This window comes from Chiloscyllium plagiosum, unplaced genomic scaffold (genome assembly GCF_037043375.1).
Source record: "Chiloscyllium plagiosum isolate Xiang-an unplaced genomic scaffold, Cpla_swu_hap1 HiC_scaffold_14, whole genome shotgun sequence".
Lineage (NCBI taxonomy): Eukaryota > Metazoa > Chordata > Chondrichthyes > Orectolobiformes > Hemiscylliidae > Chiloscyllium > Chiloscyllium plagiosum.
In genome coordinates this window covers 55,025,059-55,169,237 of record NW_028270152.1, presented here as the reverse complement: position 1 = coordinate 55,169,237, position 144,179 = coordinate 55,025,059, and the positions used below count along the sequence as shown (strand labels likewise).

General features: G+C 42.0%; 1 protein-coding gene across 2 annotated transcripts; it reads right to left on the bottom strand.

Moving 5' to 3' along the window:
* Positions 1–76,473: 76,473 nt before the first annotated feature.
* On the bottom strand, positions 76,474–136,454 carry LOC122559091 (serine/threonine-protein phosphatase 4 regulatory subunit 2). 2 transcript variants are annotated; one of them, XM_087994456.1, is made up of 9 exons: positions 136,345–136,454; positions 136,143–136,224; positions 102,267–102,437; positions 87,680–87,773; positions 83,486–83,523; positions 83,313–83,393; positions 81,488–81,628; positions 79,566–79,813; positions 76,474–77,990 (listed from the first exon to the last, which is right to left on the bottom strand). In XM_087994456.1, exons 1-9 carry the CDS (start codon positions 136,376–136,378, stop codon positions 77,698–77,700), a joined length of 1,182 nt encoding a protein of 393 aa, XP_087850582.1. In that variant the 5' UTR covers positions 136,379–136,454; the 3' UTR covers positions 76,474–77,697. The 2 variants fall into 2 exon arrangements, with proteins under 2 accessions (XP_087850582.1, XP_087850583.1); XM_087994457.1 differs by lacking the exons at positions 136,143–136,224; positions 136,345–136,454 and adding an exon at positions 104,087–104,200.
* Positions 136,455–144,179: the final 7,725 nt, after the last annotated feature.

Below are 144,179 nucleotides of genomic sequence, written 5' to 3'. Positions count from 1 at the left end.
GAATGACCTTTTTGCAGTTTACCATCTCAGTCACAAAGCTAGGCATCTTGTCATCATGGTTAGCAATCATCAGTCAAGTGCATGGACAAAGTATAATGTGGCACCATATGTTACATTGTTAGATCTGCACCATGTAACAGCTGCATAGCATATCAGATACTGCAAGCGCATCAACCAAAAGGCCATGGCTCAAAGACTGCTGGGAATGGTTCTCAATCAACATACTCTTTACGCAGGGGCCATAGCTCAGTAAGTGAAGCACAGCTTCTGACATTAGACCAAGGGCTTGGGCATGGTCAGTCGGCCAATCAGGGCAGTCAGCTAGTTCTGAAGAAGAGTCACTGAACCTGAAACTTTAACTCTGCTTTCTCTGCACAGGCGCTGTCAGACCTGCTGAGATTTCCCAGCAGCTTCTGTGTTTGTATCTGAAAAATAAACAGCATTCTCTCAGTATTTTACAAAGTCTGAACTGAGAATACTTGTACAATCTTGGAGCAGAACTTCAACTTTTAAGGCAGAGATGAAAGGGTGCCACAGTGGCTCAGTGGTAAGCATTGATGCCTCACAGCACCAGAGACCCAGGTTTGATTCCACCCTCTGGCAATTGTCTGTGTGGAGATTGTACATTCTCCCTGTGTCTGTGTGGGTTTTCTCCGGGTGCTTTGGTTTCTTCCCACAGTCCAAAGATGTGGAGGTTAGGTGGATTGGCCATGCTAAATTGCCCATAGAGTTCAGGGATGTGTAGGCTAGGTGGATTTGCCTTGGGAAATGCAGGTGTGAGATGCTCTTTGGAGGGTTGGTATGGGCCCAGTGGCCTGCTTTCACATTGTAGGGATTCTATGATCCCACTAAGATAAGTTGACACTTGGCTGTATAATTCCAACAGGAGGAGAAAGATGAGGTTTGTTCATCAGTGAAGCTACTGACAAGGACAAATCAGTACATTTTTTAGTATTCATACTTTTCAGTTTTCCTGTCATGCTTGCTTCACTATAGCTTGGAAGCAATTACCCCATGGAGTTGAATGATTGACTAACTGAAGAGAAAGATGTACCTACTGGAGCAGAAGGTGACGGGGAAGATGGTACAATTATTGGTTTGGTTTTTGAACACTGACAAAAAAATGTACCATTCTGTTTAAATCTACTGCTTGTCAAGATCAAAATTCTCCTCACATGCTTTATCATTTGATCACCTTTTGAAGGGAATCCTTATAATACTTGACCATGTTTTCAATCTGCTTCTTTTTCAAACAAATATACTTGTGCACAATGAAGGATTAATCCACCACTTACTGTTAGCAGTCTGCATGTCAGATGTTTCAATAGTATATGTTACATGTATAATCTACACAGAGACTCCAGGTGGTTTAGTCTATAGGATTTTGATAACAATGCTTATATTGTTGGATTCTATACTGACTGGAACTAATATTTATGGATTTCATTTTAATCATACTTTGAGCAGGCTGATTTGATTTCCTGTTATGTTTTGTATCGATTATATTATGTCCAGAGGTGCATAATAACATCTTCAAACAGGTTGATTAAAGATATTCTTATAAAAGCATATTATGGCCAATAGGTTACTTGCTTGCAAAACATAAAATCCTCCAGCAATCATTTTTCAAAAAAAAAATACAGCCCACAATTAAAACTGCAGTTTTTTTTATTGAAAATGGTCTTTACACAGCGCAAGCTACCACCTCCAACACTGAAAAGGAAACTAGTGCTCTAGTTTTCAGAATATGTGCATTTCTGGAAAGGGTTTCATTTCTCATACCAACCACAAACCGCTGGAAATGATTTGTCTAAAAACCTAAGCACAACGAATAGGTCCTCACGCTGATACATACTCTTAGGTCATTCACAAATGAACTAGGATTCTCCACAATGCAATCTTCAAGGGTAAACCAGTTGTAATTTTGCAAGGTCTATGTTCAGATAAATGGTGACCCTTAGCACAGAAGATATCATGAGATTAGTGTCTGGTCTCTGTATCCATCTAAGGAACCAGTACTTATTAGGACATTGACCAATTCATCAAATTGTACAAAACATGTCAATTCCATTAACTTTCAACATTCAAAAGAACCTCTCCTTTCGGATGAGATTCCTTCTAAGCCATGGTGCAGGATTGCAACTGATATTGTTCATGTCAAAGTATGTTCTGGTGACTGACTGCTTCACCTAATTTCCCTTTGTGTGACTAATCAAAGATACCACTTATAACACAATAATTATTGACATACTCACCACAATATTCATTATGTTTGGTGATCCTCAACAAAACGTGCCCAAAAATGTTTTTTGGTAAATTACTGCATCTGTCAATATGCACAGGGAATGAGATGTTCAATATACCACCTCTTTGCATACACTCAGTTGAAAAATCTCACAGAATGCACAGTTCACAGTAAAAAAAAGCCATGATCATTAAATATAAACTGTTGGACATCACAGTGGGTCAGGCAGCATCCATGGAGAGAAAAAAAACTAATGTTTTGAATCTAGATGACACTTCATCAGAGCTGGAGTAAAGTGTGGACGGAACAGTTTATGCTACAGTGAGAGGAGGGAGGGGTTAGAGTGCTTTGACAGAGAAGATGTTAATAGTTTAGATTAAGATAGTGGAATGTGAGAATGTAAGATGCAGCTAGAACAGCAGTCCAAGGAACATTGTATGCCCTGGAGATATTTATAATTTTGCGTGGATTCGAATCAGGAAGAATAAAACTTGAGTTGAAATCCATGATGGGATAAGTCTGAGTTAATTTGACTACAAACATTCTTCCTCCCCAAGCACTCTGACCCCAACCCCGGCCTCCCAAACCCCACAATAGCATAAATGCTGCCCCCTCCGCGCATCACTCCAGCTCTGATGAAGAGTCAGCTAGAAACGTTAGCTTGTTCTCTCTCCACAGCTGCTGCCTGACCCGCTGTGATCTCCAGCAGGTTTTGTTTTCACTTCAGACTCCAGCATATGCAGTAATTTGCTCCATCATTAAATGTAAAGACTTGCCAAGATTTTCGGGTAGCTGTATGAAGCCTTCATGCTTCTCCTGAAGTAAATGCATGACTGACAGTTGTAGTACTTGGGAGATGAATTCACATAGCACTTCCATCCAAAACTCTGACCAGCCAATCACATGTGCAGTCCACATGCTGTGGGTTGACCTACAGTGCCCTTAGGGAGAGAGTTCCAGGATTTTGACCCAGTAACAGTGAAAGATCGCTGATATATTTCAAAGGCAAGATGGTGATTGGCTTGAAGAGGAACTTGTAGGTGATAGTGTTCCCATGTATCTACTGCCCACGTCCTTCTAGGTGGAAGTGGTTGTGGATTCGAAAAGTGCTGTTTAAGGATCTTTGGTGAATCTCTGCTGTGCATCTTACAAATAGTATGCACTGAAAATATGCCAGACGACATCCCACACATCTACAATAACTGATACACATCCAACTGCAGTGACAGACAGCACACTGCAGAGTGAATACAGGCAAGTTTGATAACTCTATGAGGATTGAATCTGATCATGTCATGCACGCATCAAGATGTTACCTAAATTTAAAGAAGCAATATATTTATGTGCATCTTTGTGGGAAAAAATGACTTGCATTCTTTAAAGGGAAAAGCAAGGGATGTTGTGTTCTGGCAGAGATTCAACACCAAAGAGGCCTGTAGCTTTATGACAGTTATTTGACATCACAGCATGTAATTTTCAAGTACAAAAGTATCCTTCTCACCTTGGGCCACTCACTCTGTGTGATGGAGTCAGTGTAGTGTAGTGTAGTGTCTTCTGTCAGTCAGTATTGTGTATATAAAATACGATTACATCTGTCAACACAGAACCAGACTATGTGATAATACAAATGTAAATAGTTAGTGTAGTTAATAAACTTCAGGATATCTGTCTCAACCAGAACCCAACTCTCTGCCATATATATGTTATGCAGACTAACATAGAAACCCAAAGTCCATCAGGAGAGAAACAACATAAGACATTGAAACAATATAAGACATTGCCATGGCTTCATTAGTACTTTGCCATATTGAAAGATACAAATCGAAAAATAAATCCCTCCAGCCGCTACTGTCTATATATATTACAAGTAAGAAGAATGTGAGATAGTGGAAGTTGTGTTAAGTTGGGCACAGGACCTCTTGTCCATATTCCCATAAGATTTGGCATTTTACATACACGTGCAGATATAATAATGTTATAATTCTAGCTATTGGTAATAGTGGAGAAGTAAAATCCCAGGTTTGGTAGTGTCCCTATCCTTGGACTGGAAGACCCGAGTTGAAATTCCACCTGCTTCAGAGGTGTGTAATAACATCTCTGAACAAGTGATTTAGAAAAATAGAAAAACAGATTAGGTTTGGTAGATTATATGCTTAATTTTTGCAGTTGTTTAATGTGATGGTTAGTCTCTGAAACATGTTCACATGATACTGCACATTAGCAGCATGGTGGCTCAGTGGTTAGCACTGCTGCCTCACCGTGCCAGGGACCCAGGTTTGATTCCAGACTCGAGCGACTGCCTATGTGCAGTTTGCACATTCTCCCGTGTCTGTGTGTGTTTCCTCCGGGTGCTCCAGTTTCCTCCCATAGTCCAAGGATGTGCATGTTAGGTGAATTGGCCTTGCTAACTTACCCATAGTGTTCAAGGATATGTAAGTGAGGTGCATTAGTCAGGGATAACTGTAGAGTAATAGGGTAGGAGAATAGGTCTGGGTGGGTTACTCTTCGGGTGGTCGGTGTGGTCTTGTTGGGCCGAAGGACCTATTTCCAAACTGTAGGGGTTCTATGAAAATCTTCTATAATTCATCACACAAATAAAAGAAATTTTAAAATAGCTTTTATTTAAAAAGAAGTTAAAAAGAAAGAACTGAACAGAAGTAACAAAACAAGTTTCAACCTGTTTCCAACACTGCTTTTTCTAGATACTAAATCGCAGAGAAATATCACATCTATCTCAGATTTTTAAATCTCTACTTAACTGAATCTTCCCAGTTCCTTTCCCTTGAACTGTTGAGAGCTTTTTTTTTGGAATATTCATTTTGAGTTTACTAGCATGAAACTTTCATTATACTGATAGCCTAAACTTCCTCAGTCCCAGCAATTTTGAAGATTACAAGCTCTCCCAGCTCAAAAGCTCCACAGATTAGAAACCATTCCTGCTGAGGTTCATCTGAGCTGAACTGAAAAAACTCTCCTGCTGAGCTGAATTCTAGGTGCTTCTGAATGGTCTGTTCTGAACTCAAAACTAAACCTAATGGTTTCCAGTCTATTTACTCTGCTGGTCATATATTCAGGAGTTAAAAAATGGTATATTATTAACACTAGAAGGATTTTCTAGGCATTTGATTGCAGTCACCTGCTTTCTTAAATTGATGAATCTCGATCACTGTTCCAAATTACCTTCTGACCTGTTCAAAAAGCAAACCTTCACAGGATCCCATATCCATCTGCCTCTACTTTTTAAAATCAAAATGCTGAAGTGTAATAACATGTCATTCATGTTTATCAAAATTGAGCTGAGAAGAATATAATCCTGCAAGGAAACAAAACCAGGTACCTATTGCTTTTAGCTCCAACTCAGCATTTAGTCTCCAAAAAAAACAAGATTCCACCCAAAGTTACTTACGTATATTTGAATTCCCACAATGTTTTAAAATCTTCATTTGTTTGCACTCAGTATATATGTGCATCTGGACTGATATCAGGAAGAAACTGTGGAAACTTGCCTCTCGCAAAATTTATTTCCTCGCAATACCAGCTTGAAACTATTTGTGAGTCTATTGCTGTCAGCATATAAGATTGTACTCTTTCAACATAATGAATGAATCACTAAATTCTGATTGACCCATATCGTTGTGCAATAAAATATTTTAATGTTTAGCATCATTATTCAAGTCAACAGCAACCACTAACCTCCAACCCTAGTGAAGTGGATAAATCAGAAAATAATTTTCTTACTTGACCTCTGAAACTCTCTTAATTTATATGTAAATATAACTGGCATTTAGAATACAATGTATTATTGTAACCATTGTCTTGGCTATCCTGTTAGCATTTAAATGTTGGCATACAAAGTAACATCACATTTTGTTCTGAACAGCGTTTTATTCCAGCAAAGCTGCTCCTGAACATCTTGTACAGCGACAAGATGATGTAAGGCTGTGTGCTCCTAGCAACTACAATGCATCAGTTTTATTTTGTACTAATGCGAGCTTGTTTTGCGAGTTTCTTGGGTACGATATATCGATGTTTTGTGGAGTGCTACCAGATGTTACCACAGTTGTAAACAGCTAGAAAGTTCACACTGTAACTTTTATTTCGCTTTAGTACAGAGAAAATTCTAAACGCATGTTAAACATGGTAGCTCAGTGGTTAGCGCTGCTGCCTCACAGCTCCAGGGTCCCAGGTTCAATTCCAGCCTTGGATGTGTAGGTCAGGTGAATTGGCTATGTTAAATTGCCCAGAGTGGTAGGTGCATTAGTCAGAGGGAAGTGGGTCTGGGTGGGTTACTCTTCGGAGGGTCAGTGTGGACTGGTTGGGCCAAAGAGCCTGTTTCCACACTGTAGGTAATCTAATCTAAAAGCTTATTTCCCAATTTTTTGACATAATTAATTAACCATTCAATTTTTGTTTGCTAGATTAATTTGGTCAGCTTAATACACAAATAAAGTTATCAAAGTAGGTTTAGTTTAAACTGCACTGTGGCAATAGACAATGGAATCATTGCACTGAAACACAGGCAACTGGGCAACTGGGAACTCGCCCACCAGCTTGAAAACTGGCGAGAACCCCATGTCATCTGCTTTGGGAAGCCCTACCAAACGCAACACCTCTCTACCCAAGGATCAAGGACACCTGAGGAAAGAAACCTTCTCACTGCAAGATATCAGCCACTCAGAGGCTGATAGCTATCCATGTCAGGCAGTCACCCAGTGAAGCAGTGGAAGTTGCTGATCATCCAGCCACCAGAAACCCAGGATTGACAAGGAGACATAGGCCACACGTGAGTGAGGGATGATAGTGTGCACAGTGAGGGAGGATAGTATTGAGCTGGAAAAGCACAGCAGGTTAGGCAGCATCCGAGGAACAGGGGAATCGACGTTTTGGGCATAAGCGCTTCATCAGGGCTGTGTGGCTGAGAGATAAATGGGTGGGGGTGGGGTTGGAGAAAGATAGCTGAGAAAGCGATAGGTAGATGAAGGTGAGGGAGAAGGTGATAGGTCAGAGATAGCCACCTGGCCCACAGGCCTCATTCTTGATGAAGGGCTTATGCCCGAAGCGTTGATTCTCCTGCTCCTTGGATGCTGCCTGACCTTCTGTGCTTTTCCAACACCACACTCTCAACTCTGATCTCCAGCATCTGCAGTCCTCACTTTCTCTCGGGAGGATAGTGTGCTCAGTGAAGGAGGCTGTTTACATTGAGGGCAGATTATGCTCAGAGCTAAATCTCTCTCTCCAATGCTGATGATCAAGCACAGAAAACCATCAAAACCCCAACCCACACCCATTCCTCGTCATGCCGACACACACACTCTCCCATTTGCTCCCTGTTGTGGTGGCTCATCGAGGTCCACCTAAGGGCTAACATTTATGGCAAGGTGGGAATGTCATCCAGAGGTTTTTCCAACCCAGATGTAAATTGGCAAGCAGGGAGATTGATGGGGTTCCCAGCCACCATTCCCCAGAACCAATCAAACACACCCCTGTCTCCAAAGTGGCCTCAGGGGATAGCATTAAGTTCCATCCACCAAGTTTGCTGTCCAACATAGCCTACTTCCATGTTCAGCTCTTCTTGGATCTATCACCAATCCCAAATCAAAATTTCAATAAACTCACACAAATTAAAAATTCACTTGTCTTTAGTTACAGAAAATCTTTGCTGAATCGAGCCAAAACAAAATATTTGCAGCTTTTAGGCATCCCTTGCATATAGCCAAAGTAAGCCTGAAAAGAAACATAGAGTAGAATACCTACAGTGTGGAAAGAGGCCGCTCGGCCCATCTACTCTGCTCCAAAGCTCTGAAGAGCATCCCACCCTAACGCACCCCCCTATCCCTGCATTTTGTATGGCTAACTCACTTAGCCTGCACATCTCTGGATATTACAGGGCAAATTTAGCATGGCCAATCCACCTAACCCACACATCTTTGGACTGTGGGAGAAAATCAGGGCACCTGAAGAAAACCCACACAGACACAAGGAGCACACGAAAACTCCACGATGATAATAAACTAAGGCTGAAATCGAACCCAGGTCACTGGCACTGTGAGGCAGCTGTGCTAACCATTGATCCACCAGGCCGTCTCTAACAAGCTAATTATGAATTTCTCTCTTGCAATGACATATGGGAAAAAAATGATTTTTACTTGCACCTTTCACATCCTTAGGACCTCCCTTTGCAGCCAATTATGTCCTTCTGAAGTGCAGGAACATTTGTAGAAATTTTCAGACATATTAATCAAAAGAAAGATAGGCCAGTTAAAAGCCAAATCTGATTCTTTGTGAGAAGGGAGAAAGTATATCTGAGGTACCATCGGTACTTTATATTTGTCTGGCACCAAGGAATAGGAAGCTTTTAATGGCAGAGTAGGGCGTAGAGAAACTGTAAATCAATCAGAATGAAATAGATTGCCAAAGGAAGTAAGTGGAGTTTTTTTAATCTTCCTTAGGTACTGTGCCTGAGGATTGGAAGAATGCAATGATACTCTCATGTTCAAAGATGGAACAAGAAATTAATCACTGCTGACCAATCTGTTACAGAGACCCCATTCAATGTCAAGGAGCGACTGGATAAGCAGTGGAAAAAGAATAAGAAGAAGAGAGAAAGATGAACTCTATTGCAGTAAAATCTCTCATTATATTCAGTGATGGCATGGTGACACTTTGCAAATAACATTTCACTGTATTTTTATATAGATGTGGCAATAAAGCTAAGTCTAATCTAAATCAGTGGTGGGGAAACTTCTAAAGACATTAATACAAGACAAGATAGAATGTATTTTCATTTAGAAGAACATAGGTAAATTAATGACAGTCCATACACATTAAAGACAAAATATGTCTGACAAACTTGAGTGATCCTTCCAATTAAATTGTAGCCTAAGATCTTCGGTGGGGAAATTGTTAGAGTCTGTAGTCATAAATGGCGTAACTGAGCACCTCAAAGATTTTCAGTTAATCAAGGAGAATTAGCCTGGATTCATGACAGGTAGGTCATGTCTGACAAACCTCATTGAATTCTTTTGAAGAGGTGACTGAGGTAGTGTGCATGGGAATATCTGTGGATTTTGCTTATATGGATTTCCAAAAGGCATTTGATAAGGTCTTCCATAGGAGATGGCTAACAATGGTGGAAGCCCATGGAATTGAGGCAAATTAATGACATAGCTAGAAAAAAATGGTTGAGTAGCAGATGACAGAAAGTAGAGATAATGGGAAAGTAATCAAATTGGCAGGATGGTGTCCCACAAAGATTAGGGCTGCAAATATTCACATTATTTATTGATGACTTGAATAATGGCATAGAAAGTCATATATGAAAATTTGCAGATGACAAAGAATTAGACAACATTGAAGACAGTGTAGCTAATAGCACAAAGTTACAAAGGGATATTGATAGGCCAAGTGAATGTGCAAAACAGTAACAGATGGAGATCAATGTAAGCAAATATGAAGTTATCCATTTTGGTCTGAAAAAGGAAAGATCAAGGTATTTTCTAGATAGTATGATGTTAAACACAGTGGATGCCCAAAGCGACTGGAAGAGTTCAGGTGTGCAGATCTTTAAAATGCCATGAACAAGTGCAGAAGATAATCCAGAAAGTTAATGGAATGCTGGCCTTTATATCTAAAGGATTGGAGTACAAGGATGCAGAAGTTATGCTTCAGTTATGCAAAACCCTGGTTAGACCCCACTTGGAGTACTGTGAACAGATCTAGGCAACTCATGTTTGACAGGAGTCATTGGCCTTGGAGGGAATACAATGTAGGTTTATAAGAATTATACCTAAACTTTGGTGGTTAGGTTATGTGAACAAATTATACAAATTAGGCCTGTTTTCTCTAGAACTTAGAGTGATCAAATCGAAGTCTTCAAGATGTTAATGGGGGAAAATATCAGGTTAGACAAAGATAAACTATGACTTGATAAACCAGAGGACACAGCTTAAAAATACGGGGTAGACCATTTAGGACAGAGATGAGGAGAAACCTCTTCACCCAGAGAGTGGTGCCTGTGTGGAATGCTCTGCCCCAGAGGGCAGTGGAGGCCCAGTCTCTGGATTCATTTAAGAAAGAGTTGGATAGAGCTTTCAAGGATAGTGGAATCAAGGGTTATGGAGATAAGGCAGGAACAGGATACTGATTAAGGATGATCAGCCATGATCATATTGAATGGTGGTGCAGGCTCGAAGGGCAGAATGGCCTACTCCTGCATCTATTGTCTATTGGGATTCCAGAACTAGAGGGGATTTTCTGAGAATTGGGCCAGACTGTTCAGGAGAGATGTAAGGAAATACTTCAACACACAAAAGGTAGTAGATGTCTGGTACTCGCTTCCACAAATGACAGTGGATGCTGGAACAGTTGTTAATCTTAAATCAAAGATAGATAATTTTTGTTAAGCAAAGGTACTAAGGGATATGGAGAAAAAGCATATCTATGGAGCTAGGCCTCATTGAGTGATGGAACAGGTTCGAGTAGACTGAACGGCATATCTACTTTCCTTTGTTGCTATAACAGGAGGAATTGATTAATGTAATGCAATTGATTTGCATATATTGGTTTTCAAAATATATCTGGTAAATGGAGAGCATTATAGAGGTCTGTGATGGAATTTGTGCTTTCAGAGTTATTGTTTAGGCAGACTCTAACAGAAAACAGAACCTGAAAACTGAAGAAGGCAAACAATCCTCCTAGCTTCTAAGGAAACAAAAACTGAAGCTGTGATTTAGAAATCAAAACTCAGGGTGACTCAACTTGGTTGAAAGATGTCAAATGAAGCATAGCAGTTGCAGTTGCTAAGTCCAATGTTCTGGTACAGGCAGGTTCAAGTGGGTGCAGCTCAAATCCACATGCTGAGAACAAGTTGCTGTAATTGTTTCTAATAACTCATAGAATCACAGAATATTACGATTCGGAGATGCCGGTGTTGGACTGGGGTGTACAAAGTTAAAAATCACACAACACCAGGTTATAGTCCAACAGGTTTAATTGGAAGCACACTAGCTTTCGGAGCGACGCTCCTTCATCAGGTGATGAAGGAGCATCGCTCCGAAAGCTAGTGTGCTTCCAATTAAACCTGTTGGACTATAACCTGGTGTTGTGTGATTTTTAACAGAATATTACAGTATTGAAGCATTGACCCATCATGTCTGTACTGGCTCCCAATACATTTACCCAGTTAGTCCTACTCTCCAGCTCTATCTCTGTCGCTGTCTAAATCCATCACTTTCAAATATACATATATCCAGTTCTCTTCTGAAACTTCCTATGGAAACTGTCTCCACCACTGTGCCACGCAGTGCATTCCAAATCCTAACAACCCTCTGACTAAAGAGATTTGTCCTCATTTCACTCCTAGCTCTGCTGCTGACAATCTTGAAATTGTGACCCCTAGTTACTGACCTACCAACTAATAGAAACAGAAGTATCTTTCTTGACCCTATCAAAATCATTCATTATTTGACCATCTCAATAAGGTCACCTCTTAATCTTCTCTGCTCCAAGGACAATAAATCCAATTTCTCTAATCTGTCTTTGAACCTAAAATCCCTCATTCCTGGTATCATTATGATAAATCTCCTTTGAACTCTCTCTAGGGCCTTAAAGATTTTCCTTAATTAAGGTGCCCAGAACTGAACATAATTCTCCAAATGTTGTCTAACCAGTAATTTATAAGAGGTGCGGCATCATTTCCTTGCTTTTATATTACATTGCAGATAATATTGATGTATTATAAGGGCTGTTGTAACACAGTGGTAATGTCCCTACTTCTGACCTAGCAGGCATGATTTCAAGTCTTTCCTGCTCCAGAGGTGTGTCATAAAATATCTGAACATTTGAATAGGAGACATCTCTACCTCCTAAATTAAATTCAAGATGTTCTGTGAATAGGTGAAACCTATGGTGAGAATTGTACCCTTAAAACTTCAATCAACTGTGCACTGCTAGGTCTTAGAAACAAAGGCACTGAAATTCTTCGTCGGAAAGACAGAATTTACTTTGTGACTAAATATGCTATGTGGATTGCCAAATCGATTCATAGAGTCAGTCTTAGTTGTATCGTCTGATATTAATGTGTGATTAATTGTTTATAATTGGCCACAAATTGGCCTTTAATTCAAGTTTATTATATAGTGGTTGTGGGTGTTAAGCTTTAGGAGGTTATTTAAGATAACATTTAATATTTTCTTTGTCAAACTCTTGTATAGTAAAATTTCTTTGGTGTTAATATAGGGATTCTCGTGGCACTTTTCTTAAGTAAATAACTAGGTTTTCAGACTTTTTTAAAAGGTCATTGGTCTATACTGAGTTCATAATATCATAACACTTGCTAGTCAAATTGAAGCCTCTTGGATTATATGGGTAACTGGCAGTGTGAATATGAAAGTGGTTGAAAGGCAGAGAACTGAGACTAGTGGTGCACAGTTGTTTTTTCAGATTGGCAAACATATACAGTGGGGATCTCAAGGGTTCAGTAGGGACCACTATTCCACCTGATATATGAGATATAAAGGGCATAATTTTAAGTTCACAAACTAGCTAGGAAATTTAGTAAACAATGAGAGGAACATTGGCTGTCTTCATGACATCGACTTGTGAAAGGGTTCGTTTTGCAAACAGTCCCTGGGTGAAGGTCCTCCAACTTGTTACAGCCTCTGATGGAGATAACTCCATATTGTCATGTTCCCAGGTGAGAAGGGATGCACCCACTCTATTTAACTCCTTCCCCTACTGGATGCAACAAAGCATAGTTTAAAAAAAAAGTTATTTTCCTTCTTGCCAGATATTTATGTTTTAAAAGGACAACATTTAAGCAGGTTTTCTTAAGGCAAAGAAAGAGTTTAATAGCTATTAAAATGCTGTGCAAAATAATAAACACACAAATTCGCAATGATGGGCGAGTTGATAAAGTGAAAGTAAAGCTAGAATATATGAATCAATCCATGGCTTGTCCATGATGAATAGATTGTGTAAAGTTGTGACTGTTAACTGGGTGATTCCAGAAACACAAATTTTGGCAATTGCATAGCTGTTTAAGTTTCTTTGTTCTGTAATTATCTAAAAGGAGTTTCTCCAGTTCCTTTCAACAATGGCTTTGCTGAAATCGGATATCTTATATTCTACTTGCAGGAGTGTCGAGTCCCCTTTGCCAGAAACTTTAGCCCAGTGGAAGTTGAACCACAAACAACCATACCAGCATACCAGCTCTCTACCATAAAGAGACCAGAGTCTGCATTTGGATTTTAGTCCCCTTTCCTGTGAATTCATAAAAGGAAAAAAGACAAGGATCCTTTGTCCAAAACAGCCTTGCTTTCTACTCACCATATCTGTTTTCTGGGACACAACCTACAGGTGATCAAGGTTCAGTATTTTGAATGTGATCGCTCCCATTGAAATGTTAAGGTCTGAATACCCTTTGACAATCTTCATGTGTGACATTTTATGATACCTCTTGGGATTTAGTTTAATTCACACAGAAATTTTAGACCATCACTGAATTTACATCTTTTTACTTGTCTAGCTTTATTCTTTTTAATAATAAAACAGGTGCAGTTAAAACTTTAACACAGAGCAAACTTTGTTTTAACCAGCACTTTATGAATCAGCACTTTTGATAAAACTGGCAAAAATTTATGCATCTCAAATACTGTGAAGTTTAGTGTATTATTCTGTCCAATTATTATTTGTCTTCTCATTTATTTACCTCAATGTAAACATACTTGTTGTTCAACCAAATGGCCACATGAATGTCAACAATTGATTCAATATCAAGTCAACTTCTCCTCAAATACCCTGATCTACCTCCATGTCTGCATGCAGTTGAGGATCTAAGTGAGAAGGCTCTCTGCTGGTAAGTTTTATTTAAGGCAAAATTTCATTATTATTGAAGTGAGTTTTGATGCGAATAAAGTATAACAAAACATTCCTGATGAAGGGCTTATGTCCGAAACATCAACTCTCCTGCTCCTCGGATGCTGCCTGACCTGCTGTGTTTTTCCAGCACCACACTTTCTGACTAACACAGTGCTGTGTACACCCCCTGCATTATGTTTCTATTACTTAAAGTGTGTTTTTACATTGTTGATGTGGATCTCTTCACTATCTGGAATATTTGATCAATCGGCACTCTCCTAGTCCAGTAGGTACCAATTAATAAAATGTTTGCTGTTTTAGTAAGTAATTCAAGGTTATGATCTGTGGCAGATAAAATTTGATTCAGACAAGTATGAATATTGCATTTAGAAAAGAAATATGGAAATGAATTTGTGTAAATTACATGACAGATTTTTAAAGGGATACAGGAATGGAAGAATCTGTGGCAGAATTCATTGTAGATGGGGTGTACCCTTAAAATTCCGACTTTTCATTGACCAGGGAGGCAAGTCATTAGGGAGGTGATGAGTTGAGGGCTATAAGTGGCCATTAATTTACCAAGTAAGGACATTAATTGTTGGTGAGTCAAGCAAATTGCTCAGGGACCTTCTTGCCCCACCCTTAATGGCAGAGATGGTGAGAAGGAACAGAGTTTTTCCCAACTTGCCCGAGTATTTTCCCTTTTCTCCTCTTTCATGATGTGAAAAATCATGGCATTCGTTTTATTCATCTAAGTATGAGTGCAAACACAGGGAACTACAATGAAATTTCAACAATCACTGGTTATCCCTCAGCTAAAACCTTGTGTCCAAATACATCACATTTTAGGAAGGATGTCAGGTCCTCAGAGAGAGGGAGATTTACCAGAATGATAGCAAGGAAAACAAGTTCACTTATATGGAGAGACTAATGAAGATACCTCAAGGAGTGGAAACTCATTTGAAAATGGATAGATGTCATTGAGATAATATGCAAATTAACAGTGAAATGCATCTGACATCAGGTTAAAATATAGACCAATTTTTTTAACAAGCTAGAGGGAACAATTGTGAGCTTCTTCATTCACGAATGACACATAACTCAAAGAAAATAATTGTAAAGCCATACTAAATTTTGCTGCAATGTCTAGCATTACAACTATAAGATCAGTTCATTCTCAATTATAGGCAAAGAATCATTGTGGGGACTAAAACAAAAATCCAATTTAAGGGTGTTAATTCAACTATATCTTTTTTAAAAAAGTTACATGTTAAGCATTTCTTTACCAGATACATCAGTTAAACTTGGTGTGGTCAAGATAAGATGATTCTATTGCATACTTTGAATACTGGAATCAGAGAGTCATAGAGATGTACAACATGGAAACAGACCCTTTGGTCCAATCCGTCCATGCCAACCAGATATCCCAACCCAATCTAATTCCACCTGCCAGCACCTTGCTCATATCCCTCCAAGCACCTCCACCCACATCATCTACTGCATCCGCTGCAGCCGGTGTGGCCTCCTCTATATTGGGGAGACAGGCCGCCTACTTGCGGAGCGATTCAGAGAGCACCTCTGGGCCACCCGGACGAACCAACCCAACCAACCTGTAGCACAGCATTTCAACTCCCCCTCCCACTCCACCGAGGATATGCAGGTCATTGGACTCATCCACCGCCAAACCACAACAACCCGACGGTCGGAGGAGGAGCGTCTTATCTTCCGACTGGGAACCCTCCAACCGCAGGGGATGAACTTGGACTTCACCAGTTTCTTCATCCCCCCTCCCCCCACCTTGTCTCAGCCGGATCCCTCCAGCCCGGCACCGCCTTCCTGACCTGCAGTCTTCTTCTTGACCTCACCGCCTCCATCCTACTCCGACCTATCACCCTCACCTTGACCTCTTTCCACCTATCACATTTCCAACGCCCCTCCTCCAAGTCCCTCCTCCCTACCTTTTATCTTCTCCTGCTGAACACTCTCTGCTCATTCCTGAAGAAGGGCCTGTGCCCGAAACGTCGAATCTCCTGTTCCCTGGATGCTGCCTGAGCTGCTGTGCTGTTCCAGCAATAAAGTTTCAACTTCCTATTCATGTACCCATCCAGATGCGTTTTAAATGTTGCAATTGTACTAGCCTCCACCACATCCTCTGGCAGCTCATTCTATACATGTACCACCCTCTGTGTGAAAACGTTGCCTCTTAGGTCTCATTTACATCTTTCCCTTCTCACCCTAAACCTATGGCCTCTAGTTCTGGACACTCCAAGGAAAAAGACTTTGTCTATTTATCCTATGCATGCCTCTCATGACTTTATAAACCTCTATAAGGTCACCCCTCAGCCTCCGACACTCCACAGAAAATAGCCTCAGCTGATTCAACCTCTCTCTGTAGCTCAAATACTCCCAGCCTGGCAACATCCTTGTAAATCTTTTTTGAACCCTTTCAAGTTTCACAACATCTTTCCAATAGGAAGGAGACCAGAATTGCACGCAATATTCCAACAGTGGCCTAACCAATGTCCTATACAGCCACAACATGACCTCTCAACTCCTGTACTCAATACTCTGACCAATTAAAGAAAACATACCAAATACCTTCTTCACTATCCAATCTACCTGCGACTCCACTTTCAAGGAGTTATGAACCTGCACTCTGAGGTCTCTTTGTTCAGCAACACTCCCCAGGAACTTACCATTAAGTGTATAAGTGCTGCTAAGATTTGCTTTCCCAAAATGCAGCATCTCCCATTTATCTGAATTAAACTCCATCTGCCACTTCTCAGCCCACTGGCCCATCTGATCAGGATCCCGTTGTAATCTGAAGTAACCTTCTTCGCTGTTCACTACACCTCCAATTTTGGTGTCATCTGCAAACTCACTAACTATACCTCTTATGACAATAGACAATAGACAATAGGTGCAGGAGTAGGCCATTCAGCCCTTCAAGTCTGCACCGCCATTCAATATGATCATGGCTGATCATTCCAAATCAATATCCTGTTCTTGCCTTATCTCCATAACCCTTGATTCCACTATCTTTGAGAGCTCTATCCAACTCTTTTTAAATGAATCCAGAGACTGGGCCTCCACTGCCCTCTGGGGCAGAGCATTCCACACAGCCACCACTCTCTGGATGAAGAAGTTTCTCCTCATCTCTGTCCTAAATGGTCTACCCCGTATTTTTAAGCTGTGTTCTCTGGTTCAGCACTCACCCATCAGCGGAAACATGTTTCGTGCTGCCAGAGTGTCCAATCCTTTCATAATCTTATACGTCTCAATCAGATCCCCTCTCAGTCTTCTAAACTCAAGGGTATACAAGCCCAGTCGCTTCAGTCTTTCAGTGTAAGATAATCCCGCCATTTCAGGAATTGACCTTGTGAACCTACGCTGCACTCCCTCAATAGCCAGAATGTCTTTCCTCAAATTTGGAGACCAGAACTGCACACAGTACTCCAGGTGTGGTCTCACCAGGGCCCTGTACAGCTGCAGAAGCACCTCTTTGCTTCTATACTCAATTCCTCTTGTTATGAAGGCCAGCATGCTATTAGCCTTCTTCACTACCTGCTGTACCTGCATGCTTGCCTTCATTGATTGGTGTACAAGAACACCCAGATCTCTCTGTACTGCCCCTTTACCTAAATTGATTCCATTGAGGTAGTAATCTGCCTTCCTGTTCTTGCCACCAAAGTGGATAACCATACATTTATCCACATTAAACTGCATCTGCCATGCATCTGCCCACTCACCTAACTTGTCCAGGTCACCCTGTAATCTCCTAACAACCTCATCACATTTCACCCTGCCACCCAGCTTTGTATCATCAGCAAATTTGCTAATGTTATTGCTGATACCATCTTCTATATCATTCACATATATAGTAAAAAGCTGTGGTCCCAGCACGGATCCCTGCGGTACCCCACTGGTCACTGCCTGCCATTCCAAAATGGAGCCGTTTATCACTACCCTTTGTTTCCTATTAGCCAACCAATTTTCAATCCAATCTAGTACTTTGCCCCCAATACCATGTGCCCTAATTTTACTCACTAACCTCCTGTGTGGGACTTTATCAAAAGCTTTCTGAAAGTCCAGGTAAACTACATCTACTGGATCTCCCTCGTCCAACTCCAGAGTTACATCCTCAAAAAATTCAAAAAGATTCGTCAAGAAGATTTATGCTCACATCCAAATCATTTATATAAATGATGAAAAGTAATGGTCCCAGAACTGATCCTTGTGGCATTCCACTGGTCACAGGCCTCCAGTCTAAAAACAACCTCTCACCACCACCGTCTTTTTATTACCTTTGAGCCAGTTCTGTATCCAAATGGCGAGTTCTCCCTGTATTCCATGAGATCTAACCTTGCTAACCAGTCTCCCATGGGGAACCTTGTCAAATGCCTTACTGAAGTCCATATAGGTCACATCTACCGCTCTGCCCTCATCAATCCTCTTTGTTACGTCTTCAAAAAACTGTATCAAGTTTGTGAGACATGATTTCCCACGAACAAAGCCATGTTTTTTTTAATGATATTTTTATTAGAAATTTAACATTTTTACAAGTTTACAAAAATAAACAAAACTCTCAGATATAAACATGATATACAATTAACTCAAATATACAATAGCCAAAATTTAACAAAAAAAAACAAAACAACAAAAAAAAAAACCGAAAACCGAAAAGAAAAAAAAAGAAAAAAAACAAACAAAACTCAACTATCTACTAATCTAACCTACAACTAACCAGGGTGTATATTTAAGTCTCTTACATGCTCGGGATGTGTTAGCATCAGATATAATAAAACCCGTATTCATGCGGGATTCCTCCCCCGAGGGGCCGTGGACCAGCCAGGTTTGTAATCTCAATTAAATAAAAGCCCTTGTTAGGATAGCCGAAATATCTGTATTTATGTAATTCAAAAAGGGCTGCCATATTTTATAAAATAATTCGGTCTTTCGGTGCACCATGTTTGTAAGGAAGTCAAGGGGAATACATTCCATAATTAGTCTGTGCCAATTTGAAAGTCCAGGGGGGCCCTCAGCCGCCCAGTTCACCAAAATATTTTTCCTTGCACAGAAAGAAAGAATAGAAAATAGTCTCTTCCCGTACGTGTCCAGGGAGGGAAAGTTCAAAAAGCCCAAGAGGAGAGATACAGGGTCCACTTTAATTTCCGCTCCTAAAATTTCTGTCAGGGTACTTGCTACTTTAGTCCAATATCTACGGATCTTATGATAGGTCCATAAGCAATGTACAAGAGTGCCCACCTCTATTTTGCATTTAGGACACATCGGAGATGCTCCTGCCTTAAATTTTGCCAATCGAACCGGTGCCATATGGGCCCTATGAAGTATCTTCAGCTGGATAGCCTGGGTTCTGTTACAAATAGTAATTCTGCTAGCATTTTCCCAAATATCATTCCACGTTTCTGTGGAGATTTCTAGTCCCAGATCCTGATCCCATGTTTTAAGCAGATTATCCATATCTCCCGATACTTCATCATGTAGTAAATGATAAATAGTACTGACGGAAGATACCCCCACTGGTCGTAGGACACTACATTCTCCATCAGATTTATAAAGACTATCTAATAACGTAGTTTTCTTTTGTATATAATCTCGAATTTGGAAGTATCGAAAGAGGTCTCCATTGGGTAATCCGAATTTCTGACGCAGCTGTTCGAAAGACATCAGGACCCCATCTTTAAATAGATCCCCTAGACATGAGATACCCCTGGATCTCCAGAGTTTAAAAGTGGCATCTGTTAACCCCGGTTGGAATCCCCATGCTCCCACTATCGGTGCATAGGGAGATGTTTTATGTGAATTGCCCTCATTTTGTCGCATTATATTCCAAGCCTTGATTGTATTTAGTATTATAGGGTTTTTACAGTGATCTGTAATGATTTTCCTCTTGTCTGAGAATAAAAGGTTAATAAGTGGGTATTTTACTTGAGAAGCCTCGATGTCCAACCAGATTGATTGTGGATCAGACAAGACCCAATCAGCTATGTAACTTAATAGGGAACTTAACTGATATTTCCTAAAGTCTGGGAAGTCCAATCCACCCCTTGCCTGTGGAAGCTGTAGCTTCTTCAGCTTAATGAGGGGCCGCCTATGATTCCAGATAAAGGAACTCAGCCAGCCATATAATTTACATAAAGCCGTCCTCGGCAGCATCACCGGAAGCATTCTCATAGGATATAGGAGACGGGGCAGGACATTCATTTTGATTAATGCGATTCTACCCAACCAGGAAATTGGTAGGTCTCCCCATCGCTGGAGGTCATGCCTTAACCTTTCCAATAAATACACAAAATTAGCCTTATACAACTGACCAAATACTGGAGTAATAAAAATGCCTAAATATAAGAAGCCCTCCAGGGACCAGCGAAAGGGAAAAAGGGATCATAGCAAGGCCACCCATTGGCATAGCCTCCGATTTTGAAAAATTAATTTTATAGCCTGAGAATGCACTAAATGTATTAATAACTTGGATTAAGCGAGGTATGGACATCAAAGGGTTACTGAGGAATAGAAGAACATCGTCTGCATAAAGGGTAATTTTATGTTTACCTGTACCAATCCTTGGGGCCACTATATTAGGACAGCTCGTATAGCTTCTGCTAGTGGTTCAATTATTAGCGTGAATAACAATGGCGAGAGGGGACATCCCTGATGGCAGCCCCTACCCACACTGAAGCTATCCGAACCTAATCCATTGGTAACCACAACTGCTTTGGGATCACTATACAATATTGAGACCCATTTGGTAAACACCTGTCCAACGCCAAACCTCTCCAATGTGTAAAACAAATATGACCATTCGACCCTATCAAATGCCTTTTCCGCGTCTAATGAAACCACTACTCCTGGTATCTTTCCCTGATGACAAGCTTGAATCATATTCAGAGCCCTTCTAACATTATTGGATGATCTACGGCCCTTAATAAACCCCGTCTGATCCTCCTTTATAATATGTGGCAGTATCCTTTCAAGTCTCAGTGCTAACGTTTTAGAGAGGATTTTAAAATCTACATTTAGCAAGGATATTGGTCTGTATGATGTACAATCTTCTGGGTCCTTTCCTTTTTTAAGGATAAGTGAGATATTTGCCTCTTTCAGCGAAGGCGGGAGACAGCCCTGACTATATGCATAGTTATACATGTCCATAAATGGACCAGCCAGTATTTCTGTAAATTCTTTATAGAATTCAGCTTGAAAACCATCTGGGCCCGGCGCCTTACCATTTTGAAGGTGCCTAATTGCATCAACTATTTCTTGGGGTGTAAGAGGAGCATTTAGGACCGATACTTGTTCCGGAGTTAGGTCTGGAAAAGTCAAATTTTTTAAAAATGACTGCATCCTCTTCGTCCTATCTTCACAATCCTGTGATTTATATAACTCAGAATAAAATTCTCTAAAGATCGCATTAATCTTTTTGTGATCATGAGTCAAAATACCCGTACTTTCCTTGATAGACGTAATAGTCTGAGGGGCCTTTTTTTTCTTTGCAAGAAATGCTAAGTATCTACCCGGTTTGTCGCAATATTCATATAACCTTTGCTTTGCAAATAATATTTCCCTCTTAGCCGTTTGAGTAAGCGTAGTGTTTAGAGCTGTCCTAAGAGCTATAATCCTTTGCAATTTAATAATAGAAGGTCTATCAGTGTGTGCTGTTTCAGCCGCTTTTAAGCGGGCTTCAAGCAGACGCTGTTGTTCTCCCTTTAATTTCTTCTGGGTCGCTGAGTAGGAGATGATCAAGCCTCGCGTGTAAGCTTTGATGGTCTCCCACATCATTGACGGGTTGCTAGCTGTACCTGAATTAATTTCTAAAAAAGTTTTAAATTCTTGAGAGAAGTACTTTACAAATTTACTATCTTTCATTAGGAAGGGGTCTATGCGCCAATGCCGAGAGGATGTCCCATTGTTCCTCGCCTTAGTTTCCATATATACAGCAGCGTGGTCAGAAATTGCTATATTCCAGGATGATATGGAATTTAAAAAAATCGAGGGGGCAAAAAACATATCAATTCTGGTATGACATTTATGTGGATTAGAGTAGAAAGAAAAATCTCTACCCTGTGGATGAAGACATCTCCATACATCTACTAATCCTAATTCTTTGTTCAGATCCATCAATTGTCTAGATCTGGGAGATACTCCTGCAGTACTCTTGGGAATCCTATCTATTTCCGGATCCATAATACAATTAAAGTCTCCCCCTATAATTATATGACGGGCATCAAAAGCCTTCAATTTTGAAAAGGCTTCCGTTATAAATTTAAAGGGGTGTGCTGGGGGGCAGTACAAATTTAAAATCCCATATTCCTCTCCATTTATGAGGGCTTTAATCAAGATATATCGTCCAGATTCGTCTTTTATCTGCTTTAGGATTTTGAAAGGGAAATTCTTCCGAACAAGAATAACAACTCCCCTGCTTTTTGAGCTAAAAGAAGAAAAAAAGGCCTGATCAAATCCGCCCTGTCGTAATTTCAAGTGTTCTTTATCTGACAGGTGTGTCTCCTGTAGGAGAGCTATATCAACTCTTTCCTTCTTAAGATTTGATAATATTTTCTTCCTTTTGACTGGCGAATTACTCCCCTTGACATTCCAGGTGCACCACTTAACCGACTGATCAACCATAATCCTCTGGGCCAATCCGAGACCCCTCGGGAGGGGGAACCCTATCCATAACATCCCGAGCGTAGAACATGTAAAATTTACAAAAATAAAGCCTCTTTAATGCACCCACAACAATACAGTAAAAAACTATTTCTAAATAAAAAAAATATAAAAAGTATCTAAGTGGAGACTTTCCCCCTTGTTCCCAGGGGGCGTCACTTCCTCTCCAAAAGTCCCTCATATCCTCTCCCAACCAATGCCCCACCCAGGCACTCCTCAATAAAATGAGGAGAATTCAAATATAATACAAAGCTAGAGTTAACAGTGAGCACCCTGCCCCCACCCATACCAACACCTGGGTATATTTGGTAATGTTAATACCATATATAAACATATAACTATAAAATTACCATCTCAACAAATAATAATTAAATATGATAATACAAAATAATGAGGGGAAAACAACGCCGCTCCTAGAGACAGAGGTAAAATTGAATAAGGTAACCACCTCCCCCCACCAACATTAACCAAACCCCCCAGCTTTTATATATATATACACACATATACATACATCCCTCATATATACATAAAATAATAACAGAAAACAACCCCAAGGGGGGGGAGAAAATCAAATCCCTCTCCCCACCCCCCATGATAATATTAAACAGTAAGGTAAGAGAAAAAAAAAAGGGGGGGATATAAACCAAAGCGGGGGGGAAAGGCAGACCAACATCCATTATGTCTTACAGTTTATCTAAGAGAGTCCAAGAATTCCTTAGCCTTTTCTGGTGATCCAAAGTTATATACGGATCCTTCATGGTTAAATCGCTGGGTAGCATAAGGAGTACTGAATATTTAAGTCCCTTAAACGCTTCTTCACCTCGTCGAATGCCTTCCTCTTTCGAACCAGAGCCGGGGAAAAGTCCTGAAATAGCATGATCTTGGATCCTTTGTAGATCATAGCTTGGGGGTCTTTTCCGAGATTTCTAGAGGCTTCTAGGAGTATCTGCCTTGTAGCTCTGCAGCCGGAACAGGACCGGGCGTGGACGTATTGCGACCCGCGTATTGCGACCCGGTAGGCCCATTCCACCCTTACCTGGCCTGATCCAGCTTGCAGATTTAAAAGCTGTGGCAGCCACTGCTCCAGGAACGCTGTAAGCTGGCCTTCCTCTTCCCGTTCGGGAAGGCCCAGCAAACGAATATTTTTTCGGCGACCTCAATTATCGAGGTCGTCAATATGATTTTCCAAGGTCCGGACTCGCTGCTCGAGAGTCCGGACCTGATCCACGGCCGACTGAGCGGTATTTTCGGAGGTCGCGGCCTTTAGCTCTGCCCCTCCGACTCGGCGTTCAATTTCTTGAATCTCTCGGTCGTGCTTCTGCAGCGCGGCCGAGAGCGACTCCCAACGATTTCTGGATTCTACAATAAAGGCATCGATCTTCGAGTCAAGCTTGGAAAGCATTTCTGCAAGGCTTGTTACTGTTGGTAAGTCCCCCGGGGCGGCTGTGGACGCCTCTGCTGCAGCTGGAGAGGGTGGGGGAGGGGTTCCTGCTTGCTGAGAGCTGCGGGCTCCCTTCCCTTTAGTCATTTTAATTTAGGATTAAATTGTTTAAATGTAATATTACACAACTAATTAAATTACACAACTATTATAAATGATTTGGTGAGCTTGGTAGGGGGTGGGTGACCCACTGTACCCAAGTCTTGGGAGGAGCACTGTAGACTCAGTCTTGCTGGGTCGCCGCCATCTTGGATCCACAAAGCCATGTTGACTATCCCTTATCAATCCTTGCCTTTCCAAATACATGTACATCCTGTCCCTCAGGATTCTCTACAACAACTTGCCCACCACCAACGTCAGGCTCACTGGCCTGTAGTTCCCTGGCTTGTCCTTTCCACCTTTCTTAAACAGTGGCACCACGTTGGCCAACTTCCAGTCTTCCGGCACCTCACCTGAGACTATCGATGATACCAGTCTTTTGATTTTTTTTCTGTAATTTTGCTTGTGAACTGAAATGAGAAATGAATATTTTTTTAAGTCAAGGATTGCTGAAGGATTACAACACATTTTTGAACATAGCTAATCTGATACTTATTGTAAGGACTATTTAAATAGCTGCTGGTTTAAGTAGCAGTAAAAGAAGCTGCAGAAGAGTTGGAGCCATGGTTGTGTACAAATGGAGACCCAGCCTGCAACAAGTAGCTGATTGGTCTGTGCACTAGAGACCAGTTATCAGTGACAAAGGGCTTTTGCCTGCCAACTACTATGTGACTAGTTACCCAGTAGCTGAACAGCTTGGCGCTTTGAACAAGATAGTGAGAAACATGGATGTCCACCAGATCACAAGTTCTGTCTGTTTTCTGCAGCAAAGTCTATTTGAAACCTAAAGCAAATTAGTTTATAGATCCTTCAGTAGTTGATGCAATCAGTGATGAGTCAGGAACCTTTTGTAAGTGTGAACAAGTCAACCTAGGCCTCCTGCAAACCAGTGAAAACACACAGTGGAGGAAGACCAAGAAGCAGTCTTTCAATCAACATAAAAACTATCGTGGCAATTCCTGTACAACAGGAACCATTGAGCTGCTCTCCTACTCTTTCCTTCTGTCCATAACACCCATTTGTTTTCTGTGTGTGTGTATGTGTGTACTGGTTCATTAGTATTTACCTGTAATTGGAGTCTATTTTGTAAGTAGCAATTCTTGTTAAGTACAGAAACATGGTCAGTTCTTTCTGTCAACCTTGGTCTGAACAATCAGAAGAATTTAGGAGAGGCAATAGTTTAGTGGCATTGTTGCTGGACTAGTTCAGAGGATTCAGTTTTGAACCCCACCATGGCTGATGGTGGTATTTGAATTCAATAAAAGTCTAAAATTGAGAAGTCTATTGATGACACTGTCAAGTTGGGCCAATGGGAAAATAAAATGCCCATCCTAATTATGTCTAGCAACCTTTGAAATGATCACTCATGAAAAGATCAATCAAGCTGCAATTGAAGTTGATAACTAAGCATATTTTCAAGTCAATTTTGAATAAATATATTTCAATTACTTTCAACCACCACCATCCAAGGACATGAAGGAAATATGATGCAAAGTTATATTATCCAGAAGCATATCTACAAAGGTGTTATCACATTGAAGTTTTGACACTTGCAGCAGTTTATTAAATCATACGGCCTCCAACCACCCCCCACTCTACATCTGACAGAAACCACACTAGCACACAGATCTATAGTGCATCCAACCCATATCTTATTTCCACTAACTCAAACTGTAAGGTCATATAAGCAAAAATCTTACTATGTGTTATCACAGTATCAACAAATCCAAACATCTCTTTTGTACTCCTGTATGGACAAATAATTTTGTCCCTCACTGAAAAGAAATGCAGAAAATAGAGAGATAATAGCAAAAGCAAATATGGAAAAAATGATTAAGGATATGAAGAATTGGCAGATAAACAAAGGCAGGATGATTGCAGGAGTGTACTGTAATGTCACTTAGCTGCAGGTAGAATATTAAGACCTTCCAAGTTAAGTATAAAGTAGAAAACAAAAACTCACAACAAAACAAAAGTACTGAATTACATGCAATCACATAATTGCAAAAGCAGCTTCAAAGTTGGTTTTAAAAGAAAGGGGAGAAAAGAATCAATATCTTTCCAAGAGCATCTCTCACATATGCTCCCAGAATCTAGATTCAAGATTCCTAAGTTTCACATTTTCAAAAGGAATAATTCATTTTCATATATACATTAGGACCATGTTCACATCCATTTCAGCAGAAGTGAATTTTTCAGTGCTGTGAAATCTGGTTTGTAACTCTATGGAGCAATCATTAACCAGCTTCTGGAATGGTTTCAGCATGAAACAAAATGGAATTATTAGATCCCAACAATTAATAAGTTAATCAGTCAAAGTTAAATTACCACAAGTTTGAGAATTAAACAAATCCACTCAACAAATATTTCTTAAAAAAAGACATTTTTTTTCATTTCATTCTAGAATAGTTATCCTTGTTCAGTGCAGATTATGACAAGTAAATGCAAGAAAATAAAGTAATTTGATGTTCTAATTATTCTATTATTTTACCTCTTCCCATATTGAAACATGCCAGGAGCAATGCTCAATTACAAACTGCAATTTCTGAAGTTATGTGGAAGAAAACATATTATTGTGCTGCAAGCTACAAAAGCAATTCAATACTTAGCAGATTAAACAAGATGTTATCTGCACGCACAGCAGTTACGCTTCCCCAGAGGTTTACTCCCTACAGATAGTCTTAGCATAATTCTCCGGATGGGAAACTAAGCTAATGTGGAAATTATGAAAAAATGTAAATTGATGACTAGTCTCTCATAAATTCATTTACAAAATTATTTATATTAAATAGGTTGAACCACATAAAAATCTAATGAATCCCCAAAGAACCCTTTCAACCATTATATTTCAAAATAGGAAAAAAGCCAGGGAAAGTAGTCAGGTCAAGCAGAATGGCTTTGAAAATGAATGCTCCATATTTCAACACAAATATGTTAAGATATGCTTAATGCATGAAGATGAGTTAAGAGTACCAGTATTTTTAAGGCTAATTTTATTTCTAAGTTCAACATTTAATAAACCTTAGACATGGCATATACAACATTGTAATTTAATTATTAAAAAGGAAGTATCAGAAATTATGTGTCTCCAATATGCGAAAAGACTGCTTTGGTTCTGAAACCATAGTTCTAAGAACTAACTAATCTAAGTCATTTTAAACAGAGTAGGTTTTAATGTAATTTGATGCAGTGCAATGTTATAATGATTTTTTATAACATTGCTTACAAAGTGGGTTTAGTCGTAAAAGAACAAATAAGCTCTTTTGCAATTTTAACAAAGTAAACAGCTTCAGGATCTTACAACATTCGAATATTCTAGCAAGGAAGAGACCACTGGAATCAAGAGTCTGTTCAGTATCAGCACATTGCAGATTTCTGCTCTGATTTTGATATTAGTGATGAATGCTGTCTGCAGGAAACTCTGATAAGTGTCCACATCCATATCGATGCCAGCATAAGACTTTTAATTCCAGATCTCACTAACAAGTTGCAGGGTTTCTCTTCACAGATGCCGCCAGACGTGCTGAGCTTTTCCAGCAACTTCCATTTTTATTTCTGATTACAGAATGCATAGTTCTTTTGGTTTTTATTGTGCTTTCTGGAGTTGGATTTTACTCAGCATCTGAGTGGTACAGTGGTTAGCACTGCTGCCTCACAGCACCAGGAACTGGGTTTAATTCCAGCCTCGAGCAACTGTCTGTATGGAGTTTGCATATTCTCCTTGTGCCTGTGTGGGTTTGCTCCGGTTTCCTCCCACAATCCAAAGATGTGCAGGTTAGGTGAATTGGCCATGCTAAATTGCCCATAGGGTTCTTAGTGGAATCCACACAATAAATATTTCTTTAAAAAAAGACGTTTTATTCATTTCATTCTAGAATAGTTATCCTTGTTCAGTGCAGATTATGACAAGTAAATGCAAGAAAATAAAGTAATTTGATGTTCTAATGATTCTATTATTTTACCCCTTCTCATATTGAAACATGCTGGGAACAATGCTCAATTACAAACTGCAATTTCTGAAGTTATGTGGAAGAAAACATATTATTGTGCATTAGTCATGGGAAATGTACAGTAATAGGATAGCGGGATGGGTTTGGGTGGGATACTTTTTGGAAGTTTGGTGTAGACTTGTTAGGCCAAATGACCTGTTTCCACACTGTAGGGATTTTATGATCAGGTGATGGGCTGGGATAGAGTAGAGCTGGTGCTGTGATGGAGGCAAGTAGGAAAGGAGTCTTCCTATTGCCATGGCACTTTACCTGTAATAGGAACCTCAGCAGTGCAGTTCCTGGTTGTGTCAACAAATTATGTTAAAAGTAATAGCCAAATCAATTCCCACCACAGCCGGCATTTTACCTACAGTCATGACAGCCTATTGCCACATGGGGAGACTGCTAGCTGATCCTCGCAGCCTCGCAACAGATTCCTGGGGGTAGGGGCAAAGACACCTCTTAATGGATGCTCCCTGGTTCATGGAGGATTTCCCAGCAGCAATAGTTACCTCCTTGGTTACAAGGTGCCTCTAGAATGCAACAATGGCATTATTCGTGGAGATGTAGTAAGGTAAAAAAAGAGGAGAAAGTGAGGTCTGCAGATGCTGGAGATCAGAGCTGGAAATGTGTTGCTGGAAAAGCGCAGCAGGTCAGGCAGCATCCAGGGAACAGGAGAATCGACGTTTCGGGCATAAGGGCTTATGCCCGAAACGTCGATTCTCCTGTTCCCTGGATGCTGCCTGACCTAAGGTAAAAAAAGACCACTGTGTGAGAGAGCATCATATAAGTTCTAAATATTCTTGCAAGGAAGAGACAACTGGAACCAAGGAGAAAAACATGTCTGGGAAAATATTCTGGAATCCAGAGGAAATTTCTTTTGTCAAGAGGTCCAGAAGACGTTACTGTATATTAGTTTATAAAAGAGGAAACTGAGGCAGGAAAAAGGGAAGTGAGGAGAGTGATTTGGCATTAGACAGCTGACTAGAGAGAATTAAGAGTGAGAAATGATAATAAGATAAAAAGAGACAACAATGATATAAACTAAAGATGATTCATACATGTATCCTGCACCCACAGGATTAAAAAATATTTAAAGAAGGAAAACAGAGGAGGAGCGAAACAAGGAAAATCTGGCAAAATGTTAAAGGCACTAGCGTTCCAAACATTTTGTGTTACAAAGTCTGCCAACAGAGGTGCAGATCACCATTCCAACCACCTCAAACTCCAACACATAACCTCCCCAGTTTCCAGAAGGGCATCTGATATTACAGTCATGCAAAATTAGAATGTGGTTAAGACTGATGTTATTTATGCTAACGTGCGAGGGCTGTAAATTGCATAGTAGGAAGATTAGATGTTGTTCCACAAATGACACTAAAGTTCACTAGAACAAGGATGAAGAAATTGGAGGGGATGTGCAACAGGGAAATAAAAAGAAGCCCAGGTTTATTGTAGCAGATGGAACAGGGTGGGTTCAGCAAAGAGATTACCGAGGCTGTGTTTGGTCTCCCAACATTGAAGAGAGTGCATTGTAAACAACAACAACAACAATTGAAATGGGTACAAGTAAATCACTCTCGTCTGGATGGTATATGAGAGGAGGGGTAAAGGGCAGGTCTTGTCTTTCCTGTCTTGGAAAATCTGAGAAGAATCTAGAGAGAGAGGAGATCAGGCGTTAGAAGTGTTGGAGGAGTGGATCAGGATGTCACAGTTAGAATGGTCCCTTTGGAAAGATGGAAGAGGAGGGGAAGATATGTTTGATGGTGGCATAATGATGAGTAGTAAATAACAATCCATCAAAAATGGAGATGAGTATGCATGAAGGTGAGGGTAAAGAGAGGGGGAAGAGGAGAAGGAGTGAGAGCGCAAATACAGAAAATGTGTTGGATCCTGTCAAACATCCTAACACAATTGAATAGAATTCTCAGTGGAGAAAGCTTTGGAAGGTCAGGCGTGGAATACACGCTTTAAAATACATTTTCTATTATAGCACCATATTAGAAAGTATGATTGATTGTACATGAATATTTGCTGAAAATGTGTTGCTGGAAAAGCGCAGCAGGTCAGGCAGCATCCAAGGAACAGGAGAATCGACGTTTCGGGCATAAGCCCTTCTTCAGGAATAACTGATATTCGGGCTTATGCCCAAAACGTCGATTCTCCTGTTCCTTGGATGCTGCCTGTCCTGCTGCGCTTTTCCAGCAACACATTTTCAGCTCTGATCTCTAGCATCTGCAGTCCTCACTTTCTCCCTGTACATGAATATTTGTTATACTTTGGACAGTGTTAATAGAAGGACAGGCATAATTATAACAACACTCAAATATAAATAAAATACTGCAGATGCTGGAGATCTGAAATAAAAACTGGAAGTGCTGAAGAATCTCAGCTTCTCAAGAGCCATATTCGACTTGAAACACTAAATCTGCTTCTCTCTCCACGGATGGTGCCACATCTGTTGAGGTTCTCCAACACATTTGTTTTATTTTGAATATGTTTGTCAAGCCTTTTATTTTGTTTTCCTTATGAAGCAACAATTTTCAATCTATAGAAGTGATCTCAGACATCTTAATCTTTTTTTTAAAATGAAGAACATGACACATAGCAGCCTCATTTGACATGACATCACAGCCTAAATTGTTGTGCAGAAATCCAGTTGATGAAAGGATAGGTGATATCCAGTAAGCAATAGGATCGGTGATACCCAACTTATAATGGGATTGGTGATTTCTAACTTATAATTGGATCAGTGATATTCAATTTGTAATGGGATTGGTGCTATCCAGTTTGTAATTGGATAAGTGCTATCTAGTTTGTATCCAGACTTTCACTAAACAGTTTAATTTGAGAAAACTGTAGGGAAAGTTTACAAACATCATATTTTTGATCCTGAACCCAATCAATTTCAATTCCTGATGTTAAATACAATTCTCAATCTGCTGAGAAGTAATTTATTTCCCAATTAACTGATTGGCGTTTTGGAATCTGAAACCTTAGAGCACTGGGATTGCTCGACTTTGAGTGCATGCTCCTTGTCAATTCATCCATGAGTTAGGTAATGAATTTAAATAAAGTACAACTGCTGCTTGCAGGATGCATTTCACTTCAATTACAGTCAACACTGAAGTTAGAAAAACTCCAGAGACCATACAATGCCAAAGTTTCACACAAAGAATGTGGAAAGGATGAGTTATTGGCAAGTAGATTTTAAAGAAGATGAAACTGGAAATGGTCCTAAGTAGTGATTATTTTTAAAGTAAATAAGATCACACCATGATGTCACCCTAACCCGTTATCCAGAATGTAATTAAGATGAAAGGCTTAAAACCACACTGTTATCAGAATTAAAGTCAGCAGTTCTGATGAAGGGTTATTGAACGTTAATCCTGACTAAATGTTGTGGACCTCCAGGAGGGAGGTGAGAACCAGGATGTCAGTAAAGGCTTGTCAGATCAGCATTCCAGTGAGATTAGATTAGATTCCCGACAGTGTGCAAACAAGCCATTTGGCACACCAGCCCTCTGAAGAGTAACCCACCCAGACCCATTCTCCTACATTTACTCCTGACTAAAGCACCTAACACTATGGGCAATTTAGCATGGTTATTCACCTAACCTGCACATCTTTGGATTGTGGGAGGAAACCGGACCACCCGGAAGAAACCCATGCAGACACAGGGGAAATGTGCAAACTCAACACAGACAGTCACCGAGGTGGGAATCAAACCTGGGTCCTTGGCGCTGTGAGGCAGCAGTACTAACCATTAAGCCACCATGCCGCTCTAGGATCAGGTATTAATTCAAGGGTAAGGTCAGGAACAGAGAGGCTACCACCCTGAATGATAGGCAGCAATTTATATAATCAATTATCAATAAGGGGTCAATGTACAGGACAGTCAGCTCCTTCTGACTGGTGCATCCTGCTTCCCCAGCCTGTGAGGAGACTAAATTAAGAACCTAGTGGCAAATTAGGGGAAAGGTGTAACTGAAGAAAGAAGCGGTTGATAGGAAGACAGCTCCTGAGGTCCCAGCAATCTCCCAGGCACTCTGGTGTGTGACTCATTGAAATGTTTGTTTCTTGCCTACTAACCTGCCTGCCTGCCTCAGCAGCACCAACATTCCCAGTGGCATTGTTGCAACTGCTGGTCTGGCAGCCACGGTACTGGGCTTCTGCATCTCCTTCATAGGGATGGCAGCACTAGCAGCCACTGCTAGGAGGATACGTTTAGATATCAACACAGATTATATAAGACCATAAGACCTAGGAGTGGAAGTAAGGCCATTCGGCCTATCGAGTCTACTACGTCATTCAATTATGGCTGATGGGCAGTTCAACGCCACTTACCTATACTCTCCCTGTATCGCTTAATTCCTTGATCAATCTCTCCCTTGCAGACATTTAATGTGCCGGCCTCCACTGCGCTCCATGGCAATGAATTCCACAGGCCCACCACTCTCTGGCTGAAGAAATGTCTCCTCATTTCCATTTTAAATTGAGCCCCTCTAATTCTAAGACTGTGCCCACGGGTCCTAGTATCCCCGCCTAACGAAAACAAATTCTCAGCAGACACTCTTTCTAAGCCATGCATGATCTTGTAAGATTCTATTAGATCTCCCCTCAACCTTCTGAACTCTAACAAATACAATCCCAGGATCCTCAGCTGTTCATCATATGTTAGGCCTACCATTCCAGGAATCATCCGTGTGAATCTCCCCTGGTCATGCTCCAGTTTTCTGTTTTGCCCCCAGCAGTGGGACCTGAGATAGCCTGGTAAAACTCAGCCATCATTTTTCATCTTTTTTTTCAAGTTAGCTGCCAGATCTGTCAAGTGTTTCTTGAAATATCTGTTTTCTTTTTATATCCGATTTGCAGGATTCACAGTATTTTGATTTCGTAGGATATTAGGTTCATGTTATAACCAGGATTGTTACACGTTACAGTCTGAACATTTAACAAAGAACTCTGTTTTCAGATAAATACATAGAGTCATAGAGATGTACAGCACAAAAACAGACTCTTTGATCCAACTTGTCCATGCAGAGCAGATATCCTAAATTAACCTAGTTCCATTTGTTAGTACTTGACCCATATCCCTCCAAACCCTTCCTATCATGTACGTATCCAGATGCCTTGTAAATGTTGTAATTATACCAGCCGTCACACTTCCTCTGGCAGCTCATTCCATACACACACCATCGTCCGTGTGAAAAGTTACTCCTTAGATCCCTTTTAATTTTTGCCCCTCTCGCCCTAAATCTATTCCCTCTAGTTCTGGAGTCTCCCACCCCAGGAAAAAAACCTTGTCTATTTATCCTATCCATGCCTCTCATGATTTTATAAATCTCTATAAGGTAATTTCTCAGCCTCTGTCGCTCCAGGGAAAATAGCCTATTCAGCCTCTTCCTATAGCTTAGACCCTCCAACCCCAGCAACATTTTAGATTATTGAAGATAAACATTGATTTGAAAAGGTTAGAAACCAGTGCCAGTGAATAATGCTCAATATCACAGTTCCTATGAATATCTTTGGCTAAGTCTGAGTTGTAGCGAGTTATTTGGAGGGTTTTCCACTGAATGCTGAGTGAGTACTCTCGCTATATTTTACCAAACGTGCCTCATGATCTACCTATCATGTTTCTATGACATCTCTCTCTGGCCCCATCTGACCACATACCAATTCCAGAACAAGTGGCCTCCCCATGGAGATCCTGGAAATCACCAAATCCCTTGCATATCTGTTTCACCGGTAAATGTCCATTGTGCACCCGGAATAGCACTATCATTCTGGAGTTGTCTGCATTGATTCAGATTCTCTCACAGCTGACAGGGGAAATTGGCAGCTGGGTGTGGTTGCAAGGAGCTTTTTTTTTAAATCCATTCATGGGATGAGGATGTCACTGAGCAGGACAGCATTTATTACCCATCCCTAAATGCTCAGAGGGTAGTTAGGAGTCTGAGTGTGGATATAGGTCAGGACAGTAAGGATGGTAGTGCCCTTCCCTAAAGAGTTTTAATGAAGTAGGTGGGGTTTTTTTCCAAAAATCAACAATGGGTATTGGATTCTTTAATTCCAGATATTTATTATGTTCAAATTCCAACATCTGCCGTAGTGGGATTCGAACTTGGGTCTCTGTGATAATCCCACTAGGCCATTGCCTCCCCACTGGGAGTACAGCTGAATGGGTGCTGCTTAGATGGGATTTCCGCTTCACCCAGGAGCAGGAATGGAGCCACAGCACCAGACTATGCCAGCTTGGTCCAAGCTTCCCACCAGGATCAGTTGCAACCATCCAGAGGGATTCCAGGCTCTGCGGGAAGAAGGTCAATAATCTTCTCCACTCCACCAACATAAATGTCACCATCTCCGCTCTGATGCCTCACACTCACATTCTCTGCTTCTGTATACTCATCTCCCACCAAAGCTCATGCTCTGCCACTCTCACTATTGCCTGCAACATTTTCTCTCACTCACTGTCACAGACCCCAAACCTTGGCACCACTAACCCCACCTGCCCTCACTGCCACCTGTTCTCTCATTCACTTTAGCCCGCTCCCCACCTGCACCCAAAGTAATTGCTGTGCCACTCACATCCGTCGCCCTTAATGCCTGCCTCTCTCTCATTTCAGGAGGAAAGCAATTCACAATAAGGCAGAAAGAGTCGATATGGATTGTGGTCTTCTCAACATTCTCAGCCCCTCACCCCTCTATGTGGAGAGCATCTGTGGCCATCCCAGTGTCCAAGCCCTCCTGGACTGGCATCAGTAGTTCTCTCTTTACAGTGCCACCTGGCTGAAGGCTATCTTCCTTGACTTTATTGAGGCCAGCTGACAACTTGACAGACTTCCTTTCTTTCTGTCTGTCCTAAATAGCAAGACAAGGCAATGATAAGCTAGGGATGCTGTGAGCATCCAGGTTGGTTCAGAGTGAGGGAGTGCTACAACAGCAAACAAACAGTTCAGAGATTCTGCTTGATCCCGTCCATGAGCTGGATTTGTGTCCCTGTGCACACAGTGTCCTCAATGCAGCATTACAATGAGAGTACCAGTGCAGTTGTTGAAGTGCAGAGTATCCTGTACATGGTTAGGAGAATTTGGGAGACAATTTCATAGGGAGAAAGTACAGTAAGTGGCCAAGTCATTGAGAAATCAATTTTAGAATACAGAATTGTAAAAGTCAATATATTCACAAATAAGTAAACTTAAAAAATGCATCAGACAAAATTATCAGACTAGTAGAACCAGGGAATTATGAATGATATTTGCAGTTCATTGTTGACTTTAAGAAATGTTTTTTGACAGGAATATGCCAGTGAAGATTCCCTGGAGTGATGAGGGAGAAAACATTGTTCAAAGCAAATCCCTTCCTTGTGTGTTCCCTTTTGTTTTTTTTAAGGTACTTTATTACATTTCTCAAATTTACAATAACTTAAACAAAGTAAGATAAAAAGGAGAAAATGTTGAAAATCTGAACTATATATAGGAAATGCTGTAAATCGACAGAAAGCCAAACAGCTTTTGAAAAACAAAATGAATATTAGAGTATTGAATAAAACAGTAAGCCATTTCCAATTACAAACCTCAACTCAAAATATTAAGTTTTTTTTTGTTTTGACGCTGATGGATCTGATACAGTTTACACCATTTCCTGTTTTATTACCTTCTGATGGCAAATGTCTGAGCAGAAGATTCTCACAATCTTACCACCTTATCAGAGAGATTTCCAGATTGCAAATAACTGGTTTGGCTAAGCTGTGGGAGACCCTCCGTGGCCATTGAGTCCTGAAGGGGGACTGCATCACAGAACAGCTGGCCCAGAGTTAGAAACACTACCATTGCATGATTCCAGACCTCCCTTGCTTTCAACAATAGCTCAAAAGCAAACAAAGCTTCCTTTTACCAAGTTCAAAGATTACCAAGTTGAGATCAAAAATAATCTGGAACATTTATAATTTCTACAACATTCAGACACAATATATTCTCAAAGGCTTTTGGGAAAAAATTATAAAAGAGCGCATTGCTGCATGTTGAATGGAAGTTGATCTCAGGTGAAACACAACATCAGTATCACATGCAGCAGGTCAAGCAGAGGAGAGCAGGAAGCATTCTGGTGGGGACCTAAACATAACATCTCTGAAGTGAGAAGCACTCAGAAAATAACAGCTCTTACCAGAATTACAGCCAGGGGGCAGGAATATATTGATAGTAATTTTATGAAGGTACATTTTAAAACGCTAAGTAGATAATAATGCAATTCTCAATTCAAGACATTCAACAATCTTAGATTATACTGCTAATAAAAAATTTATCATTTGCAGAGAATGGGTGAAGTTGACAACATGTTAACATCACTAAACTAAGTTTATCGAGAAAATTCTTTCCTATTTATAGTAATCTTGAAAATGCACTCTTAATTATTTTATAACGGATTCTGTATTCCTAATATTTTTCTCCTTTAAAATCCTTCAACAGTGACTTTCCTGTGTTTTATATATAAAATTTAAAATATATTCCCATGTTAATGTCTGACATTTTCATTGCTGAGCTAGAAACGAAACTTGACTTTTGATGATGATCATTAAGTACTTTCATCACTTGAAATGTTGGCAATGAACAAAATGCACATGACATTCAACGAAATTACTTCTTTTAAAAACCTAGTTTGATCACATACAGTAGTCACGGACAAAGAGCAAATACATTTCAGATGATTTCATATAAATATTTTATTGGGAACAGAAATCACAAAAAGCTATCAGACAAATCCAGAAGGTAATAAGGAAGGCAAATGGAATAGTGGCCTTTATTTCAGAAAAAAATGGAGAATAAAAATAGGGAGGTTTTGTTACAACTATACAAGGCACTAGCAAAGCCACAGCTGGAATATTGTGCATAGTTTTGGGCCCCTTCTCTACGGCAAGATATACTGGCATTGGAGTCTGTCCAGAGAAGGTTCATTAGGCTGATCCCAGGTGTGAAGGGATTTTTTTATGAGGAGAGCTTGACTAGGATGACCCTGTTCTTGTTAGAGTTTAAAAGAATGAAAGGCAACCTTCTTGAAAAATGCAAGGCTCTTAGAGGACCTGACGGGGGAGATGCAGAATCATGTGAGAATAAGGAGTCTCTCTTTCAAGACAGAGGTGAGGAGAATTTTTTTTCTCTGTTGTGAGGGTTGTGAATCTGTGGAATTCTTTACCACAGAAGGCTGTTGAGGTTAGCTCATCAAGCATATTCAAGACTGATTTTTAATCAGCAAGGGAATCAAGGGTGATGGGGAGGAAGCAGGAAAGGGAAGTTGAGGATGATCACAACCGTCATGGTCTCATTGAGTGGGTTTGATGAGCTGAATGGCTTGCTTCTGTCTTTATGCCTTAAGGTCTTAACAAAGTTAAAAAGCACACAACACCAGGTTATAGTCCAACAGGTTTATTTGGAAGCACTAGCTTTCGGAGCACTGCTCCTTCATCAGGTGGAGGACTTTTGATTTTCCTGCTCCTCGGATGCTGCCTGACCTGCTGTGATTAGATTACTTACAGTGTGGAAACAGGCCCTTCGGCCCAACAAGTCCACGCCGATCCACAACCCACCCATACCCCTTTAACCTAACACTACAGGCAATTTAGCATGGCCAATTCACCTGCCCCGCACATCTTTGGACTGTGGGAGGAAATCGGAGCACCCGGAGGAAACCCACGCAGACACGGGGAGAATGTGCAAACTCCACACAGTCAATCGCCTGAGTCGGGAATTGAACCCGGGTCTCTGGCGCTGTGAGGCAGCAGTGCTAACCACTGTGCCACCGTGCACCACTCCAATATTGGCTCTAAACTCCAGCATCTGCAGTACCCACCCCCGCCTAGTTGATTTTCAACTTTGTCCACCCCAGTCCAACACTGGCTCCTCCAAATCGATTTTAACAAAGAACAACTTGCAAATTAATTTTGAGGTGTGCTTCATAGTATACTTATTTTTCATCCAGGGAGAAATGCATGTAGCTTTTCTGCAATTTTGTTGTAATTTTCATAATTTTATTTTAATATGGCTCAGTGTCTCTTAATTTTATAAAGTTTCTGTGATGTTTCACTACATTAAAGATACTTTATAAGTATATGTTCGATAATATAAAATCTTGCCATTTTATTCTGATCGTTAGCCCTAATCAAACATGAACTATGAACCATATTTTTCTTTTGCTTATTTATTGTATTTCCTATTAAACTAATTTCTTCCATAGTGTGACCCATTCCATCGTTAATACTTTGACTTATTTAATTAATCTCATCTTTAAAATATCATGTACACTGTCTACCAGAACAATACTTTTTTAAATAATTGCAAGAAGTTTGATAGGAACATTGCTTAAATCTTTTAATTAAAACCTTTAAGAGCAGAGTGGTAGATGGCAGGACATCACTATTGACTGACAGGTTCAGCATTAATGCCCAACAGTTGTCTTCTAAACAGCAAATACACCCAGATTACAGTCCTGAAACTACAAAAGCTTCAGAGTCCTCAATATATTCAACTGTTGAATCTGACCAGCCGATTAACTGTATACCTATGGGAAGTACAATTGTCCAATGCTTAGCACTGCTTCCTCACAGCATCACTGACACAAGTTTGATTCCAGCCCTGGGCAAAAGTCTGTGTGGGGTTTGCAAGTTCTCCCTGTGTCTGCATGGGTTTCTGTTGGGTGCTCAGTTTCCTCCCACAGTCCAAAGATGTGCAGGTTGGATGGATTGACCATGCTGCAATTGTCCTTAGTGTCCAGGGAATAGCAAGTAGTTGGTTTAGCCATGGGAAATGCGGAGTTATGGTGATGGGGTGGGATGCTTTTCGGAGGGTCGGTGTAGACACGATGAGCTGAATGGTCTCTCTCTGCAATGTAAGGACTTTATGATTCATAAGACACAACCTGATTTGAAGTCTGACTCCTGTGACAGAACTGCAACAATAGTTTTCAAACTAAGTGATTCAAACAGTTGCCATGTTAAGAAAAATTTGGAAGAACTATTTTCAATTGATCTGTAATGTGCATTCATTACTTCTTGTGTGAGAAACAAAAGACTCAATTCCTATATTTTCATTTTGCCAGATTGAAGATTTATTACTAATTTATTCGGTTACACAAATAATATGAAGTAAATGAATAATAGTAGCACTTTAATACTTAATATATTAAATAATATTGTAATATTATGAATATGTATGCCACTCATTAATTTATCCACCTAATACTTGTAATATTTCAAAAATGTCATACTTTCATTTAGAACTTACTGAGAGGAATGTAGTTAAAATAACTTCTGAGCATGAATCAGACAAACACTACATTCCTAAGCAGGTATCTTTCCATTGTTCTCACTTACACCAATTCACCTGCCACAGGTAGCTGCTGCACAAGGGCAGCCTGTGGAAAGGATTGTTTCTTTTTCAAAAAAAGCTGTATAAAAAGAAAAAAAGTACTCAATGACTGAATGTGGCTCCCGTACATATTTAGCATTGCAGTTGCCTTTCTCTAACGATAAAGCCCCATTTGATTCTTGTGCTGCAAACCCAGCAGAGTTATTGACAGGTGAAAAGATCAGCCAGTTTCAAGCCCAAGTTAGATTGTGCCCTAAATGTGCCCATCCTAACAAGAGGCCCTGCAGTATAATATCACCATGGCCACCCAAGAGATGTCCTTCTGACTAAGCCAGTATTAAAGCCAGTGCATGCTAAAACAGGAGCTGTGCTTCAATTTTAAAGACAAATTATCTTCTTATGTGGAGGCTAACTACTTTTCTTTAGACTCATCTTGCATCAACATCTTTGCTTTTGTTTTAATATTGGAAGCTCCCAACTTCATTTGGAAACATTCTACAACATATTAATCTTATCAGTTCAAGATCAATGAGTAGAGGGAGATATGATTGGGTACATGATTGGGAAGGGTTCAGAGGGATATGGGCCAAGTGCTGGCAAATGGGACTAAATTACTTTAGGATATTTGTTCAGTATGGATGAGTTGGACTAAAGGGTCTGTTTCTGTGCTGTGCAACTCTATGACTCTTTGACCCTATGGATTGGATAGTTAATAGAACATAGAAAAGTACAGCACAGAGCAGGTCCCTAGGCCCACGATGTTGTGCCGAGACTTAATCCTAATGTAAAATATAGTAACTTAACCTGCGCACTCCTCAACTCACTGCTATCCATGTGCTTGTCCAGCAGTTGCTTAAATATCCCCAATGACTTCGCTTCCAGCACCTCAGCTGGCAACACATTCCATGTATTCACAACTCTCTGCATAAAGAACCTACCTCTGATGTCTCCTTTATACCTTCCTCCTAATATCTACAAACTGTGACTTCTCGTACCAGTTAATCCTGCCCTGGGGAGAAGTCTCTGGCTATTGACTCTATCTATTCCTCTCATTATTTTGTACACCTCAATCAGGTCTCCTCTCTTCCTCCTTCTCTCCAGAGAGAATAGTCCAAGCTTATTCAATCTTTCTTCATAAGGCAAGCCCTCCAGTCCAGGCAGCATCCTGGCAAACCTTCTTTGCACCCTGTCCAAAGCCTCTGTATCTTTCCTATAGTAGGGCGACCAGAACTGGACACAATATTCCAAGTGTGGTCTCACCAGGGACTTGTAGAGCTGCAGCAAAACCTCGCAGCTCTTAAACTCAATACCCCTGTTAATGAAAGCCAAAATATGATATGCTTTCTTAACAATCCTATCCACTTGGGTGGCAACTTTGAGGGATCTATGTACTTGCACACCCAGATCCCTCTGTTCCTCCACACTGCCAAGAATCCTGTCTTTAATCCTATATTCAGCATTCAAGTTCAACCTTCCAAAATGCATCACTTCACATTTATCCTGGTTGAACTCCATCTGCCATTTCTCAACCCAGCTCTGCATCCTGTCTATGTCACGCTGCAGCCTGCAGTTGCCCTCTATACTATCGATGACACCTCCAACCTTTGTGTCATCTGCAAATTTACTAACTCACCCCTCAACCTCCTCATCCAAGTCATTTATAAAAACTACAAAGAGCAAAGGCCCAAGAATAGAGCCCTGCGAAACCCTACTCAACACTGTCCTCCAGGCAGAATACTTTCCATTTACAACCACTCTCTGCCTTCTGTCAGCCAACCAATTCTGAATCCAGATAGCCAAATCTCCCTGTATCCCATACTTCCTGACTTTATGAATGAGCCTACCATGGGGAACCCTATCAAATGCCTTGCTGAAATCCATATACACCACATCCACTGCTCGACTGTCGTCGACCTGTCTTGACACCTCCTCAAAGAACTCAATAAGATTTATGAGGCGTGGCCTGCCCCTCAGAAAGCCATGCTGACTATCTTTAATCACACTATGCTTTGCCAAATAGTCATAAATCGTATCCCTCAAGATTCTTTCCACAACTTTGCTGACCATCAACGTAAGACTGACTGGTCTGTAATTGCCAGGGATTTCCTTCTTGAAAATTGGAACAACATTCACCTCTTTCCAATCCTTCGGTATGACTCCCGTGGAGAGTGAGGAGGCAAATATCTTCGTCAGTAGCTTAGCAACCTCCTTTCTCGCTTCCAGGAGCAGCCTAGGGTAAATCTGGTCTGGCCCTGGGGACTTATCAATCTTAATGTTTGCCAAAATGTCTAGCACATCAACTTCATCAATCTTGATCTGGTCAAGACTGTATCCCAGCTCCTCTAAGTTTTCATGTACAACAAGTTCCATTTTCTTGGTGAAAACCAAAGCAAAAAACTAGTTTAGGGCTTCCCCTATCTGGTCAGACTCCAGGCACAAGTTCCCGACCCTATCCCTGATTGGCCCTACCCTCTCCCTGATCATTCTCTTATTCCTCATGTATGAGTAAAACACCTTTGGGTTCTCCCTAATCCTTCTTGCCAAGCCTTACTCGTGCCCCCTCCTCGCTCTCCTCAGTCCATTTCTGAGCTCCTTTCTAGCAAGCCTGTAATCCTCTTAAGCTGTGCTAGGTCCTTGCCTCCTCCACCTTACGTTAGCTGCCTTCTTCCTTTTGATAAGAAGTTCCTCTGTTCTCGTCATCCAAGGTTCTTTAATCTTACCCCTTCATACCTGTCTCAGAGGAACAAATTCGTGCATCAATCACAACAACTGCTCCTTAAATAGTCTCCACATGTATGCTGTGGAACAATTGCTCCCAGTCTGTACTTCCCAACTCCCGTCTGACAGTGTCATAATTTCCTTTTCCCAATTAAATATCTTCCCTCGGTAACTGCTCCTTTCACTCTCCAAGCTATGCTAAATGTGAGGCAGTTGTGATCACTTTCACCAAAGTGCTCTCCCACTGCGAGACCTGACACCTGTCCTGGCTCGTTGCCGAGCACCAAATCCAAAATGGCCTCTCCCCTCGTCAGTCTGTCTACATACTGAGTAAGGAAACCCTCCTGGACACACCTGAGAAAAACGGCTCCATGCAAACCATCTGCACGTAGGAGATTTCAGTCGATATTGGGAAAGTTGAAATCGCCCTTAACAACAACGATGCTACTTTTGCATTTTTCCAGAATCTGCCCGCCTATGAGATCTTCAATCTCTCTACTGCTATTAGGTGGTCTGTAGAAAACCCCCAATGCGGTGGCTGTTCCCTTGCTGTTCCTAACTTCTACCCATACTGACTCAGTAGACAAACTTTCCTCAACAACCTTCATTTCTGTAGCTGTGATGCACTCTCTGCTTAGCAATGCTACACCCCCTCCTCTTTTACCACCCTCCCTGTTCTTTTTAAATGTTCTAAACCCTGGAACATCAAGCAACCATCCCTGCCCATGTGAAACCCACGTCTCCATTATGGCCACAACATCGTAGCCCCAAGTACTGATCCATGCTCTAAGTTCATCACTCTTATTCCGGACACTCCTTGCATTAAAGCAGACACACTTTAACCGAGTCCTTTCTTTCGTCGTGTGAGAAACCTTCCTGATAAATTCAATATATCCTGTCATTGTCCTGACTGCAACTGACCCCTTCTCAGACATGTGGCTCTGATTCCCAACCCCTCTGCCAAACTAGTTTAAACCATCCCGAATCGCATGAGCAAATCTCCCACCCAGGACATTTGTACCCCTCCAGTTCAGGTGCAACCTGTCCTTCAAGTATAGGTCCCACCTTCCCACCTAACAAGCAAATGTAAAGACTTATTGGAGAGGCTAAGTCTGAGTGTTTAGTTACACTTTAGCCCCTGGCTCCTGATCTTTGACCACCCGGTGTGGGGGTAGGACAAGTCAAAGTATCTATGGTGGCCCTGCTCCTCAGCTTGGACCAGGAGGCCATTAACAAGGTTAGACCTTGGGTCAGGGAGGGGTTCAACAAACCTGACTGTCTGTCTCTCTTTTTTAACTGTGTCTGCCGCCAGGTGGCCTCAGAGAGGGAGCACATGTTGTCTCCTGATCAGTCAGCACCACAGGGGCTGCAGCGCATCGTGTCCTTGAAAGAGTTGTTTTCAAAATGCACGGTGCATGGCAGGCAAAACTGTGCAGACACCTTGTGGTTTCCTACTGGGCATGGGGGAAAGTTGCTTGTTCGAAGGCCCCTGCAGATTTTTATGTGCAACTCTGTTAAACGCTTTTCAACCTGCGGTTGGAGTACATCGTATGATTTGAAAGAATCCACTCGCAAAATTCATTCATCAAGAAAACAAGAATATTGCAAAAACATTTAGTTTCATTATTCATAAGTATTTAGTTTGGCCACTGAATTCATAGTGTCCCTACTGTGTGGAAACAGGCCCTTCAGCCCAACAAGCCCACACCGACCCTCTGAAGAGTACCCCACCCAAACCCATTCTCCTACCCTATTAATCTACATTTACCCCTAACTAACACATCCCTGAACACTACAGGCAATTTAGCATGGCCAATTCACCTAACCTGCACATCTTTGGATTGTGGGAGGAAACTGGAGCACCCGGAGGAAACCCACGCAGACACAGGGAGAACGTGCAAACTCCACTCAGACAGTTGCCTGAGGCGGGAATTGAACCCAGGACTCTGGCACTGTGAGGCAGCAGTGCTAACCACCCTAAATGTTAAATATAAGATCAATGAAAACCCCCTTGGGGGGTGTGATATCTGGTAAACAGACCCTTAAGTAATTGCCATCTAAGGGGTGAGTGGTCTGTGTTTATTTTCTAAGGACAGAGAGGTTGTGGGGAAACTTTAAACAATGGGTGGTGCTTTTCGAAGTCTTGGTGGGTAAAACATGTTAATCAGTATCTTAATAAAGGTTTATGAATCATTCATATGATTTCCAAAAGGATGTGGAAGTTTTGGCAACTATAGGTGATGAGCTTGAATTTCGCTCTGAGACATCCAGGGTATGTCATATCGGTGTGAGGATAGAGTTCATGAAGGAACCTTGTCTTTATTTTCTTTCTTTTTAATTGGAGCAGCTTCTCACATAAGAGTCAGAGCCCGGGAGCTACTTTGAGAATCAGGATGGCAGGGCTGAATTTTACTTGTCATACTAGGAGGGAAAGGAAATAGACAATCTTCTGGAAGACACAGAAGGGACATTGTAAAAACCTTCTCAAGTTTGGAAATATATATACTTACTGTTCATCAACAGCTGTGTCAGCGAAGGTCATTTTAGCTGAAACTAGAAGATCGAAAGGCCAGAGGCTGGCCATCCTTAACACTGTACAATGTTTTATGGTCTAAGGCGTGAAGTGAGCAGCTCCTGCACCATGTCCATTACACCCATTGATGGGTTGATATCCATATTGCTTGAAGTGGTTAAGAATGCTTGGAGCCAGGATTTGGAGTCCACACAGTATGTCAATGTCTAAGATCCACATACAACAGCGAGTGCTCATAGGGGTCATTCACTTGTACTGTATTGGTGTCTGTTTAATGCCATTGCCCTTTTAAAGGCTTTACTTCACATAAAGACAGAACAAGTATGAAACATTCACTCTGTATGTGGTGGCAGCTATTTTCATCTTCAATGCACACTTGCAGTTTGCATCAAAATGAAAGAAAGCAGTGACCATGTTTCATGCAGTGAGTCCCATAGTCAGCCTCTCAATCTGATGATCCCCAAACCTTCACATTCACTTCTAGCTTGCTCCTGCCATCAATTCCATTGGCTTTGACATTCCCCACATTGCCACACAACCTGTTTATTTAACTGTTTATTTCTCCATTGGGTTCCATCATGCCAGACGTTGTAGTGCACTGTCCACCCTTCGGCATCAGTGTGGAGCTGACTGTCAATTACCCTTCTCACCTTGCTCCTTTCCATCCTACTTTCTGTCATCTCACCCGTTTATATATACACCCCGCTCCCCACCTTGTGTTGCATTTCGTATATCTCTTCACTGAATTCAGAATTTAAGCTGAGGAAATTATTTTTAAAAATGATTTCAAGTTAATTCTGCATCCCAGCTGTCTCCAATGCCTACAATTACGTTTTTAAGTAGAATCATCCCCAGGAAAGACTGTGGCCCATCTCCTTAAATGACTGGAAAGACAGCCCCAACCGATGAGTGACCAGACCCCTGACTGATCGCTGTGCAACTCCCCAGTCATCATCTGCAGTTCCTGAGACTGGTGACACAGGAGCCACAGGGTTGCCAGCAGCCTCCTCCCTCCACTGTAGTTGTGCAAATTCACCCCATGTGCCAGACTCAGCATATTCAAGCTCCTGGTCTGATATCAGATGTTGCCTGCAATGTTCTGTGACAGGATCCCATGCCCCCCAACTGATGGTTGACTCCCTTGCCTTGTCTAATAACTACTCCCCTTAGACTTTGAGACATGGCCATTTGCAGTGTGTCTGCTGCACAGGCTTCTGGCTCTCAGAGATAAGGTAAGATTGACATTGCATGCTGCCACACAGCAACGTATTCAACCCTTTTGACTGATAACGGCTGACAACCATGACAGGCTGTCTGGCTTTGTGTCTGCACTAAACAACAAGGCAACACCAAGTGCTGTGAGCTTTTAAGATGTGGCTGAGGGGGATAAGTGTCAAGAGGCAAAGCGAGGCAAGGCAGAGACACTGTGAGCATCCAAATAGGTGCAAAGTGAATGAGTGCTCAGAGCACCCTAGTCAAATCCGTAAGTTAAGTTTCTGTCCCTGCACACAAAGTGCCCTGGCAGCAGCATTACAATGAGAGGTGCTGGTTTGTCCACAGTGCAATACTGAAGTGCATTGAAATATTGTAAGTCTGTTGGAGATATGCCATGGTGATGCATTGAGGTTGGTATGTGTCCAATACCAACATATGTGAATATGGTAGGGGGAAGTGGCAAATTCATTTCAGGTGTTTAAATTTTTTTTTTATTATTAACAAACTAAAATGCTGCACTTCTAGTCTTTAAATTAATTATAAATGAGAGTAAATTAACTTGAGATCATTTACGAAGTCATCCTGTAAGTAGGTTACCTTCTTAATTCAGTGAAGAGATATATTTAGAGAATCACAATTCTCATAATCCCTTTAAATATTAGATGGTCATTATAATATAAACTAAAGCCATAAATTTCCCTTTAAGCTATTTATGGGGAAGAAGGGAAAGGCATATCTCATACACATTGGAATTGCACTGGACAGTCATAATCTATATAAATCAACCTAAAGCAATCATAAAATCCTGAATTTCTTGTGTAAGGCATGACCCAACTATTCCCATAGAATTAAGATATAACTTTTGCTGTTCTTTACTAGGTCAAACAAAGAATGAGTGAGGTAGTCAATTGCTTGCCATTAATAGAAATGTATTTATGACTTAGTGATGAAAAAGAATTCCACAAAAAGGCATTATCAGCAGAGTTCCATACCATCAACCTTAAAACATATCAGTGTTGATGTATAGACATTGGTTGAGTAAGGGGCATCAAGGGATAAAGAATAAAGAACATAAATGGGGTTGGGACACAGATCAGCTATGCTCTCACTGAATCCTGGGAGAGAATGATGGGCTGAATTGCCTACTCCCACACCTATTTCTATTTATTGAATTCTTGGAAAAAGCATCATTTTATGTTTTATATTTGATTAAAAAAAACAATAAGGCCAGTAATGCAATCAGATGCATGCTATGTTCATTAAGTTCATTTAAAGTCCATTTCAATAATGAAGCCCTTGCAATATGACTGCTGTGGTTAAACAGTGCACAATATCCATGTTTTCCTAATTAGCTGCATTGAAAGTTAAAATCTGGAGAAGAAAATGGCACAAATGCCCAGAGGTGGACACTATTTAACAGGCATATACATTGATTTTTAAGGCTATGGAAGCTATAGAAAAACAATTGCAAATGCTGTAAATCTAAAATTAAAACAAAAAATTGTAAAAATGATCAGCAGGCCAAGTAGCCAGTGTGGAAGGAGTGAAATAGTTAATATTTCAAGCCAATGACCTTTTGCCATAACTAGAAATTTGCAATGTGAGGGGCTTTAAGTGAGAACAAAAGTCACAACATGGCAGCAATGGAAGAAGGCGAGAGACATAATTGAAAGACTGCAACGTGGTAGAAGGCAGAGGGATTAAACTACATAAATTATGATAGTGCAAAGGCAAGAGGAAATGTAAACAGAACAACAATGAAACATAAGATGTGTCTAAGAGATCTGTAAATCAGAACAACAGCATTACAGCCAACATCCTCCATGCAAAAAAAAACACAAAACTTCAGTCTGAAATGATCATCTGGAACTGGTGAGCTCAATTTTGAGTGCCAAAGGACACAACTTGTCTAATCAAAAAATGAAGCACTGATCCTCAAACTTATGGTAAACTTATTTAGAAAAGTGTAGGAAACTAAGGAAGTAGACCAGAGAATAAAATTATGGGTGACTGCAAGAAAAGTTTGTGACCATGTATGTGAAGGAAGGCAGTAAAAGGGCAGCTGTTGTATCGCATGTGGAAAGTGTTGTAGGGAGGAGACAGGGTTTTAGACAATAGACAATAGGTGCAGGAGTAGGCCATTCAGCCCTTTGAGCCTGCACCGCCATTCAATATGATCATGCTGATCATTCCTAATCAGTATCCTCTTCCTGCCTTATCTCCATTACCCTTGATTCCACTATCCTTGAGAGCTCTATCCAACTCTTTCTTAAATGAATCCAGAGACTGGGCCTCCACTGCCCTCTGGGGCAGAGCATTCCACACAGCCACCACTCTCTGGGTGAAGAAGTTTCTCCTCATCTCTGTCCTAAATGGTCTACCCCGTATTTTTAAGCTGTGTCCTCTGGTTCGGCACTCACCTATCAGTGAAAACATGTTTCCTGCTGCCAGAGTGTCTAATCCTTTCATAATCTTATATGTCTCAATCAGATCCCCTCTCAGTCTTCTAAACTCAAGAGTATACAAGCCCAGTCGCTTCAGTCTTTCAGTGTAAGGTAATCCCGCCATTCCAGGAATTGACCTTGTGAACCTACGCTGCACTCCCTCAATAGCCAGAATGTCTTTCCTCAAATTTGGAGACCAGAACTGCACACAGTACTCCAGGTGTGATCTCACCAGGGTCCTGTACAGCTGTAGAAGCACCTCTTTGCTTCTATACTCAATTCCTCTTGTTATGAAGGCCAGCATGCTATTAGCCTTCTTCACTAAGTGAAGACGGAGTGGATGGAGGGTGAAGGTGGAAATAATCCCTGTGGATTACTGAAAGGAGGAGACACAGCAAAATGTGTTGGTTGTGGTATTATGCAGGAGATGGCAGAAATCATTGAGGATAATCCATTGAACCTTTAGACATTTTGGATGTAAGATGATGGCAAGAAAAACCCAACCTTGGCTCTGAGAAGGGGTGAGGGAAAGGCTGAGAATACAGTTATAAGGTATGAAATGGGTGAGTGGCTTGTCAACTACAATTGGGGATTTCTCAGTTATGGAAAACAGAAGACATATTGGAAACATTGGTATGGGAAATGCCTTCTTCAGAACAGACAAGACAGAAACAGGGAAAATGGAGTTCCTGCAGCAAGCAGAGTGCTAAGACATGTAATTGATGTCGCTGTGCAAATCAACGGGTTAGTAACGGACATTGACCAAGATCTTACAACAAGAAATGGTTAAAACAAAGTTGAGACAGGGAATGGAAAAATCAAAAATCAACCATGTGAATATGCTGGAAGAGTGGAAATTGAAAACAAAGTTGATTAAACTTTATAGTTTTGGGATAACAGGAAACAACACCGACAGTCACAATTTTGTCACAAAATAAGATAAGGGACGGAACCTGAGTAGAACTAGAACAAAAAATGTTCTACATAATCTCATGAGAAGGCAGGTACAGTGAGAACTGGTATGGAATCTCATAGCGTCATATTTTATTGGAGGAAATGAGTAGAGTTGAAGGAGTAGTTGTTAAATGAGAGAACAGGTTTAGCCAAATGATGGAGGATTGTGGTGGGTCACAATTGTTTCTGCTTCTATTCAAGTCCACATATTGCACATCACATCAGCCCCCACACTCAACAGGTCATCCACCACTTTCAATGTGATGCCACCACCAAACAGATTGTTCCCTATCCTCCCTTTACAGCATGCCAAAAGGACCAATCCCTTGACAACTCACTGATCTAAATCTCAATCGTCTCAACATTCCTTCCCTTTACAGCAGCTTCGCATGCAAGCACAAGAGATGCAATGTCCGCCCTTTTACCTTCTCCTTCTTCACTATCTGATACACCAAACACTCCTTCCAGTTCAAACAGCTATTCCATTGCATTTTGTTCAATTGCATTCGCTTCTCATAATTTGGTCTCCTGTGCTATGGCTCTTTCCCATTACCTTGCATCATCATCATCCTTTTGATATTTAATTTTGAACGGAGATGAGGAGAAAATTCTTAATCCAGAGAATGGTGAGCCTGTGGAATTCTCTGCATTGAATATCATAACATTATTCTCTGCATAACAGTGAATATTTTCAAGATAGAATAAGGTAAGAATCTTAGACTAAAGGGAATGGGGAGAACAGGATAATGGGATGGATGAGCAGCCATGATCATAATGAATGGCAGTGCAGGCTCGATGGATGAATTGGCTTACTCCTGCTCTCACCGTCTGTGTTTGTTAAGGCGAATTCCAAATAAAACATCATTTTAGGATGTATTACAATCTACCATGTGCATGAGGCTGAACATATTTATTAGACTTTATAATATATCATTTGAATTTCTACAACAAATAAGTAATGTATTCCATCTGTGTTTCTAAACAGATTGCAAATCAAGACAGATGTAACAACAGATCTTGTCATAGAGAAAATGGTTCATTTAATATCACACAACATAGTTTAAGGATGAAATAAATGGAGATTTCATCTGCCTACTACAGTTTTTGTATTTACAATGTTTTGATTACGAACCCCAATTGCTTTGATACCAATTCCCAAGTTAGATGAAACTTTAAATGATGGAGAAGCAACATCTAAAATTGATCATTGCCCCCCTTGCAACAATAGGAAGACCCAAAAATCTCCACTTTTAGACAGTCAAGATCACTTGGAAGGGCATTACCACCATTACCAACAATTATCATGACAAACCGTTAGATTCACTTCTCCTCAGTTATCAGCCCATTCCCATAAATCTATTCTCAGTCAGAAATATGTTACTTATTTCGGGTAAAAACTCATTGATAAATACTTCATCAAACTTGCATCCAACGTTTTAATGTAACACACTTATGAATATGCACAATTCACCCCTTCATATGGTTGTCCATTGGCTGTTCGTAAATGTTAATAACACAGATGGTCCCTGGTAATTTTGATAGTAGGAACTGTCAAGGCTTTGTAATGATATTTCTGCTGCCTGCAATTACTCCCAACTGGATGAGAGACCTACTGATTTACAACATATCATTACCATTTAAATACATCTTCTGTCCACCTTAGAGAACTGACTGTTAGAACATTTCCTGAGAGACTAATGAAATCCTATATATTATCCAAGAACAGACTTACTTAATTCAGAGCAGCAAACCTATACCTCAGGTTTGCTATCAAAGTTGTGGAATTTGTATATTTTCTTAAAACTGTAGATACCATTTACACAAAAGTTAACTTTAAAATCTAAGCTACAACAACTTATATTTAAATAGAGTCTTTAATGAATGGAAACTTACCTAGGCACACTGCAGGAGTATAATTAAATAAGATATGACACCGTGGTCTGTAGCAATCATCAGGTCAGAAACCCAGATGGTTGACCAAAGAGATGGATATTACAAAGTGCCTTAAATGAGCAAAAGCATGGGAGAGAAGTGGAGTGATACTGGAATGGAATTCCAGAGCTTAAAGTCTAGCTAACTAAAGGTTTTGCTATATATCGAGACCCAGTTTAAATTGGGGATGGTCAAGAGGCCAGAAGTGGAGATACACAGATATCCTGAAAGGTTGCATCATTGAAGGACATTTCAGAGATACAGAAGTGTAAGGCAAGAAAGGGATTTGAAAATAAGAATGAAAATTTCAAAATCAAAATGTTGCTAGACTAGAAACCAATGTAGATTAGTGAGGATAAGGATGTTAGATGAACCACACTTGTTCCAAATTAAGACACAGGCAGATTTTGGGATTACCTCAAATTTGTGGAGGGTTCAGTATGAGGGATAAACCAAAACTGCATTGCGATGGTTAAGTCTACAGATAATAGAGACGTATAGCTTAAAATCATTTATCGTAAATACCTTTATGCAGTGTTTTTTTTCCCCACAGTGAGTTAAGATATGATGGACGTAAGTATGATCAGAAAAAGGTTACAACTTTAACACAATTTAACTCTGTAATGTTTTATGAAATTTTTGGATGATGAGATTTCCAAATCATTTTGTACCAAATCTTTGGGCTGAATCTTCTAGTCCTGAAGATGAGAAGAATGCGATCAGGTTGATTTAACTGGGCAAGAGTCAAAAAACAGATTCTCACTGGTAGGAAAAAGGTTTTGCAATTAAGTTCTCCAACCCCAAAAGGCAGTTCGAGCTTCTGAACATAGGTGACGGGAAGCATACCTGCATTCTACAGCATCACATTAAATGTTTAACTTGCTAAAATTACATGGGCCTTCCCAATTCGCTTCTGGCAATTGAAAAATCCATTTTTTTAGAAACCTAACTGTTTATAATAGGCATGTATCTGGCAACCTTCACTTCAATGTAATACTTGCTACTCTGTCATTACAGCAATACAGCTTTCAATTATGTTTGTATTTAGTTTCATGTAAGGTCTCCACATATGGTCAAAGCAGCAAAGGGGAGAGAATGGAGTACCCATGGGCCATATACAAGTGTAAACAGCAAAGAGAGGGAGGTTAACTGTGGCCAAGGGGCACGAATAGCAAAGGGGAAGAAGGAGGCAAGAGTGGGGTAATCTGTGTCCAGGGATTGGAGGGTAAATTTCACAGCAGTTTCTGTCCCATCCTGAGCATTTGGGAGAGTCACAGGGAAATGGCTGTTCAGAGTGCTGTCCTCATTCATGTCTGGGATATATCTGGCAGCATTGGATTAAGGAGGTTATGTTCACTGTTGGATCTGGTAGAATTGGAGTTGGTAGGTCAGAGTCGGAGTACGTACAGTCTCCTGGGGAGGGGGTGATTCACCAAAATGTAATTGGGCAGATGACTCGAGGATTGGAGGTCAGGAGGGGCATCGGGACCTGAATGGTAATGGGTGAGGGAGCAAAATGGGGAAATGTATAAAACACATGGATGGGATCAGTGGAAATCTGGGTGGGGATTAAGGTTCAGGATGATAGGGATTCATGAAGGTAAAGAATGGGGCAAACTTGATAGATAACAGAGGAAGATTGAACATATTCATTCTAAGCTGAAGGTAAATTTCACTATCTTCAGGTAATCAACCAAAAAGGTTACCTGCAAAGTGGAAGGAGGTTTTATTTTTGAGTAGGCAGACTTAAGCTTAAATTCTCTCTCCAGCTTAAAGCATGCCCCCTTAATCATGAGCTGAAAATGTGTTGCTGGAAAAGCGCAGCAGGAATCCTGAAGAAGGGCTCATGCCCGAAACGTCGATTCTCCTGCTCCTTGGATGCTGCCTGACCTGCTGCGCTTTTCCAGCAACACATTTTCAGCTCTGATCTCCAGCATCTGCAGTCCTCACTTTCCCCTTAATCATGAGTCAAGTGAATGGACCAGTCTAGTTTAACTACAGAGATAGGGAAATTTCTAGGAACTTTTCTGGAGTAGAATTAATTGTCAGATGGAAATCAGTGGGTTGATTAGGAAAAGCCAGCATGGATTTTTAAATGAGAAATTACATTTAATGAACTTACTGAATTTTATTTTTGAAAAGGTAGAAGATAGGTTCAATGAAGAAAATGTTACTGATTTAGTGTACATGAACTTTCAAATAAATAAATGAGAGCACCATTCAAAAGATTTATGAGAAAAGTAATAGCACATGGAATAAAAGGGACAGTAGCAATGTGGATACAAAATTGGTTGTGTGATTAGAAACAGAGAGTATTGGTCAATGGATATTTTTCAGACTGGAAGGTGGCTTGCAGTGGAGTTCTCCAGGATTGGTATTGGGGGCTTTGTTTTTCCTGATGTATATTAATAATTTGGATCTTTAGTATGTGGGGATTAATTTCAATGTTTGCGGATGATATGAAACTGGGAAGCATGATACAGGGTAGGGGGACAGTGTATAAATCCAAGTGGACATAGTCAAGTCGGTGGAGTGGGCAGGAAGATGACAGGGAAAGTTTAATAAGGAAAAGTGTGAGCATTTTCATAAAAAAGACCATGGACAGACAATATAAAGTAAAGGGTGTGAATATATTAGAGAGAGTGAAGAAGAGATAAAGAAGAATGGATTCAGGGATAATAAACTTCAGTTTCGAAGATAAAGAGGCTAGGACTGTATTAATAGAGTCTTAGAGATGTACAGCACAGAACAGACCCTTCCATCCAACTCACCCATGCTGGCCAGATATCCTAAATTAATCTAGCCCCATTTGCCAGCGCTTGGCCCATATAGCTCTTAAACCACTCCTGTTCATGTACCCATCTGGATGCCTTTCAAACACTAATTGTACTGCTTAGACCACCTCCTCTGGCAACTCATTCCAAACGTGCATCCCACTCTGTTGGAAAAAGTTGCCTGTTAGATCCCTTTTAAATCTTTCCCCTCTCAGCTTAAACCTCTGCTCTCTAGTTTTGGATTCCCCTACCCCATGATTTTATAAACCTCTATAAGGCCACCCCTCAGCCTCTGAAGCTCCGGGGAAAACAGCCCCAGACTATTCAGCCTTTCCTTATAGCTCAAACCCTCCAACCCTGGCAACATCCTTGTAAATCTTTTCTGAACCCTTTCAAATTTCACAACATCTTTACTATAGCAGGGAGACCAGGGTTGAACACAATATTCCAAAAGTACTCCTTGGAGAGAAGGCAGCTAAGGGACATCTGATGAGAAGTTTTCAAATTCACAAGCATTCTAGATAGTAGGGAGAAACTGGTCCCACTCCAAAGAGTTTCGAGAATGAGAAGGAGCAGATTCAAAGTGAATTGCAAAAGTAACAATTGTGATGTGAGAAGTAAAACTTTTTACACAATGAATGGTTCATGTTTGGAAAACACAATCTGAAAGTATGGCAGAGGTAGTGTAAATTGCATCGGTAAGACAACATTGTTTCTGTTCAAATTATCATCCAAAGGAAAGGGCACAGGAAAAAGCCAGGAAAATGACATCATGTCATAATACTCAATTGGATAGTCAATGCAGATATGATGGGCTGATTGGCCTCCTTTGGCACTACAATTCTGTGATTCTGAGAATCATGAATAGCTAGGGTTCAATCTCCAAATAACCCGAATGGCTCCTGAGCTCATGGCATCACATTCCAAAGAGAGTGCATTTATTATGTAGCCAAATTGTGAATTAATTGTCCTCTCACATTATGTCTAAGATACGGATGCAGGCATGAGGAACGGATTTACATTAATGCGATCACCCCTCATTCTTCTAAACTCCAATAAGCAGAGTCCCAAACTGTTTAGCCTTTGCTCATAAGACAATCTGTCCCTATCAGGAATAATCCTTTTGTGAACTGCCTTCAATTAAACGATGTCCTCCCTTAAGTAAGGGGACCTAACTGGTCACAGTACTCCAGATGTGATCTAATCAGCACTTCGTACAATTGGTCTCAAAACAGTGCTAGCGGTGGAGTAGGCAGTGTAGGTAGCTCCGGTGCTGGGCTTGCCCTCTGCATCTGCATTTTGCTTTTCTTCTTTTTCCTTCTACCTCTCCTGTTTTTTTACCTCAAATTTATCCGATTAAGAGAGCTCTTCAGCTGGAGGTGGCTTTGATGGGCTCCAGAGCAACAGCGGTGTTTTCAGCAGCAGCCTGGTCACAGAGATAGTCAGTCGGTCTGTGAAGCCTGGAGTGGGACTCTCGCTTCCACATGGAGTAAACCACTGGCAGCAGTATGGGGTGGGCTGGAAAGCTTGGAGTGGGACACTGTCTCTCGATGATGAAGAGCTTTTGCCTGAAACGTAGATTTTCCTGCTCCTCAGATGCTGCCTGACCGGCTGTGCTTTTCCAGCACCACTCTAATCTAGACACTGTCTCTCGACGGCATGGGGTGGACCTAAATCTAAACCTAAGATACTCCTGGTTTAAGCAAGATATCCCAGGAGAAGACATGACTCCTACATTCTGAAGAATTCAGAAGTGGTAGAAGCTTTTACTGTGCCTTGTCAGATATAGGGCTGGCTGCTGGGAGTCTGGACCTACACCAGGCTGATGACAACAGTCAGCATTCCTCACATTGACATCAAGGAGACAAACAATGTGTACATGCAAGGGCCAGCATTGAGTAGATCATGGGAGTGCCCAAATTGAGTTCCCAATGCCTGGACCACTCAGGCACACACTAGGTATACACCAGAGAGAGTTTCCTGCAACATTAGGATGTGCTGCACCCTCCATTACCTCATTCCTCAAAAGGCAGACACCTTGGGAGAAAAGATTTGTAACAAAAGATTTCATCCAGTAAAGAAGGTAAAAATTAAGGATCCTGAAATAAGATGGGACAAACCGAGGAAAATAGTCCATTAAGATGGAAAAGCCTGTGAAAACCTATTGCAAAGCAATTCCAAGGAAATTTAGTTGCGAATTCATATTTGCTTTATTGTGATTTTCTTTGGAAACCAGCTAACTGGGAGATTGCTGTGTGCTCTTTGGGACATGGATCATTCATTGACAACCATTTCATTTTGTATAAGGTCATGAGACAATAATGCACAGGAGCAGAAGTAAGTCATTCAGCCACTTTGAATCTTTTCTGCTACTCAATGAGATCATGACTAATCTGATAATCCTCAGCTCCACTTTCCTGCCTTTATCTCCTAACCCTTGGTTGCCTTTTTGATTAAAGATCTCTCCATCATCTTGAATTTAATTACCCAGTCTCAACAACACTCTGAAGTAAAAATTCCAAAGATTTATTCCTCTCAAAAATAAGAAATTCCTCCTTAACTCTGCCATATGTGGTGCATGAGTTGAATGGCAAAGCCTATGCAATGCCTGAGGTTAAAGAGAAATATATTTAAAACTATGGAGTCAGGCTTAGTGTCCTGCGTTCAACTCATGCAACAATTCACATTAAGATACAGAATGACCTGAAAATGTATCTGTTCACATGAAACTTGATGACCTCGAACATATGTGATGTCAAACTTGTCCAAAATGGAAGATTCCACCCTTTGCTTTTAAACCAAGTGTCCCAGTTTGCACAAACTGGAATTGCTGTTGCACCCATGATATTTAACAATTAGACAATAGATCATTGGTTTTAGTCACAGGTAATAATACAATTCTACGCCATATATTTTCAAATCATCACCACTAAAAACAGATTACATGATTGCACTTGTTGCTTTTGGGAGATTACTATATACAAATTGGCTGCAACACATCCAACATTATAACATAACTGCACTTCAAAAGCGATTCCTTGTGATGAGCTGTCAAGAATGCTATGGAAACATAAGCCTTTCTTTATCTTTTCTTTCTTTCCTTAATCAAATGGTTTTTAATCTTTTCCTGGATTAGTCAGAGGTTAGTAAACTTCATATTTCGAAAGAGTGTAAAATATGATACTGTTTAGGTGTTTTAAATCTTCATGTTCCACTGAGAACAACCTCTCTTGCGCTACATGTTTGAAATGAGGCAGCATTGTTAAAATATCACTGACTCTCCAAAGATTTAACATTGAGAAACCAAATTATATAATCCAAACCACAACCTGGCATGTATATGAAATCCTGCTCAGAATCACGAATTTGATATATACTACAAACAAAGGAGACAATCAAATTTAATTTTCAAATGGGTACTGTGCTGATTTTAATTCACGTAAGGGAAATGAGAGCAGCTTTCATGCAACACACATTATGTGATCAATATGTTCCAACAAATATTCAGAACTGTATCTAATGTGCAAAAGCAGACTGATAAAAGAATCTTGCAGGTGAACCAAACAGTATTAAAATGCTTTTGAAAAATTAGATCATTTCACATTCCAAACCTTTTACAATATAATGACAAGCAGAACAGGTTTTCACTATAGCACCTGAGACCTTATGCTCAAGTCCCAGAGGCAGGCAATGTACAAAGTCAGATACATTAAATGTAATAAATTTAAGTCAGATCTCAGCTGCACAGCCACTATGGGTATCCTCACTGGACAAAATCTATATCCCATTCGTCAAATATTGACATGTTTGTCTCATCGTTGGTTGTGGACTGACCTTAATGTTTTGCAGGCTAATCAACAGCCTTTCCAAGTTACAAATCAATTTTAAAGAGTAGCAATGGGACAGCACTTGAAGAGAGCTCTACCACAGAAGTTAATTGATAAGAAAACAAGTGATTGGACACAGAAACAACAGATCTTTATTTCAAAGATTTTTGCCACAAAAGTCAAGTTATATTGTGCAAGGAACCTACTATAGTCAAAGCAATTCAAACAGTTAGCTTGTAAAGGTTTCAAGACCAATAATTTAATAGTTCTGAAGACTTATCTCCAGACCTTGTCAGGCCCCTAGCCAGGCTGTTCCAGTACTGACACAACACTGGCATCTTCCCTAATGTGGAAAATTGCAGGTATATCCTGCACACAAAATGTAGCAGACAGCCCAGCCAAATACCATCAGACTCCTCTTGGTTATCAGTGATGGACAGTGCTATCAAAGAATAGCTACAAAATAATAACTGGCTCACTCACTGCTCAGTTTGAGTCCCGGTAGGACTACCTGGCTCCTGACCTCATTAAAATCTTGATCCAAATGAGGAAAAATGAACTTAACTCCAGAGGTGAGGGCAGGCTGCCCTTAAGAATAAATAGCATTTGACCAAGTAGAGCATCAATGAGCCCTAGTCAATAGGAATCAAGTGGGAAAACTCTCTGCTAGTTGGAGTCATAGCTAGCAAAAAGGAAAATGACGGTGGTTTTTGGAAGGTCAATGATCTCAGCTCCAGGACATCTCTGCAGGGGTTCCGTGGGATAGTGTCTTAGGCAGAACCATCTTCAACTGCTTTGTCAATGACCTTCCCTCCATTATAAGATCAGAAGTGGGGATGTTCACTGGTGACTTTACAATGTACAAAAGCATTCCTGAATCCTCAGCTGCTGAAATAATTCATGTTCGTATGCCACAAGATCTGGACAATATCTATGTTGAAAAGTGACAATTAACTACTGCACCACCCAGACAAAGGCCATCTCCAAGATGAGAGAATCTAACTATCGCCCTTTGAGGTTCAGTTACATTACTAACATTGAAGGCCCCACGATCAGCATCCTTAGGGTTACCATTGACCCGAAACTCAACTGGACTAGTCATTTACTGTGGCCACAAGAGCAGTAGAGAGGCTACAAATCTTATAATTAACTGCCTGACTCCCCAAAATCTGTTGACCATCTATAAGTCATAGAGTCATAGAGATGTACAGCACAAAAACAGATCCTTCAGTCCAACTCGTCCATGCTGACCAGATATCCCAACCCAATCTAGTCCCACCTGCCAGCACCTGGCCTATATTCTCCAAACCCTTCCCATTCATCCATCCATCCAGATGCCTCTTAAATGTTGCAATTGTACCAGCCTCCAGCACTTCCTCTGAAAGCTCATTCCATCCACCTACCACCCTCTGCGTGAAAAAGTTGCCCCTTAGGTCTCTTTTATAGCTTTCCCCTCTCACCCTAAACCTATGCCCTCTAGTTCTGGACTCCCCCACTCCAGGGAAAAGAATTTGTCTATTTATCGTGGGCGGCACGGTGGCACAGTGGTTAGCACTGCTGCCTCACAGCGCCTGAGACCCGGGTTCAATTCCCGCCTCAGGCGACTGACTGTGTGGAGTTTGCACATTCTCCCCGTGTCTGCGTGGGTTTCCTCCGGGTGCTCCGGTTTCCTCCCACAGTCCAAAGATGTGCAGGTCAGGTGAATTGGCCATGCTAAATTGTCCACAGTGTTAGGTAAGGGGTAAATGTAGGGGTATGGGTGGGTTACACTTCGGCGGGTCGGTGTGGACTTGTTGGGCCGAAGGGCCTGTTTCCACGCTGTAATGTAATCTAATCTGTAATCTAATCTAAATCTATCCTATCCATGCCCCTCTATAAGGTCCCCCTCAGCCTTCCACGCTCCAGGAAAAACAGCCCCAGCCTATTCTACTGCTCCCTAATAGCTGAAATCTTCCAAACCCTGGCAACATCCGTGTAAATCTTTTCTGAACTCTTTCAAGTTTCACATCTTTCCGACAGGAAGGGGACCAGAAATGCTCGCAATATTCCAACAGTGGCCTAACCAATATCCCGTACGGCCGCAACATGGCTTCTCAACTCCTGTACTCAATACGCTGACCAATAAAGGAAAGCATAACAAATGCCTTCTTCACTATTCTATCTAGCTGAGACTTCACTTTCAAAAAACTATGAACCTGCACTCCAAGATCTCTTTATTCAGAAATACTCCCCAGGACCTTACCATTAAGTGTATAGGTCCTGCTAAGATTGTTTTCCCAAAATGCAGCACCTTGCATTTATCTGAATTAAACGCCACCCGCTACTCCTCAGCCCACTAGCCCATCTGATCAAGATTCCATTGTAATCTGAGATAACCTTCTTCACTGTTGAGCTGGAAATGTGTTGCTGGAAAAGCGCAGCAGGTCAGGCAGCATCCAGGGAACAGGAGAATCGACGTTTCGGGCATAAGCCCTTCTTCAGGAAGCTTATGCCCGAAACGTCGATTCTCCTGTTCCCTGGATGCTGCCTGACCTGCTGCGCTTTTCCAGCAACACATTTCCAGCTCTGATCTCCAGCATCTGCAGACCTCACTTTTTCCTCACTGTTGACTACACCTTCAATTTTGGTGTCATCTGAAAACTTACTTACTATACTTATGCTCATATCATATAAATCAGGAGTGTGATGGAACGTTCTCTGCTTGTCTAGATGGGTGCAGTTCCAACAACACTCAAGAACCTTGACACGGAGGTTAAGCAGCCTGTTTGATTGGCGCCACATTCATCATCCAAAATCTACACTCTTCACCACTAACGCAGAGTGGCAACAGTATGTACTATCAACAAATTGCACTGCAGGAATTAATCAAAGATCATGCAATAGTACCTTTAAAGCCTATAACCTCTACCACCTGAACGGACAAGGGCAACAGAGACTTGGTAACAATGCCACTAGCAAGTTTCCATCCAAGTCACTTACTATCCTGACCTGGAACTACAATCGCCATTCTTTCACTGTCAGTGGGTCAAAATCTTGGAATTCCCTTCCTAACAGCAGTGCAGGTGTCACTGTATATAATGGGCTGCAGCAATTCAAGGTGGCAGCTCACCATCACCTTCTCCATGGAAATTATGGAAGGGCAACAAGTGCTGGCCAGCAACATCCACAGCACAGTTAACAATTGTTAAAAAAGTGCTATCATATGAGGCAAAATTTCATGTTCACTTTTTCATACTTGCAACAGAAACCTTAGGTTCAAAATCTATTGCACAGATCATACCACACCAGTTAGGTCAGCAGCTATGCTATAACTCATTAACTGCTCAGAATTTCTTAAATACCTGGTTACTCTAGCTTACTGAAACATTTTTCCTCTTGTAAGAGAATGTAGACCTAAGGGTCATTGTTTAAAATCAGGGATTGCCCTTTTCAAATGGGCTGAAGAGAAATCTTTTCACTCAGAGAGCTGTGAGTCATTGCAATTCTCTCCTTGAAAAGGTGGTGGAAGCAAAGTCCTTGAATACTTCTAAGGCAGATGCAGATACTCAGGCGGGGAGAAAGTTATCGGTGGTAGGTGGAAATGAGGATTTGAGGCTACGGTAGACCAACCATTGATTTTACTGAACGGCATACAGGCTCAATAGCCTATTCCTGCTCCTAAGTTGTTTGCTCTTTTGTATGGCCCGGTCCTCACTGCCCCCAAATGCAAAGCTTTTACTTTCATTTCTAAACATTATCAACCATATGTCCTAGTTAGTCATGATAAATATAATTTGATGATTATCAGAGCTTGCAGCTTCCCTCTTGATATGTTCAGCAATAAGTGATTGCGTGCTTGTAAACAATAAATGCTTAGGATATATTCTCTAGTTTAACAAAATGATACCCTGAACACTTTAGTCAGACGAGTTACATTATTGCTGTATGTAAATAAGTTCCCAAATACATGGAAAAACAAATACATCTTCGGAGAAATAAGCCAGAGGAAAAAAGGAGGAAATGCTTAACACTTATTAAAAATGCAATCCAAGTCTATCAACTTTGACCATCCATACCTATTTCTACTGAACATTTTATTTTTAAAAAGTTTCTAAAATATATTGGGAAAAAAACCTCCTTGAATTGTTAAACTAAAAGGGGAGAGTTAGGGCTTTAGGGTTAGAGAGTTTGGTATAAACTGCACTTTTAAACCAATCACTTGTTTGAAAAATTCTTGTACTTTGAATAAACTGTCCCACTCATTTGCAAATTGTGCATGGATCAAAAAGGAGGGTATATAGACTAACACTTGTGTAAAAATTGGCTATTTATTTGTTCACTCAGAACTGCAGTCCTGTAGTTCCATATTTGTCACAAAATGCTTATCCTTTGTACAATCACGAGATGATGACCACCTGGGTTCTGGTGACATTCCAGCTGTCAACTGTGTACTTCATGAATCAGGTGAAATCCTGGGAGAGTGGAGATCCTTATGAATTAGACCTGAGTATGACTGCAAATCAGGACACAAGTACAGCTTTGTCCCAGATCTTGAGGGGATATATCAATCTAAACATTCTTAATACTATCCATTCTTGCACATGCAGTGATTAAACAACAAACAAGAGCTTAGCTGGCTGAGTTTAAAAAAATCAAAAGCTTTTTGTGACACAAAGCACAAGTATAGGCATTCTATGAAATAGTACAGAAATGTATTTGAAGAGTGATTATCAACATAAGTAATAATATTGTCAAAAAGAGAAATGGCTTTTTTTTTTGCAAAACGTGCTTATCGTGATGCACTAATCTGAACTGAAAACAAATCTTCCTAAATCAAAGTTTATGTTCAGACTTATTTCATGTCAGACTGCAATAAAAATACAGCTCACAGAAGCTCCATCCCGGTTTTCATTTTCATCTTGTGGGTTGTATTTGAATCTCATTGGTATGTAAAGTGCAAACCTTTAATAACTTTGGACATTTATTTATACATATTAAATTACTAGTTACCATAGAACACATAGCAGATGATCACTAGTGGCTGCACTTTATTTCCTTAGAGACTAATGTTCAAAGTCTGTAGTTAAATGGCTAGCAATGGCATACCGCTTTACAGATAATACCTGTAACTTTGATTTATTTCCTCAGAGACTGAAAGCAAATTCCAATATAAATTAAAGAAATAATGCTAATCTGCCTGATTGTATGTACAATGCAGTAAAACTAAAATCAAACATCAGTTCGCACTATTACTGCATCAATAATGTTCTAATGATATAATATTTAGACCCTTAATTATTTACAAGATTTTCTCCAGAGATTTGATAATAAAATATGTAAGCTCAACAACTCATACAAACTACACTATCCCGTAGATTAAAACAATAAAACATTAAAGCTTATGGTCTGAATGGGTTCCTGTTCATTTCTAATGATCCACACTGAAAATCATCAGAAACTCAAAGTCATTATTTCAAATGATGTTGTTTTTCTCGATGAGACATTAAACGAGGCAGTGACTGCCTTGCCTTCTCAGGTGGAGGTGTAAAACTTCATGGTATTTTGTTAAAAATAAAACAATGGAATCTTCCCTAACATCCTCATTAATATTAATCCCTCAATCAACAACACTACAGTAGATTAGAAGCAAGTTATTGCAGATGCTGGAATCTGGACTGAAAACCAATAAAATGCTGAAGATCACAATGGGTCAGGCAGCACCCATGGAGAGAAAGTAAGCTAACTCTTCATTTAAACCTCTCAGTGTCTGCGTGGGTTTCCTCCCACAGTCCAAAGATGTGCAGGCCAGGTGAATTGGCCATCTTAAATTGGCCATAGTGTTAGCTGCATTAGTCAGAGGGGGGGTAGGTTGCTCTTTGGAGGGTTGGTGTGGACTTGTTGGGCCGAAGGGCCTGTTTCCACACTGTAGGGAATCTAATCTAATCTAAACATGAAATGTTAGCTTGCTTTCTCTCCATGGATGCTACCTGATCTGCTGTGATCTCCAGCATTTTTTGTTTTCACTACAGTAGATTTTCTGGACACCTCATCGTTGTTTATGGGATCTTGCTGTCTACAAATGAGCAACTAAATTTCCTGAATTACATTAGTGACTATGCTGCAAAGCACTTGACAGCATCCCATGATGCTGAAAGGTGCATTAATCGAACTTCCATTATGTTCACTCTCAACAAATATTGTGACTCAATTTTTCTTGGTCTATCTGACTTGTCAAACAACAGAACTATGCTTGGAAGTTTTCAAGATCGATTCATTAGGCGATTGCAAAAGCAAATAGCTTGCTAGGACATACCACCAAAACAGTAAAATACAACCCAATAAAAACTATCACAGACAGAAATCGCATGAGAAACTCACAGGATCTAGCAGCATTCACGGAGAGAAAACAAAGTAAATGCTTTGAGTCTAGACAGCTCTGAAGATTGGTCACTGGGCTTGCTTTCTCTCCACTGATGCTGCTAGATCAGTTGAGTTTCTCTAGCAATCTGTTTTCCTTGGTTCAAGTCTCCAGCATCTGCAGTTCTGTTTTATTTCCGATTAGAACTATTGTGTTGGTCCAAGAGCTTGATTGGATCTGATTTGGAATTGTGATTTTTATTTTATATAGTAGTATAAGGGTAATATAGTCACTGCAGAAGGTTCAAAGGAGTTCTAGATTGATGCCTAGTTTCAAGGCTCACAATTGCAACTTGCGGTTGAACATCTCTGTTTTACTCTAGACGCAGAACTTGGATTTAATTATGCTTTTTACAAATAATGAAACATTTACATTTAGTTTATGTAAACTTGCTATTTCAGTTATGGAGTTTTTGAAGACACAAATGGCAACACGAGTCAATTAGGCATAGACAATAAACATTGGCCTAAACAGCAAAAACCACATCCAGTGATTCAAGGTGAAAAAAGTTGTGTAAAGAGAAGTTAGAATCCAGTCAATTTGACTTTTCACAGTCATGGACCTTCGTCAGTGCATGCAGTGAGTAAATGCAAACGTTACCGTCTGTTGTTGACTGCATAGAGAAATTAGCTGAGATTATGGTGGTGTATGGCACTGTGATCACCTGGTACTTTTTACAGTCAGTTATAAACTTCAGTTTTGTTTACCATAAATTAGTTTTTTTGTTAAGATCATAAGACATAGAGCAAATCTGCTCTACTACTCAATGAGATCATGATTATCAGAACTACTTTCCTGTCTTTTTCCCCATAGTCCTTCCTTCACTTTCTGATGAAAAATTGGTCTATGTCAGCCTTGAATAGACTTAACAACCCAGCCTCAACAGTCCTCTGTGGTAAAGGATTCCAGAGCTTCACTATTATCAGAGGTAAGAAAGCCCTTACCTTATTTTGAAGTGTACCATTCTGAGGCACTCTGGTCCTGGACGCTCCCACAAAGGAGAACAACTTCCCACATTTACCCAGTCAAATCCCCCAAGAATCTTGCACGTTTAATAAATTTCCCTTTCATTCTTCTAAATTCCAGTGAGTACAGACCCAATCTACTCAACCTCACCTCATAAGACAGTCCCTCCAAACCCAGTATCAGCCTAATAAAGCTTCTCCAGCTGCCTATGATGCTAGTATACCTTTCCTTAGATAAAGGGCCCAAACTGTTCGCAGTATGCCAGCTGTGGTCTGAAAGTGCCTTGAATAGTTTTTGCCATAACTTCCAAGTTTTATAAACCATTCCTTTTGAAGTAAAGGCCAATATTTGATTTGCCTTCCCAATAACCTGAACTCAGATGCTATCTTTGAGATTCATGGACAAGCATTCCCAAATCCCTCTGTTCCATAGCTTTCCAGTCTTTCCCAATTTAAATATTACTCAACTTCTCTAGTCTCCTGCCTAAGTGCATAATCCCACATTATATTCCACTTGTCAAGTTTTTGTCCATTCACTTAACATGTGTATAATCCCTCTGCAGACTCATTGTATCATCACTGACCTTCCCACCTATTTTTGTCATCCAAACACTTAGCTACAGTACATTCACTTTCTGTGTATAGCAAATAATTGTGCCTCCAGTGCAGCACTTCATTAGTTATAAGTTACTAAAAATATATTTAACTTGTCTCAGTACATATCACCAGATCCACAACATAACTGTTGTAAGAAACGGACCTGAATACACTATGAATTCCTCCCCCAATGTGTCTATTTTAATCTTTATGAAGATTATAGTCACCCACAATACTGTCTTTGTTAAAAGTCCCAATACATAGCTGTAGTTATGGTGCATATCAATTACTGCTATCTGTGGCTTTTTTCCCTTTTTATTTCTTCCTGTAATTGGTATTGATTCTACATCTTCCAATTCAACAGCATTTCTTGCTGTCCTACTAAGCCCATCCCATAGTAACAATGCTACACCACCTATTCACATACCTCTCAAAATTTAGTTCCCAGCTTTGATCTCCTTGTAACCCTATGTCTTTATGGTTACATGATTATACCTATTTGTATTTGTATGGTTAACCTTTTTTGTTTCAAATATTATGCATTCAAGTGAACAGTCACTAATTTTGCAATTTCCACTCCCCCTTCCCCTACCCTTGCCTCCGACCCTGCTGAGTTTTGATGTTTGTAAACATGTCCTTTCCTGTCCCACTCTGGGTACAGTTATCCAAGTAGTTGCCTTGTAATGTTGCCATGTCCTTTTGCTTTTTAAGCCTGTATTCCCCCTCTCCCAAACTCTCCCTCTACCTTGAATTAGGTTATATTTGTTGTTCATCCAATTGTTTAGCTGGCTGTGGACATGTGAATTGAACATACACAAACCCGACAAAAGCATGGACCAGACATGATGGACTGACTGTCCTTTCCTGTCAGGTTGTTTTGGGAATATTTGGAAGCTAGGGGAATACACCCCTACCTGATAGAGAGTGCACACCTCTGTTTGCAGGAACTCAGGTACACTCAGTGGTATTGACATTTAACCACAGCATTTAAGAAACGGCCTAGCCATGGACTCAAACGGCCCTCAATTAATTACCTGTACAAACTGTACTTCTGACTTTGACATTTTCTGCATCCTCCCGGGTCATTGATATGTGTGCCTTCATTCCTACACTCCTGCCTTCTCAAAGCTCCTATATTATTCAGCATATGGCTTTCGCTAAAGCTTAAAATTGGTCAAGTTACTTTATACCGGAAAGGAAATATTCTTGCATTCTTTTATTATACATTAGTGATTTTTGATGAGTATTCAATAGAATACAGCGATCCATCAAATATTAATCAGATACGCAAATTAAATGTAAGTTTCAATAGAGGATTTACCACTGCCCACCATGCTTTTGCTGATAATTTGTTTTGTTGTTGCAATTCATATTGTGATTACACCTAAAATGCAAATTTATTTCCGAAATCCTTGTCATAACCAGTTCACGGTTTAGTATCTACATGAGATACTTCCTCACAGAAAAGGAAGGCAAAGCATATTTCTGTTCTCATTGAATTGTCAATAAAGCGTCTGGGGCTGGAAATATGCATCAGTTCTTTTGTCTATACATGGCTGTACACATTTAAAACAACAGGCTGAGATATTGCTGTATTTTTAAGAGAGAATATGACATTTGATTCTGTTAGGGAATGCATACCAGCATAAAAGGAATTTATAATTCAGCAAAGTACTTTCTAAAAAAAAAGCACGTTATTTGTTCCCAAGAAATTTAGCATACCCAAATCCCTTGCTGAAATTTAACACCAGAATTAATCATATGAAATAGTGCAGAACTCAAATCAGGAAATATTGATAATTCCCATAAACCCAAGTTCATCCAAAGCCATGCTGCGCATATCTGAACTCGGACAAGTTTCAATCACACCACCTTATCCATCCAACCTTACCATCCTACTTTGGCTCTCAGTTACTGAGTGACACAAACTTTAAAAATTATCATCCTCATTTTTATATCTTTGCAAATTCTCATCCCTTCCAATCTCTGCAAGCACCTAGGCTTACCATTCATATTTCCGTTTATCCAATTCTGGTCTCTTGCCTTTTCCTCAACGTATAAGGTGTGCATTCAGCAGCCCAAGACCTCTCTGCCACTAGGCCTTAAATAGAAAACACTATCAATTAGGACTGAAAGTAACTGAAATATAACTGAACTGTTGGTAATTAAAAGCAGAGCACTTCAGGACATGTTACAAAGTTTAAAACTGGAAGCTCTTATTGATATTAATGTTGAAAGTTCAGACCTTTGAGGATACGGGTTGTTCTATATTGCTACTGTTGCATTCCAGTGAAACCTCGCTTAATAGAATATTGGTTAAGTCTAACACAATGTATAGCACAGCTGGAATCAAAGTAAATTTAACACAGTACATTTAAAAAATATTGTTAATGCAGGGATAGAGGGTCATCATGGTACACAAGGTAGACTCCCTCGTTAAGTGAGCTATATCACATTCTCTCATGCTCAAAATGCAGAATAAGCGTGTGAAACGATCACTGCTGGAATCGCGCTATTTCGAACAGAGGTATGCATTCTCGAAAATACTGTTCCTTAATTCCTCAGCGACATTATAAGCAAATCGCACAGCTGGAACACGCATTATCCAAGAACTATCTGCAGTGTACTGAGTAACATACATTTCCTCGCTGAAACTTAACTGGTGTACGTTTCCAATATTGTGTCTAACTTGTATCAAGACTTCCCTCAGTACAGCTCATGTGTTTTAGGACTTTGAGAGCTGTCTTATATTTACTGTTAGCCCACTGGTCAATGCTTCACAGTTTAAAAAAAAATGCTCATCATCAGAGGGTGTAGTTGTACAAATCAACTCAACCACAGATAATGTAGAAAGGTTTGTGGGGCTGGGTGGGGAAGAGGTCTGAATAGCAAGATGGCATAGGTAACAGAGAGGGATTCTAGTAGGTACATTGATAAGTTCAAAAGGATCTTCAACTCAGTCAAATTTTCAGATGAAACCAGGACGAAGTGCAGCATCAAAGAAGGTGATTCAAATTATATTTGGAGTCATAGTCATAGATGGACAAATGTGCTTTGGCAAAACATTCAATTTTTATAGACTACAGAAGAAAGAATGAGACAAACAGCTGTGTCCCTAGGAAATAACAAAAGATTTTGTTGAAAAAGCCAAGTTTCTAACAAAATGTTCAACCACAGAGGAGCAAACAAAGTCAATTGAATATAAACTATACAACCAAACCAGTAAATAGAAATCAAAAAAGAAATGATTTAACCAGAAGCCTGACCAAATTATACATTGGTTAATCATCACGATGCTAGAAGGCATTCAGACCAGGGAACTGATGCAAGGAAACATAAAATATGGTCTTTCTGGTTGCAACTTGGAAAAGCCTAGGGACTTTGAACTTGGAAAGAAAAATGCAAATGAGACAAAGTCAAGACTTTTAACATTATAGGAAGGATAAATTCAGACATTACTTTGAATTGCAATTAAGGCAAGATGTCACAATTTAAACTGTTGAAAGGTAAATTTCAGATTGATGTGAGGGAGCTCCTGCAAGAGTGACTAACGTTAGGAATGCACTCCCTAAGTATACTGGATGGGTGCAGCAAATGACTGCTCAATGGTAATCATCTTGTGATGTTTTGCTTATTCACACCACATTCACTGAAGCAATTAAATGGAGAATTGACTGATGTGAAATATACGCTTTATAATTTTACAATACTTACTTTACAACTTCACAAGATGCCTACAGATCAAAGAAATGTCAGTATCGAAGTAGGCAGTCTGAGTCCATTTCAGCTGTGCCAGCATTGGCTCTTGGAGAGAACTATCCACTCTAATTCTGTATCCCCATACATTCTACCAACCCTTTCAAAAGATCTAACCAAGTACCTTTGATATATGAAGGCCTAAGTTCTAGTTGCCACTTGTAATTGCAATTATAAAATGCCACTTGATAAAAAAGGATGAGTATTAAAGCTTTTCATATTCCTCTCATCAGGACAAAAGAATGTTAAAATTCGAAGGAAACAAGTTTACTGTATTATAAAAAGGTGGAGATTATAGTCTGCTTGCCAGCCAATCAGTTGAAGTATTTTTAGAGAAATTACCATGAAATAGCTGATGCTCAAGCTTTTGTTCAAATCAAAAAGGTCCATGTCTGGACTAATTTCTATCTCCCCCAAACCCCTCCCAAGGCACAAGTCCCTTCGTCTGAATACTTGCAGTTTCAAGCAAGCCTGTGCGAGTCCAACTTCACTGTTCATTGCTGGACATTTTTAACATGGTATTATTCAATAAGTCTCATTCAATCACACAATCACATCCAACAGTAGAAAGGATCTGTCGTTTGATACAGTCCACTTTTCATTTGACATATGGTCTATGCCCCTGAGATGGCACTTCCAGTTCATGTACTCATTTGACGTTGCAAGCCTGTTAACCATTGTGCTGCTTGGGGAAGCCAAACGCATTTGTGTAGCATTAGATAATCACGGTGATCAAGAGATTAGGAATATGACAGTGCAACTACTCATGGAACTCAGTAACTCATGTAGGTCAGCTTTATTGGTGTCATGGATGACAAAAATAGATGCTGTCACATGATACCCTTAGGGCCTAGCTCTTACTAACATTTTGCATAGCTCCCTTGAGTCATGTTTTCAATATAATGATCCCCAATCTCTTATCACTCACATTTCAAACCATTAAATGATAAGTTTACTATATTTGAACCCTCAATTACATGGAAGAATATTCTTACACACCTCAGTGTGCTCATCCCTTTTAAAATTGATTTATCATCAACACCCTCACTTTGACTTCAAATGTGTAAGGCAATAATTCCCTGATGCATCTTCTATTACACTGCCTTGACCAGATATGACGTACCAACAAATCAGTAGCTTTTTCTCATGCAATATAAATTGTTGCTTCTTTGAAAAATTGGCAGTCAAGAGCCTGCTAAAATGAAAAGCTTCAACAGCATCTTTTTTCTCAATCATATGCAAGTAGAAAAATCTTTCAAACATTCTTTTTGTACTTGGATTTGATATTATCTGCCATTACAAGAACTGAAAGCAATTTTGTTATTTGTGCTTATATTCCCCAACATTACCACCTGAATTTATTCATCAACTTAAAATATATAACACTTAAAATCTTCCATAACTTCACCTGCAAAGAATGGATATTTCAAGACTTTTATAACAAATATAATTTCTCATTCCCCAAATGCTCTTTTCCCCAAACCCCTGAGATAAAACTCACTTCTTTAATTTATACCAATAACTAGAGAGAAAAATAATTATCTTTACTTCCGAAGATGGAGTTGTGGTCATTGCTTAAGCCAAGGTAGCGTTTTCTTGAAACATTTTGGCCCATTGTTAAAGTCAGCAGTACCCAGCACCTGAACAGATGCCCACTTGCCACAGCAGGGGAAAACCACCTCCTTTCACATTACAAGATTTGAACTTCACATTAAAAAGTCTTCAATAATTACTCACTGTCCCAAGCATGAACTGTAGGTGCCCAAGAACTCAAAAATTCCCTCATACCAAACACCATTAAAGCAATTATTTTATTCAATGGTTTAAACAGCATAATTGCAAAAAGTTAATTTGATGTTTCTCAACAATTTCCTGAAAGCAAACCAGACAGTTGAAGACATCACAAGAACATACGCCCCAAGTATGCATCCACATATGATTAGAAATTTAGGTGGATTTGGCATATCTGCCATCCTGGCACTGGCTTATTGACACGAGACCCCAGGCTCCATCACACCACCTTCCATTACATACACCATCCCATGAACTGATTCATCAACATGTAAAACACTACAGTACTGGACATCAAATGAAAATAAGAAAATGGTATGACATTCAAGTCAGGCAGCCCCTGTGGAGAAAAACAACTCAGCAATCGAAATGTATGTCTTGTATTATTGCACTGCTCAGGTGGTGGTAAATATTGGGACCATTTCCTGTACTTCCACTGCTGGAACACATGGTATTATTTGAGCCTGTCTGAAGTTGTGATTCTGCAGTCGCCCATTGGGTTACCTATTGCTTACTAATGACAATTATGTTAGGAAATTCTGTTTTTTTTTCTACCTGTTACCCGAGCCTGAGGTAAACTATACTTATTGAAGTGTTCAGCTGAATTCATCATATGAAAACATTGAAAATGACAAAGATCAAACACAAATAAGTGAATATGACTTCCGGGATCAGTGGTATAAAGTAAGCTCTTACTAACTTGAGCATAACAACCACAAGTCAACGTATTCAATGTAGCTTTTTTTTGTTTAAGTCACTGAAAAATTAAAATCTTTTTCTAATGGAGAATAAAAAAAGTATAAAGCAACAAATAAAGAATATCTGCTTGAGCTGAGACCTACGCAAGATACAACATTAATGTCAAAAATATAAAAGATGAAACATATTACTGTTTTTCTATTTAGTGGGCGGCACGGTGGCTCAGTGGTTAACACTGCTGCCTCACAGCGCCAGACACCCAGGTTCAATTCCCGCCTCAGGCAACTGTCTGTGGGGAGTTTGCACATTCTCCCAGTGTCTGCGTGGGTTTCCTCCCACAGTCCAAAAATATGCAGGTTAGGTGAATTGGCTATGCTAAATTGCCCGCAATGTTAAGTGAAGGGGTAAATGTAGGGGCATAGGTATGGGTTGGTTGCTCTTCAGAGGGTCGGTGTGGACTTGTTGGGCCGAAGGGCCTGTTTCGACACTAAGTAATCTAATATTTCTGGTCCTGTTTAATAAAGTTGAAGAGGAAAGTTATAAAAAAAATCTTAGTTAACTATCAAATGTAGCATGGTACAATGGCACTCGATTCAACTTCCTACAAATTATCAATCAACAGAAAGCCCCTGCAGATGGAGAAAATATTTTAGGCTACCTTACAGGAAAGCTTTCTACGCAACTGCATAATGAAGTTAGAGAAGGAATCTTGAAATGAAGACTTGAATTCCAATACCATTTGAAAAGAAAACTGATTAAACTGAAATTAAAGAAATTTTTGACACAGAAGAAACTCAAATTGGAAACCTCTATCTAAATGTAACTTGTGTAAATTTAATTCTAAACTAACCGAATTGAGCAAGAAACAAATAAACACCCTTCGTGATGGGAAATATCCTGGTAAATTAATTTGGAAGATCATGTGTGCTCCGGGCATGACAAATTTTACCAACCACACACAAATGTTTCATAATCTTTAATGGTATCCTTGGATATTTTCTTGTCTGCTGAGATCAGCCGAATGACAGCAAATAAAAATAGATAATGTTAAAAAGCCAATACTGGATTTGAAACAATAACTCAGTTTCTCTATCTATAGATGCTGCCAGGCCTGAGTTTTATTTACCTTATCTTACCTTTATTTAAGAAGGGAAGGTAACAAAAAAACAAATCAGCCAGTAAGCGTAACAGCTATTATTGGAAAGATGTGTCTTTATATTTACTTGTGGGAGGTAGGCATTGCTGGGTTAGCCAAGATTTAACCCCCATTCCTAGTTGCCCTTGAGAAGGTGCAGTCGATTTGCTCTAAGTAGACCCACAATGTTATGGAAGGAATTCACAGATTTTTACCGAATGACAGCGAAGGAATAGTGATATATCATAAAGAATGTTATAGCAGAGCATTTAGAAATACATGATATGTTCAAACAAAGTCAGCATAGCTTCACAGAAGGAAAATCATGCCTGACAAATTTATTAGAATTGAGGAAATAAGCAAGAAAAATGGGAAGCAGTGAAGAAAATATACTTAGATTTTCAGAAGGCAATTGATAAGGTACATTAGTTTACTTCAGACCACATGGTGTTAGAGGTGGTATATTAGCATAGCGAAAGGACTAGATAGCTAACAGAAGATGGTGAAGGTATAAGTGGCAAATTTTCAGGATGACAACCTGTAACTAGTGGAGTGTCATAGGGATCAATGCAGGAAGAACAGATGAGCTTAATATTATTTAAATGGAGAAATACTGCAAGAAGTTACAGCATAGAGTGTTTGGGAGTCCTTGCGCATGACTTTCAAAAGTCTTCCGTACAAATTCAGAAGATAATCAGGAAAGCAATTAGAATGTTGACTTTTATTTTAAAGGAAATGAAGAATAAAAATAGTGAAATCTTCCTACAGTATATAAGGCACTTGTCAGACCACAGTTAGGATGCTATGAATAGTTTTGGTCCCCTTGTCAAAAGAAAAATATACAGTACCTGGCATTCAAGGCAGTCCAGAGATTCCACTACACTGATCCCAGGTATGGAGGATCATTTTATGAGATGACATTGTGCAGATTGGGCCTGTATTTGGAGTTTAGAATTACTGGAAATCTTACTGAAACCAGCAAGACTCTTCGGGGACTTGACAGGTTAGATGCAGAAAGGTAAATTCCCCTTGTGGGAAAGTCTAGGACCAGAGGATATGATTTCAGAATAAGACAGCAAAGGAAAAATTGTCTTTCTCTCAAACGTGGTAAACTTATGGAATTCTTCACCATAGATGGCTGCAGAGCTGGGTTGTTAAGTACATATCAGTTAGAGAATCAGGGGTTACAGGAATAAGACAGGCAAGAGGATCGACAATGATCAGATCAGCTATGGTCTCAATGAATGGTGGAACAGACTCAATGGATTAAATGACCTGCTTCTGCTGCTCCATCTTATGCTCTTTCCCCAGCACTGTTTTATTTCAGATTTCAGCATCCATAGTATTTTTTGTTAACCTGAGCGAGCAAAGACTGGCACATTCTGCTGCTAATCATGCAAAGGTTCAATCACCACACTCAATGCTGAAGGTACACATTTACCCCCTAAACTTCGGAATAGGTTAAGTATCTGTGAGATAATGCTATCCATTACTTATTATTTGCCACTGTCATCACGATGCAAACCTAACCTCAATAAATACAAGAATGTTGAAGTAACATCTCAAATTTCAGGCTTTCACATTCACTACTACTTCAACATAGTATCTTAAAAGCAAAATAAATTTGGCATGATGAGATCATACAATGAGTCTAATTTGCTAATTAGCCTGTAAAAAGCTGAAAAACTTTCCCTAACATTTACCCAAGTAGGCAAAAAAAACAAAACTGAAATTAACAGTGGGCTTGTTTTGGAAATGTATTCTTATAAAGGAGGAAAAAAGTTGATTAACTACAAACTAGCCAGTCTAATATTAGTAGAGGGTAATTTGCTGCAATTAAGGTTCAGAATGAGCTAGCAGTAACCCAAAGATAACCCAGGTTAACTGAGCCAGAATAGAAACACTGGTGGAAACAAATGAAAAACTTGCACCAAAAATGGTCAAAATTCGGAAAGGGAAACTGTAAAAGTGGATTGGAAAGACATAGGTAATTAGAACTAAATAGAGAGCTGAGTGCCAGGCACTGATATAAAAATTTGAGTTAACACAATGTGTTATAAAATTCTAAACAGTTAAATTAGTACTGTACATTTCTTTTATTCACTCCTGGGACTCAACGTCACCGACTGGCCAGCCAGCAATTTTTTTATTGTCCATCCCAAGTGACTAATTTGTTACTAATTAAAGCTTTCCTTGGAGGTGATAAACAAGTTGTCATTTAGAATTTGAGTAATGTCAGACATTACTCCTGGAAATTTAACTTTTTATCCATTAAAAAGCAAACTTTCAGGTGGGGAGGAGAAAGGGAAAAGTTCATTTCAACCATTATCCACCTTTCTTCAACCATATTCCATCGTGTTTTGTTTTGTCATATTTAGAATCACAGAATAAAACCAATTCCTCAACCGAGATTTTCAACTCAACTGGTACACAAACAAACATATTACTGAAAATAATCATGTGGAATAAGGAATTCACTAAATTACACAGATGAAGAGCTGGGTTGGAAATCATGCTGATGGCATAAAGATTTCAATTAAAAATTTGCTTTTGTTCCCCACACCCTCATACAGCAGTGTATTAACGAACTTGTCTTTTACAAGCAGAATTCAAGGATTCTTTAGAAAAGGGAGAAAATTCAACTCCCTTCTACAGTACCGCTAAAAATTCTGCCAGTGGCATTGACAAGGTTAAGATTCAAAAACATTTCTGCTGATCAGATTGGTTTAAAAACTTGTGAAAACTATTGTTTAATTGGCAAAGATGCATTCTCTTCCCAAGCACAGGACTGAAGAGAAACAATGTTACAGCTCTTAGGCACCCTGTAAAAAAACTTTACATACTGGTTAGAATGGAGACTCTTAATTCTCTCAAAGTGAATTTTAAGATCCCACAAAATTATATCTTCAGAATATTCACTTTAACAAGTGCAAAATACTACATTCACAGGAAAGACAAAACTGTCAATCTTGCAGATTGTCAGTTACGTGCAGTCATCATGGCCTCTGGCAACCCTGTGCAAATTTTATCAACGGGAACTGGAGTGTATCTCCAGACTGTGTCCAGATATAACATTTATTGCTTTATATGAATACTGTATTGAAAGCCAAAGCATTCAGTTTACACACAAATTATACAATTATATAACGTTTCACAAAGGCAGTGAACAATTACATCTACATTTAATCTACAAAATCTACTTACAGAAATTTAAAAATTCTAAATATCAAAAAGTACAGTTGCCAGAAACAAGTACAAACAAATTTTGACAGCCAATAATTGTGGTCAAATGATTAAAGGATTTTGAATTTACAAGATGGATATCAGAAAAATCAGAAGTACAGATGAAGATTTGTGCTGAAATATCATCTCCAAAAATGTACAACCACTGGCTGTCAAAATGTAGTAGCATGTTCAAAAATATTTCATTCACTTCAAAATTTTATACAAATCATGGTGGTTCAATGCACCCCCTAAAATTGCATTACCAGTACATAAGATCTGGCACAAGACTAAATTAACAAGGTAATTGCAGTAGATCTTCAATGCAGTCAGTGGTGTGTGTAACAGTGCTGTCTGCATGCTACAAAAAAAATGTAACTGAAAGAAACTTATTCAAATTTACATATTCTAACCACTGAGCATAAATTGAGTGATTTACCTCCCACACCTTTCTCTGCTTGAACAATGAATCAAAAAAAAAGCATTTATTCTGCAACCAAAACAAACCGATCTTGAAACAAGTCCTAACCTTTGCTGTTTCACATTAACGTGAACCACACACTCCCTTTTGATGAATAAATCCCATTAATATAGGATCAGAAGTAAATGAATGTGATGTATTGTTTTTGGGTTTTTTTTTCCTGGAATGTGTCTTTAACCTGTTGCTTGATGTATTAAACGTTGAAACAGTGACCACGTAGGAAATGTAATTTTTCTGAAGAGATTTAAAAATGAGACAAAAAATGCTGTGGTAAATGGCCTAGTTCAATGAATTGGAAAACAACTTGACAATTATAGTTTTACTTTCCAGTTTAAAAACTCTCTTTCTAATTAAAAAATCTATACACAAAACCACTGATTTGACCAAACAAAAAAGCGGGAGCAGTACATGAGACCTGAAGGAGCAAGTTTCACAGTTCTCATCTTGTACAGCTCTTCCAGGTTTTTCTTAGAGAAGGTTTGCCTCTCCTTCTCCTGGAAACAAAGGTCCACTTTATTACATAAAACTTTATACAGTGTAAAATCAACACCTCATTGAAAATACTGCAGAGTATCTCAATATTTAGTCCTGTTCCATTGGTTCTTCTGTGGCATCTGCACTATTCTCCATTGGGCTCTCAGAAGGCATGTCTGGAGTTTCAGGAGGTGTGTCTGGTTTTTCTGTATCACTGTAGTCCACACTGTTACTATCATCGTCAGTGCTTTCACTGATTTCACTTGCCTTTGAAGTTAATGTCTTGGCTGGCTCAGTTTGGTCCATTTGATTTTCATCTGAGGCTTTGACATTTCCAGATGAAACTTCATCTTTCTCTTGCTCAGATTCAAACATGGCTTTTACTTGTATGCTTGAGGGCTCTATAAACACACAAAAAGCCATCAGATCTCACTTTTGTGCTTCCAGTACTGCACAGTTGCCAACTTTCAGAGAAAAATAAATTGAACCCACTACAAAGAGGCAAACAACGGAGAAACAAATTGAGGTGCAAGAAATTTCATGTATTACTGTTATAAATTCATTTACTTTCAACAGATTACCATTTTTACTTGCAACATTTGAAACTTGTGCGCACAGGGGAAGAGAAACATTTTAAAAATTGTAAGATTTATGCTCAAGCAAACGTTCGAATGCATGAACTTCACTGATTTGTTCAATCATTACAATATGAAATTAGGGTTTACATAATGAGACAACCTGGAACCTAATCAATTCTTTGTTCTTAAATGGATTAAGTATTAAAAGTCACTCAAAACTTTCCAGTATTGTACTAAATTCAATGAATATATCTTCTGGTTAGTAAATCCAAAGATTACAGAAATTACCTCTCAAAATCTAACTTGCAGTAAAATAAAAAGAAAGCAATGCTTAGGGAGGAAGTGGAGACACAGATCGAAATGTAAAAGTAAACTGAATACACGCTTGAAATAAAAAAATGACTATGGGGTAAGAGCAGTATTGTTGGGTAATGGACAACTCTTTCAAAGAGCCAGTAGACAATGGACCAAATAGCTTCTTTCTGTGCCTAAAGAATTTGAAATTCAACTATGTCCTGTCATTTACTGCACACATCAAAAGCAGCAAACTCACTGAGAAAATATTCAGAGCGAAATAAGACTAAAATAAATAAGATTTTGAAACTTGATTTATGTACTGAATCAAAAACAGATAACATTGCTTAAACATTTTTTGAATAAGATTTATTTCACAAGAACATTCATGATCTCTAGTAGCAAACTTAAATGCAGGCATAAAGTCAATTGCAGCAAGGTTGCATATTGTGCACTCTCTAGCAAGAATGCTAAGCGATGACAAAGGAATCCAAGCAGCTGGATTAAAAGTATTCAGAGGGATAGGTATGCCAAAATCCATGCTTAAGACAACTATACTACAAGCACTGTTCTAAGACATGGCTACTTCTGATTGATGCCCATATTAAAAAGAAATTCCTTAAATATTTTTACTTCTTCCAGGAAATTATGTAATGGCCAGGATTGAAAGAATTGTTTAGCCATTATGGAACTGAACAGGATACATGACAAGTTTTTTTTGTCTGTGTTCATACTGTTTGCAAGCAAATACACAGATTTGTTTGCAAACCTGTAACATTTTCAAGTGAGACAAAAATGGAAGAACACATGGGTCTGACATAAAAGATTATTAAATACAATGCAATACTTTTTATTGGTCACTTATGAAAGTCAATACAACTTCAACCTAACGTAAAGGCCCTTGATACAAAATTTATTATTCTTGAATTCCAAACTGTAATTCCAGGTTTTGCTTCTCACCTAGTTTTATTGTACTCGAGTGGAATTACTAATGTACCTATCAATCTCCACTGTCACTTTCCAATCACTCAAACAACACAAGAAATTAGAAAATGATTCTTGTTAGCTATAGTACTACTCTATATTCAGGAAGGTACACAGTACCTTGTTTATCTGCATTGACTGGATCAATCCATTCACTATCATCTTTGGCTTCTTCCTGCTTTGCTGTGTTCTCAGTTTCCTCAGGCATCTCTGAAGAACTTTCAGAATGAACAGACTCCTCTTCCTCGTTTTCTGTATCAAACTTCAGCCGTTTTACCTCTGGTGCCTCAGCTTCCATCGTGTCCTCTAAATGTTTATTTTTTGAACAGTTACTCTGAGTGTCTTCTCCATGGGAAGTAGGTGAATCACTGTTTAAAAACAAATGTGCAGTCACTAGAATAATTTTGATAAGAGCCAAAGAGAACCTGAACATTTCAGTAAGCTTAGGTACACAACCAACTTTAATCAGACGGACAATTATTTTCAGAACAGATTCCTTGTTACCTTTGGATCTATACATTAATTAGATTCATTGTTGCTCCACGGTGACAAACCTTTTTGCCACAGTTGTATGGTTTTATCATTTCCTATTCAGACTTTCAGGTTTTAAGGCAGAAGACTCAGTTTTAGAATAGGAAATGTATGCATTGTAACATAAAATGTACTATTCTCCAGCTAAAGCTTTTCATAAAGCCATAAGGTTATTTTTTCTAGCTCAGGCAGTTATGGGTCTAAATTCCTGGCTCCATTTCAAAAGAAACTAGCAGCAAATCACTATTAATTGGCAGATTGTTAATTCAGATGATGTTTCCAGCTCAATTGTAGATCAGTCAGGAGCACATTCACCTGAGTCAGAAGGCCCTGAGTTCAAACCCCACACAGAAGATTTCAGCACAACAATCAAGGGAGACACTTCAGTGCAATATTATGGGAGGGCTTCAGGGTCAGTATGATGTATTAAGTTGAGACCCTGTCTGCCTTCTCAAGTGACAACAGATAAAAACATGCTACGATATTTTGAAGAGCACTCCTGGTGGCCTGGTCAATAATTATCCCTCAATCACGAAAAAGTTGATTATCAAGTCATTTTTTTGTTGCTGTTTGTGGGGGCTTGTGTGAAAACTGGCTGATTCATTTTCTCCATGGCAACAGTCACTAGACTTCAAAAATATGCTTTAGAAATTAAGGCACTATGTAAATAAATTCTTTTCTTCATTTCTTAAGGATATATTATAATTTATTCACTATAAGTGTAACATAAATAAGCTGTGAAGGACATACACATACATATTTTGAGCAGACCCATAAACACCACAAATTCAAAAATTTTCACATTTACTTTTGAAATAGTGGAATACTTTATATTGAATAGCATCTTGCATAAGGCCAAAAGTAACAACTTTAAGTGCATTACATTGTCTGCTTCAAACAGAATCCATGTATTCTTCAGCTGATTAAAGAAGTGTTATATTTATCATACTTCACCAACATGGAAAATGTGGAATATTTGACATAAATAATTACACTGTCATGGAAGAAACATTCAAGTTGACAGAAATTTACCTTCTGTGACTAGCTATTATTTCATTACATGTAGAGGACTGTTCAAGTAGAATGAAGAATGCAACATCAGCTTGGAGGTTAAAAAACAAATAATTTTTAAAAATCAATTCTGAAATACAATTGAATGGCTTCAAATACTCCAAGTTTTATAGAATAAACAGATTATTGTGAGAAAAAGGGCAGATTAAATTGATTACATTTGAGAATGAGGGTTTTATCCAGACACTAGCAAAATCGTTTTATACTGAAGTCAAGCTAGACTTTACTGGTTCTACTCTCGTGTTCTGGCTTAGTGACAAATTGCTTTTTCAGTTGAATTAGAAACTTAATTTCTGTTCCAAGTAATGTATTAACAATTTATTTTGCTCAATATCATAAAGAACTTCAATGGGATCCAAACATCTTAACACAGAAAATGTTTAACTTTTCAATGTTTCTATGAAAGTTACCAACTCTGTTCAAAGATATGGAAAATATACCTGCGTGATTTGTCTTCTGTTTGTTGCACATTGATTTCTCTATCAGAGCTATCCGGCAAACCATTTGTTGTTAAAGGACTTGGTAACGAAACTTTTGATCGACTTAAAGGCCTCGGAGTACCAGGACCATTGATATTAGATCTGAAAGCAAAACAAGAGCAAACTTAAGATTCTGAATTACATCACGTATACACAAGCTACTTCTATGATCCAATTAGACAATGCAACCAGAAATTGGTTATAGGGATTTTACTGATAGAATTTTGAAAGCATTTCATCAAATGTAATTTCTTGCAAAAGTAAATGATCCTCCAAATTCAGTATTAAGCTAAATAAAGATCTTTTTAAATTCAGTTAATTATGCTCAACTTTTAAAACGTCCATCCAGATGTACGAATTCAGATCATCGATCCACATTACCACCAGAGGGCCCTATATTTTGATTAAGTTGCCCCAGAATTTCAAGCAGCATCAACATTTTAACTTACTCATTTTGTGAATGAAAATAAATCCAGGAGTTCAAAGAAAATTAAGCCCTTTTAAGGCTTAAACAAATGCAACTTACATTTAAGTGGGCGGTATGGTGGCACAGTGGTTAGCACTGCTGCCTCACAGCTCCAGAGACCCGGGTTCAATTCCCGCCTCAGGCGACTGACTGTGTGGAGTTTCCACATTCTCACCGTGTTTGCGTGAGCACCCTCCGGGTGCTCCGGTTTCCTCCCACAGTCCAAAAATGTGCAGGTTAGGTGAATTGGCCATGCTAAATTGCCCGTAGTGTTAGGTGAAGGGGTAAATATAGGGGAATGGGTCTGGGGGGTTGCACTTCAGCCGGTCGGTGTGGACTTGTTGGGCCGAAGGGCCTGTTTCCACACTAAGTAATCTAATCTAAATTAAAGCAGAGGAACAATGCAAAATTCACTTCAAGATGTAACCAGTGGCATGAATTTTGGAAGTTGTGGCATCATCATCATATTTTTCAGCGTAAACCATTATTTTCAGTACACTCCCATATTTGTTCTGCACTTGCATTGCATTAGTTAAAGAAAATTGCATGATATTTCTCATTCATTGCTGTTTAGTATGTTCACAATCAAGGTATAATTTCAGTTACATCACACTAAACTTTTGCTATAAATTCTGTGTCTTACAATTGTGTCCTCCACAACCACCTGATGAAGGAGCGGTGCTCCGAAAACTAGTGCTTCCAATTAAACCTGTTGGAATATAACCTGGTGTTGTGTGATTTTTAACTTTGTACACCCCAGTCCAACACCGGCATCTCCAAATCAGATTTCCTTTCCTCTCTTACTCAAGATTTCTACTTTTCTCTCAGTGAGGGGCTTAAAGGACTAATACGGGAAAGGCCAACAGGTATGAATTCAAGTCTGCTACAATTCTCTGTTCTAGTATCTAGCGTCTTCTGAAATTGAACTAACTGAAGAACCAAGATGATAACTTTCACAAAACCCCTCAACAGATGTTAAACAGAGTAAAAGCTAAAATTTAAGGATTAACATACAGCAGGATGTAACAAAAGAATCACAGTGAGAGTAGTCAAGTCATATAAGTAAATTATTTGCAAGATTAATTTATTGGATGGGAGATAAAAACTTTGATTGAAACTGTAGGCTATTCTCATCAATACTGTGTGTGTTACTTTTGAGAGAAAGTCAATATTCACACTGGATAGCTCTGCAAGCATGTTTTTAAAAGGAAAAGTATCATGGCAACTAGCTGTTTTCTTTCCTGAAGGATCAGCTACTGTTTCACAACTCCTCTGAAAATATTCAACAGCGCCACAAAGAAAATTTGCATCGTGACTCACCTATCTGTATACCCGGTATGGCTTCCAGACAGCATGATGCCATTCACTCGATTCAAACTATTTGAGCCAAAGTTGCATTTCCTAAAGGAATTAGAAGAAATTTTAAACCTTTGAAATATTAAATAAACTGAGTAAAAAGCATGAATCATTAAATATATTAAAAGTTTACTTACTCTGTAGAAGGATACACACAGCTAACAACCATAACATTCTGTAAATGTACAAAAACAGTGCATGAGATGAAAGGCAAGAATTCTCTGCATCTAAAAACTGACTGACTCCACTCAGTTCAATTATGAAACATTTCATCTGCAAAGTCTTCGAGGAAATGAAAAGATTAAAGGATGCTTTGCTTGCTACTGGTCAATATTCCTCATGACTACAGTCTAGAGATATACAGCACGGAAACAGACCCTTCAGTCCAACTCGCCCAAGCTGACCAGATATCTCAACCCAATCTAGTCCCACTTGCCAGCACCTGGCCCATATTCCCCCAAATCCTTCCTATTCATATACCCATTCAGATGCCTTTTAAATGCTGCAACTGTACTAGCCTCCACCACTTTCTCTGGCAGCTTATTCCATACACGTACCATCCTCTGCATGAAAAAGTTGCCTCTTTAGGTCTCTTTTATATCTTTTCCCTCTCATCTAAACCTATGCCTTCTCGTTCTGGACTCCCCCCACCGCAGGGAAAAGACTGTCTATTTATCGTATCCACGCCCCTCAAGATTTTATAAACCTCTAAGGTCACCCCTCAACCTCTGACGCTCCAGGGAAAACAGCTCCAGCCTATTCAACTTCTCCCGACAACTCAAATCCTCCAATCTTGCAATATCCTTGTAAATCATTTCTGAACCCTTTCAAGTTCCACAACATCCTTCCTGTAGGAAGGAGACCAAAATTGCATGCAATATTCCAACAGTGGCTGAACCAATGTCCTGCACAGCCGCAACATGACCTCCAAACTCCTGTACTCAATAGTCTGACCAATAAAGGAAAGCATAACAAACACCTTCATTATCCTATCCCCCTACAACTCCACTTTCAAGGAGCTACGAACCTGCACTCCAAAGTCTCTTTGATCAGCAACACTCCCTAGGACCTTACCATTAATTGTACGAGTCCTGCTCTGAGTTTCTTTCTCAAAATTCAGCACCTCACATTTATCTAAATTAAACTCCATCTGCCACTCCTCAGCCCATTGGCCCATCTGATCAAGATACCGTTGTCATCGGAGGTAACCTTCTTCGCTGACTATCACACCTCCAATTTTGGTGTCATCAGCAAACTTACTAACTATACCTCTTATGCTCACATCCAAATCATTTATATAAATGACGAGTAGTAGTGGACCCAGCACCAATCCTTGTGGCACTCCACTAGTCACAGGCCTCCAGTCTGAAAAACAACCCTCCACCACCACCTTCTGTCTTCTACCTACAAGCCAGTTCTGTATCCAAAAGGCTATCTCTCCCTGTATTCCATGAGATCTAACCTTGCTAACCAGTCTTCCATGGGGAATCTTGTTGAATGCATAACTAAAGTCCATATCGATCACGTCCACCACACTGCCCTCATCAAGCCTCTGTTACTTTTTCAAGAAATCTCAATCAAATTTGTAAAATATGATTTCCCATGCACAAAGCCATGTTGACTATTCCTAATCAGTCCTTGCCTTTCCAAATACATGTACACCCTGTCCCTCAGGATTCCCTCCAACAACTTGCCCACCAACGACGTCAGGCTCACCAGTCTACGTTCCCTGGCTTGTCCTTACGACCTTTCTTAAATAGTGGCATCTTGTTAGCCAACCTCCAGTCTTTCAGCACCTCACTTGTGACTATTGATGGTACAAATATCTCAGCAAGGGGCCCAGCAATCACTTCCCGAGCTTCCCACAGAGTTCGAGGGTGCACCTGTTAGGTTCCTGGGGATTTATCCACTTTATGTGTTTCAAGACATCCAGCACTTCCTTCTCTGTAGTATGGACATTTTTCAAGATGTCACCATCTATTTCTCTACATTCTATATCTTCCATGTCCTTCAGCACAGTAAACATTGATGCAAAATACTCGTTTAGTATCTCATTCCATCTCCTGCAGCTCCACATAAAGGCTGCCTTGCTGATCTGAGGGACCATATTCGCTCTCTAGTTACCCTATTGTCCTTAATGTATTTGTAAAAACCCTTTGGATTCTCTTTAACCCTATTTGCCAAAGCAATCTCATGTCCCCTTTTTGCCCTCCTGATTTCTCTCAAGTATACTCCTACTGCCTTTATACTCTTCTGAGGATTCACTTGATCTATCCCATCTATACCTTACATATGCTTCCTTCTTTTTCTATAGTCTCAATTTCTATAGTCATTCAGCATGCCTTATACCTACCAGCCTTTCCTTTCACCCTCACAGGAATATATTGTCTCTGGATTCTCGTTATCTCATTTCTGAAGGCTTCTCATTTTCCAGCCATCCCTTTAACGGCGAACATCTGCTCCCCCAATCAGCTTTTGAAAGTTCTTGCCTAATACCGTCAAAATTTGCCTTTCTCAAATTTAGAACTTCAACTTTCGAATCTGGTCTATCCCTTTCCATCACTATTTTAAATCTAATAGAATTATGGTCGCTGGCCCCAAAGTGCTCCCCCATTGCCCCCTCAGTCACCAGACCTACCTTATTTCCCAAAAGTAGGTCAAGTTTTACATCTTCTCTCGTATCATAAAATTTTCTTGTACACATTTAACAAATTCCTCTTCATCGAAACCCTTAACACTATGGCAGTCCCAGTCTATGTTTAGAAAGTTAAAATCCCCTACCATAACCACCCTATTATTCTTACAGATAACTAAAATCTCTTTAGAAATGTGTTTCTCAGTTTCCTGCAGACTATTAGGGGGTCTATAACACAATGCCAATAAGGTGATCATCCCTTTCTTATTTCTCAGTTCCACCCTGATTGTATTTCGGGAATATCCTCCCTCAGTACAGCTGTATGCTACCCCTTATCAAAAATGCCACTCCCCCTCCTCTCTTGCCTCCCTTTCTATTATTCCTGTACCGTTTGTATCTTGGAACATTAAGCTGCCAGTCCTGCCCATCTCTGAGCCACTTTTCTGTAATTGCTATGATATCCCAGCCCCATGTTCCCAACCATGCCCAGAGTTCATCTGCCTTCCCTGTTAGGCCCCTTGTATTGAAATAAATGCAGTTTAATTCATCAGTCCTACCTTGTTCTGTTTTGTCCCTGCCTGCCCTGACTGTTTGACTCGCTTTTCTCAACTGTACTAGTCTCAGATTGATATCTTTCTTCAATATCTCCCTGGGTCCCACCCCCCTCCTTAATAGTTTAAAGCCTCCCAAGCAGCTGTAGTAAATCTCCCTGCCAGTACATTAGTCCCCTTCCAATTCAGGTGCAATCCGCTATTCTTGTCCATGTCACTTTTCTACCCCAGAAGACACTTCAATGATCCAAAAATGTGAATCGTTCTCCCATACATCAGCTCCTCAGCCATGCATTCATCTGCTCTCTCCTCCTATTCCCACCCTCACTAGCTCATAGCACTGGGAGTAATCCAGATATTACTACTCTTACAAGATGAGCAAGAAAAATATTGCAGACACTATTTCTGTTGAGATACGTTGACCTAGGATTGATTGTATCACAGATTAACAAGAATTGTACAATAGGTCGTATAAATGGCTTGCATTTCCTGACTCTGGGGACATCTAATCAAAGTGTTTAAAATTATTACAAAATTGCCATAGAGAGAAACAATTTTCTTTGGTGGAAGAGCACAAAACAAAGGGCCATAATCTTACAATCAGAACTAGATCATTCAAGATCAGTACACACTTCTTCCTGCAAAAGTACTGGAAATCTGGAACTTATTTCCCCAAAAGTCTTTGGATATTGAGTGAAAGAAATTTTCAAGCCAGATCAATTTTTTTTCTTTTTGAAAGGTGATATTAAATGGAGTCAAGACATGGACCAACCACAAAACAGGCAGATCAGTCTCGAGTCACGAAAAGGCCTGAATGTCATAACACGTCCATCAGGTTGATTAAAATAATTAAAAGACACTACAAAGTATGAAGTTAACTTGCTTGACAGCAAGCATGGCCAAATTAAAACAAAACACAAACTTCAAAACCTATGAAATAAATGGTTTCCAGAAGATATTTGAAGGAAGAACAACATTCTTACTAAAAGCTTCATGAATGTTATTTCATTTATGACCACTCTGAATTGCTTTCATAACTTGACAAGAATCCATCTGGTAAAACCCAGGTTTAGTGCTAAAAAGGGCAGAGAGCAAATGAGGTCATTAGTAATAAGATGAAGATTAGTTTCTAGATTCTTGGTTACCTTTTCAACTCCCCTGAGAAATTTGTCTGTCCCAGTGTAATTCTTCTTAGGATCTGTAAGCAGCTCACATAAACGCTGGATAGTGAAGGGAATACTGGAGATACAAACAAAGATTAGGCATTAACAAGAACATGCAAGAGTTGGGATAGGTGAAAGAGAAAGGTTTGGGCGGCATGGCAGGTATTTTCAAAACAGAACATAATTTTGAGCTTGTATTGAAACATGCTAAATAAGTAATAATTAGCATTGGAGTTTCTTATTAAAACTACAAACTTGAATTCTCAGCTGCCCATTCCGAACTTGGCCTCCTCATTCAAAAATCTATCTCCTCTTGGAGGCATTGGCTTAGATAGTAACTACAGCAAAGCAGAAAAAAATCCCTAAAAAGACTGAGCAGAGAACAAAAAAGCCAACACTAAAGCAAGTTTTGCTGAAGGTATTGCTTGATGTCTTCAGTGGATCCATCACACATTAACCATCATCGCAGTAGTAGCACGAGTTAGATGGTCATGAATTCAGGATCTCAAAGTACAAGGCATACTGTCACTTTACAGCAGCAGTCTACAGCACTGCCCTCAGATTTGAATGGTGACAATTCAAATCAAGTTTTCCTGGTCTCCTGGTCAATGTTTTGCTCTCAACAAGCATCATAAAAGAATAAATTAGTCATTTTATTACTTTTTTGCAAAACCTTTGTATGTGCAAACTCAGTTTCACCTCCACTTGTATTACATCAATAATACTTTTAAAGTAAGTTATTGACTGCAAAGGGCTCTGGCAATCATCACAACATGAAAGACAAGTTAAATGCAAGTTTTCTTCAATACTTTATTCTGCAGTCTGCAGCCGGAAGTTTTCTTGAGAGAAATATTTACCCCAACCCCATAAATAATTTCAAAGTCTGACTCTAAATCATAAATTTGCTTAATTCCAAAGAAAACTACACAAAACTTAGTATTTCGACTTAGTTTAATTTCAACTACCCATTAAATACACTACCCTCAAATTCCACATTTGCGAAACACAAAACAAAAACAAAAAACTAAAATTTGCTTCTCAATTCATGATTCTTCTGAATCAAGACCCTTGAATCTTGTTATGAAGTCAAAACTAAGTTGATGTGTTTACTCTGTCATAAACTCAATAGAAACATTCTATTCATTCACACCGCAGGTGTTGTTACTGCATACTTTACTGCAGGGTCACTTGCTCACTTGAAATTGGTCCACTTGATCATTTTCCAGAACTATAGTCTGACCTGGTTAAAAATCATCTTTACAGAACTGACCAACAACCATCTGCCTCTATTTTGCTACCATTTTTGCAAATTTCTTCTGCAATCTCTCAAATGCATTTACACATCAGATCAACTAAAAACTTGCTTGACTGTTGTCAACCAAAAGGAAGTATATACATCGATCTTTCCTTTCCACCTCTGTGGATAAGCTGTTTATTGAAAGATACTAAGTAATTTTAAATTTCTAAGTGAAAACAATCAGACACACGAGGCAGCCATTCGGTCCAACATGTTTACACGAGCTCTAGAAACAATCATGACTTAATCCAAAAGAGAAAATGCTGGAAAATCTCAGCAGGTCTGGCAGCATCTGTAAGGAGAGAAAAGAGTTGACGTTTCAAGTCTAACTGACCCTTTGTCAAAGCTGACCTTTTTAATCATGACTTAATACCATTCTTCTGCAGTTTCCCAGTTGCCTTGCATTGTTTCTGTTTAAATTATCATCTAACATATCCTCAAACTTGAGTGCCTTAACCCTAACCCCAAATTAAACCTGCCCTCCATCACACTTCCAATCAGTACACTCTAGATCTGAAATATTGTGGACGTCAAAGATTTTTCTCAATATACATTTGCTTCCTTTGCAAATCACTTTAAAACTGTCTGGCTGTTCTTGACCCTTTTACAATTAGTTTCTCCAAAGTAGTCAATCCAGCACCCCTGTCAGGATTTTGAAAATGTTTATCAGATCTCCTTTTGGCCCTCTTTCCAAGGCAAACAGTCCCAGTACCTTCAATTTATCCCCACAATTGAAGCTTTTCATTCCTAAAACCATTCTTCTAAATCTCTCCTGCAATCTCTCAAATGCATTTAAATCTTTCCTATGGTGTGTTGCCCAGAATGGTACACAAAACTTTTGCACATCTCAAAACTGAAAGTGACCATCAGAGTGACAACAAAATCTATATGCAAAGATGAAGACTTTACCATCCTGCAATTTTAAACAAAAAGAAATCTGTTTATAATAAATTAAACACTGACAATTAGGTTTGCCCTCCAATGTCCCAGACCGGTTTGCTAATCCAGGATGTAAAAAAATTACACTGTTATAACTATACCAATGAATTGTAGTTTAAAAGTGGTTGAATTAAGATGGTCATTTTGTAACAGGACTCAATTTCCAGCATCTTCACTGGCTTCTCCAATCCTTTCATTTGATTAGCAATACAGCAAATCTGACATCATGCTCAACCAATTTGGATAAAGCAGCTGAACAAAGTTGCTCGTAACTGGAAAAAAACTGCAAGCTTCACCAACATAAAAATATCATTTACTTGTTCGGCTATGAGACTTGCAAAGTAGATGCTGTATCCAGGAGGAGAAAACAAACACCTGCTACATTTGCACAACAGGAAGTATTCAGAATTTTTATCAAAATAAGATATCCAAGACAGACAGTAAAACAGTTTGCATCCGAACTCAAATCAAATGGTTATGTGGTGTCAATTCAGGTTGAATAGTCCAAAGACGAGTTTGATGAAACCTAGGTGGATAGGTATATTGTTATCAGAAGTTCATTAACTTTCTATTGCGACTTTGTGTAACAATTCAATAGCCCTGTTAGATGCTGAAAAGCTGGTTAAATACCAGCTTTACATCAGTCTACATGAGCAGCACCACTGCACCAAATGGACAATGACAATAAAATTGTGCACCACTGATGTTCAAGACAGCACGCTGAATGCTCAATCTGAACAGTTGCTCAAGAACAATCCACTACGGTAAATATATTATCCAAAGCAATGGCAAGTTGCAATACCGAAAGCAAACAACAGCAAGCTGGCATACACAAATTTCCTGATCAGGTTGAAAGAAGTCAATAACGTGACTGAATATTAAGTGCATAAATTTGAAAATGTAATGCAACATAATTTTTAATGTTCAATCATTTGCATTAAGAGGTGAATCTGTCAACACTAATTTTACCAGAACATCAGGCTGGACAGCCAGTTAAAAATAAATATGAACACATCTGATAACAAGCCATTCAGATACACCTTACAAATACTGGTACTATTGGCTCTGCTGGAATGAACATTCATAATTTAAATAATCTTTTATATGTGCAAAACCTGGAGCAGAAATATTTTGTTTCGAGGTCAAGGGGCAAAATATGCACATGCATAGCAATTACCCACTAGTGACTTAATGCAACTTTCACTCCACCACCTTTAAAGGTTTCCACAATGTCCAGAAACTTGTAAACTACAGATGGAACGTCACTATTCCGGCACTTTCTGGTCTACTGACTTCTGTGGTCCTGCACGTTCTGCTGGTGCAAACTCAGCAGCACTTCCAGCTTCCTAAAAAACACGGAGTGCTTTTGGTTTTCTGGAATTGTGTCAACAGGTTAAGAGAGCACTTGTATTCCCCCAAATAACTGCTTTTCATATAACTTTATGCTGCATAATGAAAACTCCTGTGCTGACCCTGTTAAGTAACCTTCACGGTCTGGCTAAGATCCAGTCCTGAGGCAACTCGATTGCAAAGGCAGAACCTGCGATGTAAAAATAAATTGAGAACAGGAACTCAAAAAAGATGCTCACTACAAGAAATGCAAGGTACCCTAATGGTTAAAATTAATGCAATGAAACTGAAACCTAAAAACCGAAAAATTTAAGATTCAAAACTTAAAAATCAGATATCAAATGCCTATTTTAATTAACTGATTCTGGCCAATGCAGTCGATTAGGTGAAATAATAGAATCCCTGCATTGCGGAAAGAAGTCACTTGGCCTACCGGGTCTACAATAGCCCTCCAAAAAGCTCCCACCGAGATCCTGTAACCCTAATGCTAACTCATCTAACCTGCATATCCCTGGATGCTACAGAGTAATTTATTGGGAGTTACCCATGATTAATCAAATATATCATTTCCAACATCGTTAATCTTTAAAACACTAGCATGAAAGAAAAATGAGGTATAATAATCTAGTAATTTTCTTAAACTAGTCAGCAGCAGAGTTCTCTTTTTCATTAATAAAAGTGCTCTCATTTTGATAGTGAGACCTTTCTGATAATTAATACAAATAGGCTACCCAGAACGGCCTATCCTTACAAAACCATAACCAAATAAATCTAGTTAGGCCAACCACTGCTTAACAACATATTTGTAATCAGTTAGTTTTTGAAGGAGTCAATAGTGCCACCAAGAGGTACCTACTCGCTAACAGTGAGAACCAGAGTCATACAGCATGGAAAAAGAGCCTTTGATCCAACTCATCCATGCCAATCAGGTCTCTGAAAGTAAACTGGTCCCATTTGCTTGTGTTTGACCCATATCCATCTAAACCTTTCCTGTTCATGTAACCATCCAGATGCCTTTTTCAATGTTATAACGGTACCTCTACCACTTCTTCTGGCAGCTCATTCCATACATGCATAACCCTGTGAGAAAAAGTTGCCCCTCAGGTCCCTTTTACATCTTTCCCCTCTCACCCTAAGCCTATGATTTCGTGTTTTGGACTGCCCTATCCTTAGAAAAAGACCTTGGCTACTCACCTTACCTATGCTCCTCATGATTTTGTGGACTTCTATGGTCATCCCTCAGCCTCTTAGAAAAGCGTATTAGAAAATACACTTTAATCAATTAAGAAGGGATAGTGGTGATGCAGCAATACATCTCTACCTCTAGACCAAGTGAAACCTGCTTCAGAGATGTGCCAGGCAGCAGAGTGGCTCAGTGGTTAGCACTGCTGCCTCATAGCATCAGGGACCTGAGTTTGATTCCACCTCGGGTGACTGTTTGTGGAGTTTGCACATTCTCAGTTTCCTTCCATAGTCCAAAAATGTGCAGAATAAGTGGATTGGCAATGCTAAATTGCCCAGTGACCAGGGATGTGCAGGCGACGTGGATTAGCCATGGGAAACGCTGGTTTACAGGGATAGGGTAAGGGGCTGGGTCTATGTGGGATGCTCTTTGGTGGGTCAGTGTGGACTTGAAAGGTTAGACAGCCTGCTTACACAGTGTAGGCATTCTACGATTTGATAAAGAAATCTTTGAACAAATTCTATCAATGGTTTTCTGATTAATTTGATTACCCAATCAATATGCATATTAAAGTAACCCATGATTACAGATGTTACTTTACCACACGTACTTCTGATATTCTGTTTCATACCATTCCCAACATCACTGCTAACGTTTGGTGGTCTATATACCAGTCCCACTAACTTATTTTTAACCCCTTTGTATTTCTCAATTCCACCCATAAAAATTCTATAATGACTGAGCTAATAGCTTTCCGCAATGTTGTGTTTATATCCTCTTTAACCAGTAATGCAGCTCCACTATCTTTTTCTATTTGTGTCTCCTTCGTAAATACTTAAAACTCCAGGATGCTCGGCTCCCATCCTTGATCACCCTGCAGCTATGTCCTCGAATTCCAACTATATCCTACCCATTTTTCGATTTGTATGATTAATTCATCCACTCCACGTGTTCAGACACAGAGCCACATAAACACAGCCTTTAACAAATGCCCAAGAAAAGAAAGCTTTACAAATCTATTATGACATAAAATATATCCTCTTTAAATCCTAAGCAAGATAGATGGTTTGACAAAAATATTCTGGGTGGAAAAACATATATAGGGGGAAACCAAAATTCTGAAGCTCAGAAGTCTAGATCACAGGTGTGGGTTAAGTTGCCTCTGGGTCTTTTTGATTTTGGCAACTTGAACAGGTGGACCTAGGTTGCCAGCTCTGACTGTATTCTCCCACCAAATCTGATGGATGTCACCAGGCAGTTTTTCTTCAACTCAAAGACTCCTGGTGCTGCTCTGAATTAATCAAGTAATAATGTCACTGTTCCAAACCTGTAATGTGCAACACCTGTTTTTCAAATTGCAAAACTCTCCTGTTATAGCAGTGTCCAACTTCCATTCTAGTTCATAAACCGAGGAAGAAAAACGTGGCCCCTTACATAACCAGAGAAAGTAGTTAAGATAAATAGACTGGCTGCTCTGAAAAGAAAACTAGATTAACACGTTAAAAAAAATGAATAGAAAGAGGAGATGAGGGACTGACATGAGGCAGGGATGGTAGCAGATTAAGCTCAGTACAAACATCAATACTGGAGCTATTTTAGCACTGCACGTTCTATTTATTCATTTTAAAAAGCTGATAAAACACCACGCATTATTTGTAAATAGCATAAAGTGTGAATACTGAAGTAATTTAGGCAATAACATCCAAGAAAAGCAATTCCTGAGGCTATAAAGATTCATACATGGGCCGATTGGTGTTCTCTGGAGAGAATTTGCCAGGAGAATGAACAAAGGTAACTTTCTGATTCAAAGTAAAGTATCAACTGTACAACAAATACTTTTGACTAAAATGGCAAGTGTGCTACAAAGTCTATCCATGTCATAAATGAAATAGATGAATCTTCAAATGGATTCAGAAGCAGGCCTTCTTTGTAATATTACTTTTGTGACTAATGCGTAGACTCCAGAAATTGGAGAAAACTTAAGCAATCTTCTTGCTGACGTGATGAATGAAGGTCATCTCATTTGAATCATCAAAGTCTGATGTGGGCTGGATAAGTCAGCTTTACTCATGGAGAAACCAAGTACCTGACTTCCTCGCCAAGTGACAGAGAGTTACTCGATATTAAAAAAAAGCAAAGGGAAAATTTAGAGTTCCGTAGTTAGGATTGTGATGCTATTAGCATTCGTGGCCAAACATTAATCAGGAAATTTGGTACCAACTCTCTGGTGTCGCCATGTTGGTAGGGAGGCAAGACAACTCAGATAGTAACATTTTGACATGCACAGTGAAAAAGAAATAAAAATGCCAGTTAAAGTTACTGTATGCTTCCACACACTTTATTACACTGTTACCTCAGAGGCTTGACATCCACATTTGAGAGTTAGCCATAAGATATCCAATACACGCTATAAAAAGTCGAAGACTTCTCTACACGAGTGAAAGTGGAATTTTACATATACACAAAGTTTCGGTTACATATTTTTAATTATTGGAGATTGTCAAAATTACATTAACTCAAACTTTTATTTTTGTCTCCAACTTTTTAAATCTCAACTTACTTTCCCTCTCCACTCACTTCCTACTCTAACTTAGACTTGCTGGCTTGGAATTCACACTTCAGCACAATTTTTTCAAGCTAACTGTTTGCAAATATCAGTTCCAATATAGAAGATGCTGCACTATTTCAGCTCTTTTTAATATGACAAATTGCCATGCCAAGGCCATTAAAAAGTGTGGGGGCATTGAGTGCAATGAACAGCAAGGTGTTGTTCACTGACAATACTCAGGTTAAAACGCTTTTTAACCTCTACATTCCAAGATCATATCCAGTGAATGGGCAAAAATAGAGAATGGAACAGAAACAAACCTGAAGTTTACATGAAGTTTGACCAAATTAATTTACGTATATTGTTCTTCATGAAGCCATTTCTGATCAAACACATTGAAGTTTTACCACAAATGTAGGTTGAAAAATAAAATTTCCCTGTACTTTTCATTCACTTACTGCTTTTTTTAAAAAAGGTAGCATCAGGTCAGATACACAAACACCAAGACTGTTCATACCTGATTAATCTACAGATCAAAAGATCTTACAGATTTACTCCACTTTGAAAGATGAAATACATTCTAGCATGATTTCACTGTACCAATAGCTTTTTCTTACCTGGTCCAAATAATTACTCTTCATCGACATTCTGGGATAGTGAATGAGAGTGGACCATTTGAACATTGGATGCATCAAAACAGAGTTCAATAGTCTATCGCCATGAACATGCATTTTCAGTCATATTTTTTAAGTGTAATCACCAGTACAAACCTATTTTATCCATTCTTGGCCTAAGATGACCCAAAACCAATATATCTGATCCTAAGAAATGTTTGAGAAAGAACTCAATTAAGATTGCAAAGATAATTTTAATATAGCTGCAACTTCAGTCACAAACAGAGGAGGGAGCAGTGAAATCAAAATAAGCTTGAAAAGAGTCACAGTAGCAGATTTCAACACCACCAAAAGGATATCGCTAGCACTGATGGAAATTTTCCATTTAATAAAGTAGGCATGCCTGCTGACCATATCTAAATTGAAATTTAAAAAAAAGAATTCAGCTGGTGGCCCCTGCAATAATTCAGCGTGGTAAGAATACTAACCAAATAACATGAGCCAGAGCATTTTCAGGTTCAATCATGGAGCTCTGAATTCTAATTAGTTCAGAGATAAAAGGACTATAAATGTAATTAAAGTACTAATCACTATACAAGATTTGATCAAAAGCTTTTAATTTGCCCTAAGTTAGCATTATCATTGTATTTTTCATGATATTGCACTCGCAAAAGCAAAGTTATAACTGATTCCAAAAGGAATTTGTCACGTGTTTTAAAAGCACAGGTTTTTGGCAATAACTGCAGCGAATTTAAGTACTTGGCAATGAAGCAACTGAGTGAACACATCTGTCAACTTATAATCTTATTTGGTCAGAAGTCACATGACACCAGGTTATAGTTGAACAGATTTATTTGAAATCACAAACTTTTGTATGGCTGCCCCTTCAACAGGTGGAGGAGCAGCTCTCTGAAAGCTCAAGATTTCAAATAAACCTGGCGGACTATAACCTGATGTCATGTGACTCCTAACCTTGTCCACCCCAGTCCAACACCAGCACTTCCACATTACAATCTTATAAAACATGGATGAATTACAGGATGGGAGACCATCTGTGTCACACCACTCCATAAATGAACCATTTGGTGAGCTAGTTGCTTAGCCTGTATAAAGCAAGAGCAAGTCTCGATAAGGGTAGCCCTGCAGATCTGCCAGTAACTAAAAATAATCAGATCACTTATGCTAAGTGCAGAAAGAAAGGCTGTAAAGGTAAGCCTCTCATCATCTTTTAGAAATCCAACAAACTTGGGAAAGATGAGATAGCTATTTAAATGTTGACTGAATGATCAGACAAATTGACTGACTACCTCTATCAATGAGACAAAAGGAGGCATAGTAGCTGCTATTTCAAGGTAAGTCTCTCAGTTAAGCATACCTTTGACAACACCTTTCAATCCAGATCACTAGCACTTGGTAGGATAGGGCAGCAAATGCATGGGAACAAACCGCCTGAAAGATTCACTCCAAGCTACAAACCATCCTGAATATAAGCGTGTCACCAGTGCTTCATTGTCGTGGGATCAAAATCCTGGAACCCCCTGGGTGACCCTATGCCCTAAGTATTGCAGCATCTAACCAGCATCTCCACCAGGGTAATAAATTCTGATTCAGCCAGCAACACCTAAATCCCAAATAAAAGGAAATGGGTAGCAATGACCCATTCAGGATAGCATCTATTTAGAATAGCAGAGTTAAGCTTTCAGGTTAATGATCTAAAATCAGAACTGGGGAAGTTAGCAATGCAACAGATTTTTAGCAAGTGAAAGGTGGAATAAAAGTCCATTTTAGGGTGGTAGAGAAGAGAGATTAAATCGGGAGGTGTCGGAGCAGGAGCTAAAGTAGAGTGCCAAAGGGAGTGTTAATAGGACAAGAAACAAAAAATGCATGTTTCGATGCCACAACTTGTTTAGAGACAAAAAAAACCAACTGCAAATACTGGAATCCAAAATAAACAGGCAGAAGGCTGGAAGAACACAGCAAGCCAGACAGCATCAGGTGGTGAAGAAGTTGATGTTTCAGGTGCAACCCTTCTTCAGGTCCCAGAAACATCACCTTCTCCACCTCCTGATGCTGTCTGTCTTGCTGTGTTCTTCCAGCTTCCTGCCTGTCTATTTTACATGCTGTAACCGGCAGAATGATTAACAGCTGCAGTGGGAAATAGCGAGTGAAAAACAAGCTAAACCAAAATGTGTAAAGGCATGTGAGATTAAAATTCAGCTAGAATGTTTCACTAAAGCAACAGTGACAAAACAATTTGAGGTATGGGAAGCCAACAGGTATCAAAAGGGGTTCATCTTGCTCTTTGCAAGGTAAGGTGGTTTTCTGTTATTCATTCATGGCAAATGGGCATCGCTGACTCGCCAGTATCTGATGCCCATAATTACAAATCCTTGAGGTGGCACTGAACTGCGAGTCACTGCAATTCATGTGTGATAGATAGACCCACAATGCCCTCAGAGGGAATTCCATGATTTTCAACCCAATGAGAGTGAAGGAACAACAATTTCCAAGTCAGGACGGTCTGTGGCTCGGAGGGGAACTTTCAGGTGGTGACGTTCTGTTGCCGCCGTCCTCCTAGATGGAAGCAGTTGAGAGTTTTAAAGGTGCTGCTTAAGGAGCCTTGGTGAATTGCTGCAGTGCATCTTATCGGTAGTACACACCAGTAATGGAGTGGGGGAGGGGGGGGTAGACAGGTTGACATGGTTAATGTACACAACTTCCCTTCACACGTGGTTAGAGATGCCCTCCAACGCATCTCATCCACATCCCGCACCTCTGCCCTCAGACCCCACCCCTCCAACCGTAACAAGGACAGAACCCCCCTGGTGCTCACCTTCCACCCTACCAACCTTCGCATAAACCAAATCATCCGCCGACATTTCCGCCACCTCCAAGCGGACCCCACCATCAGGGATATATTTCCCTCCCCACCCCTTTCCACCTTCCGCAAAGACCATTCCCTCAGTGACTACCTGGTCAGGTCCACGCCCCACACCAACCCACCCACCCGTCCTGGCACCTTCCCCTGCCACCGCAGGAATTGCAAAACCTGCGCCCACACCTCCTCCCTCACCTCCATCCAAGGCCCCAAAGGAGCCTTCCACATCCAAAGTTTTATCTGCACATCCACCAATATCATTTATTGTATCCATTGCTCCCGATGCAGTCTCCTCTACATTGGGGAGACTGGACACCTCATAGCAGAGCGCTTTAGGGAACATCTCTGGGACACCCGCAACAATCAACCACACCGCCCTGTGGTCCAACATTTCAACTTCCCCTCCCACTCAACCGAGGACTTGGAGGTCCTGTGCCTCCTTCACCGCCGCTCCCTCACCACCCGACGCCTGGAGGAAGAACGCCTCATCTTCCGCCTCGGAACACTTCAACCCCAGGGCATCAATGTGGACTTCACCAGTTTCCTCATTTCCCCTTCCCCCACTTCACCCCAGTTCCAAACTTCCAGCTCAGCATTGCCCCCATGATTTGTCATACCTGCCTATCTTCCTTTCCACCTATCCACTCCACCCTCCTCCCTTCCCCCACTCACCTATTGTACTCTATGCTACTTTCTCCCCACCCCCACCCTCCTCTCATTTATCTCTCCACCCTTCAGGCACTCTGCCTGTACTCCTGATGAAGGGCTTTTGCCCGAAACGTCAATTTTACTGCTCCTCGGATGCTGCCTGTCCTGCTGTGCTTTTCCAGCACCACACTCAACTATGGTTATTGTCTGACAACTGTATGGTTTGAATGTTTCATGCCACTTGTTATCCCAAACATGGATACTCTCCAGATCTTGTTGCACTTCACATAGACTGCTACATTATCCGAGGAGTGGTGAGTGGTGAACATTGTGAACTCAGGAAGAATTACCATTTTGACCTTAGGATGGAAGGTCAGTCATTGATGTAGCAGCTCAAGTTGGTCAGGACAAAGATACTTCCCTGTGGAGCTCCTGAAGAGATGTCCTGGAACTGACATGACTGAGCTCAAACAATAACAATCATATTTTTTGCTAGGTGTGACTTCAACCGAAAGAGCTTTCTCCCAGAATCCCATTGATCCAATTTCTCCCAGGCTCCTTGATGCCACACGCAATTAAATGCTTCCATATTTGAGCCAACACTATAATTCAATTAAGAGTGAGGGGCCTTAACAAAAGCAAACTTTGAGTGTAGATGGATAGCCAATAATTGGCTCAGATTTATCCTGCTTGTGTACAGGATATACCTGGGCGATTTTCCATTGTCAGGTCGATGCCAGTAGTCGTAGCTATGGGTAAGGGTTGGAAGACACAAGGAAGGCAGTTCTCATAACGCACTGACAACATCCAGTTACAATCCTAGATTGAAAAAGGAACTTCAGATGGCTGAAAAAAGTACAATGTCAGCATTCATTTCAGAGGGTTAGAATACAAGTGCAGGGCTGCACTGTTGAGGCTCTGGTCAGACTGCCTTGGGAATATTGAGAGCAATTCTTAGTCTCATATCTAAGGAAGGATGTATACTGGCCTTGGATGGGGTCCAGAGGAGGTTTACAAGAAATGATTCTGGGGATGAAGAGCTTGTCACATGACGAGCAGTTGAGGATTTTAGATCTTTACTCAATGGTGTTTAGAAGGATGAAGGGGAATCTCACTGAAAGTTTTAAAATATTGAGAGGCCTGGATATAGTGGACATGGAGAAGAGGTTTCCACTAGTAGGAGAGACTAGGACCCAAGGGCACAGCCTCACAGTGAAGAGACAAGCTTTCAGAACTGAGCTGAGAAGGAATTTTCTCATCCACAGGGTGGTGAAACTGTGGAACTCATTGTCACAGAAGGCTGTGGAGGCCAAGTCATTGAGTGTATGTACTGTATAGTAGATGATTAACAAAAGGATCAAGAGTTACAGGGAGAAGACAAGAGAATCTGGTTGAGAAACATATCAGCCATGATCGAATGGTTGAACAGACACAATGAGTTGGATAGCCTAATTTTGTTTCATATGGTCTTATCCATAAGTTCACATGGTAATTGTCAAAGGGCAGGAAAGATGAAGCAGGAGCAGCAAAAAAAATAAAAATGTGTGTTGCACTATGAATTTCTATTTGACTAATGAAGACTTCACAGAATTACAAAAGATAGAGTGCATAATAGATTAGATTACATTACATTACATTACAGTGTGGAAACAGGCCCTTCGGCCCAACAAGTCCACACCGACCCAACGAAGCGCAACCCACCCATACCCCTACATTTACCCCTTACCTAACACTACGGGCAATTTCGCATGGCCAATTCACCTGACCTGCACATCTTTGGACTGTGGGAGGAAACCGGAGCACCCGGAGGAAACCCACGCAGACACGGGGAGAACGTGCAAACTCCACACAGTCAGTCGCCTGAGGCGGGAATTGAACCCGGGTCTCTGGTGCTGTGAGGCAACAGTGCTAACCACTGTGCCTCCGTGCCGCCCACACTAAGCCAAACAATATTGGTATCTATGTTCCACTCGATCTTCCTCATCGAACAATTAGCCTAACATTCACTCATTTACTTAACTAGATGCGTTTTAAATGTATCTGCATGATTACTCAAATACTCAGCAGCAGTGACTTCTATTATCTCTAGTCTTAGCAAAACAAGTTTCTTCAGAATTCTAGATTTGATTTCTTGGTGTCATCTTCCCTAAAGTCTTTCATAGTGTCTTCAGAACTATAAGGTTATTTCTCCAAAGATACCTAGTCTTCATCCTATCCTAATGAGAACAAGCTCTCAATTGTGGTAACATTTTAATTTTGTTTAATACCATATATCTGTAGCTCTACTTCATTTTTATAATATGATGACCAGCGCTGAACACAATACTCGAACACAACTTTAGCATCATCTGCAAAATCCAAAGATCTTCTAGTGTGAGCCCAACACCTGCTACTTCTACGAACCTCTCACCTTGAATGTGGTAGCCAAATTAACTGGCAAATTCTTAGACATAGAACACGTGAGTCAGATCAAGTCTCAAAACACTATCCAGACAAAAATCAAAATATTCTTTCAAGAATGTTTTCATTGAGCAGTTTGGCAGACGGAAAGATAAGGTTAAAATAATGCTGTAAAACTGTATGCTATACCATTAATAGCATAAGATCAAAACTCCCATATTTAAGACTATGAAAGACAGAAGCACTTTTTTAAAAAAAACCTGGTCCCAGTAATGTTCAATCAAGAATGAGGACTCAATGAAACAATGAAACTATCTGCAATGAGAGTTCATCGTGTGGAGTTGAACCAATAGGAAGCAGTTATCCACTAAAAAAGATCATTAATCACACCTTATTAAAAGGCAATACATTGTTCAATGAAACTTCAGCATTATGCTCTATTCAAGTACTAAAAAGATTAAAATGCAGAAAAGCATACAATTTAGTATAGCACCAAGCTGTTCTGTTAAAACGAATACAATTGAAAAAATCCTTGAAAACAAATAATTTAGGTGTACAAATTAGTTATGTAAAAGGAAAAAGGTTTAGGAATCAGCCTCAATGGTAGAACAAACAACTCAAGTTTATGTACAAAAATTCATTATTGCATTTATATTTGAATGCAATATAAATTAAGTGGATTTTTTAAAAATGACTTAAGTGATCAACTTACCCCGTAAACCCATTAACAATTTTAAGAATTCGGTTCTTCATTTCTTCATAAGGAACATATTCCACATTTGGATTAGGCGGAGCTCTGGGTTCAGGGGCTGAGGCTCTGAAATCATCCATTACTTTTTCCAATTTGAATACAAAGTAGCTTTTAAATTGTGACCAAGGAATTCTGAAATTAGAAGCAGGGATAAATTATTGGACATAATATATGGGATAGATCAAGAATAAATTTATCTTACATCAGCCTAGGTAACAGAATACCTCCCAACATACTCTCAAATGGTACAGTAGCATAATGGTCTGTCACTGGATTATCAATAATCCAGAGACTTGAGTTCGAGTCCCACCACAGCTGCAAGGGAAATTTAAATTAAGTAAATAAATCTGGAATATAAACCAGTGACCATGAAACCACTAGACTGACCAAATCCCACCTGCCTGAGTCATGTTACCTACACGAAAAAGACTGCCAACCTTATCCAGTCTAGTTAGATGTGACTTCATGTCTTCAACTAGTGACTGTTAACTGCAGATCGAAATTACCTTGCAATCATCCAATCAAACTAACAAAACCTGATGAAACATCCAGCATTCAGATACACTAGACATCTGACCATGACGAATACTGCAAGCTCATCAACATGTGGGGTCTTGTGCGAAAACCTGCCTGATATTGCCAGAGTCATGGCATTTTGGGCAATACCCCAGTATGAGACCCATTATTAAATCTTAGAGACTTCGACATTGACTTTGAACCAAACTCATGCCATAAGGAAAGTTCCTGATTAGTACCTACTCAGTATTTAACATCACTTGAGAAAAACAATAAAAGTTGCAAAGGCATAGAATGTAGACAGTTTCAATGCATAGGACAAGAGTAGTTGCCCACAACAACTTCAGCAACGTCACCAATGCACTGCCCTTGCAGAAATAACACCCCATTTCCACAATGAGGACACCACTGATCATGTTCTATGGAACTATTATCATGTTAAGTGGGATAATTCAGACCAAAAGTGGAACCATTTTCCACCACAACTTTCATCAAAGCAGCATTTGGTAAAGTGTAGCATCAAAGTGTAGCACCACTATGATCAAAAGGGAAAAGTCTCCACAGGCTAGTGTTGTATCTAACACAAAGATGAGGTGGGTATGAACCGAGCAAACGAACAAATCATGCTAAACAGAACCAGCACACTGCAGACAGAGGTAAATTATCTGACAGTTTGTTGTAACCAGTCATAAAAAATCTAAATAATAAACCAAACAAAAGATGACCCTACAGTGAATATTCTACAAATGCTGCCATCTTCAAATGGTGGAACAGTACAGTACCTGATGCCTGACACCACCCAAGAAAACTGGAATCACATCCATCAATGGTGTGCACCATGGACACGATACAGTGTATTGACCTTCTATAGCTTCTTCAACACCATCTTCCAAATTCAGGATCGCCACCGTCAGAAAATTGGGCATAACAGGCACATGGTAATACCACAACTGCATGATTCCTTCAAAGTGCAAACACCATGCTGACAATAATCATTCTTCCTTCATCGTTGCCAAAATTCTTGAAAAGCTTTCCCAAATCATTTTCCCCTACACCAGCTGCAGCAGTTCAAAAAGATCACCACATCAAGGACAATTAAAAATGGGCAACAGATTGCAAGCAATGTCTCATCACATTCAAAAAAAGTTCTTAGGTTTCAACCTGAAGTGCTACGCCAAAAACTAGAAGTAATGATGAGTTTCTCTAGACTTCTCACTTTAGCACAGTCTATCCAACATAAAGTTCAATCCAAATATTGTTCTCACTTCTCAACAGTCGTTCTTCCAGAAGGTTATTTCAGTAGTCGAAGAAACAGCAAGCCACATCAAATGTTGTTTTAAGCGGTAAACTGTCATGTTGAGTTTCTCCAAAGACCTTCTCTGCAATCACATTCAATTTTTTTTTGAAGGGGGGGGGGGAAAAAGAGGTGTTTGAGATTTAACATTCCTTTTCTATTGTCACATGTATAAACAGGAACTGCTGACCAATTTTCCACACTGTAATTGCACCCTCTCTAAAACGGTGACACAGGTGTTATTGACCATTGTGTTTCAACTGCCCCAACCCCTTCTTTTGCTCATATTGTAGATATTCCAAATTTCCATTAAGTCAAGTTTGCGCTAGAAGTACCACCAAATCCAAATATCTGACCCAGGAGAAGTTGTTCATTTTAAAACTGAGATGGAATTATCTGCCCCAAATCAATTATGCCTGTCCAATGACAATGCTGTATTTAAAATTTATAATTCTGCCCATTAGAAGGCACATATCATCACAGGCTTCCCTCGTGATGGATGATGAGTCATTTTATCGAGCAAATATTCATGAGATCCTCCCTTACAAAAAAAATTATATGAAGTCTGGCCACCTGAATAGCATTTTGGTGCTTGCTTACATTTGGCTTTCCCCATGCCACAACATAGTTAATGGTGCAGATAAAAATCACAGCAGCCTTATCGTATCTTAACTGGGCTGTTTGAACAAGAAACTGGCAAGCCATAACTAAAGCTTCTACTGATAATTAGGAAATCTGAGCAAGCAAAAATTAGTGTTTAAACACACTCATTACAGGTGATTTCCCACAAAGATAACAGATGCTCACAAAAGCAATCCAATTGCTGGAGGAATTAGTGTTGACTAACTGCCCATTTGTTAACAGGATAAAAAGGCAAGAGCAATAGTTTCCAAGCCAGTAAGCCTTCAGCAATTGCACCTCAAACTCCATTGTCATTGTGCTGCACAATTCCAGGAAGAGAACAAGCACAGCTTATTTTTGAGCTAGGGGGCATAACTGCAAGACTACTGACCCTAGACAGTGGTTTGAATCTCTCAAAATAAATGACGTAATTTCATTTCAATTATTAAAGATCTTTAAAAACTAGTCTAATGATGATCGTGAAGCCATTGTTAATTGTTGTGAAAACCCCATCTTGAAGAAAGAAAATCCGTCACCTGCCCTAGTCTGGCCTACATCCAACTCACCATTCATAATAATATGAATGACTGTCAACTGTCCTCTGAAATGCCTCTTCTCACAGGTGACATTTTAAGAGTCCAAATTTGTTGATTGAAAAAACATGCAGGTCAAGTGTGAGCCAGTGGTACTCATCATAAAAGCAACTCTCAGATTAGCTCCTGGACAAGAGGACAGTCTATTTCCAAAGCAGCAAAAAAGCCTCCAGAATCTAAACAGACAAGATCCCCTCTCTCCTTGTGTTGAAGCAATAATTATTTGAAAGCTAGGTCTCACTTACCATTTGCCTAGAAGGTACTGCTTTGAACCAAAAACTGAGATATGGAACAATTTGTGTGCCAAACTATCCTGTGCCAGCAGTAAAGAACTTAAAACGCTTTAAAAAAATTAAAGATCAAAAGGACTCGGAAACAGTAAAAAAGATACCTCTCCAAATCTCATGGACTAATCCTTTTGACCTGTGGTCTCCCAATAGTTTTTTTCCTCTCCCCATTTTTTTTGGCTTGTCTACACCTATCTGCATGTTTGTGTATTGTTTAAGAGGTAGAGTCTAAGTCAGTTATAAGTTGATAATTCATCTTTTGCATGCCTGTTCCCAGTACTGATTTACTTGCAATTATTAATTTTCTATTAACTACAGAAACCGCTGTCAACTGAAGCTTCTCAGGCATGAATTGCAATCAAATGTAACTTTTGTGACAATCCTAAGAATAGAAGAGCATGCTTTATCAAAAGGATTGTTACAACTCACGTCTATTCAAACATTCTTTGCACTACTATCTTAATAATCAACTGTCATCCTCTATTTAAATATACAGGAAAAAAAAACCATTGGAAAGGCAGAACCAGTTTAATCAGGAGAAGCACAGAGCAACAGATAACAAGAAACAAAAATAGATTAAGAGAGACATGAAATTTGAAAAATACATTGATAAAAGCAAAATACTGCGGATGCTGAAGATCTGAAATAAAAGCCAAGTGCTGAGGAACTCCGATGTGTCAGCATCCGATCTGAGCAGATAGTGAGTGTGTAACATTTCAATTTCATCATGATGCTTCTTTCCAACTGCTTGGAGTTAAGATGATGATTCATATTGAATTTACACACACTCTCCCCACAGATGTTGTTAGACCTGCTAAGCCCCTCCAGCTTTCTGCTTGCAGACAGAGATGTTGGTCTTACATCATGTCATGTATCTTTCATCTAATGTTCTTCATGCATTACAGTTTCTCAAACCTACCTTTTTAAACTTTACCCAGGCAAGGATTCTCAAATCACAGACTTTTAAAAAAAACATTTTATTGCTTTGATGTTCACAAACCTAAAATGTCAATTCAATCAATTCTTGCAGATGTTTTCAGCACTTTCTGTTCTTCACTATTTTACAAAGCTAATTTAGAACATCAAAGTACATCTTAAAACCTGAGCATGTTGTACATATAAATTTGAGCAGTTAAGAGATTAATGATTCCTCAATAGTGATTCATTTCAGATTTTTAATGTTCAATTACCCCTATTGGGAGAAGTCAAAATCAGTTAAGAAGTGAACTCTATTAAGTCTAATCAACTTGCTTGAACGACTTGTTCAAAAAGTAGCAATACTAAATGCAAACACAATGCTTTAAGTAAAAATCTTCTTAGAGATCCATGTCACCATATGGAGCACATCAGCAAAAGCAAATCAATATCTGCAATTCTGTATGGACAGCTGCACATAGCACACTGAAAACCAAATTCCCTGCTGACTAAAAACCCCTCTACGTTTGCTCATGCACACTTAGAAGCTCAACAGCACACATTGTTTTGGATAGTCACAACCATGAAGAAGAAAGATGTAGATGAAGGGGTCAAATCAAAGGATTAGGTTATCTGAACAAGCTTACAACAGCACACTGTGGATGCATATATTCAGACACTATTCACCCTCCACAAGCTAAAACAGGTAATCGAAATAACTATCCCAGTAACAATTCAGATAATACCTATTGTCAACTTGTTTGCATGTGCAATACACGGCAGCATGGTAGTTCAGTGGTTAGCACTGCTGCCTCACAGCACCAGGGTCCCAGGTTTGATTCCGCCTCAGGCGACTCTCTGTGTGGAGTTTGTACATTCTAGCCATGTCTGCATGGGTTTCCTCCGGGTACTCTGGTCCAAAGATGTGCAGGTCAGATGAACTGGCAATGCTAAATTGCCCATAGTGTTAGATGCATTAGTCAGAGGAAAACAGGTCTGGGTGGGTTACTCTTCGGAGGATTGGTCTGGACTTGTTGGGCTGAGGGCCTGTTTCCACACTGTAGGGAATCTAATCTAATCGGTTCTGCTATAAGACAATTGAAGGATTTAGACAATTGCCTGTAGAATGGGAACTTTCCTCACCTGTATTGACTATAATGCGATTCCAGCCCCATTAGTTTAAATGGCACGGCAATTGGGTGATTTTCTTATAACACAAGATCACATGAGAACGAACTATTGCATTTTCTCAGAACCAATGGCACTCCTTTTTATCACCTGGATATATGTAAACATTGTTAGCTTTTATCATTTGGAACTGCATTTTTATATTCCATTTTGCACTCAGCCTTGCTTTTTCAATGTCAGTATTGCTACAACTCTCCAAGATGGCTGGGTTTCCACATTTTCAGGCACTTTGAGGACAGGAATAATTCTGGGCCTGTAAATTGACATTAATAGTTGTTAAGAATGCCTTAAAGAGCCGATAATTCAGGAACAACTATGGTACTTTTCTATAAAGGTGAAAGGTAATAACAAACAAATCCAGAAATAGTTCTTTGGATGATGCGAGAGACAGGTGAAACTAAAGCAGAAAATATTGTTGTTAATATAACAAACATCAAAGTTTAATAAAGAAGATTTGAAGCAGAATGGAAAAGCAAAGAAGAGTAAATATCAAAAGAGACTGACAACTAATAGGAAAGGAAACCCCAAATTCTTCGATGGATATATAAATAGTAAAAGATTGGTAAAAGAAGGGCCACAACAAGGACAGAGTCCCCCGCCCCAGTCCTCACATTCCAACTCACTAATCTCCAAGTAGAGATCATCCTCCGCCACTCCCGCCAAATACAGTCAGCCCCCACCACCAAAATGATATTTCCCTTCCCTCCCCATCTGCTTTTTACAAGGACTATTCCCTCCATAACTCCCTCGTTAGGTCCACACTCCCCACCAACCCCTCCTCCACACCCGGAACCTTCCCCTGCAGCTGCAGAAGGTGCAAAACCTGCCCCCACACACCCTCTCAGCGCTGTCCAAGAATCAATCCAAGTCTGTCAGAGATTCATGTGCATTTCCTCTAACCAGATTTATTGCATTCGTTGCTCCAGATATGACTTCCTTTACTTTGGAAGACTGCTCGCAAACTTGGGAACACAGAGTCTGTATTGCTCTAATCAACCACACCTTCCACTTACCAGCCATTTCAAATCTCCCTCCCCTGACATGTCCATCCTGGGCCTCCTCCACTGTCAATACAAGACTACATGCAAGCTGGAGGAAAAACATCTCATCTTCCTCCTTGGGAGCTTCCAACCATACAGTCTCGACATACAATTCACCAGCTTCCAAATCTCCCCATTCCCCACCTCATCCCAGGCCCAGCCCTCCCTCTCCAACCTACCCCTTTTACCTGACCCTACCTCTCCATCCTCCTTCCCACTGACCAATCACAGCCACCTCCTACCTATATCCACCTATTGCCGAGCCAGCTGCCTTTCCCCCAACTACACCGCCCCCCCCATATATTTCTCAGCCCCTTTTCCCTCCAGCAGTCCTGATGAAAGGTTCTGACCCGAAAAGGTCGACTCCCCTTCCCCTCTGATGCTGCTAGCTCCACTCTTTAACCACCAAGTCTCCAGCATCTGCAGTTCCCACTAACTTCAAGGGAATGAAATGAACATCTTACTTTTCTATCTTCACCAACTATGTTGTTGCTGCTCGGATCTTTATGAAATGAGTAATTTAGACACTTGAATTTAAAGTTGATAAGAAGATGGCATTGGATATGCTGATGGACAAAGTTCATGAGGAGCATGCAAGGGTACAGAGGCAAACAGCAGAGACACCAGTCGTGGTTTTCAATCTTCCTTCGGCTTATGGTAGTGCATAAAGTGAATAAAACAATCTGACAGCCATTTCAAGTAGTAGCATAGGATGAAAATGATTAGGTTGTGAATACTGAGGTGTATGGGACTTAAAAAAACAGGAAGCTAAGTCAACAATGACGTATGGTAGTCCTAACCAAAGATGTCACTAATACAATTGTTAGAAATGATCTCTCAGGAAATCAGGGATGTAGAATCAGTTTAGTTGAGATGAGGAACAGTAGGGGGAAATAAATCATGTGGGATGTAATGTACATATCCCCAAATAGTAACCATGGCATAGGAAATATAAAAGACATACTGAATGCCTATGATTAAGGGACAGCGAAAATTATAGGTGAATTAAATAAACATAACCTGGAAAAATCAGGTTAATAATATTAGCCACCATGTGGAACTCCATCAAAATGTTTTTAGAGCAGCATGGTTTGGAAACAACTAGATTATAGGTGAAGTAATTTTTATGTACTTTTCAATCTCATTTATTGCAAGGTTGGGTTCTTGGATTCTGGGTGAGAGAGAGAGACATGGATTTCTCTGTTTCTGAAGTTAACTATTAACTTGTCAGTATTTCTGCAACCATGATAATGTGGTCTACCTTTCAGATTTATATGGCTTTGTGTACTTGCTCAAGTTCAGATGGTCAGGAGATTTACTTTAAATCTCAAGGGAAACACCCATAGCTTAGTGGTTTTTTTTCTATTTAACTTGGAGTTTCAGACAGTCCCGCAAAGTCCTTGATGAAGATGGTTGTATAGAGCAGTGGTGCTGAGAAGGGAAGAATATAGTGCAACTAAATAACCATACAGTAAACATTCAGTGATAGTTCCAAACCTTAAGTGTTGGGATAAAACCCTGAACAGGTTGCTTAAAATTTAAGCTCAGGTATATAACATCGCCAGGAATAAGCTAGTTGCAGTCTAGGAGTTAAGTCTGAGTGACTTAAACCTACCAGGGTGTTAAGAAAGGTGGTCTCTGGCATGGGCACTTGACCAGGGGCATGTTTCTGGGCAGTGTACAAAAGCGGTTTTTCGTTGTAATTCATAAAAGTACTATGGATTTATACTAAAACTGTACTTAAACATTTTTGAATGTACATTATAAGTAGCTTGTTTGGTTTATTATATTATTGTTTTATTTCTCTTGTTAATAAATTTGTTTTGTTGTTTAAAGCAAAATCTGTAGCATTGTATGTTTATGCTTCCGTGAGAGACCATTTTGTAGAAATCAAACCATGATCTAACTGGCTAGGTTTCAGTCTGGGATCTGACCTGTCCAGTAATAACAGTAGCTAGGATTATAATATACAAGACGTGGCAACATGTAATAAGACAGGATTAATTTGTGGCCACACAGGAAAGACATCTAGGTAGCATGATTAAGTCTTACACAGTTTGAGAGGGATAAAAGTGGGCTGGTAGTATTTCCCTTTGACTAATGCACTATGGGCAATTTAGCATGGCCAATTTACCTGACCTGCACTTCTTTGGACTGTGGGAGGAAACAAGAGCACCCGGAGGAAACCCACAGACACTGGGAGATTGTGCAAACTCCATAGACACAGTCACCCAAGGCTGGAATCAAACCTGGGACCCTGGTGCTGTGAGGCAACAGTGCTAACCACTGAGCCGATAACTGGTCGGAATACAAAGAACAGCAGAAAATGAGTAAGGGGTTGACCAGGGCAAGTAAATTAGAGCATGGAAAGAGCTACCTAGAAATGCAAGATACAAATAGAAGTTAGTAGGAAGAGTTGGTCCTCTAGAGGGTGACTGTCAATGACAATCACTCACGAGTGAATAGGAAATTCTGTGTCACCGATCAGAAGTTAAAGTTGCAAATGACGCAAACTAGGTCGGAGAAATAACAATATACAGGTTGATGTAGATAAGTTAGGTGAATGAGTGAGTAAATATCTGGCAGATGGACTATCGTAATAGGAAAATGTGAAGTTGTTTTCTTTGGCAGGAATGTTTTTAAAAAAGTATTATTTAAACAAGGGCAGAATTCAGAGGTGCAGTGTAATATAGGTATTCTACACCATAATTTATAAAAACTTAGCATGTAGGTACAAACAAGTGATGAAGGCAGTTGTAGGGATGCTACATTTTATTCCTACAAATCAAACATTAGAAAGATGCTGTGCTTCATTCAAACAGGACACTGTATTCGATATGTTATCTCAGTTTGCAGTATTAGTCTGCTTATTTAAGGAAGGTTGTAAATGCGTTGGAGGTGGCTCAAGGGTTTACTAGATTAATACTGGAGCAAACTGTCTCGAGGAAAAATTTTGACAGGCTGTGCATTTTTTGCAAGAATTTGAGACAGCAAGAGTGATTTTGAGGTAAACATGGAAAGAACATTTACTCTCGTGGATGAATCCCAAACTGGAGGCACAGTTTCAAAACTAGGGGCCACCCTTATTCGGAGAAATCAGGAGAGCTTTTTTCTGAGCGCTGTGCAATTTTCGACACACTGCCTCAAGTCAATGGATTGGGGGTCAGATGATGTTTAAAGGCACAGGTTGATGGTTTCTCATTAGGCAAAGGTTATCAGGGATAGATAGGAATGTAGAACTCGAAACAAAAACAGACCAGCCACGATCTTACCATGGGCAGAATACCTTTGAAAGGCCAAATGACCTACTTTTACCAATTGATACATTCGTAATTAGAACTTGAGAGCCGAGTTATTCAACTTGTTGTTGGAAGCGAGCATCTGTTGGGCCATCTTCTAGCCGAATGTGTATCAAGTCCAGAGTACAACAGGATTGCACACAGCTGTCAAAATTATTCAGGACAAATATTCAGAGAACCCCAGATGTATTCCCAGGGATAGGAACTGAATGCAACAGCATGGGCTTTCAGTAAGTTGACAATATGGCACTACTTGGAGAATCAGGCAACGCCCTACAAAATATCATAAAGTAGGTAAAATCTAGTAGATAGATTATGGACAGAGTACAATCAAAAAGATACATGACACAGGAAATCTTTATCTACAGTTGTGTTTGTGTTTCTGAAAATCATGACTAAGTGAATCATTCCCAAAGACATCAGCATTAGAACTGGAATTATACACCTTTGGACACTTCTTGCCCAGAAAGTAAACAATGTATAAGCTGAAATACTTCAGGCACATGTAATATTGTATATGATCTCACAAAATAAAACAACCTACTAAATGAAACATTGTACAGTCAGGTACTTTAGGACATCTCAGCAGAAAATTTCATAATCAAATAACCTTTTAAAAAAGTTAAAACTATGAAAACCAAGTGCAAATATTGCAAATGAATGTTAAAATTACACTCAACTGATAGTATGTTATTGAACTGGCACCATCTAGGGGCAGAGTTGGTCAGTGCAGGTAGCTGCTCAATTCAAGAACTATAGCACACTTCTGCCACTAGGTGGAGCATTATACTACAGTACAAGTTAAGAATGGAAGCAAGAGGAGCTGTGAAAATCGCCAGCGCTGACAATGAATACCAAAGACTTTAATATCAACAGAGGATGGGAACGACTTAGGGCAGGAACAGGAGGAAGTCCAAAAGCAGACACCTCAGCAATTGTCGCAACAATTAGAAAATCCTTGCAAGCTGAGCAGAGGAGTAGGATCCTGCTCCAATAGCTACCTGACGAAGGAGCAGAACTCCGAAAGCTTATACTGTACTTTCAAACAAACTTGTTGGACTATAACCTGGTATTATTCACATTGGTACCATTGATGAGAAAGGCAGTTTTACTGAACGTATTTGAACAATTTAGAGCTAACTTAAAAAACAGACCCTTGAAGGTGATAATCTCTTGATTACTACCTGAGACTGGACAAATTGGCAAAGGGGAAATAAAGCAAGAGTTAAATTTGTCACTTAAAGATTGAGGTGGGTGGAATGAATTTCAATTCATAGAATAGTGGCACCAGTACTGAGTTAGAGAGAGCTGCTCTAGTGGGATGGGCTTCACTCGAACCATGTTGAGACCAATTTCTATGGCTGCAGAGGGGACTTTAAATTATTTTTTAAGGGGGATTGAGGGGTGAATATAGTCTTACAAAGCAAGGGGGTATGGCATTTTTGGACAGCTATTTAGATAATAATTACAGGAAACTGACAGTATACAAATAAAAACAGCAGCAAACAAGGTGAAAAGGGGAAAAATGATTAAAATGCAAAATTAATTATTCAGTTTGAATACGCAGGGTGTTCAGAACAAAATAAATGAGCTAACAGCACAAATACGTGATCTTATAGCCATTAATGTGATATGGCTAAAAGGAGTTCAAAGCTGAAAACATTATTCAGGTTATTTGTGATGTTTTGAAAGGTTGGGGAAGAAAGAAGGGTTGATGGGGTTGTTGGCAATGGAATGGGATAAGCATGGTAGCAAAAATGAGCTTGCTTCTGAACATAGAATACATATCGATGGAGGTAATAAATAAAATGAGAAATATTGGCAGCAGTCCCTCTCACCTTAAACCTATGTCATCTGGCTTTGAACTTCCCTACCCAAGAGAAAACACCTTTGCTACTCACCTTATCTATGCCACTCATGATTTTATAAATCTCTAAGGTCACCCCTCAACTTCCTACACTACAGTGGAAAAAAAAGTCCTAGCCTATCCAGCCTTTCCTCATAACTCAAACCATCGAGTCCCAGCAAGGTTAGAAGATATTGAAGGGATGTAACAAAGGCTGTACATTAACTTTGGGTGGCTTTAATCTTGATGCACATTGGGATAGTCAGGTTTAGCAGAGGTAGCCATGAGGAAGAATTTAGTGTATTCGGGTCAATTTCCGAAAACTGTAGACAAAACACCCAAGAACGATGGATGCTGGAAATCAGAAACAAAAACAGAAATTTGGCAGCATCAGCGGACAGAAAGCAGAATTAACGTTTCAGATCCAGTGACCCTTCTTCAGAACTGCTTTGAACAAGGGTCGCTGGGCCAAAAACGTTATAACTGCTTTCTCTCATGGATACTGCCAGACCTGCTGAGCTTTTCCAGCATTTTCCTTTTCTCATTCTTAGAATGGCACGTTGAGGATCCAGCCAGCAATCACGCCATTATGGATCTGATGATGTGTAATGAGACATATTGAGCTCAGAGAAAAAGATCCTCGAAGAAACACAGTTACCATAATATGGTAGAACTTAGCATCAAATTTGAAAGGGAGGGAACATGGGTCAGAAACAACTATGCTAAGCGTAAATAAGGGTAATTTCAAAGGAATGAGGGCAGAACAGGCTGCAGTGAACGGGAAAAGCTTAGCAAAGGTAGTCAAGGAAAATAGCAGACGAAGAAAACAGTTCATGGCTCACAGCAAAGATACATGCCAATGGGTTAAAAAAAATTATAGGAAGAGAGAGCCAAAGTGAACACTGGCCCCGTGGAGAATGAGGCTGAGAAAACAAAAGGGAACCAGGAAATTGCAGGGGAGTTGAATAAATACATTACATCAGCCTTCACAATAGAAAACACTAATGTTATATATATTCAAATGGGAAATGGACAGATGTCCTAATCAGGAGAAAGTGAGGACTACAGATGTTGGAGATCAGAGCCGAAAAATGTGTTGCTGGAAAAGCTCCTTGGATGCTGCCTGGCCTGCTGCGCTTTTCCAGCAACACATTTTTCAGATTTTCTAATCAGTAACGGAACCAAGAGTGATAGGGATAGTCAGGAAAGTGGAGATGAGGATTATCAGATCAGCCATAATCTCACCAAATGGCAGAGCAAACTCAATACACTGAATAGGACCCACCTACCTCAGGTCCTATTTTCTATGCTTCACATGGACCCACATCCCAAGGACCCTACAATAGCCCATGTATGGATGTAGGTTTGCTCACTGAGCTCAGTGAGCAAACCTACATCCAGAACCTCAACCTGAGCTACAAATCTTAAAACCTGCGAACAGCCCATTTATGTTCAATCAAGTAATGAATTCAGTCATGGCAACAGTGGATCTGCATTTCCACAGAAGTACTGTTTTGCAGTATGCAAACAGTGTCCTCATTGTAGCTAAGATTGAGAGCAGATATTAACGAACAAGGGTTTATGTCTTGAATCCCCTACAAAGGGCCATATTCAAAATCGATCTTGAGGGAGCATAGATTAGACAACTGGTGGTCCACTAACTGGGACAAACTTTTCTCCAAAGGCAGTCTATTTCAGATGATCAAAGTGCCACCATCATCTGTCCCCCAACCCATGAATATAAAGGGAGTCACAAAAGTGTTAGGATTCATCATTAATGGTTGGAATGTTACCTGAAACTTGTCATTATTGAAAAAGCCCACAGAGTCTGGTGAAGGGGGGACTGATAACCTACACTGTCCCAACTGATTCAGGGAAGCCACAAGTTTCCATAACTACAAAGGAGCACTGGATTGTGCTGCCTAAACCCTGTGGGTTAGTGAACTAGTGCAGATGGACAAACAAGTCAGAGTTATCCAGCATAGAAATTGATCCTTCAGTCCAACAAGTCCATGTCAACCATAACCACAAACTAAACTAGTCCCACCTGCCTATGCTTGGCCCATATCCCTTCAGACAATTTTTATTTGTGTGCTTATCCAAATGTCTTTTTAATGTTGCAAGTGTACCCACAGCAACCACTTCCTCTGGAATCTGGTCTGCATGCACCAACCAACCCCACACTCCTGTACTTATCCATTCAACTCCTCCTCTCACTAGATCCATGACATGTCCATTCTGGGCCTCCTCCACCACCTCAACGCCACCCACAAACTGGAGTAGGAACAGGAACAGCTCATCTTCCACCTCGGCAGGATACAACACCACGGCCTCAACAGTGAATTCATCAGTTTTCAAATATCCCCTCCTCCCCCACCCCCACTCCATCCCAGATCCAACCCTCAGGTCCACACTCTTGACCTAATCTGCCTGTCCACCCTCCTTCTGACATATCCACTCCACACTTCCCACCAACCTGTCACAATCACTTCCTACCTTCACCCACCTATCGCCATCCCAACCACCTTTCCCCTAGCCCCAACTCCCCATTTATTTCGCAGCTGCCTTGCCTCTCCCAGTCCTGATGAAGGGTTAAACCTAAAAGCATCAATTTGCTTGCTCCTCAGATGCTGCCTGACCTGCTGTGCTTTTTCCAGAGCCATAAGCTATCAACTGACTCCTCCAGTATCTGCAGTCCTCACTATCTCCAAGTTCATTCAACACACAAACCACTCCATGAAAAGAAAAACCGTTTTATGTTAAATCTCTCTCGTCTCACCTTAAAAATATGCCCCCTAGTCTTGAAATCCTCCATCCTAGGGAAAAAAAAGTCTGCCCTTCACCTTATCCCCACATACCTTTGGCAGGACTGCTAAATACAGGCAAGTTAAAATAGGCATCAGATCGCAGTAGACAGCAGTAGAGCTGCATGAGATGCTGCCTTGATTCCCAAAAGCAGATCTATGCAGATGGTGAGAACGTAGGGATCAACTAAAGTGAAGGAGTGTTGTCAAAAAGAGAGAAGCCTATACTAAAACACTAATTGAAAACAAAAGACTGTGAAATTAGGGTCTTCCTCTGGAAGGAGAAATAAAAGAACTTTTGAACATGGGTCTCGAAGACAGATAGATGGAACACCCAAGCCTGACTGAGCCACAGTAAAACTAAAAGGAATAGTACAACAAGGAGCACTAGAGGGAGCAAACTCTGCCCAAGTGGCCAAATTGGTAGCTCACCAAAACATTCAAGTGGTGTGACAGTAGGCAAATAAGCACATAAATGCATAGTCAATATGTCTTGGGAATAATGCACCATAATATGGTAGCATGGACTACGCTGGGACACATAATGCTAGGAGGAGCCATCAACATGAGCTACTTCAATCACTGGTGGAGGCATCAGCCTCCCAGACAAGATGATAATCAAATGTTAAGGCCCTTTTAAGAAAGATTAGTCTATTCAGCAAGGGAGTCGATGGGCAGACCTTGACTGACTAAAGCACCAGAAACAAGTACAAACGGCTTGCAAAGTTCTATTGACTAACACTGGTGCTTGTGCCAAAATTGGAATGGCTATCCCACAGGTTAGTTTGGCAACACCAAGAGTCACACTCACAATATTAAACTTCTTAGAATGTCCCACACATCAATTCACAGCCCAAGGAACAAGAACATGCATTTACAGTCATAAGATACAAGAGGTATAGTTAGTAAGTTTACAGATGGCACCAAAGTTGGAGGTGTCGTGGACAGCGAAGAAAGTTACCTCAGATTACAACAGGATCTTGACCAGATGGGCCAATGGGCTGAGAAGTGACAGACGGAGTTTAATTCAGATAAATGCGAGGTACTGTATTTTGAGAAAGCAAATCTCAGCAGGACTTATATACTTAATGGTAAGGTCCGAGAGAGTGTTGCTGAACAGAGAGACCTTGGAGTGCATGTTCATAGCTCCTTGAAAGTGGAGTCGCACGTAAACAGGATAGTGAAGGCAGCATTTGGTATGCTTTCCTTTATTGGTCAGCGTATTGAGTACAGGAGTTTGGAGGTCATGTTGTGGCTGTACAGGACATTGGTTAGGCCACTATTGGAATATTGCATGCAATTCTGGTCTCCTTCCTATCGGAAAGATGTTGTGAAACTTGAAACGGTTCAGAAATGACTTACAAGGATGTTGCCAGGGTTGGAGCATTTGAGCGATAGGGAGAGGCTAAACAGGCTGAGACTGTTTTCTCTGGAGCGTCGGAGGCTGAGGGGTGACCTTATAGAGGTTTACAAAATTATGAGGGGCATGGATAGGATAAATAGACAAAGTCTTTTCCCTGGGGTCAGGGAGTCCAGGACTAGAGGGCATAAGTTTAGGGTGAGAGGAGAAAGATATAAAAGAGACCTACAGGGCAACATTTTCACAGAGGGTGGTACATGTATGGAATGAGCTGCCAGAGGAAGTGGTGGAGGCTGGTACAATTGCAACATTTAAAAGGCATTTGGATGTGTATATGAACAGGAAGGGTTTGGAGGTATATAGGCCGGATGCTGGCAGGTGGGATTAGATTGGGTTGGGATAACTGGTCGGCATGGATGGGTTGGACCGAAGGGACGGTTTCCATGCTGTACATCTCTATGACTCTAAGTTATTAGGATTAAATTTATTATTAACTATTAAAACCACAAATTCCCAAACCAAGAGAAGATATTTGTAACAAAAACAAAGTGCTGAGACTTGCCTCTTCAGAACAGGGTGACTGGACTCAAAATCTTAACACTGCTTTCTCTCTACAGATTTACCAAATCACAACACAACATCTGCTGCTCCTGTAATACCTTGAAATGCATCATGGGCAATTCAGCTATAATGCTCTGTTAATTCTCTCAGAAATGCTATCAAGGCAATTAAATTTCCAGTACACAGTGATGCTCACTGACAGACAGGAAGGAGAACTCAAAATGTGGCAACAACCACAGTTGATTACAAATCATCTTCATAACAGGAGGCTCCCACGTTGCACGCAGGGCCCTTGGTTAGCCTGACCAGAGGTCTAAAACAAGGGACTGTTAAAGTATAATAGGGAAAGGTAATATTCGGTTACACAATATTGTATAGTTACACGTGTTTGTTACGTGAAAACCACAATACCCCAAAAATTAAACAAAATAATCATGTGATGCCAGATTTCTAACGTGCTACGATTTTGTGAAATTGTTATAGAGGAACAAGAACTTGAGCATTATAAATAAGCATTACCATCTTTGTGCAGTTGAACGACATGCTTGGGTGACCAAGACATGCTGTCTTGCATATTCTCAACAAAATTCTTTGCTGACTTGAAAGAGGTATTTTCATCACAACAACAGTAATATCCTGAGTCTTGGTAGCAGTGCCACGGAATGTCAAGAACAGACATGGTAGGAATGCTATGCATCATTTGTCAGATAACTGTGGCTAACATTGCATGTGTCCAGGATGTGGAATAGAGGGTGACAGTGACCGCTGTGGGTCAAAGGGAGGGGTAGCAACTTCAGGAGGAGTAGTGGGAGATCAAGCACTATCAAGAGGGTGGTGGGTGTCCAGGAACAGTGGAGGTCACGGCCAGAATTAGCAACAGCTTTGGAGGGGGTGAAGGTGAACTACAGTGGACAGCTAAGATTACACTTGAGAACTTGGTCATTTACCGACAATTAGTAGGTCAGTGAATTGGTAGGCTAATTATCACATTAATTCAAATAAATGACAGACGGTTCTGCAAAAACGCATATTTCTTCAATGCGAATTGGCTTGAATGTGATTGAAGAACTTCGGCCGTTATTTATGGAACACAAACTTCTTTACCTGCATCGGCTATAATGTGATTCTGGTCCCATTAGTTTAAATGATGCTACTAATTTTCTTAAAACGCACGACTGCACACAAGTGGAACTGTTGTGTTGTATCAGAGCCGACTGTACTCAACAAGTTAAAGTTAATTTTCTTCCTATCAACTGGAGACAAACATTTACTTATTGATGAATGCTTATCATCAGACACTTATTAAACCAAAAAGAGAGAAGTGTTATGGAGGCATTTTAAAGCACAAATTGCTTAAGAGTCATATTCCATTTTGCACTCAGTGGTGGAGTGAAGAAACAAAATTAAATTCAGACATGCAACTCTTCCATTTCCTTTACATTTCAGTAAACTGCTTGTAAAATCGATGACTGACCAAAAAAGACCACGAAGCCACCTCTTCCAACATTAGCAAAGCTTCACTCAATCATTAAATAGTTTAAATCGCATTATGTCAGTTAAACGCTGAAAATTCTGCTGGAAGCTATAATGCTCAGCACATAAATGATCTGGGACCTTGGAGGTGTTTAGTTACTCCTTCAACAGCCACACTGCACATTTACAAAAGTCATCCAATGAGCCTTTCAGAACTATTTTATCATGAAATATACCTGCTTCCAATTTTTTTTCAAACAAAGTAAATATCTTATTTGAATTACCTGCTGCTGCTGATAAACTGAACTCTCATCGCACTTCGTGGTTACACTAATAATGCAGTCACGAGATTAATTTTAGTGTTAGTCTAAAGACAGTACAGGTAGCACAAGTCATTGCACGTTGGGTATAGATCACAGAACAAGGATCTTGTTGCTGATGTTGTCAGAAATAAGCTAAAATGTAATAACTTGTTTACCTATAACAAAACAAACAATGCAAATACAAAACTCAGCTTCAGAGTCCCTTGGATGCTGAGGGAAGGTAAAAACAGAATAGTCCATGTCCCAACCTCTCATAAAAGGCAGGTTTAATTACAAAATAGCTTACAGGACAGTGTAATCATAAGGTGATATTGTCAAATTAAATAAACTTCAATAGTAAAGCTACTTTCCTAAAATATTATGATCCAATGTAAATGCTATATCAACTCAAAAGACTACTTTGCCAGAATGTATCATCGCATTGGTTCCTACAAATATTGCTAAGAAAACATATCAGCAAAGAAATGACATGTCAATGCCATTATTAAAGAAACAACTTGAACTTGCAATATTAGATAGGGTAAAAACTGAAAATATGCAATTCAAAATTGGTCAGTCCTCAAATAAAAGTTACTCTGGTCTGAAGTGGATTTATCATTGGAGGACAGTCAGCTAAAGATTGCAAATACCATGCTATTGTTACAACAGAGGCAAAAAAAAGAGAATTGGCCATAAGATACTCATCCTATTAATGGGAGGACAGAAACATTTAGAGGCAAAAAAACAGGACAAAACTAACAAGTATTTGGAAAAGTACTGTTTCAGCTTTAAGTAAATGTCAACACCGATGCATTAAAGGCAGATCATGTCGGATGAATTTAATGTTAAAGTGACAATGGAAAGAAACATGATGATGGTGTGTTTGGCATTTCCAAAAGAGTTTGACTTTAGAGCAGAATTAAAGCCCATAAGATAACTAGATCAGTGGCAGGCTGGGTACATGATTGGGTAAGGACCAAAATGGCAAGTCAGTAAGACAGAAGAAGGAAAGTATAGTGGTCATTACTAAAACAGTTTCTCTCTTAGTATTTAACAAATTGGTTTGGCATCCAAACAAGAGTACAAACATCTTAAACATGGAAACTTATAAACAATGATGAGGCTAGCAAGGGATTTCAAGAGGACTAGACAGAAAATTAACAAAGACGTGTGAGGTATTTCATGTTGAAAGGAAGAGGGAGGTCAGGAAATATGTCCTAATTGGTATAATTTTCAAGGACATACAGAAACTGAGACAGCTGGGATGTATGCAGATGAATCTTTCAAGGTGGACAGATAAATAAAAAGGCTATGAAAAAATCTCTAATTGACCACTGAGGTACAGAAGCAAGATTATGGTAAACCTTCATAAAAGACTGGATACACCCCTACTGGAGAAATGTGTCCAGTTCTGGACATCACGCTTCAAGAAGATATCAAGTCTTTAGAGAGGGTATCGAAGAAATTTTACATGAACATTATCAGAGATGATGGACTTGACAGAGGAGAAATGGTAGAAACTCAAGTTGTTCTTCATTGAGCAGGGAAGGTTAAAGAGAGATTTTGTAAAGGGTTCAAAATATTAAATGGTTTTAATATAGAGTACAGAAAATGTTTCCCATCGTAGACAGTCCAGGTTTCTGCATTACTCATCCAGTGACATGTTGGGGTCAGTGGTTAGCACTGCTATCTCAGTGCCAGGGACCTGGGGAACAATTTCACCTTCAGGCGATTATGTCATGTCTGCATGGGTTTCCTCTGGAGCTCCAGTTTTTTCCCCACAGTCCAAAGATGCGCAAGTTAGGTTGATCAGCCATACTAAATCACCCATTGTGTCCAGTGATATACAGGTGGACTAGCCATGGGAAATGTCAAAAGCTAAGTCAGACAGGTTTACAGAGATACGGTAGTGGTGTGGCTTTGACTGGTATGCTCTTTGGAGGGTCAGTGTGGACTCAATGGGTCAAATGTCCTTCCTCCATACTACAGGATTCTATGATTTAAAGAGGACTATTTGGCAAGAGCACAGGAACAGGATTAAGTGGATAATGATGAAACAGCTGACAAAGGGAAGATAAGCCATGTGTTCCCTCTGACTCTATTATCCCATGATTCCTGGGAAGAGCACTGTATTATAAAAGGAATAGCTGCTCAGGTGCAAACCTGAAATTCTCATGAGGCTTGTGATCAGCTGGGAACACCTAAACACTGGTGCTTATTACTTTCAAACCAATGTCTTCAGCTGCCATAAATGAACACTCAAATATTCCTTTCCATCAAATCAACATAGTTACTGACTTTATCGCCTGCAGAAGCTCACTAGCATCAGTAACACAGACCTTATTCTTTATCCAGGGTATACACATTATCTGATGGCTTACTGGATAGTAAATGAGATAGGTCCCAGGATAATCATTTTCTCCACTGCAGTCCAGCTGCACTGAAGCTAATGATAGCACTTTGACCCATATCATCATCACAGAATCCCTGCATTGTGCAAACAGGCCATTTGGCCCAACAGATCCACACCAACTCTCCAAAGCGCATCCCACCCAGACCCATTCCCCTACCCTATCCTTGCCACTCTGCATTTCCCATGGCTAACCCATCGAACCCACATATCCCCAAACATTATGGGCAATTAAGCACAGCCAATCCACCTAACCTGCACACCTTTGGATTGTGGGAGGAAACCGGAGTACCCAGTAGAAACCCATATGGACATGGAGAATGTGCAAACTCCACACTGACAGTCACATAAGGGTGGAATCAAACCCAGGTCCCTGGCACTGTGAGGCAGCACTGAGCTACCTTAGCAGAAATCAGCGAAGACAGGGATCAAGGATGACATCTCTTAATACGATGTCACAAATCTATTCTGCTTGAAAGAGAATGTTTAGCTATGATAGAGTTCACTGCTCTTGCTAAAGTATCATGAGATCTTCACTATCAGACTACCGTTGTAATGCATAGCTCTTCCAGTTGTAGGTTTACTCGCTGAGCTGAAAGGTTCATTTTCAGATGTTTCGTCACCATTATAGGTAACATCTTCAGTGAGCCTCCAGATGAAACACTGGTGGTGTCGCTTGCTTTCTATTTGTATGTTTGGGAAACCCAAACACAAATAGAAAGCAGCGACACCACCAGAGCTTCATCTGGAGGCTCACTGAAGATATTACCTAGTATGGTGACGAAACATTTGAAAACAAATCTTCTAGCTCAGCGAGCAAACCTACATCTAGAACCTCAACCTGAGCTACAAATCTTAAACTCGCTAACTTGTACTTCTTTTATAACGAGACAGTTGCATTCTTGTGCAACCCTGTATTATAGAAAAATCACACTTTAGAATCAGCGCTTAAAGTGATGGTGATGTAATCATGTTAGAGCCAGCACACATTTTAAAAGTTAGCCCTTTAGAAACAATGTCTCCAATTTGTCAATCACATTCCATCAATTCGCGTTAATGGAATACATGTTACAGCAGAACAACCTGTACATCATTTGAAATACATGTTAACCAAGCGAATATCAAATGCTTGAGTTTCAATCTGTAATCTTCAGATGTATTAGGTCAACATGTTACTATTTGAAACAAGATAACCACCAATAAGTTAAAAGCAAGCAATTAAAACTAGTCTTGTTCTACAGAGTTGGGATTTGTATTAAATCCAAAGTAAATCTAACAAAATCTTTTTACAGGAAGCTCAAAAACATTCCAAGTGTTACTAAGTTGGACTCAGTCACAAATACAAACCACCTTTTAAATTCATAAAATCAGAGAATCCATAGCGTGGAAACAGGTGGAATGCCACAGAAGTCAGTGGAACCTTAACTGTTTACAATTCATACAAATGACTTAGATGAAGGAACAGAAAGTCTGGGTGCCAAATTTGCTGACAATAACTGGATAGAAAACTAATTTATGAAGTGAACAATTAGGAGGCTACAAGGAGTATAGATCGGTTAAGTGAGTGGACAAGGTGTAACAACTGAAGTACATTACTTTCATCATTTACATAAATAATTTGGATGCGAGCATATAGTTAGCAAGTTTGCAGATGACACCAAAATTAGAGGTGTAGTGGACAGCGAAGATTACCTCAGATTACAATGGGATCTTGATCAGATGGGCCAATGGATGTGGCAGATGGAGTTTAATTTAGCTAAATGTGAGGTGCTGCATTTTGGGAAAGCAAACCTTAGCAAGACTTATACACTTAATAGTAAGGTCCTAGGGAGTGTTGTTGAACAAAGAGACCTTGGAGTGCAGGTTCATAGCTCCTTGAAAGTGGAGTCGCAGGTAGATAGGATAATGAAGAAGGCATTTGGTATGCTTTCCTTTATTGGTCAGAGTATTGAGTACAGGGGTTAGGAGGTCACGGTGGCCTAACTAATGTACAGGACATTAGTTAGGCCACCGTTGGAATATTGCAATTCTGGTCTCCTTCCTATCGGACAGATGCTGTGAAACTTGAAAGGGTTCAGAAAAGATTTATAAGGATGTTGCCAGGATTGGAGGGTTCGAGTGATAGGGAGAGGTTAAATAGGCTGAGGCTGTTTTCCCTGGAGCGTCGGAGGCTGAGGATTGACCTTAGAGGTTTATAAAATCATGAGGGGTATTGATAGGATAAATAGACAAAGTCTTTTCCCTGGGTGAGGGAGTCCAGAACTAGAGGGCATAGGTTTAGGGTGAGAGGGGTAAGATATAAAAGAGACCTAAGGGGCAACGTTTTCACTCAACGGATGGTATGAGTGTGGAATGAGCTGCCAGAGGAAGTGGTGGAAGCTGGTACAATTGCAATATTCAAAAGGCACCCGGATGGGTATATGAATAGAAAGGGTTTGGAAGGATATGGGCAAGGTGCTGACATGTGGGACTAGATTGGGTTGGGATATCTGGTCAGCATGGATGATTGGACTGAAGGGTCTGTTTCCGTCTTGTACATCTCTATGACTCTAACTGCAGACACAGCAAGAATAATTAGAAATGCTAACAGAATGTATCATTTAGCACAAGATGAACAGAATACAAAAGTAGGAAGGTTATGCAGTTATACAAAGCATTGGTGAGACTGTGTTCGGAGTTCTGTGCACAGTATTGCTCACCTTATTTAAGGAGGATGCAGTTCAGAAAATATCGGGTCGACTAATATCGGGAAAGAAAATAACTCTGGAAACCTGGTGGTTGTTTTATGATAAAGGTGGGATACACTAAGCTCATATACACTGGAGTTTAAAAGTACAAGAAGCGACTTGATTGAAACAAATTCTCAAAGGTCTTAACACTGGAGACATGAAGGCTTCCTTCCTCACGTGAAGAAGACATGATCGTTCTTCTCATGGGAGAATCTAGAACTGACCTTCACTTGATAAATCAGGTCACCCCTTTAAAATAAAGATGAGGTGAAGCTTGTTTTCCTGAAAGAGCTGCTTTAATTGATAGCCACGCCTTCTTACAATAAGTTAGCAATTCCTGATGGCATTTATGAGGCTCAAAATGTTGTGAACTTAAAATTTTAAAAATTGACCACAAGAGCAGAAGACAATCAATTCATGAAGTCGGGTGTGGGGTGCTGGAAAAGCACAGCAGGTCACGCAGCATCCGAGGAGCAGGAGAATTGATGTTTCGAGCAAGAGCCTTTCAAAGTCTCCTCCCCCACTCAATGAAGTCATGGCCGATTTGGCCATCAACTCCACTTATCCGTCTGTTGGCTGTGCCACCCACAAACCTGGAAGATATTACATTTACATGCCTCATCAAAGCCATGGATGTATATTGTAAATAATTGTGGCCCTAGCCATGGTCCATGTGACACTCCATTCATCCTAGGTTGCCATTCTGAAACTGCCCACTCTATCCCCAATTTGCTTTTTATTGGTCAGCAAATCGTCTATCCATGCCAATATATCATCACCTCCAACACAATGGGCTCTCTTGTATCAAGCAGCCTTCTGTACATCAACTTTACATGATACATTTTAGATTTCCTGCAGAAACCTAAAGCTCAGTAAATCCATGAACAACATAAACTGAGGCTTGGACTCAGCCCGTATGAGGCATGCAATACTTTATTGTTCGTAGGGGAAACAAGAGCCTCTCGGTTTACTGCCAATCTATAAAGGTCAGAATTGAAAGCAAGCAAAGTTTTGACGGTATCCATTCGGAGAGTGTTTGAGTTGGTAACAATGAAGGAAGGGTATGAACTGTGATGCCACATGCAGCTGAACAGCACAGGGCCGGGGTTGTGTGTTGTTTCTTTTGGCGGGTTGAGAATCGGAGTGTTTCCGCAATGCGGCTCCGACTCCCTGGGTCCCGGCCGGCCCCTGTGGCAGGGAGGAGGAGGCTCCAGCCAAAGGGCCCCGAGGGTTTCCCCTGCTGCACCCACACAGCTCCCCCGCGGAACCCGGCCTGCACTTCACACGGGAGCAGGGGGCACACGCTCGGCCGCATTCTCTAACCGAGCTGCAGGACTGAGGCCTCGCCTCGCCTCGGGGAGGGGGGGTCTGTCTCCGTTCCTCGCCCGCAGGCACCAGCTCCGGCCATCCGCCAGCGCCTGAGCCTGAGCCGAGGCCCGGGATATTCCCGGCACAAAAACAAGTTACAGTCAAGGCCGGGCCGGAGGCCTCCTCAAACGGAGGGTCCAGTTTTACTCAAACTACCGCAGCTCCACCCGGGGATCCAATTTCAATCATTACAGTCATGGAACAAGTTTGTTTTACTGCTTCACCTCAAACTGATCAACTTTGGAGGGAGTCAGAAGCAGAAACAAAACAAAATCCCCATTGACTCCCACATCCGTTGGGATTGATAACCAACTGAAGACACTGAATTGTCAGTTTCTTAAAAACACAGATCGAGGGGATCGTGTCCAACAGCAACATTCAGAAAGGGGCGCCACTCAGTCTCCTGTTTACAATGAAAGTGTTTCAAAACATTGTCACCCACCAAGACCGAGCAGAATGTGCAACTAATCCAAACAGTGATCCAATTTACAACACCCACCTCCACGGTTCACATTGGAGGATAACTATCATTCCTACGGTGCAACAGTCTGAATGGGCTGAAGACCAAAACATTGACCAGGAATCAACTGATGCAAGTTACACCACTCCTGTCGAAGGTCTCTTATCCGAAAGTGGGGGTGTGGGGGGGGAAAAGAGAAAAGAGGGGTGGGGGAAGGGAGGAAAAGACGAGGGCAAAAGAGAAAAGGGAGCTGAGTGGCTGTGGTTGGTACGAGAAGGATGGCGAAGGGAACGGAGGGGGGGAAGGATGGCGAAGGGAACGGAGGGGGGGGAAGGATGGCGACGGGAGAAGAGGAGGGGTGAGGATGGCGGCTGGGGGGGGGGGGGTATGAGGATGGCGACCGGGGGGGGGGGGGGAGGGGGGGTGGATGAGGATGGCGACCGGGGGGTGGGGGTGGGTGGGGGGAGGGGGGGATGCTGCCCGGAGGGGGCAGGGTGAAGATGGGGAAGAGAGAGCAGGGAGTGAGGATGGCGAAGGGAGCGGGAGGGGTGAGGATGGCGGAGGTCGCAGGGGGATGAGGATGGCATAGGGAGCAGGAGGGGTGAGGATGGCGAACGGAGCCGGGGGGAGGATGAGGATGGCGAAGGGAGCCGGGGGGAGGATGAGGATGGGAACCGGGGGGGGGGGGGGTTGAGGATGGCGATTGGGGGGGGGGGGGGGGGGGGGGTGTGAGGATCGGGAAGAGAGCAGGGAGTGAGGATGGCGAAGGGAGCGGGAGAGGTGAGGATGGCGGAGGTTGCAGGGGGATGAGGATGGCATAGGGAGCAGGAGGGGTGAGGATGGCGAACGGAGCTGGGGGGAGGATAAGGATGGCGAAGGGAGCCGGGGGGAGGATGAGGATGGGAACCGGGGGGGGGGGGGGGGGTTGAGGATGGCGATTGGGGGGGGGGGGGGGGTGTGAGGATCGGGAAGAGAGCAGGGAGTGAGGATGGCGAAGGGAGCGGGAGAGGTGAGGATGGCGGAGGTTGCAGGGGGATGAGGATGGCATAGGGAGCAGGAGGGGTGAGGATGGCGAACGGAGCTGGGGGGAGGATAAGGATGGCGAAGGGAGCCGGGGGGAGGATGAGGATGGGAACCGGACGGGGGGGGTTGAGGATGGCGATGGGGGGGTGGGGGGGTGTGAGGATGGGGAAGAGAGCAGGGAGTGAGGATGGCGAAGGGAGCCGGGGGGGATGAGGATGGCGAAGGGAGCCGGGGGGGATGAGGATGGCGAAGGGAGTCGGGGGGGATGAGGATGGCGAAGGGAGTCGGGGGGGATGAGGATGGCGAAGGGAGTCGGGGGGGATGAGGATGGCGAAGGGAGTCGGGGGGGATGAGGATGGCGAAGGGAGTCGGGGGGGATGAGGATGGCGAAGGGAGTCGGGGGGGATGAGGATGGCGAAGGGAGTCGGGGGGGATGAGGATGGCGAAGGGAGTCGGGGGGGATGAGGATGGCGAAGGGAGTCGGGGGGGATGAGGATGGCGAAGGGAGTCGGGGGGGATGAGGATGGCGAAGGGAGTCGGGGGGGATGAGGATGGCGAAGGGAGTCGGGGGGGATGAGGATGGCGAAGGGAGTCGGGGGGGATGAGGATGGCGAAGGGAGTCGGGGGGGATGAGGATGGCGAAGGGAGTCGGGGGGGATGAGGATGGCGAAGGGAGTCGGGGGGGATGAGGATGGCGAAGGGAGTCGGGGGGGATGAGGATGGCGAAGGGAGTCGGGGGGGATGAGGATGGCGAAGGGAGTCGGGGGGGATGAGGATGGCGAAGGGAGTCGGGGGGGATGAGGATGGCGAAGGGAGTCGGGGGGGATGAGGATGGCGAAGGGAGTCGGGGGGGATGAGGATGGCGAAGGGAGTCGGGGGGGATGAGGATGGCGAAGGGAGTCGGGGGGGATGAGGATGGCGAAGGGAGTCGGGGGGGATGAGGATGGCGAAGGGAGTCGGGGGGGGGGGGTGAGGATGGCGAAGGGAGCTGGGGGGAGGATGAGGATGGCGAAGGAAGCCGGGGGGAGGATGAGGATGGGAACCGGACGGGGGGGGTTGAGGATGGCGATGGGGGGGTGGGGGGGGTGTGAGGATGGGGAAGAGAGCAGGGAGTGAGGATGGCGAAGGGAGTCGGGGGGGATGAGGATGGCGAAGGGAGTCGGGGGGGATGAGGATGGCGAAGGGAGTCGGGGGGGATGAGGATGGCGAAGGGAGTCGGGGGGGGGGGGGGGGGGGGGGGGGTGAGGATGGCGAAGGGAGCCGGGGGGGATGAGGATGGCGAAGGGAGTCGGGGGGGATGAGGATGGCGAAGGGAGTCGGGGGGGGGGGGGGGGGGTGAGGATGGCGAAGGGAGCCGGGGGGGATGAGGATGGCGAAGGGAGTCGGGGGGGATGAGGATGGCGAAGGGAGTCGGGGGGGATGAGGATGGCGAAGGGAGTCGGGGGGGATGAGGATGGCGAAGGGAGTCGGGGGGGGGGGGGGGGGTGAGGATGGCGAAGGGAGCCGGGGGGGATGAGGATGGCGAAGGGAGTCGGGGGGGATGAGGATGGCGAAGGGAGTCGGGGAGGGGATGAGGATGGCGAAGGGAGCCGGGGGAGGATGAGGATGGCGAAGGGAGCCGGGGGAGGATGAGGATGGCGAAGGGAGTCGGGGGGGATTAGGATGGCGAAGGGAGTCGGGGAGGGGGGGGGGCTGAGGATGGCGAAGGGAGCCGGGGGGGGGGATGAGGATGGTGAAGGGAGCCGGGGGGAGGATGAGGATGGCGAAGGGAGCCGGGGGGAGGATGAGGATGGGAACCGGACGGGGGGGGTTGAGGATGGCGATGGGGGGGTGTGAGGATGGGGAAGAGAGCAGGGAGTGAGGATGGCGAAGGGAGTCGGGGGGGATGAGGATGGCGAAGGGAGTCGGGGGGGATGAGGATGGCGAAGGGAGTCGGGGGGGGGGGGGGGGGGGGTGAGGATGGCGAAGGGAGCCGGGGGGGATGAGGATGGCGAAGGGAGTCGGGGGGGATGAGGATGGCGAAGGGAGTCGGAGAGGGGATGAGGATGGCGAAGGGAGCCAGGGGGGGATGAGGATGGCGAAGGGAGTCGGGGGGGGGGGGGGGGGGGTGAGGATGGCGAAGGGAGTCGGGGGGGGGGGGGGGTGAGGATGGCGAAGGGAGCCGCGGGGGGGGGGGGGGGGGATGAGGATGGCGAAGGGAGCCGGGGGGGGGGATGAGGATGGCGAAGGGAGCCGGGGGGGGTGATGAGGATGGCGAAGGGAGCCGGGGGGGTGATGAGGATGGCGAAGGGAGCCGGGGGGGGAATGAGGATGGCAAAGGGAGCCGGGGGGGGAATGAGGATGGCAAAGGGAGCCGGGGGGGGAATGAGGATGGCGAAGGGAGCCGGGGGGGGAATGAGGATGGCGAAGGGAGCCGGGGGGGGAATGAGGATGGCGAAGGGAGCCGGGGGGGGAATGAGGATGGCGAAGGGAGCCGGGGGGGGAATGAGGATGGCGAAGGGAGCCGGGGGGGGGAATGAGGATGGCGAAGGGAGCCGGGGGGGGAATGAGGATGGCGAAGGGAGCCGGGGGGGGGGGATGAGGATGGCGAAGGGAGCCGGGGGGGGGGGGGGGGGATGAGGATGGCGAAGGGAGCCGGGGGGGGGGGGGGATGAGGATGGCGAAGGGAGCCGGGGGGGGGATGAGGATGGCGAAGGGAGCCGGGGGGGGATGAGGATGGCGAAGGGAGCAGGGGGCGGGAATAAGGATGGCGAAGGGAGCAGGGATGAGGATAGCGAAGAGAGCCGGGGGACATGCTCGCAGAAGGGAGAATATGTTCAATGGGATGTGTGGGGAGGGGATGGGCAGATGAAACATTAGGTGGTGGGAGAGGGAAGAGGGGGCACGGAGGGGGGGATGGGGATCCGGGGGGGGGGGGGGGGGGGGGGGGGGGAGGGGGGAGAGAGAGAGGAGGAACGGGGAGGGGGGGGGGGGGGAAGAGGAGGAACCGGGGGGGGGGGGGGGGGAGAGGAGGAACGGGGGGGGGGGGGAGAGGAGGAACGGGGGGGGAGGGGGGAGAAGAGGAGGAACGGGGGGGGGGGGGGAGAGAGATGAGGAACGGGGAGAGGAGGAACGGGGGGGTGAGAGGAGGAAAGGGGGGGGAGAGGAGGAACGGGGGGGGGGGAAGAGAGATGAGGAACGGGGTGGGGGGGGGGGAGAGAGAGAGCTGAGGAACGGGGGGGAGGGAGAGAGATAAGGAACGGGGGGGGGGGAGAGAGATGGGGAACGAGGGGGGGAGATGGGAGGGGGGGGGGGAGAGATGGGGAACGGGGGGGGGGGGGGGAGAGAGATGGGGAACGGGGGGGGGTGGGGGGGGGGGGGTGGGTGGGGAACGGGGGGGAGAGGTGGGGAACGGGGGGGGGGGGGAGAGGTGGGGAACGGGGGTGGGAGAGGTGGGGAAACGGGGGTGGGAGAGGTGGGGAACGGGGGGGAGGGGTGGGGAAACGGGGGTGGGAGAAGAGGTGGGGAACGGGGGGGGGGGGAAGAGGTGGGGAACGGGGGGGGGGGGAAGAGGTGGGGAACGGGGGGGGGGGGGAAGAGGTGGGGAACGGGGGGGGGGGGAAGAGGTGGGGAACGGGGGGGAGGGGTGGGGAACGGGGGGGAGGGGTGGGGAACGGGGGGGAGGGGTGGGGAACGGGGGGGAGGGGTGGGGAACGGGGGGGAGGGGTGGGGAACGGGGGGGAGGGGTGGGGAACGGGGGGGAGGGGTGGGGAACGGGGGGGAGGGGTGGGGAACGGGGGGGAGGGGTGGGGAACGGGGGGGAGGGGTGGGGAACGGGGGGGAGGGGTGGGGAACGGGGGGGAGGGGTGGGGAACGGGGGGGAGAGGTGGGGAACGGGGGGGAGAGGTGGGGAACGGGGGGGAGAGGTGGGGAACGGGGGGGAGAGGTGGGGAACGGGGGGGAGAGGTGGGGAACGGGGGGGAGAGGTGGGGAACGGGGGGGAGAGGTGGGGAACGGGGGGGAGAGGTGGGGAACGGGGGGGAGAGGTGGGGAACGGGGGGGAGAGGTGGGGAACGGGGGGGAGAGGTGGGGAACGGGGGGGAGAGGTGGGGAACGGGGGGGAGAGGTGGGGAACGGGGGGGGAGAGGTGGGGAACGGGGGGGAGAGGTGGGGAACGGGGGGGAGAGGTGGGGAACGGGGGGGAGAGGTGGGGAACGGGGGGGAGAGGTGGGGAACGGGGGGGGAGAGGTGGGGAACGGGGGGGAGAGGTGGGGAACGGGGGGGAGAGGTGGGGAACGGGGGGGAGAGGTGGGGAACGGGGGGGAGAGGTGGGGAACGGGGGGGAGAGGTGGGGAACGGGGGGGAGAGGTGGGGAACGGGGGGGAGAGGTGGGGAACGGGGGGGAGAGGTGGGGAACGGGGGGGAGAGGTGGGGAACGGGGGGGAGAGGTGGGGAACGGGGGGGAGAGGTGGGGAACGGGGGGGGAGAGGTGGGGAACGGGGGGGGAGAGGTGGGGAACGGGGGGGAGAGGTGGGGAACGGGGGGGAGAGGTGGGGAACGGGGGGGAGAGGTGGGGAACGGGGGGGAGAGGTGGGGAACGGGGGGGAGAGGTGGGGAACGGGGGGGAGAGGTGGGGAACGGGGGGGAGAGGTGGGGAACGGGGGGGAGAGGTGGGGAACGGGGGGGAGAGGTGGGGAACGGGGGGGAGAGGTGGGGAACGGGGGGGAGAGGTGGGGAACGGGGGGGAGAGGTGGGGAACGGGGGGGAGAGGTGGGGAACGGGGGGGAGAGGTGGGGAACGGGGGGGAGAGGTGGGGAACGGGGGGGAGAGGTGGGGAACGGGGGGGAGAGGTGGGGAACGGGGGGGAGAGGTGGGGAACGGGGGGGAGAGGTGGGGAACGGGGGGGAGAGGTGGGGAACGGGGGGGAGAGGTGGGGAACGGGGGGGAGAGGTGGGGAACGGGGGGGAGAGGTGGGGAACGGGGGGGAGAGGTGGGGAACGGGGGGGAGAGGTGGGGAACGGGGGGGAGAGGTGGGGAACGGGGGGGAGAGGTGGGGAACGGGGGGGAGAGGTGGGGAACGGGGGGGAGAGGTGGGGAACGGGGGGGAGAGGTGGGGAACGGGGGGGAGAGGTGGGGAACGGGGGGGAGAGGTGGGGAACGGGGGGGAGAGGTGGGGAACGGGGGGGAGAGGTGGGGAACGGGGGGGAGAGGTGGGGAACGGGGGGGAGAGGTGGGGAACGGGGGGGAGAGGTGGGGAACGGGGGGGAGAGGTGGGGAACGGGGGGGAGAGGTGGGGAACGGGGGGGAGAGGTGGGGAACGGGGGGGAGAGGTGGGGAACGGGGGGGAGAGGTGGGGAACGGGGGGGAGAGGTGGGGAACGGGGGGGAGAGGTGGGGAACGGGGGGGAGAGGTGGGGAACGGGGGGGAGAGGTGGGGAACGGGGGGGAGAGGTGGGGAACGGGGGGGAGAGGTGGGGAACGGGGGGGAGAGGTGGGGAACGGGGGGGAGAGGTGGGGAACGGGGGGGGAGAGGTGGGGAACGGGGGGGGAGAGGTGGGGAACGGGGGGGGAGAGGTGGGGAACGGGGGGGGAGAGGTGGGGAACGGGGGGGGAGAGGTGGGGAACGGGGGGGGAGAGGTGGGGAACGGGGGGGAGAGGTGGGGAACGGGGGGGAGAGGTGGGGAACGGGGGGGGGAGGTGGGGAACGGGGGGGAGAGGTGGGGAACGGGGGGGAGAGGTGGGGAACGGGAGGGAGAGGTGGGGAACGGGAGGGAGAGGTGGGGAACGGGGGGGAGAGGTGGGGAACGGGGGGGAGAGGTGGGGAAAGGTGGGGAACGGGGGGGAGAGGTGGGGAACGGGGGGGAGAGGTGGGGAACGGGGGGGAGAGGTGGGGAACGGGGGGGAGAGGTGGGGAAAGGTGGGGAACGGGGGGGAGAGGTGGGGAACGGGGGGGAGAGGTGGGGAACGGGGGGGAGAGGTGGGGAACGGGGGGGAGAGGTGGGGAACGGGGGGGAGAGATGGTGAAGGGGGGGAACGGGGGGGAGAGGTGGGGAACGGGGGGGAGAGGTGGGGAACGGGGGGGAGAGGTGGGGAACGGGGGGGAGAGATGGTGAAGGGGGGGAACGGGGGGGAGAGGTGGGGAACGGGGGGGAGAGGTGGGGAAAGGTGGGGAACGGGAGGGAGAGGTGGGGAACGGGAGGGAGAGGTGGGGAACGGGGGGGAGAGGTGGGGAACGGGGGGGAACGGGGGGGAGAGGTGGGGAACGGGGGGGAGAGGTGGGGAACGGGGGGGAGAGGTGGGGAACGGGGGGGAGAGGTGGGGAAAGGTGGGGAACGGGGGGGAGAGGTGGGGAACGGGGGGGAGAGGTGGGGAACGGGGGGGAGAGGTGGGGAACGGGGGGGAGAGGTGGGGAACGGGGGGGAGAGATGGTGAAGGGGGGGAGAGATGGTGAAGGGGGGAGAGATGGTGAAGGGGGGGAGAGATGGTGAAGGGGGGGAGAGATGGTGAAGCGGGGAGAGATGGTGAAGCAGGGGGAGAGATGGGGAAGGGGGGAGAGATGGTGAAGCGGGGGGAGAGATGGGGAAGGGGGAAGAGATGGTGAAGCGGGGGGGGAGAGATGGTGAAGGGGGGAGAGATGGTGAAGGGGGGAGAGATGGTGAAGGGGGGAGAGATGGTGAAGGGGGGAGAGATGGTGAAGGGGGGAGAGATGGTGAAGGGGGGAGAGATGGTGAAGGGGGGAGAGATGGTGAAGGGGGGAGAGATGGTGAAGGGGGGAGAGATGGTGAAGGGGGGGAGAGATGGTGAAGGGGGGGAGAGATGGTGAAGGGGGGGAGAGATGGTGAAGGGGGGGAGAGATGGTGAAGGGGGGGAGAGATGGTGAAGGGGGGGAGAGATGGTGAAGGGGGGGAGAGATGGTGAAGGGGGGGAGAGATGGTGAAGGGGGGAGAGATGGTGAAGGGGGGGAGAGATGGTGAAGGGGGGAGAGATGGTGAAGGGGGGGAGAGATGGTGAAGGGGGGGAGAGATGGTGAAGGGGGGAGAGATGGTGAAGCGGGGGGAGAGATGGTGAAGCGGGGGGAGAGATGGTGAAGGGGGGAGAGATGGTGAAGCGGGGGAGAGATGGTGAAGGGGGGGGGAGAGATGGTGAAGGGGGGGAGAGATGGTGAAGCGGGGGGAGAGATGGTGAAGGGGTGGAGAGATGGTGAAGGGGGGGGGAGAGATGGTGAAGGGGGGGGAGAGATGGTGAAGGGGTGGAGAGATGGTGAAGGGGGGGAGAGATGGTGAAGGGGGGGAGAGATGGTGAAGCGGGGGGAGAGATGGTGAAGCGGGGGGAGAGATGGTGAAGGGGTGGAGAGATGGTGAAGGGGTGGAGAGATGGTGAAGGGGGGAGAGATGGTGAAGGGGGGAGAGATGGTGAAGGGGGGAGAGATGGTGAAGGGGGGGGAGAGATGGTGAAGCGGGGGGAGAGATGGTGAAGGGGTGGAGAGATGGTGAAGGGGTGGAGAGATGGTGAAGGGGTGGAGAGATGGTGAAGGGGGGAGAGATGGTGAAGGGGGGGGAGAGATGGTGAAGGGGGGGGGGAAGAGAGAGGGGGAACGGGGGGATGATGAAGGAGACGGGGAATGGCGGGTACAGGATGCGGGCGGTGTGTGGGAGGGTTGAGAATAGACTTGAGTTCCCTGATTTTCCTCCCCCTTCCCCCAGGCCTCAGCGCCCTGTATGTCCCGGGGCCTCAAGGCCCCCTCTCTCTCTCTCTCTGGGTTTCACTCACAGGGTTTCTCCCGTCTTAGCGACATGACAAAGGAACTGGTCCAGCAGCGACGATACTTCCTTCTTGGATTTCTTCTCGAAATCTGGCGGTGGGGAAGACAACACAGACACGGCACAGGTTAATCACAGCGGAGGCCACAGGGACTCCCAGCCCCCGGTGAGACACCAACCCGCGACAAATATGTTGGTTCGCCGCCACTGACCTGCCAGAGCTTCCAGGAGGCTTTCGGGCTCCATCTTGGAGGTGCAACTAAAACCAATTCCCCGTTCCCACCCTCCCCCCCCCAACCCCGGTGCCAGTCAGCGGGAACCAGAGTACCGCCGAATAAAGTTTCCCCCCACCCCCCCCCCTCAGCACTCAGCGGCCCCGGCACTGGGTGAAACACACAACATGGCGCCGCCCGCTGACGTCACCCCACCGCACCGCGCGATGGCGTCATCCACCGACACCTGACGTGGTGGCGTCACCCCGTCCGCCTTCCCCCAAAGCGGAGGAGGTGCTGCGCATGCGCGCGTCCGCCAGGTGACGTTCAGGAGCACGTGCCTGTCCCCAGTAGACGAGCAGAGGGATCGAACAACGCTGCAGTTTTTTGATGAGAGTGGTGCTAGAAAAGCACAGCAGGTCAGGATGCCGCCTGACTTGCAGTGCTTTTCCAGCACCACTCTAATCTAAACTCTGGTTTCCAGCATCTGCAGTCCTCACTCTTGCTTGGAAGAACACAGCAGTCTAGAATAGAGTGGTGCTGGAAAAGCACAGTAGGTCAGGCAGCATCCCTGATGAAGGGCTTTTGTCTGCAACGTCGATTTTCCTGCTCCTCAGATGCTGCCTGACCTGCTGTGCTTTTCCAGCACCACTCTAATCTTGACTCTGACTTCCAGCATCTGCAGTCCTCACTTTTGCCTGGAAGAACATAGCAAGCCAGACAGCATCAGGAGGTGTAGAAGTCGACGTTTCAGTGTACCCCTTCTTCAGGACTGGTGTTGGGTGTAAGGGGAGCTGCAGATAAAGGGGGAGGCGGGAGCACGGGTGGTGAAATGGGGATAGGTGACGATCGGTTTTTTTGCATTTCCAGAATCTGCAGTTCTTTGTATTATAGGAATTATGCAGATACACTTGCTTAGTATAGCATCAACTCAGCACAGAAGTTTTGAAATATTTTTCTTACTTCATCCAGGGTGGAAAGACTTTGGGAAGTTGCTCATACCAAGCTAGTTTTGGCACAGCAGCATGTAGATTCCAGCAGCCTTTCGCCAACCCACATCTATTCATGTGTAGAACTGGTCGATCTAATTAAGGTTCAGACAAGAAAGAAACATTCAATTCAATGAATTAAACTTTGCAGTTGTCATTTTCATGAGTGTTTGATTTTAAAGTAATTCTTAATCAGTTTCGGCGGCAATGGCCCAGTGATATTATCAAAAGACTATTAATCCAGATACCCAGGTAATGTTCTTGCAGATGGTGGAATTTGAATTCATTGAAAATCTGGGATTAAGAGTCTAATGATGACTATGAAACCATTGTTGATTGTCAGGAAAAATCCATCTAATTTACTAATGTCTTTCAAGGAAGGAAATCTGCCACCCTTATCTAGTCTGGCCAGATGTGATGCCAAATCCAATGTAGTTAACTCTCATCTGCCTTCTGGGCAACTAGGATGGGCAATAAATATTGGTCTGGCCAATGATGTCCATGTCCTGTGAAGAAATAAAATAAAAAGTTGCCTCTGATCCCAGTACCTTTTGTCTGTGTTGTAATAATTGTGGTTCTGCTCCAGCCATGATTTTGCAGTTACACTTCTCCAATGTAGAATGAATCAGAGAATGATTTTGGACTGTGACTTTCGAATGTACTAAGTCTCTGATACGCCAGAAAAATTGGTTTATGCAAAATGAGCAAAAATACGTTTTGCTTATCTCAAAATTTACATCAAAGCCATATTAATTTTTACCAATATTGATACTACACTGACGCTTTAACATACTTCAAACTCATACAAACCCATAATTATCTTTATAATTATCCTTACAAAAATGAGCATGTATGTTTGCACAGTTAAACAACAACTATTTATATAGAGCCTTTAATTTAGTAAAATCTCCCAGGACACTTCACAGGAGCAATGTAAGACAAAATATAGCATCAAAAAAAAAGTTAATTTCCGAAAATCATTGTGTAAATGAGTCATTTAGAATAAACTTTGAAAGGCAGAGAGGCTTAGTAAAGAAATTCCAGGGTTTTCTGGAGCTGAGCCAGCTGAAGCCATGGCCACCAATGATGAAGCAATAAAAATCAAGGGAACAGAGTGGGTTGAGTGCAGAAACCCAAGGCCTGTCAGAGCACATTAGATAACAGAGGCAAAAAGAGTTAAGATCCTGGAGGGATTTGAATACAAGGATGAGAATTTTAAACTTGAAGCATCATTTAATCAGGAGTCGGTGATGACCAGCAAGAAAAAAGATGATAGAGGAATGGCATTTGGAGTAGGTTAGGATACTTGAAGCAGAGTTTTGGATGAGCTGAAAGGGAGGTTGGGGAGCAGTAAATTAAAAGAGTCATGTCCACAGGTGAAAAAAGAGGCAAGAACGTGGGTTTCAGCAGCAGGTAGTCTGAGACAGGTGAATTAAGTCGTCACCAAAATACATAGAGTAACTGACCTTCTGTCTGAAGTCAATGTCACTAACCATGAAATGGAGATAGATGAGACGAGGAAAATAATGGTTAATATTGAGGCATTCCGCAGGTAATTGTGTCAGAAAATAAACATCTCAGAGAGTATAGTTTAGAACTAGTCAGCTGAAAGAGGCTCAATTCACTGACAACGATTGCAACATCAACCTGCATTTATGTCATCCCTTTAAAGTCGTAAAACACCACACTACATAATGTAAAACCTGCGCCCATACCTCCCCCCTCACCTCCGTCCAGGGCCCCAAAGGATCCTTCCACATCCAACAGAGATTTTTCTGCATGTTCACTCACCTCATCTACTGTGTTCTTTGCTCTTGATGTGGTCTCCTCTACATCGGGGAGACAGGATGTCAACTTGCAGAACTTTTCAGTGATCATCTCTGGGCACATGCACCAAACAATCCCACCATCCTGTGGCCAACCACTTCAACTCCCCCTCCCACGCCACCAAGGACATGCAAGTCCTGGGCATCCTCCACCGCCAAATCTTAGCCACTTGATGCCTGGAGGAAGGACACCTCATCTTCCACCTTAGGACCCTTCAACCACACGGCATCAACATCAACTTTACTAGTTTCCTCATCTCCCTTCCCCCTACTTCATCACAGATCTAACCCTCCAACTTGGCACCGCCCTTTAGAACTGTCCTACCTGTCCACCTTCCTTCCCACCTAACCGCTCCACCTTCCCCTCTGACCTACCACCATCACCCCTCCACTGACTATCACCTTACCAGCTACCTCACCCCCACCCCATCTCCACCCACCTATTTATCTTGCAGCTCCCCCCCCTCACCCCTAACCACCATCTTGATGAAGGGTTTAATGCCTGAAACATTGATTCTTCTGCTCCTCACATGCTGCCTGACTTGCTGTGCTTTTCCAGCGCCACACTTTTCGACTACACTGCATTGCTCTAGTCTCCTTATTTAAGGGAGAATATGATTAAGTTGGAAGCAATTCAGAGAAGGTTCACTCACCTGATTCAGGATGAAAAAGTTATCTATTAGAGACGGTTTCAACAATTTCTATTCAAATATAATTTCTGTATCATTGGAATTCAGACAATGAGTGGTGATCTTCTTGAAACAATTCAGATCTTGAGGGGACTTATCAGAGTGAAAGCTGAAATAGTGCATCTCCTTCTGGGAATAACAAGAACTAGAGATGCATTTTAAAAATAAGGGGTCTCCCATTTCTGTCAGGGATTGGGAGAATCTCTTTCTCCCAGAGGATGGTTTGTCTCAGGAATTCTCTACCCAAATGCAATGGGGGCAGGATCATTAAATAATTCTGTTGCTGAATTGTACAGATTCTTGACTGACAAAGGAATCCAAGAGTCTCGGGCTAGTGAGGAGAGTAGACGCTAGAATCAGATCAGCCAAGATCTTATCAAATTGCAGAGCAGGTTTGATGGGCTGAACAGCCTACTCCTGCTCCTAATTCATAGGTTTGTACTTTTAACAGCATTACAATTAAAACTGTCATCTGGGCTATTTAAGGAGATATTAGGACTGGTGATCTAAGGCTTGATCATGGAGGGAACCTTTAAGGAACATCTTAAAAATGGAAAAAGAGGTAGACAAAGAGAATTAACTAGGGAATTTCAGAGTTTAAGGCTAAGCAGCGGAACACACAGTGCAACAAAGATGAAACAATTAAAATCAGGTATGTAATTGGAGAAGCACAGATTTCTTGGGGGATTCCAGTGCTGGAGATGGTTATAGCAAATGGTTTTAGTGAGAATTTTAAAATTGAGATGTCACTGAACAAGGTGACGGATGAACTGGAACTGGTGCATCCCTGCAAATGGAAAAGAAACCCTTCGACACTCCATCCTTTTCTGCCACTCTCCCCACCGATCCCCTGAACCCCCAGGTACCTCCCCTGCAATGGGAAAAGAACAGTCCTTCCAGGTGAGACAGAGGTTCACCTGCCTCTCATCAGGTGCTCCTGATGTGGTCTTCTCTACATCAGGGAGACCAAATGTAAACCTTGCCAAGCATCTCAGCCCAGAGGGCTCAACATTGAGGTCTTCAATTTCAATAGCCTTCTTTCCCTTCCCCCGACTCCCTTCCCAGCCCCTTCCCCTCCCTTCCACTCCTTCTAGCCACCTACCAGATTCATTCCTCCCATTGACCAATCAGGTCGTACCCTCTACCTGTCTTCACCTATTCCCATTTCACCATCCTGACAACCCCAGCCCCTTTATCTGCAGCTTCCTCTACACCCACCCCAAGTCCTGAAGAAAGGTTTCACCCGAAATGTTGACTTCTCCACCTCCTGATGAAGGGTTTATGCCCCAAAACGTCGATTCTCCTAGTCCTTGGATACTGCAATTTTTTTTTGTCTCTAAGTATGTTTATATTAAGGCAGCGGCTTCATAGAGTCATGTAGTCCAGAAGAGTCCCTTCAGCAAGTCTGTGCTACCTCATTCTTGAATGTGGAATAGTTTATTTATGTTGCAAGTTGAGAAACTAGAGAGGAAAGGTTGAAATAATTATTCTTATACCTATCTTCATAGCCCTATGGATGTAACTGTAGGATCAGTTGTTTATGGTGAAAGCTTTTGTGTCTTAGTGCGTCATTAATTTTAATTTAAAATGTTGCTGACTTATGTCTGTTACCTTGAGTCAATTTAAATAATGTATTGTCTAGTAAATTAATGCTTTCATTGTGAATGGTGGTTTTGTGTTGAATGGAGTGATGACTGGAGATTTTGATTAATTCTTCTAATTCTGTTTCTCTGTGAATCCAAATCCCCTATATGTCATCACATATACAGAGGGTATTGTTACTAAGTTATTGTATCATGTAATGAAGGAATTAGTGAAACCAAAAAAGGAGCCCCTGTAAACCAAAAATGTAGACCTTGAGAAATCTCAAGAAAACTACTCAAGAAAAGTATTCTTTGAGCCTTGTTGTTCAGTATGTTGGTGACACTCAATTGATGCTGTGAGTACATCACTTACTTCCCAGCCTATAAACTGCAACTATTTTTAGATTTCACTAGCCCACCAGGAATTCTACCTTTACTTCTGAACCTCAACTCTGGACTGTTCCTGTAGATTATTGGCACACTGCCTGTGACTAGTGTTCCAACTACACGGAGTTCCTAGCTACACTCATTGCTGTGTCTCTTTTAGATTAGATTAGATTACCTACAGTGTGGAAACAGGCCCTTTGGCCCAACAAGTCCACACCGACCCTCCGAAGAGCAACCCATCCAGACCCATTCCCCTACATTTACCCCTTAACCTAACACTATGGGCAATTTAGCATGGCCAATTCACCTAACCTGCACATTTTTGGTCTGTGGGAGGAAACCCACGCAGACATGGGGAGAATGTGCAAACTCCACACAGACAGTTGCCTGAGGCGGGAATTGAACCCGGGTCTCTGGTACTGTGAGGCACAGGTCTGAAATGCATTTCACAATCGACTGTAAATTCTGCCTTGTAGAATCATTCCACATATTTCTCTTCTGCAGAGTTCCCGAACGTTCAGCTCTTTCTGCCAGAACAGCATTCTTGTAGCTGGGTCTGAAGAATCTTTAGATTTCAATGGCTGCCAGTATTTTGTATGCTGCAGCTACTTGAAGTCCGCACTATTATCATCATGTTGTTGGATGATTCACCTGATAAATTTGCTAGCACCATTCGCATCCTGGTAGGGATCTACAGGGCACGCTTGGTTCATGTGAGAAAGGATATCCACCTGCTAGTATAAGAAAAAGAGGCCCTTATTGTAACTAAGATGTAATTTATTGCATGAAAAGTACTATTACATGTACAAGTTACACTGATATGTAACTGATATGATAGGCATTGATACAGAGATTTTGAGGGTAATCTCGATGTTAGGTTGTACTCCTTCGAGATACAACACCGTTCCACTTTCCAAATCTACGTGATGTCCATATTAAGTGATGCCTATTGCACTTGTCAAAATTGGCTCTTTAAGACCTTTACGTACAACAAGCTGGAAAGGGTCCAGAAGAAATTTACTAGGACGTTGCTGGGATTGAAGTGTTTTAGTTATAAGGAGAGACTGGATAAGCTGGGATTTTTTCCACTGAAGCATAGGAGCTTGAGGGATGACCTTATAGAGGTTTATAAAATCATGACGGACATAGATAAGGTAAATGGCAGGTTTCTTTTCCATAGATTGGTGGATTTCAACACTAGGGGGAATATTTTTAACCTGAGAGGAGAAAGACACGAGCGGCAATTCTTTTACATAGAGAGTGGATTGTTTGTGGAATGAACTTATTGAGAAAGTGGTCGATGCGGGTACAATATAACATTCAAAAGACATTTAGAGAAGTACATTAATGAGAAAAGTTTGGAGGGATATGAGCCAAATGCGGGCAAGTAGTACTAGTTTAGTTTGGGAATGTAGTCGGCATAGACTGATTGGATGAAGGGTCTGGTTCCAAATGACTATATGACTCTACCGCATTATAAATACTTTGGTAATGGAGAGGTTATAGGACCAACAGAGATTCAACTCAGGATCTATCAATTGCTTTATATTCTTTTCTTTAGTTCTTCGGGTAATTATTTAAGCTTTGAAAGGGCAGTTGTCACTTTACAACAGAACATCATTCATTTGATGCTGTGTGAAAAACGTATAAATCCTTGCACATGACATTTTAAGTGAATCTGCAATAACCACTGACAGTTATGAAATTTTTATTCTTTCAGTGAACATGGGCATTGTCACAAGCTCAGTACTTGTTGTCCATCCCTAATTGCCCTCAGGCTCAATAGGCCATTTCAGAGTGAAGTTAGGAGTCAAATGCATCATTGCAAACAGATCCATGTCTCAGATCAAAAGCTTCCAGAAAGAAGTAGTATCAAGTGCTCATCAAATAAGCATTCATCTTCCATTCTCACACTAAACAATTGGAGCTTAATAACAGGAATAGTTTTACTTTAATTTATTCAAATAACTTTAATCTAAAAGAACATTAAATAAGGCCAGACAACTATGCTATGCTCAGCTTTATGTCAATTAAATAGAATTAAAATTTTCACACAAAGTACATTGTGTTCTTCATCAAATACTGAGCTGCATTCTGTGACTACTGTTGGTGCCTTAATACCACTATTTTATTTCTTCTGATTCCTCAATGTGAGTTCTCATTGTGGATCTGGGAACGCCTCATGAGAAACCGATGGGAGAACCTTTGATCATGGGAGGGAGTGATCCTGCAGTAGGAGTCCAGAAAGGTATCAAAGTACAAATAGAGCCTATAATTTGACTAGATTATGCAATCAGAGAATACAGCACAATCTCGGAATACTAGTTGAAGTCAAAGTCCTTATGAACAGAATGCATTGGT

Bases quoted from the DNA above. Each gene is read 5' to 3' on its own strand.
- LOC122559091 (XM_087994456.1), bottom strand. From the start codon at position 136,378: ATGGAGCCCGAAAGCCTCCTGGAAGCTCTGGCAG. The intron at 136,225-136,344 runs GTCAGTGGCGGC...CCCCACCGCCAG, and splicing joins CCTCCTGGAAGCTCTGGCAG to ATTTCGAGAAGAAATCCAAG. The intron at 102,438-136,142 runs GTGAGTGAAACC...TTCTAATTTCAG, and splicing joins GCTAAGACGGGAGAAACCCT to AATTCCTTGGTCACAATTTA.